We start from the raw sequence: 130,890 nt of genomic DNA, 5'->3' as shown, positions 1-130,890 counted from the left end.
GGGGGGTTTGTAATTTTTTTTACAGGTAAAATAGCTGATTACTTTGGGGGCAATGCCCCACAAAAGGCCCTTTTAAGGGCTATTTGTAATTTAGTGTAAGGTAGGGCTTTTTTATTTTGGGGGGGGGGCTTTTTTATTTTAGATTATTTTAGATTATGTGTAATTAGTTTAAAAATCTTGTAATTTGTTTATTATTTTCTGTAATTTAGTGTTTGTTTGTTTTTTGTACTTTAGATAATTTTATTTAATTGTATTTAATGATATTTAATTTAGGGAATTAATTTAATTATAGTGTAGTGTTAGGTGTTAGTGTAACTTAGGTTAGGTTTTATTTTACTTTTGTATTTATTTTAACTAGGAAGTTATTAAATAGTTAATAACTATTTAGTAACTATTCTACCTAGTTAAAATAAATACAAACTTGCCTGTAAAATAAAAATGAACCCTAAGCTAGCTACAATGTAACTATTAGTTATATTGTAGCTAGCTTAGGGTTTATTTTATAGGTAAGTATTTAGTTTTAATAAGAATAATTTAGGTAATAATAGTAATTGTATTTAGATTTATTGTAATTATATTTAAGTAAGGGGGTGTTAGGGTTAGGGTTAGACTTAGATTTAGGGGTTAATAAATGTAATATAGTGGCAGCGACGTTGGGGGCGGCAGATTAGGGGTTAATAAATGTAGGTAGGTGTCGGCGATGTTAGGGACGGCAGATTAGGGGTTAATAATATTTAACTAGTGTTTACGATGCGGGAGTGCGGTGGTTTAGGGGTTAATATGTTTATTATAGTTGCGGCGATGTCCGATTCAGCAGATTAGGGGTTACATTTTTATTATTAGTGTTTGCTATGTGGGAGGGCCTCGGTTTAGGGGTTAATAGGTAGTTTATGGGTGTTAGTGTACTTTTTAGCACTTTAGTTAAGAGTTTTATGCTACAGCGTTGTAGTGTAAAACTCTTAACTACTGACTTTAAAATGCGGTACCAGTCTTGACGGGAGAGGGTCTACTGCTCACTTTTTGTCAGACTCGTAATACCGGCGCTATGCAAGTCCCATTGAAAACATAGGATACGCAATTTACGTAAGTGGATTTGCGGTATTTTCAAGTCTGGCCAAAAAAGTGAGCGGTAGACCTGTGCCTGCAAGACTCGTAATACCAGCGGGCGTTAAAAAGCAGCGTTAGGACTTTTTAAGCATAACGCACAACTCGTAATCTAGCCGTAAGTTTACTTATTACTTACACTGATTTGAACAGCCAATAGGATTTCAGTAGGTATCATCCTATTGGCTGTTTGGAACAGCCAATAGTATTTCAGTAGGTCTCATCCTATTGGCTGATTTGAATTTGAAGAAGCATATCAGCCAATAGGAATGCAAGGTACGCCATTTTGAAATGGCTACCTTGCATTCAACTTCAGTGTACGGCGGCGACCGTATGAAGAGGACGCTCTGCTCAGGATGGGATCAGCTTCCAGGATGGCTCCACTCAGCGACGCTGTGATGAAGATAGAAGACACCCCTGGGATGGATGAAGACCTTGACGTCTGAATGAAGACCCCGCCGTCTGGATGGAGATGGATGTCCTGACTTCAGAAATCGTGAGTAGATCTTCTGGGGTTAGTGTTAGATTTTTGTTGTTTTTTTTTTGGGGTGTTTTTTTTTTTTATAGATTAGGGTTTGGGCTTTGAAAAAGAGCTAAACGCCCTTTTAAGGGGAATGCAAAGAGCTAAATTCCCATACAAATTCCCCTTTAGGGGCAATGGGTAGCTTAGGTTTTTTTAGAGTTAGGTTTTTTTATTTTGGGGGGTTGGTTGGGTGGGGTTTTTTATGGGGTCTTTGTATCTTTTTTACAGGTAAAAGATCTGATTTCTTTAGGGCAATGCCTTACAAAAGGCTCTTTTAAGGGCTATTGGTAGTTTATTGTAGGCTAGGGGGTGTTTTTATTTTGGGGGCTTTTTTATTTTTATAGGGCTATATGATTAGGTGTAATTGTTTTTATTTTTGATAATTTTGTTTATTTTTTTGTAATCAGTGTTTTTTTATTTTTCGTGATTTTAGTTATGTTAGGTTAATTTATAGTTTAATGTTAGGTTTATATTTATTTCACAGGTAAGTTTTTATTTATTTTAATAGAGTTATATTAAAATTTAAATTTAAAGTTAGGGGGGTGTTAGTTTTAGGGGTTAATAGTTTAATTGAGTGTTTTCTGATGTGGGGGGCCAGCGGTTTAGGGGTTAATAGGTTTATTTAGTGGCGGAGATGTGGGAGGCCGGAGGTTTAGGGGTTAATAACTTTATTTAGTGGCAGCGATGTCGGGGAGCGGGCAGAATAGGGGTTAATAACTTTATTATAGTGGCAGCAATGTCGGGGTGCGAGGGAATAGGGGTTAATATATTTAAATAGTGTTGGCGATGTGGGCGGGCAGCAGATTAGGGGTTAATAACTTTATTGAATAGTCGCAATGTGGGTGGGCGGCAGATTAGGGGGATAATAGCTTTAATATAGTGTTTGCGATGTGGGAGGGTGGAGGTTTAGGGGTTAATAGGTAGTTTATGGGTGTTAGTGTACTTTGTAACACTTTAGTTATGAGTTTTGTGAAACATTTTTGTTACACAAAATCCATAACTACTACTCTCAGATTTTGGTATGGATTGTATCGGTATAATATAAAAAGTTTATTAGAACAAATGACATAAAACAAATTGAACACTCACAAAGTCTCGACGATACGAGACGAAACGCGTAGAAGGATTTTGCTTAGCCATTTGGTCCCTGGTGGGATCCGTAGTCCAAGAGTCGTCAGTGATCCAAGCACGCATTGAGTGCCATAGGAGACGTCATCCATCCCGCGACTGCAGAGCGGGTTTGTTTGTAAAGCCGGTGAAGCGGCACTACTATAAGAGAAACTGAACGGACTTGCTATACACATTTGGAAGTATCGCTATAAGGAATATGTTTTGGGATATAGCAGTCGGCTAATTATATGCACAGACCGTTGTACTATCTTGTGAGTGTTCAATTTGTTTTATGTCATTTGTTCTAATAAACTTTTTATATTGCACTTGAGTCTGCGCTTCTCCCCTTCTATCATTCACAGTATATCTTGTTGGGGACTCTGGAGTCTACCCCTATTTGGAGGAGCAGCGAGACTTTACCTTGTTTGGAAACACACTGTTTGTTTTTTCTCATATAGGGCATTCACAGGCTGTAAGTAATTTATCCAACAGACTGTTTTTATTACAATGGATGGACTTTATTATTTATTTATATAATCATTGAATTATTTATTTGTTTGTAACTCTTTCTTTATCTGTGTATGTGTATTGTGCAAATTAGCAGTATTTGACCACTTTGTTTTATTTTATTTTATGTTAGCGCCCGGTTGTGTGTCATACAGTTACACACGTTTCATTTCTTTGGCTTGTATTGTATCGGTATAGGCTGTAACGAAAGCATTTTAGCCTCACGCACAACCGGTAATACCGGCCCTATGGAAATCCTATGCAAAAACATAATTTTATTGTGTGCGGGATTGATGTTGCGTTACAGGCTAAAATGCTTGTGGTATAGCTATACCGACATGACTCCCAATAGTGCGTTACTGCTTTTACGCTGAAATTGCCATTTTTTCAGCGTCAAAAGCCGCAACGCAAAACTCGTAATCTAGGTGTATGTTAGCACAGCTTCGGCTTTAGAGCACTTGTTAGCGCACCTTCAGGTTAGCACTTGCTTGATTAAAAGCCAGAACAGGCTTATGTAGTGTTCCCCATAGAAGTCTATAGGGAGAGGGAGTTAGCTAGCCAACCTCCAGATGTTAGCGCTTCTGAGGCTTTCACTCGAGCAAAGAATTTTTATTTTTAATGTAGCTCAAGAATAGCTCGATTCATTTAACTTGAGTGGTGTAAGCACTCAAAAGTGCTAATATTTTATTGCTCCATTTGTAATCTAGCCCATAATGTTTAAAGGGACAGTTTACTCAAATAATAGAAATAGTATTTCTAATGCTTTCTTTAAATGTAATATTCAATTCGAATTTTCTACTAATTCGATTCGAATTATGCAATATTCAAATGCGAAAAAATTAGAATTGATATATTTGTAATAGTAATTCTAATGCTCTCTTTAAAGGGCCATTAAACACTAAATAAATGCTAGATAGAATGAAGCATTCAAAGAAAAGATTAGTCGGAGAATAACATGTAGATGTATTTTTTTAAAGTTTCATAAGCTGTTTAAATATTGACAAAATAGGTGTAAAGTTTTATGCCTAGATTACGAGTCTTGCGTTAGCCTTAAAAAGCAGCGTTGAGAGGTCCCGACGCTGCTTTTTAGCGCCCGCTGGTATTACGAGTCTGGCAGGTACAGGTGTACCGCTCACTTTTTTTCCGCGACTCGAGCATACCGCAAATCCACTTACGTAAATTGCGTATCCTATCTTTTTAATGGGATTTGCCTAATGCCGGTATTACGAGTCTTGGAAAAAGTGAGCGGTAGACCCTCTCCTCTCAAGACTCCTACCGCATTTAAAAGTCAGTAGTTAAGAGTTTTATGGGCTAACGCCGTAACATAAAACTCTTAACTAAAGTGCTAAAAAGTACACTAACACCCATAAACTACCTATTAACCCCTAAACCGAGCCCCCCCCCCCATCGCAAACACTTAAATAAATTTTTTAACCCCTAATCTGCCGACCGGACATCGCCGCCACTTCAATAAATATATTAACCCCTAAACCGCCGCACTCCCGCCTCGCAAACATTAGTTACATTTTATTAACCCCTAATCTGCCGTCCCTAACATCGCCGACACCTACTTACATTTATTAACCCCTAAACTGCTGCCCCCGTCGCCGCAACTATATTAAATGTATTACCCCCTCAACCTAAGTCTAACCCTAACCCTAACACCCCCCTAACTTAAATATAATTTAAAATAATCTAAATAAAATTACTACAATTAACTAAATTATTCCTATTTAAGACTAAATACTTACCGATAAAATAAACCCTAAGCTAGCTACAATATAACTAATAATTACATTGTATCTAGCTTAGGGTTTATTTTTATTTTACAGGCAACTTTATATTTATTTTAACTAGGTAGAATAGTTATTAAATAGTTATTAACTATTTAATAACTTCCTAGTTAAAATAAATACAAATATACCCGTAAAATAAATCCTAACCTAAGTTACAATTACACCTAACATTACACTATCATTAAATAAATTACCTAAATTAACTACAATTAATTACAATTAAATTAAATAAACTAAATTACGGGAAAAAACAAACACTAAATTACAGAAAAAAATTAAATAATTTAAATTTTTTAAAACTAATTTCACCTAATCTAATCCCCCTAATAAAATAAAAAAGCCCCCCAAAATAATAAAAATCCAATCAGCCAATAGAATGCGAGCTCAATCCTATTGGCTGATTGGATAAACCAATAGGATTGAAGTTCAATCCTATTGGCTGATTGGATTAGCCAATAGGATTTTTTCTACCTTAATTCTGATTGGCTGATAGAATTCTATCAGCCAATCGGAATTGAAGGGACGCCATCTTGGATGACGTCACTTAAAGGTACCGTCATTTAGTGTTAGTCGTCGGAAGAAGAGGATGCTCCGCGTCGGATGTCTTGAAGATGGACCCGCTCCGCTCCGGATGGATGAAGATAGAAGATGTCGCCTGGATGAAGACTTCTGCCCGTCTGGAGAACCTCTTCTGCCCGGATAGGATGAAGACTTCGGACTGTCTGGAGGACCACTTCTGCCCGGTTGGGTGAAGACGTCTCAAGGTAGGGTGATCTTCAAGGGGGTAGTGTTAGGTTTTATTAAGGGGGGATTGGGTGGGTTTTAGAGTAGGGTTGGGTGTGTGGGTGGTGGGTTGTAAAGTTGGGGAGTATTGTCTTTTTTTTACAGGTAAAAGAGCTGATTACTTTGGGGCAATGCCCCGCAAAAAGCCCTTTTAAGGGCTATTTATAATTTAGTATAGGGTAGGGATTTTTATTATTTTGGGGGGCTTTTTTATTTTATTAGGGGGATTAGATTAGGTGTAATTAGTTTAAATTTTTTTTAATTATTTTATTTTTTTCTGTAATTTAGTGGGGGGGTTTTCTCGTAATTTAGTTTATTTAATTTAATTTAATTGTAATTAATTGTAGTTAATTTAGGTAATTTATTTAATGATAGTGTAGTGTTAGGTGTAATTGTAACTTAGGTTAGGATTTATTTTACAGGTATATTTGTCTTTATGTTAACTAGGAAGTTATTACATAGTTAATAACTATTTAATAACTATTGTACCTAGTTAAAATAAATACAAAGTTGCCTGTAAAATTTAAATAAACCCTAAGATAGATACAATGTAACTATTAGTTATATTGTAGCTATCTTATGGTTTATTTTATAGGTAAGTATTTAGTTTTAAATAGGAATAATTTAGTGAATTGTAGTTATTTTATTTAGATTTATTGTGATTATATATAAGTTAGGGGGTGTTAGGGTTAGACTTAGGTTTAGGGGTTAATAACTTTATTATAGTGGCGGCGATGTTGGGGGCAGCAGATTAGGGGTTAATAATTGTAGGTAGGTTGCAATGACATTGGGGTGGCAGAATAGAGGTTAATAACTATAATGTAGGTATCAGCGATGTTGGGGGTGACAGATTAGTGGTTCATAAGTATAATGTAGGTGGCGGCGGTGTCCGGAGCGGCAGATTAGGGGTTAATAATATAATGTAGGTTGCGGCGATGTCGGGGATGGCAGATTAGGGGTTAATAAGTATAAGATTAGGGGTGTTTAGACTCGGGGTTCATGTTAGGGTGTTAGGTGTAGATATAAAAAGTATTTCCCCATAGGAATCAATGGGGCTGCGTTAGGAGCTGAACGCTGCTTTTTGCAGCCGAATCAGCCCCATTGATTCCTATGGGGAAATCGTGCACAAGCACGTTTAGCCAGCTCACCGCTACCGTAAGCAGCGCTAGTATTGAGATGAGATGTGGAGCTAAATTTTGCTCTCCGCTCACTTTTTTGCAGCTAATGCCGAGTTTAAAAAACCTGTAATACTAGCGTTGTTTGTAGGGGAGCGGTGAGCTGAAACTGCTTGTTAGCCCCGCAAGCCTTACCGACAAAAACTCGTAATCTAGCTGTCTATAAAATAATGGGAGCTGCCATGTTGTAACTTAGGTTACCTTCTCTGCTGTGGCCAATTAGGGACAGTTATAAATAGGTCACTAGAGTGTGCAGCCAATGGCTGTGTGGAATATAACAGTGTTCTGAACTTCCATTTCTAACAGGAACTGAAAGTTCCCAATTTTAGAGTGGAATTAAAGGAAAAGAGGACACAATAAATAATGAAAATATATTAGAGAGTTATATATATATATATATATATATATATATATATATGATTTATAATTTTATATTACCATATTAAAATGTTTAATGTCCCTTTAAATGTAATATTCGAATTATGCAATATTCAAAATAGAAACATTCAAATTTATATATTTTTATCTATTATGTATCAGTTTACTAAATTCCCTAACACATGAACTATTGAACTTCCGAATAGTATTTGTTAAATCGAATGTTACATTTGAAATTTCGAATGTGGACATTCAATCTAATTATAAACATTAAGGGGTTAACGTTGAACAAAGAAAAAGGTAAACATAGCAAGAAAAATTGCATCTCAGGAAAGAAAGATGTTATATTGGCAAGGTTATTTAGAGGATAAAGATGCAAAAGGCCAAAACTGGATACACGTACAATAAATATAACAGTAACAAAAAGTAATATGACAAATATATTATCAAATTAAACCTATATAAACACTAAGGATATCATGGAAATTTAACAAGGGTTTGGCCATCATCATATGTATCCTTTATAGAGAGTTTACAGCAAGATTACAAGTGTTGTGGTACGGCTATACCGCTGAAAAAATTGGCCATTGGGTCCGGAATATGCAGGTCTCCCGTATTACAAGTCGTTGTGGTACAGCTATACCGCTAGCGTTTTAGCCTTTACGCAACTCTTCATTCCCCACTCAAAAACTGGCTTTCCAGTGCAGGATTTTCATTGCGCCTGTATTACAGGTTGTGCTGTCTGAGTATAACAATAGCGTTATAGCTTATACTGCCATGATCCATTCCACTATCTGAGACCAGTAGTTATGGATTTTGCGAAACAAAAATGTTTCACAAAACTCATAACAAAAATGTTACAAAGTACACTAACACCCATAAACTACACTATTAACCCCTTAACCGCCATCCCCCGCATCACAAATACTATAATAAACCTTTTAAACCCTAAACCGCCGCCCAAGCACATAGCCAACACTAAATAAACCTATTAACCCCTAAACCGCCGCCCCCCACATTGCTACTACAATAATAAACCTATTAACCCCTAAACCGCCACCCCCCCACATCGCAAAACATTAAATTAAACTATTAAACCCTAAACCTAAAACCCCCCCAACTTTAAATTAAAAGTACAATATAATTACCTTAAAGGGACACTCAGGTCAAATTAAATTTTCATGATTCAGATACAGCATGTCATTTTAAACAACTTTTCAATTTACTTCCATTAAAAAAAATGTGCACATTCTTTTATATTTACACTTTTTGAGTCACCAGCTCCTACTGAGCATGTGCAAGAATTCACAGACTATACATATATGCATTTGTGATTGGCTGATTGCTATCACATGGTACAGGGGGAGTGGAAATATACATAATTTTGAAATTAGTTAGAAAAAAATCTACAACTCATTTGAAATTCAGAGTAAATGCTATTGTATTGTCTTGGTATCTTGCATTTGTTGATTATGCAAATCTACTGTGTTTACTAGTCCTTTAAAATAAATAAAAACTTACCTGTGAAATTAAAAAATCCTAACACTACGAAAAAAACAAACTAGCTTTACAAAAAAACACACTTAATTACGAAAACTAAAAATAATCTAACAAAAAACACTAAAATTACGAAAAATAAAAAACCTAAGCCTAAAAAAAACTTAAGATACCCATTGCCCCCAAATAGGCATTTATATGGACATTGCCCTTAAAAGGGCAATCAGCTCTTTTGTGCTTATTAAAATAAAAAAAAATAAAAAAAAAGACCCAACACTAACCCCAGAAAATCTACTCACAGTTCCTGAAGTCTGGACATCCATCTTCATCCAGGCGGTGACATCTTCCTCCATCGCGGGGGCATCTTCTATCTTCATCCCGGTGGTGCGGATCACCGCCACACACTGAAGCTTGAATGCAAGGTACCCCGTTTTTATTTGGGTACCGTTGCATTCCTATATGCTGAAAAATTCAAATCAGCCAATAGGATGAGAGCTGCTTAAATTCTATTGGCTGATTTGAACAGCCAATAGAATTTAAGCAGCTCTCATCCTATTGGCTGATTTGAATTTTTCAGGCAATAAGAATGTAACGGTACCCAATATAAAAGGGGTACCTTGCATTCAAGCATCAGTGTCTGGCGGTGATCGCATAAAGAGGAGGCTCTGCGCTGGATGTTGTCATTGCCGCCGGTCCTTGTCAGCTCCGCGCTGCCACAGCTCCGCGCCCCCAGCGATGGAGAAAGATGTCACTGCCTGGATGAAGACTTCTCGCCACCTGGATGAAGATGGATGTCCGGACTTCAGGAACTCTGAGTAGATTTTCTGGGGTTGGTGTTAGGTGTTTTTTTGGGGGGGTGTTTTTTTTTTTTAGATTAGGGCTCTTTTTTATTTTAATGGGCATAAAAGAGCTGATTGCCCTTTTAAGGGCAATGTCCACACAAATGCCCCTTTAGGGGCAATGTGTAGCTTAGGTTTTTTTTAGACTTAGTTTTTTTTTATTTTGGGAGGTTGGTTGGGTGGGGGGATTACTTTTAGGGGAGACTTTGTAATTGTATTATGTAAAAGAGATGTTTAACTTAGGTCAATTCCCTACAAAAAAGGCCCTTTTAAGGGCTATTGGTAGTTTATTGATAGATTATGGGGTCTTTTTATTTTGGGGTGGCTTTTTTGTTTTTATAGGGCTATTAGAGTAGGTTTAATTTTTATTATTTTGGATAATTTCGTTTATTTTTTTGTAATCTTAGTGTTTTTTTATTTTTTGTAATTTTAGTGTTTTTGTAATGTTATATTATTTTTAATTTTCGTAATTTAGTTGTTTTTTTTCCGTAGTGTTCTGTTTCTTTAATATTATTATTTAGTTTTTTTTATTTTCAGTTTATTACATTTTTTTTTAAATAGTAATGTTAGGTTAATTTATAGTTTAATCTTAGTTTTTTTTAATTTCACAGGTAAGTTTTTATTTATTTTAAGGTAGTTACAGTGTAATTTTAATTTAAAGTTGGGGGGGTTTAGGTTTAGGGGTTAATAGTTTAATTTAGTGTTTTGCGATGTGGGGGACATTGGTTTAGGGGGTAATAGATTTATTTTAGTAGTATCGATGTGGGGGGCTGGTGGTTTAGGGGTTAATACTTTATTTTAGCTTTGGCGATGTGGGGGGGGGTCAATGGATTAGGGGTTAATATGTTTATTTAGTGTTGGCGATTTCAGAGGGCAGTGGTTTAGGGGTTAATAACTTTAATTAGTGTCAGCAATGTCGGGGGGCGGCGTATTAGGGGTATTTACACTAGGGGTTTATGTTAGGGTGTTAGGTTTTTACATAACTTTCTTTTTCCCTATAGATATCAATTGGGGTTGCGTTATAGCGATCGCCATTCTGCGATCGCAGGTGTTAGTTTTTTTCTAACATTTTCTCTCCATTGATGTCTATGGGGAAAAACGTGCACGAGCACATCAAGTCAGGCCTTGGGTTTTGTGCGGTATGGAGCTTATTGCACCATATCGCACAACAAAAGAAGGTTTTTCGGTAACTTGTAATGGCAGCGCTATGGAGAGTGCGATACCGCAATTTTTTTGGCGTTATTTATGCACCGGCTTTAGCGCACAACTTGTAATCTTGGTGTTAGTTTGCAACACAAGTATGTGTGAAGTGTCCATATTCCATATGTCATATTAATAGAGCCATCTAGTGGCCAATAATAAGAAAACAATCATGAGAATATTTAGACAAGTGAAAACTGTCATAGATAAATTTAAGAGATTGAGTGCAGGAGTATAAAATATATAAGTGCCTAGTTAGCAATTATTAGGATGAAGTACGGGATTAATAAGTAAATAAACGCCTATGTAAAGAGATATATACTGATGCCTACTAGAAAATTTATCAGAACATGGATCCTGACCGCTGCCCTGGCCACAGGCCAAAATGCCAGAAACCTATTAGGTAATAAGATCCAAAGGTCATCATTATGTTAGGGCGTACTATATGTAATAAAGATTCAAAATATATACAGGTATCTAATGCTCAAGTAATATGGTTATGCTTAGTAAAAATTACATAGTTCTAGTGTAGGTGAAAATCTCCTGCAAGGATAGGGAACATGTCTCATTAAAGGGATAAGAAAGTAAAAAATAAACTTGCATGATTCAGATAGATCATTATTTTAAGACACTTTTAAATTCACTTCTATTTTTAAATGTGCTTCTTTCTCTTGGTATCCCTTGTTTAAAAAGAATACACACATATCCTACACTAGTGGGAGCTAGCTGCTGATTGGTGCCTGCACAGATCTGTCACTTGTGATTGGCTAACTAGATGTGTTCAGCTAGCTGCCAGTAGTGCAATGCTGTTCCTTCAGCAAAGGATAACAAGAGAATGCAGCAAATTTGATAATAAAAGTAAATTGGAAAGTTGTTTAAAATTGTATGTTCTATCCAAATCCTGAAATAAATTTTTGGGGTTTTCTGTCCCTTTAAGTATCTATATCCCTATGGTTATAGTGTCTTGCATCTCCATGGCATTTTAAAGGAATCTTATATTGCTTAATATCATTGCCAGTGGGAATAAGGTACTATTTAATGTTAAACATCTGTTAATGAAAGTTAACCATGTGAAAGACCAGATAGGAATAAGCATAAGAACAGAAAGGTCAAGACATTTTAGATATCATAAAATGTAATTCTGTCATAAATGTTGCTGGTTGAGTTGGCAAGTCAATCCTCTGCAGGTACAAGGTCAAATCCCCTGTAATAAATGTTGGAGAAGTATGTGTCATATATGCTAAATTTGTTGAGGTATACTGGATGAAAGTGTGTAGAGTGTCACCAAGGGACTCTCCAATGTCCAGCCGGGTAGTTGAAAGTTCCATGAACCCTGAATAGTAGGTCCTCAGTGTCCATCAGGGATTGTGCCTTCAAGTCATTAGTGATTTGTATTGTGGACATTGAGGCATTGTATATCTCTGACTTAGTCAGTTGATGCCCTTGTGTAGTGTTTTGGTTTATATCATTGCAAAGTATCGGGCAGTAAGTACACAGCGACATTGTGAGCCCTGGCCAGGAGCTTGGGCAACTCAAAACAATAAAGGCTAAGTTAGCCATGAAGTAGATATTTTTGAGAGTCACCTGAGCCTGCCATTCATTCACCTGGTGTGGTTGATTGTCAGTAGAGTAAGCGTCATGGCCACAATGTGGGTATATTGTCTGAGCATGATCCGACACTTTGGGAGAGTGGCATTCAGACTTTAGGTCCAGATTCATTGCGTGTATAGCAGCTATGTTAAAGGTCTGGGTGACTGTAGGGCTGGATGGGAGTATATTTGGCTTGCATTTGGTCCAGCTCAGTGAGGCCTGCTCTAATCAATATCAGATGTTTTGAAGTCATCAATGTTTGAGGAGTGATGGCAATCTTGCTCAGGTCTGCATCAACAGACCCATAGCTCTGTGAGTAAGATGGAAGGGCAACGATTCTGGCCTCAGCCTGGAGAACTTGCATGATGCCAAAGGCGGGATCTGGAAAGTGAGTCTGATTCTGCAGGGTAGGTGACCCCACTGGATGTTGATAAGCATCGCCACCCGTTGAGTATGTTATTTCTGCTGGTTTGTGGGTCATATCTGTGGCTATGTATTTAGTGGTGAAGTAATATATTAGATTGTTGAAAGGAGCTCTTTCTATCAAGGAACGCATCAGGCCCTCAATCTTCTCAAGTTGTCGATCGGGATAATTTTGTGAGCTGGTGTCTCCCATGATTACCATCAACAACTGTAGTATAATTCGATCTTAGGCTAGTAATGTTTAATGTGTGAGTACTCTGTTGCGACCAGTTAAGGCTAAATACTGAGAGATACTGAGGGGGAAGAATTTCCTATTTCGAGCTGGTGCTCTAGGCCTCTGATGTCTGAACCTGAGCTCTAATGTCAAAAATACAGCTCAAACAAGTATAGTAGGCTTCCCACAGTAGAAAGCAATATATTATCGTTTAGTTTGGGTGGTTTTGCGGAAGAATTTCTCCAATAATCGGCGGATTATCAGTGGATCTGCTAGAGCTCATGGAGATTCAACCACTCAGGATCACTGTTCAGACACGCCCCCCGAAATAAATGTTTTTATCTGTGTAAAAATATAAAAATATATAAATGTATGATTTAGTCACTAGGGGGTGCTTTATATTTAAGAAGGATTTATTGTATTTTGTTGAATAATGTTGCACTTGTATGATACAATTTGTATTTTTTTTTTTTTTTTTTTTTCTTAAATAGTTTTTATTGAGGTAAGACAACATACATAAACAAATTCTTGAAAAAACAGCATGGCAACATGCCCATATGACATACAGTAAAGATTATACATCCAATAAAACAGACATGTCCTCAAGACTAAATATCCTATTCAGGACTCAACCTGAGAATATACTGTCTAGCCATGAATATTACCTCTTTTTCCAAAATTGCATTTTCTATCGGACATAAAACATATAATATAACCAATAACCAGTCTTAAGCCTAGATTTCGGTATCAGATTCTTAGTATATGCGGGCTTAAGCTTGTCCATAATACATTCATCATAACTCATGGCTAAATAAAATGACACATGTAGAGTATGTATATAAAGTTCTAGTTAGATCAAGTCACCTGAATTGAGCTTACTCCCCCAACCGCAGTTGGATTAAGGTTCTGTGTTACCAATAGGTAAATGAAATAAAGTAAACTAGAATACCCCCTCCAAGTGAGTCAATATTGTATGTAGGAAGGGCTCAGAGGACCCCCAACTGCAATATAACAGCATTAAATATAGTAACAAGAGATAACAGCCTATGAGTGTGATGATCTACATTTGCGTAGCTTAGTATGTAATAAGCCCCAGAAATAGGCATAATATGGCCACTCTTGGGCCCAAACTTGTATAGAGTACTAATAATAGTAATTAGGAACTCAGGACACCCCGGGTCTATGACTATTAACTTAGAGCATACCTCACTTAAGGTGAGGGATAGAATTACAAGCTGATGTACTTAATCTCTTAGAGTACTTTCTAGATTACTAAAGTACCATACACTTCTGCCAGATCTCAAACTGTATATTCTGTGGCTTGTGTTTCTATAAAACTTGTCTACAGCTCCTATGTAAAACTAGATTACTATGGAATTATTGTGACCAGTAAGTCTAGATACATTGCTAAATCTATACACTAGAAGAGTCTGTGTGATAGCCTATTAAGGGGTATAATGCTAGAAATGCACTGCAACATACATCATACAGTCTAGAAATAGAACCACAATAGTTTATGTATGCACAATTATAAAACACTTCCTGCGTAGGACATCCAGCAGAACTTATATGTAAATGCATGACCTTCTATGTAGTATAATATAAAAATATCAAACATTCTTCACTGATCTGTCTGACAAACTGAGGGAAAATAATTCTACGAATAACATCAGATCAGTAGGTTGTCATTAAACCCCGTAAACGGGATACAGTGACCTAGTGTAAGCAGTTCTCATTTTAAGTCCAGACCAGATACCTAGAGTTGCCCCGCTGTCCCTCTATGCTGGCAGAGACTATGTCCGGTTACCCAATGCCGGTCCGGGAGGCACGATGTACACACATGTCTTGGCCCTGTGCGAGCAGCCAGAAAACAGCTCCCACTAGTAATGTGAAAACAACGGGCGGTGAGTGAATCCAGCCCCCTCCTTCTCTCGGCACCAAAAGCCCCATATCTAGTAAGTAGTAAAGTCCCGGTGCCAGCAGCTCAAGTGTAGTACACAGCCTTTCCTCCGTCATCCGTTCTGCTCGCACCTCACCTCTGTCCCACCTCAGAGAGCTGGCCACTTCTCCCTGGCTAGGGACCGATGCAGGTAAGGAGCTCACACAGGGGCCCGGCCGCACGAAGGCAGGCATATCCTTTGCAGTATGTCGGTTTGTGTCCTTTATCAAAATGCCACATGACTTAGGGTGTTCCTTGTTCGCCTCTCTCCCGCTCCCAGATACCTCCATCTTAGTATGAAAGTCAGCCATGTGGGATAAGAGGCGGTCGCATCTTGCATGCATTGTACGGTCGAAATCAGCCATCCAGCCCTGGATAGCCTCAAGTAGCTTTTCCATTATCAACTTTATAGGTAGTAGAACAGGAGATTTAAGAAATATCTCCACATACCCGGTTCCCCGGGGGGGGGTGCTGAGAAATTCCCTCCGTGGAGGCCGCCAAGAATAAACTACAGCAGTCCAGTCTGAGAGACCCTAAAGTTACACAATAAAGATATTGCCTTAACCAGCAAACTATCCTCTTTCATATAATCCGAATTTCTATGCTGGATGGCATCAAACTATATTAGTTACATGACGGAATGTAGCTTAATCTGCCAGAGCTCTCAGTTTTGCGGCCATCTTCAGCCCAAGCCCGGACACGCCCCCACAATTTGTATTTTAATTTCAATGTTGATTATTAATCAAACCTCAATTAGACTATTAGTAAGCATGATTAAGAGCATGCATTGTATGTTTGACACTATGCAAACAATGGAATAAAGGTATGTTTAAATGTATGCAGTTGGAGGATTTGAATAATTGAAGTGTGCCATCAACATCCATGTAATAAAATTGACCTTTATAGAGTGAATCTAATAGTTTACCCAAATCCTAAATGATAGGCAGCAGTTTGAATTGCTGGCATGGGTGAAAAAAAAATGCTGTTATAGAGTACTGTTATTATTATCAGTTATTTGTAGAGCAGCAACAGATTCTGCAGCGCTATAAACATAGGTCTTATATGCAAGGTAGCATTTATGGTTGGCAAATGGGTAGAGAGCCCTGCCAAGAGTTGCACTGTTGTAAATTAGCTCTCATGAAGGTGATCTACAAGACAGCTGGGCTCATAGGCTTACAGGGGGATGACAAAAGAAGGTGAGAAACAGAGGTAAGAAAATTAGTGTATATTGTATGCATCCCTGATCAGTAGAGACTTTAATGAGAGCTTGAAACTTTGAAAATTATGGGAGAGTCTTGTGGAGCAAGGCAGAGAGTTCCACAAGATAGGGGCCATTCTGCAGAAGTCTTGTAGACAGGAATGTGAAGAGGTAACAAGAGAGGAGGAGAGAAGGTGGTCATGAGCAGAGCGAAGGGGGCGAGAGGGAGAGTATCTAGAGACAGGGTCTGAGATATAGGGGGAGAAGTGTTTTTGAGGGAGTTATTTAAGGCAGAAAATGATTAAAGACATCTGGCATACAGGGTTGGGATAATGATGTTATTATCAACAGTTATAGAAATTTGGGGGATAAAGATTTTGGAAGAAGGCGGGAAAATAAGGAGCTCAGTTAGACATGAGTTAGCAAGGAAGGGGATATGTCTGGTGCAGAAAGGTAGATTTGGGTATTAGCAGCATACAAATGATATTAAAACTCGTAGGACTTTATTAAGGAACTTAAAGATGACATATAAATTGAGAAGAGAAGGGGACCAAGGACAGAGCCTTGTGGTATCCCAACAGAAAGTGTTAAAGAGGCAGAGGAGGTTACACTAAAGGTACGGTTAGACAAGTAGGAGTAGAACTACAAGAAGGCTATGTTGCAGATGCCGAAGGATTGAAGGGTCTGGAGCAAGGGTGGTCAACAGTTAAAGAAAATGCAGACAAATCAAGAAGGATTAACAGTGGTCTTTCGATTTTAATGTAATTAGGTCATTAGTAACCTTAATAATTGCTGTCTCTGTGGAGGTTTGAGGGCCAAATCCAGATTGCAATGGATCAAGGAGAGAGGTTAATGTGAGGAAATCTGATAAACATTTATAAACAAGCCTTTCCAGAAGTTTTGAGGCAAGGGGAGTAGGGGAATAGGTAGTTGGATGGGATTGTTGGATCGAGAGAAGGTTTTTTTGAGGCTAGTTGTGACTAGCATGTTTAAGGGATGAGGGAAATATACCAGTGCTAAGGGAGAGATTGAAAATATGTGGAAGGATAAGAGTAGGAGGGAGGGCAGTAATTGTGAGGAGATGGGATAGAGGGGACAAGTAGTAAGATGAGAGGAAGATATAAGGGCAGGAACGTCTTTTTCAGTAACAGGGGCAAAAGAGATACATTTGTGGCTGTGTGGGTTTTGGACTTTTGCCAAAGGTTGAGGGGGTTGGAGACTGGTAGTATGTTAAGAAATTATTTTGTTTCAGAAACAATTATGTTATTGAAGTGTCTGGCAAAATCTTGAGCTGAGTGCAAAGTGTTAATAGGAGGTGGGTGGGAGTAGAAGGGTATTTTAAGTTGGGAACTAATGTTTTGGGTTTGAAGAAAGAGTAGAGATAAAAGTAGAGAAGTAATCCTGCTTAGAGAGCTAAAGTACAGAATATTAGGAGTTCAATATGAACTTGTAGTGAAGAATATCAGCTGAACATCAAGATTTTCTCCAATGTCGCTCAGCAGTGCGGGAACATCTGCGTAGGTAGCATGGCAGAGGAATATGCCAGAGCTGACAATTAGTGCGTGATTTTCAAGCTATGCTAGAAGGTGCCATAGGACCGATGTAACAGTAGAGTTGTAGTGACAGATAAATTGGTCACGGCTGGAAAAGGAAGACATGGAAGAGAGCAGAGGTGTGAGAAAGTTTGAAAGATGTTGCTGATCTAGAGACTTAGGCCCTGATATTCAAATATTCTCCAGCTTGGAGAGAAATTGTAGTTCAGAGTCAGACTTCACAAAGAGGGGTAGTTATCAACGTCTCTACTTCAAATACACTGGAATTCCGCAGCATATTTGAGGCGAGGCTGATTCGCCTTAGTTATCAAGCCCTAGACACCGGCAAAAGTAGAATATAGTGACGTAAGCTTCGATCTGCCGGACTCAGTCCGACACAGATCGATTCTTACGTCACTCCAGATGTTCCGCACACACGTGCGGCACAATCTGACTACTTTTGCTAGTTATCAAAAAACTAGCAGGTACACTCGGCACTTTTCCGGCCCAGCGTACCTGGTTTTCAAACTGCCGCCCTGGAGGCGGCGGATCCCATAGGAATCAATGGGAGTCTGACCATAGCGAAAGTTCATGTTCGCTGCTGCCAGACATCCCATTCATTCCAATGGGAGCTGTCTACACCTAACACCCTAAAATGTACCCCGAGTCTAAGCACCCCTAATCTGCCCCCCCTACACCGCCGCAACTAAATAAAGTTATTAACCCCTAAACCTCCGCTCCCGGACCCCGCCGCAACTATATTAAACATGTTAACCCCCTATACCGGAGCCCCCCGCAACTAAATAAAGTTACTAACCCCTAAACCGCCGCTCCTAGACCCCGCCGCAACTCTTATAAATGTATTAACCCCTAAACCGCCGCTCCCGGACCCCGCCGCCACCTACATTATACCTAGTAACCCCTATCCTGCCCCCCCTATACCGCCGCCACCTATAATTAAGTTATTAACCCCTATCCTGCCGATCCCGTACCTCGCCGCACCTAAATAAATAGTTTAACCCCTAAACCGCCGCTCCCGGACCCCGCCGCAACCTATATTAAACTTATTAACCCCTAATCTGCCCCACTACACCGTCGCCACCTATAATAAATTTATTAACCCCTATCCTGCCCCCCCTACACCGTCGCCACCTCTAATAAATGTATTAACCCCTATCCTGCCCTCCCCTACACCGCCGCCACTGTAATAAAATGATTAACCCCTAAACCTAAGTCTAACACTAACCCTAACACCCCCCTAACTTAAATATTAATTAAATAAATCTAAATAAATTTAACTCTTATTAACTAAATGAATCCTATTTAAAACTAAATACTTACCTTTAAAATAAACCCTAATATAGCTACAATATAAATAATAATTATATTGTAGCTATCTTAGGATTTATTTTTATTTTACAGGCAACTTTCAATTTATTTTAACTAGGTACAATAGCTATTAAATAGTTATTAACTATTTAATAGCTACCTAGTTAAAATAAAGAGAGATTTACCTGTAAAATAAATCCTAACCTAAGTTACAATTACACCTAACACTACACTATACTTAAATAAATTATTCCTATTTAAAACTAAATACTTACCTGTAAAGTAAACCCTAAGATAGCTACAATGTAATTAATAATTACATTGTAGCTATTTTAGGATTTATATTTATTTTACAGGTAACTTTGTATTTATTTTAGCTAGTTAGAATAGTTATTAAATAGTTATTAACTATTTAATAACTACCTAGCTAAAATAAATACAAAATTACCTGTAAAATAAATCCTAACCTAAGTTACAATTAAACTACACTATCATTAAATTAATTAGCTACAAATAACTACAATTAAATACAATTAAATAAACTAACTAAAGTACAAAAAATATAAAAGCTAAGTTACAAAAAAAAAAAAAGTTACAAACATTTAAAAAATATTACAACAATTTTAAGCTACTTACACCTAATCTAAGCCCCCTAATAAAATAACAAAGCCCCCCAAAATAAAAAAATTCCCTACCCTAATCTACATTAAAAAGTAAACAGCTCTTTTGCCTTACCAGCCCTTAAAAGGGCCTTTTGTGGGGCATGCCCCAAATAAAACAGCTCTTTTGCCTGTAAAATAAAAATACAACACCCCCCCAACAGTAAAACCCACCACCCACATACCACTAATCTAACCCAAACCCCCCTTAAATAAACCTAACACTACCCCCCTGAAGATCATCCTACCTTGAGCCGTGTTCAGCCAGCCGACCACTGATGGAACCGAAGAGGAGATCCGGAGCGGCAGAAGTCATCATCCAGGCGGCGCTGAAGAAATCTTCCATCCGATGAAGTCATCATCCAGGCGGCACTGAAGAAATCTTCCATCCGATGAAGTCATCATCCAGGCGGCGTCTTCAATCTTCATCCATCCGGAGCGGAGCCATCTTCAGAGGAGCCTACGCGGATCCATCCTCTTCTTCCCAACGACTAACGACAAATGACGGTACCTTTAAGTGACGTCATCCAAGATGGCGTCACTCGAATTCCGATTGGCTGATAGGATTCTATCAGCCAATCGGAATTAAGGTAAAAAAATCTGATTGGCTGACTGAATCAGCCAATCAGATTCAAGTTCAATCCTATTGCCTGAACCAATCAGCCAATCGGATTGAACTTGAATCTGATTGGCTGATTCAATCAGCCAATCAGATTTTTCTACCTTAATTCCGATTGGCTGATAGAATCCTATCAGCCAATCGGAATTTGAGTGACGCCATCTTGGATGACGTCACTTAAAGGTACCGTCATTCGTCGTTAGTCGTCGGGAAGAAGAGGATGGATCCGCGTAGGCTCCTCTGAAGATGGCTCCGCTCCGCTCCGGATGGATGAAGATTGAAGACGCCGCCTTGATGATGACTTCTGCCGCTCCGGATCTCCTCTTCGATTCCATCGGTGGTCGGCTGGCTGAACACGGCTCAAGATAGGATGATCTTCAGGGGGGTAGTGTTAGGTTTATTTAAGGGGGGTTTGGGTTAGATTAGGGGTAGGTGGGTGGTGGGTTTTAATGTTGGGGGGGTGTTGTATTTTTATTTTACAGGCAAAAGAGCTGTTTTATTTGGGGCATGCCCCGCAAAAGGCCCTTTTAAGGGCTGGTAAGGCAAAAGAGCTGTTTACTTTTTAATGTAGAATAGGGTAGGGAATTTTTTATTTTGGGGGGGCTTTGTTATTTTATTAGGGGGCTTAGATTAGGTGTAAGTATCTTAAAATTGTTGTAATATTTTTTAAATGTTTGTAACTTATTTTTTTTATTTTTTGTAACTTAGCTTTTTTTATTTTTTGTACTTTAGTTAGTTTATTTAATTGTATTTAATTGTAGTTATTTGTAGCTAATTAATTTAATTAATTTAATGATAGTGTAGTGTTAGGTTTAATTGTAACTTAGGTTAGGATTTATTTTACAGGTAATTTTGTATTTCTTTTAGCTAGGTAGTTATTAAATAGTTAATAACTATTTAATAACTATTCTAACTAGCTAAAATAAATACAAAGTTACCTGTAAAATAAATATAAATCATAAAATAGCTACAATGTAATTATTAATTACATTGTAGCTATCTTAGGGTTTATTTTACAGGTAAGTATTTAGTTTTAAATAGGAATAATTTATTTAAGTATAGTGTAGTGTTAGGTGTAATTGTAACTTAGGTTAGGATTTATTTTACAGGTAAATTTCTCTTTATTTTAACTAGGTAGCCATTAAATAGTTAATAACTATTTAATAGCTATTGTACCTAGTTAAAATAAATTGAAAGTTGCCTGTAAAATAAAAATAAATCCTAAGATAGCTACAATATAATTATTATTTATATTGTAGCTATATTAGGGTTTATTTTAAAGGTAAGTATTTAATTTTAAATAGGATTCATTTAGTTAATAAGAGAAATATTATTTAGATTTATTTAATTAATATTTAAGTTAGGGGGTTGTTAGGGTTAGTGTTAGACTTAGGTTTAGGGGTTAATAATTTTATTACAGTTGCGGCGGTGTAGGGGGGGCAGGATAGGGGTTCATAATTTTATTACAGTGGCGGCGGTGTAGGGGGGGGCAGGATAGGAGTTAATAAATTTATTATAGGTGGCGACGGTGTAGGGGGGGCAGATTAGGGGTGAATAAGTTTAAGATAGGTTGCGGCGGGGTCTGGGAGCGGCGGTTTAGGGGTTAAACTATTTATTTAGTTGCGGCGAGGTCCGGGATCGGCAGGATAGGGGTTAATAACTTAATTATAGGTGGCGGCGGTATAGGGGGGCAGGATAGGGGTTACTAGGTATAATGAAAGTTGCCTGTAAAATAAAAATAAATCCTAAGATAGCTACAATATAATTATTATTTATATTGTAGCTATATTAGGGTTTATTTTAAAGGTAAGTATTTAATTTTAAATAGGATTCATTTAGTTAATAAGAGAAATATTATTTAGATTTATTTAATTAATATTTAAGTTAGGGGGTTGTTAGGGTTAGTGTTAGACTTAGGTTTAGGGGTTAATAATTTTATTACAGTTGCGGCGGTGTAGGGGGGGCAGGATAGGGGTTAATAATTTTATTACAGTGGCGGCGGTGTAGGGGGGGGCAGGATAGGAGTTAATAAATTTATTATAGGTGGCGACGGTGTAGGGGGGGCAGATTAGGGGTGAATAAGTTTAAGATAGGTTGCGGCGGGGTCTGGGAGCGGCGGTTTAGGGGTTAAACTATTTATTTAGTTGCGGCGAGGTCCTGGATCGGCAGGATAGGGGTTAATAACTTAATTATAGGTGGCGGCGGTATAGGGGGGGCAGGATAGGGGTTACTAGGTATAATGTAGGTGGCGGCGGTGTCCGGGAGCGGCGGTTTAGGGGTTAATACATTTATAAGAGTTGCGGCGGGGTCTAGGAGCGGCGGTTTAGGGGTTAGTAACTTTATTTAGTTGCGGGGGGCTCCGGGGGCGCCGGTATAGGGGGTAGAACAGTGTAGTTAGTGTGGGTGCTTAGTGACAGCTTGTCAATAAAGCTGTCAAAAAGCCGAAGAGCAGCGAGATCGGATGAGTGATAACTATCACAGTCCGCTGCTCCTCGCCCCGTACTTCGTGCGCGGCTTTTTGACAGCTTTTTTGATAACTTAGGCGAACGTATTCAGGTCCGCGGCGGCAATGGTAGGCGAGCTTAGGCGGGCGTATTGGACCGGCGAAGGCAGGTAAAGTAGACGGCTTGATAAGTACCCCTCAATGGCTGAACTTACTTAATTTTCAAATTCACTCCAGTACTGTGAGATCTCTCTCATTTATGTATTTGAAGCAGAGACAAGCCCAGTACAATATAGCACTACATAATATGAAACTTAGTGCTTTGTATTTTATATTACTATACATTTCAGATTGGGTCCTTTCAGTATTATTGCATTTGAGCTTTGCACTTTCTTATTAAGGTTTTAATACATTAAGGTTTAGATCTAGCAGTAATTTTACACATTCTGATTATGCTTTGAAAGTTTCTGTGTTACTTTAATAACTTTGGCTCATACTTTGTATATTTCTGTGTATGTTTTAAAAATTACATTTTCATTTTGTATTTTCTCCATTGTGAACTAAAGCTGACAGTTTTAGAGAGTGTGTGTGTGTGGCGGGGGGACAGGTAAGTTCCCTGGGATGAACATCGGAGTTGCCAATGTATGTCTGATGCTCTCTCACAAGTCTTTTGAAAATTTGTTAGCATTTTAAACAAGCTGGCCTCACTGATTAGTCTTGCCAGTTGGATGTAGGTGACGTTTGCTCAAAATTCACAATACACTAATTTTAACTAACAGAAAAAATATATACTAAAATATAGACAAAAGCAAGTTCAATTGTAGTGAAAACATTTCAGTTAATTTGGAATTGATACAAACAGAGCCTTTATATAAGCCCCAGGGGCTCTCCAGTTACCTTCTCACTCCTGTGTGAACTTTTGTATCCCAGTGAGCTACATTACTTTCTATGGAAGACATCTCTCATCTCTCTGGGATTCCCAGGTTCCTCCCCCTTTCTTAGAAAATACAGTGAGTTCTGCTGTGTGAAGTCAGCACTATAATATCTCTCTAAGCTAGAGAATGTTTGATTATCTGGCTCATAAAAAGTAATGACACTCTCTGGGAACCTGAAGCTGACAGTTTTTCAGTTTTAATTTAAATAAAAGACAGGCAAAGTGCAATGTAATTTGTAAAAGATACACATAAATATACAAAGTATGGTACTAATTTGTTAAAGTTACGCAGAAACTGTGAAAGCAAAATCAGAATTTGTAAAATCACAATCCTTACTACACTGCTGAATAAAAAATAAAAACACAAAATAGAAACTGAAAAGTTTCAATGTAGTAAAACTTAATCTAAAGTGTAAAGTAATATAGAATACAATGCACAAAGTGTAAATACAGCAAAACTCTGATGTCATGCAGTGCTATATTGCACTGGGCTTGTCTCTCCTTCACATACACAAATGCACGGAATGCCCCTTGGAGAAGAAAAGCAAAATCTGCTTTTTGAAAATTTCACTAGGGTTCTTGCAGTGCTGGAGGATAATTTTAGAATATCTCACCTGAGCAGAGAGGTTTTGAATATCAGGACTTAAATGCTTGTGTGGACTTTGGTACAAAAACTCAATTTTTAAGTTTAAGAGAGTGCATTGATAGCTGAAAATCAGATCGAGGGAGTGCCCATCTTTGTGAGTCGGAGAGTTAGTCCACTGAGACAGACTGTTAGAGGAAGTGAGCTGGAGAAGTTTTGTTTCTCCAGGGGTAGCGGGATTGTCAACAGTACTCAAGAATGTGTGCAGAGATGTCTGAGGAGAGGAAATAAGACAGCCAGGCCTCAAAATGATCAAGAAATTGAGTTGAGGAGCCAAGGGGGCAATGTATAACCGCAACATGTAGAGAGAGGGGAGAGAATAAGCTAATCATGTGGGCTTTATAGGAGGAAAATGTGAGGGAAGAGATGGGTTGTATTTGTTGAAAGGTTCAATGAGAGAAAAGTAAAATACCTACATTGCTTCCTTGTCTGTTTCCAGATTTAGGAGTGTGGCAGAAGTGGAGACCTCATTGTGACAATGCAGCAGGGGATCTGTGTCTGGAGGAGAAAGCAATGGTTCTGTGAGAGCCAGAATGTTGAGGGAATGGGTGATGAAGAGGTTGCGGATAGAAGTGAGCTTTTTGCAAACAGAGCAAGAGTTAGCTTTAAAAAACAAAAGGAACTTGAGTAAGGTTTCCAGAGTTCCAGTTTCTAGGTCTATGGAAAGGCATACGTGGGTGGGTGAGGTTAGTAAGTTGTGGGGAACCAGGAGTGGGAGAGATATCACCAGCAGTTAGTATGAGCAATAGAGATAGTGACATACGATGAGATAAAGATTTGGCATGGGGTGAGGACAGGACATTAAAAGATTAGGAATGTATCAAGGACAAGAGAGCAAATGGGAGGTGAGGTTAAAAGAGATGAGCAATTTAATAATAAAGGTGGTTTGGGGGAAGGAGTAAATAAAAATATAGTTTGTTGTAAATACAAGAGATGAAGATGTGGAGCATTTTACAAAAAAGGGATACAGTGAAACACAGCAAATATAATATGACAAAAGTACTTGACCTTTTATGTCGTCAAGCTCCGGCCCCTTAAACCCACAAAACACCCCCATACCATCCTTCCAACAACCACCCTCATAAATAACAGACAACAGACTTAGCTTTGGTACAAATTGGCCGCAGCCCTTTATTCAATAAAACTTTGTAAAAACTTTAATAACTCGATAAATAAAAGTGCAAATAACTGTAAACATTTTACACATCAACCAACAGCGGTGCTAGTCCTTCTTGATTTCCATATCTTTTAACTATGGCCGTAATTCCTTTTACTGGACCCAACCGTGCAAGTGGTTGGGCCCGTCAGCGATCATCCATATAAGTTTCTAAGGAACCCCGTGCCCTTAGAAACCCCCATCTTGAATTCCCCCATGGGAATGCAAAATACCACCACACTTAACCATTGGCCATAATTATTCTGTAATTTAAGGGCTAGCACCCCCGCCTTCCAACTGCGACAAAAACCTAAAATGACAAATAAAAACACGCCTCACACAAATATCAGGGACGGGTGGGAGGGAGATGTTTTCTCTACTCCTACAAATAACAATCTGCTGGTTTTCCCGCTCAGCCCACATCTTTAACACTTTGCCTACAGCTCCTCCTATAGCACCTCCTACCCCATATAGGGCCTCTTCCTCCCAGGTCAAAGCTCCCTCCATCTACGCTTTGCTGCCTACAGGAGCCACTTGACCTTTTATGTCGTCAAGCTCCGGCCCCTTAAACCCACAAAACACCCCCATACCATCCTTCCAACAACCACCCTCATAAATAACAGACAACAGACTTAGCTTTGGTACAAATTGGCCGCAGCCCTTTATTCAATAAAACTTTGTAAAAACTTTAATAACTCGATAAATAAAAGTGCAAATAACTGTAAACATTTTACACATCAACCAACAGCGGTGCTAGTCCTTCTTGATTTCCATATCTTTTAACTATGGCCGTAATTCCTTTTACTGGACCCAACCGTGCAAGTGGTTGGGCCCGTCAGCGATCATCCATATAAGTTTCTAAGGAACCCCGTGCCCTTAGAAACCCCCATCTTGAATTCCCCCATGGGAATGCAAAATACCACCACACTTAACCATTGGCCATAATTGTTCTGTAATTTAAGGGCTAGCACCCCCGCCACCGACTGGCCTGACACCTCAGCCCAGTCCCGCCAACCCTCCAACCGCACACAGTGCCTCCTTAAAATTAAAGATAAACAGCTGCAGACCAAAGTCATTCAAATGCCCCCCATCGGGCAGATAGAACTCACCCACTCCAACCTCAGCTAAGTCTGAGTAGTCCACCACCACACCAAGTTTCTGCACAAATGTCCCCATGATCCTATTTACTAGACCCCATGAGCCGTCGATTAACATCCCCTTGACAAATTTTCAAGCATTCAACACTTAAAGAATACACAGACACCTTATGTTTGAAAAATACAGACTTAGCTTTGGTACAAATTGGCCGCAGCCCTTTATTCAATAAAACTTTGTAAAAACTTTAATAACTCGATAAATAAAAGTGCAAATAACTGTAAACATTTTACACATCAACCAACAGCGGTGCTAGTCCTTCTTGATTTCCATATCTTTTAACTATGGCCGTAATTCCTTTTACTGGACCCAACCGTGCAAGTGGTTGGGCCCGTCAGCGATCATCCATATAAGTTTCTAAGGAACCCCGTGCCCTTAGAAACCCCCATCTTGAATTCCCCCATGGGAATGCAAAATACCACCACACTTAACCATTGGCCATAATTGTTCTGTAATTTAAGGGCTAGCACCCCCGCCACCGACTGGCCTGACACCTCAGCCCAGTCCCGCCAACCCTCCAACCGCACACAGTGCCTCCTTAAAATTAAAGATAAACAGCTGCAGACCAAAGTCATTCAAATGCCCCCCATCGGGCAGATAGAACTCACCCACTCCAACCTCAGCTAAGTCTGAGTAGTCCACCACCACACCAAGTTTCTGCACAAATGTCCCCATGATCCTATTTACTAGACCCCATGAGCCGTCGATTAACATCCCCTTGACAAATTTTCAAGCATTCAACACTTAAAGAATACACAGACACCTTATGTTTGAAAAATACTGGCCACAGCCCGTTTAGTAAATAACAAGTTTAAAAGACACCAAATACATAACTCCTTAACCATGTAAACTCAGCCAACTATGAAGATGCTAGCTCCCAAATTTAATTCACTAACCTCCATTTACTTGTTGACCGGGCCGTATATAAATTCACCTGGACTTAAATAAGCCCGTTATTTTTTTTACAAACCCCAAGCTCCAAGGAACACCGTGTCCAAGAAGCTACTTAACCTGCTCGCCCACCCCATGGGGAGGCTAACCCACCACACATTGCACTCCACGCATAAGGCTGCAACCAGCTTGTTCAGCTCCTGCCTCCTGGTAAGGCCACAATGGAGCCATTCCATCCTCCAACCAATCTCGTAACCATGGTAGACCATACAACGGTTAAACCCTGGAAAAGCTCCCAAAAACTTCCCCAAACCACCTTAATTTTACTCACCAGGCTTCCCTGAGTCAACCAAAATCATTACCCTGGCCTGGACCACTAGTACCCCCCTATACTGGAACAATTCAGCGTAAACCACCACCGGCGGCAACATGCAAGCCAATATGGGGGCCCCGTACTCCAAACCCTCCAATAGTATTGCTGCTTATCAAAAACCCAGGCTGGAGGCCCTCCTTCTCAACCAGAGCCGCACACCAGGGACAAATAATTTTAAATCGGCCCACTACCCACATGTTTACCAGACCTACGACAATCTGAACGGAACAACCATAAACAAATGAAACACCCAAATACTAGACACCCTCCAACAAAAGAGCCTAGAATAACCTCCGCTTACCCACACCTTTTGCCACCAAACTCCCTACAGCAGCTTCAGTGGCTGCCCAAATTCTCAAGGAAAATGGACACTTCGAAACCGTGGTAGCCACGTGCCACATAACCCAGCAATATATCCCAGGTGACAAATCAGCAGGAGTCCCATCCTCCACAACCCTTGTAGCAAAAAACCCCAACACCTGAATTGACACCATCTCCAATGCCCCTAACTTAAATCAATTCATTCCATTCCGCTCAAAATTTTATCATAGGTGAACCCCGTTTTCGTGCTATTGAAGCCACACCGGGAATACTCTCCCCCACTCCGTTCGCCCATGGCGAGAACTCCAAGGAGCGATGCCACCAGAAATTCGAAAATGCAATGGCCAGTGAGTTATAAAACCAGGGATGTGTATCGCTCCCATCAACCCATGGAAACACAGCCATTGCAACCCAACTGCCCTAACCATTCAATGACCGTGTGATTAGGGGTGGGGGGGAGCAGATACTATGTCCCTGCTGACACCACCCCACAGCTGTCAGTGTGGACAACACTGACCCATACTCAAACATGGCCACCAGCACTGGAATAACTCAAGAAAACTAAATCATCACCCATTCTACCCTTTCCATTTTGCTGGACATTTAGGCGTGCACTAAAAGAACCTCATCTCCGTCTGTAATCAAACCTTTGACCCCCAGTGCTCTGCACTCCATTATAACAAACATAACAGTAAAACTAAGAACATAATCACTGATGGCAGGCCTTCCAACTTATCAATGTTAGGTATCCCCACAATCTTCAGCCATTCTACAACATCATCCCTGATGCATGACAGGCAAGGGTATTGGCAGGCCAGGCAAATAGAAACCCATACAGGATAACAAGTCTCACCTTTGCTCCTTTATGGCTCATTTACGTACATGAACCAGCTGATTCCATGTATTAAAGTGGACATATACATGTGTCTTTATCTTATCTGTAGGTATAAACAGATCTCATTACTGTATCACATTGTGTACATATACATGTGTCTTTACCTTATATCTGTAGGTATAATCAGATCTCATTACTTTATCACATTGTGTACATATACATGTGTCTTTACCTTATATCTGTAGGTATAATCAGACCTCATTACGTTATCAAACTGTGTACATATACATGTCTTTATCTTATATCTGTAGGTATATTCAGATCTCATTACTGTATCACATAGTGTACATATACATGTGTCTGTATCTTATATCTGTAGGTATAATCAGATCTCATTACTTTATCACACTGTGTACATATACATGTGTCTTTATATGATATCTGTAGGTATAATCAGATCTCATTACTTTATCACATTGTGTACATATACCTGCGCCTGTATCCCATATCTGTAGGTATAATCAGATCTCATTACTGTATCACATTGTGTACCTATTGGCCACAAACTGATCCCCATACTTGTATAGAACAATGTGAAATTAACACTTTATTACCCCATCTCCTCCTTACCCCACTGGGAGTGCAATGTCCACTACAAGCTATGTCAACACATTTTGGCCTTGATGCCAAATCTAAGGATGGTTGGGTATACTATAGTGGAATTACCCTTTTACATCAACCTATATAAGGGTAATTGAAATACGTGTGACAATTCAATACATCCCACCAGGCAGAGTGGACCCCTGGTAAAAACCACAGGTGAAAAAACACCCTGAGTAAAATGTAAAAGTATGTTAAATACTACCAATAGGATCCGACGCCGACCCGGAAATCCCCTCACCAGAGGAAATACCACAATCATATTAGTGATCTCAAAGCAGTAAATTCATAGTTGCAATGCAAGATCCGAGTATCCTCCGAAAGAGGGCGATATCCAATCGCCATACACATATATATATCATATTATCCACATCATCAGGTATATGCAAAGCACCAACAGAGCTTGCAATGCTATAAAGTTAGTCTGAACCCAAGGTAATTTTTTTTAGAGATCAAACTTTTAGAGGGTCTGCACAAAGTTTTACTGCTGCAGTCTACCCTTAGGAAGATGATCTACAACCCTCTTGGCTTATGCTAAAACTGTACCCTATTATTGTCACATTATACTACCTAACATAAGTAATGGTGCCACCGACAGTGCTGTGACCCCTTTTGTAATGAAAGAGATTGTAACATATGAACTCCCATACTCCGTACAATGAAGAATACCCACCATATCATGACACATATCCTTCAGAGGAATAAATTGGAAAAAACCTTAAAGAATAATTCTCAAATGAGAAATGATTGCATGGACCATTTGTCTAATGTACATATTAAATCCTATAAATTATAGAAATACATTTATATGACAACACATACACATGATTATATCCACCAAAGGAAAGAAAACATAAAATTATTTTAAAGGCACAGACTACATCATAATTTCCATTTTTAAAAAAAACAAACAAACTAGATAATCCCTTACTTGTTCCCAAGTTTTGCAAAAAGCCAACTGGAATAAAATGTGTTACCTTTGTGATTATCTTATATCTAAACCTCTGCAGGCAGCTCCCTTATCTCAGTGCTTTGCCAGACATGCAGATTGGCCCTCATTGCCAACTCCTAAATACCTCCACGGGAGTAAGCGCAATGTTATCTAAATGAAACCCAGTATGTAGTTCTGTCTAACTGTGTCAAACTTTCAAATTTCTCTGAGCCAAGAGGTGGTTCCAATATTTCAGAAAATTAGTTTGAGCCCACTTAGGTTTAGATTTTCAACATTACCAACAAGGGAAAAAGGCAAATCCAATGATAAACTTCCACTAGAAAGTTGTTTAGAATTTCAAGCCACATCCAAATCAAGAAATGTAATTATTTTGGCAAAACTGACCCTTAATGAGATTATAAGCAACATACAGTTAACCACCACTAGATGGCAGACAAACAAATGAAATCTTAGAAAATAAGCAAAACTGTTCTAAGCCCTGAATGCAGAGCAGAGAGTGAAACCAGCACACCATGACAATACGAAATAAAGTTAAACTGACATTGTATATAATATGTATATCCCCTTATAGATCCAAACCAACATGGAGATAAAAAACAACAAAAACGAAAAACTTCCCATCTGAAAGAGAAAACCTCCTGGTAGCATAGGGTAGCATATCCCATAAGGAATATCATCTACCTCCCCTTAATCAGCCACTGTTTTTATTTTCACTAACTAAATGCAACAAATATATACCCCCCCACTGATCTAGCACAGAGCGATGTCGCGCCAAAAAGGACCAGCGGCGGGAAGGTTAACCCCCGCCCCTGGATCTCACATAGCAAGTGCTCCCCATACAGTCAAGCACAATAAACCTGAAATTTGTCCCATAACATTTAAGACAGCATGCAGCACCATGCCCAATGTAAAGAAAATCCCCTATGACACGCACCCACATGCACAAGTATAGCAGCCAAACTAATAAAAGCACTGCAATGGCAGCGAGTGTTTTTTATGTCACCCTCAGAATAAAAGGGGGGCATGTATCCCACGTGTCAGTAACCAAACTGTAAGCTAGTGAGTACCGGGCAATCTAAGGGAAAAGAGGGGAGTTCAAGCATACTCTAACTGTAACAACAAGCAGAGCTGCATGAAATCAATTAGGAGCCGTTTCTGTCACTGGCCCCTCAGTTAAACAGCTCTGTATCTCCATAAAGGCATATGGTCTGTGCAGCCCTAATGCCCCTAGAGTCACTACTGCAAATACTGGTGCACCTCTAGCATATATTCAAACACCCCAAATCCTCAGACTGCAAATCCCCGTGTCCTATGTCCCAGCACTAACAACCCCATGCATGCCACTAACATCCTCTTACCGCTCTCAGTCTGCTGCTCCAAACTAATCCTGTGAGAGACAAGACAGACTCTCTAGTGCTGCAGAGGCTGACGCTGCAGATTCAAGCACGGACCCAGTGCAGGGAAAACCCCCTCCTCATTAGAGACAATAAATACCTCGCATACCAACTCAGCAGTTGAATGGAAGCACACTGTCAAATGTCCCCTTATCAGTCAGGCAATAAAGGCAGAAAATACATTAACAGCCGTGCCTGTGAGGGGAATAACAGCCAGTCATCCTAAACTCTTCCAAATCAGATACTGTCCCCGAGCTCAAGGAGTGGGATTGACCCCTAATGTGCTTAGACCCTCTACCCATGAAGGATAAGCAATTACCTTAAGGGCTCCAGCTGCAGGGGCAGGATCATGGCACACAAGACAAAACTTCTTGCTGTCATGAAGAAGATGTTTTCTCTACTCCTACAAATAACAATCTGCTGGTTTTCCCGCTCAGCCCACATCTTTAACACTTTGCCTACAGCTCCTCCTATAGCACCTCCTACCCCATATAGGGCCTCTTCCTCCCAGGTCAAAGCTCCCTCCATCTACGCTTTGCTGCCTACAGGAGCCACTTGCCCATGTGTCTTGTCCTTTGTTCACTTTCTTGTATAATTCTTTTGCCTATTTCTAAGTGCCTCACTTATAAAATGATCACTTGAGAAAAACAAACATATACTATTATGATAGTGCTAACTGCCCTTTCAATGCAACCCCCTTGCAAATGCAGGCATCTTTGTTAGCTAATGGCTTAACTAGGAGAGCATGGTTAGGAAAGACATAGTGAAGAAGAAAGGTAAAAGAGGACAGTGGTTAACAAAGTGGCTACTGTCGCATTAACCAGGGAGCAGTGCACTTACTGGCATCTTTCTGTCTGCCCAGGATGCACATTTCCCCTAGACTGCATTCATACTTTATAAGCTTTTTATACCCAGCATAGCAAAATTCCACCTAACACTATTTAATGGCTCTTGCAAACCTCTTCTATTCCTTCCTCAAGTGTCACAGACAAGGATTTTCGCTATGGGCAAATTAATTATTTTAATAAAGTTCTAAAATATATTCAAACTGTTTTTCATAGCTGAGCAAATGGTTAACAACTTCCCAACACAGGAACACACTAACTACATGAGCTACATCATGGCCTAAAGTAATCACCATTTTCATTAATCTACAGATGCCCTACAAAGCGATGTTCAGTCAGTCCGAGATGCTGTGTGGAGATTGACAAGCTTGGTAAAGAATCTGCAAATAAATGGTGAGCGTGCTGATATCTATCTGCTTAAAATTAAAAGAACCATAACAAATACCATGTTCTTTTTCAAAAATAAGTGGGATTTGTGTTTAAGACCAAGCTCATCTTCCATTTGTATAATATTAAATAAGTAGACTACAATTTAAGACAGACATTCAGTAGAAAGAGATAAATCATAAAAAAGGTACAACAATAATATTTTTTTTTGTTAAAATAGGTAAACAAACAATTGTTTGACAACCTTTAACTCAGATACATAGACAATCGACAAGAAACTCTTATAAGGTACTCTTGTTTGTCTAAACTAAGTTATACCCAACAGGACATCTGATTAAAGGGACAGTCTACTTGAAAAATGTATTGTTTAAAAAAAAAAAGATTATTCCTTTTTTTTACCCATTCCCCAGTGTTGCATAACCAACATGGTTATATTAATATACTGTTTTGTCCCCCTGCATAATAAAAATGGGGAAGGGGGAATCAATATGCAGCTGTAAAGATTGTATTATTAGCAGGAAAACACTTTTAAATGGGCTGACCGTAAAGGAAGAGAAAGCCTGCCTTTGGGGGGGGGGGGGGGGGGCATTTTGTGACCCCACCTACAAACGTGATCAGTCGACTAGAAATTCTCTAATATTTTTGTGGTGGACAGTTAGCAACCGTAATGAGGTCCTATGCAAAATATATACACAGTATATAAAAAATCTTCTTTGAAAACTCAGGAGCTTACTTGGGGGTGTTCATTATGTTTCTGGAGTAGAAGGGGAGAAAATAAATGGTGAGGAAGAACATCAGGCCCAAGATATGTATTTTATGTTTTATAGTTCTCTAGACCCTTTCCTATACAGTAAATATAAGTATGTCCCATGCTCCTCTTTTACCTTATTTATTTGTTCTTCTTACTAATAACCACCATCTATGACAGGCACTACAGCTAAGGTCCAGCATGAATTGTAATCAATTATTATTTCTTATGGATAATGTGGTAATAGCTGGGCGTCTGCTGCCTTTGTAAATGCGCCACCCAAGGTTCATGCCTAAATAAAGCATTACAAGTCTGCAAAAGAAATAGGTGAATGAGATTTCTTGAGTCAGAGATAAAAATCTGTATAAAAAGAGCAAGGAAAAAATACATAAGCAGAGGTTTTGTTTTTTTAATGATGCTAATGTGATTTCTTACAGTTTGTCTATAAGATACACCTAGTGGACTAATTAATGATAACAGCCTAGAGGTAAAAATAAATAAATGTACCTTAACTCCTTCACTACTGGGACTTTTAGAGAAGAACTTGCCCAAAATACCGGATACTTTTTTTAGCATTTTTGCTATCACTCCATATAAACAAAATATTATATATATATTTCACAAACTTTGGGTTTCTCATTGAAATTATTTACATACTGCTTGTGCAATCATGGCATAAATGTTTGTAAAAAATTATTTGGGCTCCCCTTTGTTCATAAATAGACATACATGGCTTTGCCATTGCATTTTGGTAATTAGAATGCCGCTAATTGCAGCTGTGCACCACACATATTATTCCCGACACTGAAGGGGTTAATCAGGTGAGGTTGTAAGGTTAATTTTAGCTTTAGTGTAGAGATTACCCTCCCACCTGACACCTCCCACCCCCGGATCCCTACCTGATTCTAACAAAACAGCTCTCTCTTCACTCCCTCACATCCAACTAGGGTTGCCACCTTTTGCCCAGAAGACACTTTTTTTAAATGGGGGTGGGGAGGGTGTAGTGTCGGGTGTGGCATCACAAAGCCTCAAATTCAATATGATATCAATGCGCTGTTTTATATATATATAAATATATATATATATTTATATGCAGTATATACTGTATATATATATATATATATACATATATACATACACACATATATATATATATATATATATATATATATATACTGTATATCCTTCCCAAGAACGTAGGCACTCACTGGTCTTTAGACATAATTCATTTATTGATCCATAGAAAAAAGTTACATAAACATGACGTTTCGGTACATTGTTGTACCTTTATCAAATGTAGCAAAAATATTAAAACTTCCTAAACAACTTACCCATATCCACCACCTAAATACCCCTGGTATACACCGCATGCCGCCAAATCTCCGTGAATGAAGTCGGCGTCTGACGTCATCAAAGTGCGTTAGACTATGCGCCCTGTGAGATCGTAGAGCCGAAGTTGCCATAGCAACCTGTAAACAAAACACGGTACAAGCGGCAACGCTGGTGTCACTCTGTGCAGCTTTGTCATCTCTGAGGTATACAGCGCTGAATGTTTATAATGTGAAGCACATCCATGAATATTACATCTGAGTAAAAGATACCCATATAACTGTAATATTAGATCCAGCACCTACATAACAGCGCAGTATCCCAGAAAAATGACAAAGTAACAAACTAAAAAAATTAACTATATACATATGTGTATCAATGCAACATCGCTATCAATCCTAAAAACAGTAATAGATCTGTGTTTACTAATATGTCATAGCATCAGATAACAGTATCTAATTACATGTATAGGTAAAACTACCAGTTTACATTCATACCTAATTGTCATATGGTAGAAATATAGGAACCAATGTGAGAGCCTTTATGAGCCATGTTGTAGTCCATATAACCAGCTGAGCGTTGCAGGATGAATGTGATCGTAGATTGTTATTGTACAGGTATATAGTATGTCAGTAGAAAGGACTAAAGTCCAGAGAGGTATTAAGGCCATACGGAGAGATGGTATTCAGTCTGTAGATCCACTTGGTTTCACATTGAAGCAGGAGATTTCCTCTATCACCACCTCTTGACAGGGGGGGTATGTGGTCAATAAGCATCGTGCGTAAGCTGGAGACTGCATGTTTGTGCTGAAGGCAGTGTCTTGCTACTGGCTGATCAGATTCACCAGTGCGGAGGGCCTCACGTATCGCACATCGATGATTCGCCATGCGTTCACGAAAAGTTGTTACAGTTTTGCCAATATAGACACTAGAACATGGGCAAATGATCATGTACACCTGCCAACACACATAACTCTATTAGGGGGTATACACGTGCTTTGAGTCATGACATCAAGCAGATACCATGACAAAAGGTATATTCCAATATGAGTAAATCTGAATCTCAGGCATTGATAGACTTAAAAAACGACACATCTATCATCATCCGCCCGGCAGATAAGGGCGGATCAGTTGTCATTTTGGATTATACTGATTATAGAAATGAAGCACTCAGACAACTGAATGACAGTCATACCTACAAAAAATTATCAAGTAACCCCACGATAACATATAAAAAGGTTATAGACAGATTTTTACAGAATGGCCTTGAGGCAGGTATGATCAGTGAACAAGAATTTACATTTCTTATCACCGACCATCCTAAGGTACCTGTACTCTATTTACTACCAAAGGTGCACAAAACTTTGAATAATCCGCCTGGCAGACCTATTGTGTCTGCCAGGGGATCTATACTATCCAGTTTGGCCATATATATTGACTCACACCTCCAAGAGGTTGTCAAGCATACTGAGTCCTATTTAAAGGACTCTCCCTCCAGACATGATTCGAATTCTCAAGGGATATGTTGACCTACATGATGATGACATGCTGGTCACCATGGATGTGGACAGCCTCTACACGGTTATACCTCATATTGAGGGTGTGGAGTCTGTCAGGTCCATGGTGACGGGCAATGCATTTTACAATGATCCACCCATTGAATTTCTTTGTGAGATGTTGACGTATTGCCTTGAGAAAAATTATTTCAAATTTGAATGTGACTATTTTCTACAGATTGCTGGTACGGCCATGGGTTCGAATGTGGCACCCACTTATGCAAACCTCTACATGGCGTGGTACGAGCGTGAAATAATGCGGCCATATGAGAATATTAACATCAAGTACTACACGCGGTACATAGATGATGTGTTTTTGGTGTGGAGAGGTGGTGAATCTGCATTGCTTGAGTGGGTGTCACATTTGAACTCCATGGCCAGCCCTATTAGATTTAAACTTGAATACAGTGTAGCATCTGTACATTTTTTGGATCTCACTATTTTTAAGGTTGATGCAGAGGGTGTAACTCGATTTGGCACTTCTCTCTATACTAAGCCAACTGACCGCAATTCCTTGTTGGATGCGAGGAGCTTTCACCCTCTGCACCAAAAGAAGGGGATTCTTACCTCCCAACTTACTCGTGTCATCAGGAACAACAGTGAGTTGCCTATGATGCAACAACAGCTTGAGGAGATGAATGCTAAACTAGTGGAGAGGGGCTATGCCAAGGAGATGGTTAAAAAGGCACAGGATGACCTCATGGATCCTACCAAGTCAGGAAGGATGAAACGCTCAACAAAATCTGACCCTGAACAGATCAATATGGTCACCACATATACACCAAGCTCCAGACATCTTACTGAGGCGGTCCGGAGACACTGGCCAGTGATAAGCTGTGATCCTATGCTACCATTCGGGAGGGTTCCTGCCCCCAGAATAGCATACCGAAGAACAAGCAATCTAAGGGATATATTGGTCAAATCAGACCCGGTGCAAAACTACAAGAAGGATACTTGGCTCAAATCCACAAAGATGGGCTGTTTTCCCTGTTCGGGATGTGTCACTTGTAATGGTATGCTTAGGGGCAACTCTTTCCAGCACCCTCACAACAACTACAGGTTCGACATCAGGCATCGTTTAACATGCACTAGTACATATGTAGTGTACATGATCATTTGCCCATGTTCTAGTGTCTATATTGGCAAAACTGTAACAACTTTTCGTGAACGCATGGCGAATCATCGATGTGCGATACGTGAGGCCCTCCGCACTTTTGAATCTGATCAGCCAGTAGCAAGACACTGCCTTCAGCACAAACATGCGGTCTCCAGCTTACGCACGATGCTTATTGACCACATACCCCCCCTGTCAAGAGGTGGTGATAGAGGAAATCTCCTGCTTCAATGTGAAACCAAGTGGATCTACAGACTGAATACCATCTCTCCGTATGGCCTTAATACCTCTCTGGACTTTAGTCCTTTCTACTGACATACTATACACCTGTACAATAACAATCTACGATCACATTCATCCTGCAACGCTCAGCTGGTTATATGGACTACAACATGGCTCATAAAGGCTCTCACATTGGTTCCTATATTTCTACCATATGACAATTAGGTATGAATGTAAACTGGTATTTTTACCTATACATGTAATTAGATACTGTTATCTGATGCTATGACATATTAGTAAACACAGATCTATTACTGTTTTTAGGATTGATAGTGATGTTGCATTGATACACATATGTATATAGTTAATTTTTTTAGTTTGTTACTTTGTCATTTTTCTGGGATACTGCGCTGTTATGTAGGTGCTGGATCTAATATTACAGTTATATGGGTATCTGTTACTCAGATGTAATATTCATGGATGTGCTTCACATTATAAACATTCAGCGCTGTATACCTCAGAGATGACAAAGCTGCACAGAGTTACACCAGCGTTGCCGCTTGTACTGTGTTTTGTTTACAGGTTGCTATGGCAACTTCGGCTCTACGATCTCACAGGGCGCATAGTCTAACGCACCTTGATGACGTCAGACGCCGACTTCATTCACAGAGATTTGGCGGCATGCGGTGTATACCAGGGGTATTTAGGTGGTGGATATGGTTAAGTTGTTTAGGAAGTTTTAATATTTTTGCTACATTTGATAAAGGTACAACAATGTACCGAAACGTCATGTTTATGTAACTTTTTTCTATGGATCAATAAATGAATTATGTCTAAAGACCAGTGAGTGCCTACGTTCTTGGGAAGGATACACATTATTGGTTTGTAGTGCACCTTGGCGGCTGGATCAAGTAAGATTGTGCTGTCCTTAACTTGGACTGTATATATACTGTATATATATAAAGATAGATAGATAGATAGATAGATAGATAGATATAGCTGCGGAGTAGACAGTATTGTCTCCAAAAGTCCTTTTGTAAGCAACAGAGGCTGTCCTTTCTCGACTAGTGATTATACAAGTATATAATTACATATAACACAATAAATACCATAAAAAAATCCTCCTCTACAGTGCGAGTTACACACTTACCCACTATGCTTATTAACTTTTTAAATAGACAACACTTCCCCTTTCTTTAATAATGCTATATAACAAACTTCTTATTAGTGTTTTTTTACAAGATTTTGAATTTAAATAAATAAATAAAAAAAAATATAGTATATATATATATATATATATATATATATAATATATCTAAAATATATTAATTATTTATATATATAAATATATATATATTATATAGATAGAGGTGTCAAACAGACTTCTCATCATCTCACTGCTCAGTCAAACAGACTCAGGAGGATATATAAATATATACGTATATAATATATTTATATATATATATATATATATATATACAGTGGGGGAAAAAAGTATTTAGTCAGCCACCAATTGTGCAAGTTCTCCCACTTAAGAAGATGAGAGAGGCCTGTCATTTTCATCATAGGTATACCTCAACTATGAGAGACAAAATGTGGAAACAAATCCAGACAATCACATTGTCTGATTTGGAAAGAATTTATTTGCAAATTATGGTGGAAAAAAAGTATTTGGTCAATATCAAAAGTTCATCTCAATACTTTGTTATATATCCTTTGTTAGCAATGACAGAGGTCAAACGTTTTCTGTAAGTCTTCACAAGATTGTCACACACTGTTGCTGGTATGTTTGCCCATTCCTGCATACAGATCTCCTCTAGAGCAGTGATGTCTTGGGGCTGTCGCTGGGCAACACAGACTTTCAACTCCCTCCAAAGGTTTTCTATAGGGTTGAGATCTGGAGACTGGCTAGGCCACTCCAGGACCTTGAAATGCTTCTTACGAAGCCACTCCTTCGTTGCCCGGGCGGTGTGTTTGGGATCATTGTCATGCTGAAAGACCCAGCCACATTTCATCTTCAATGCCCTTGCTGATGGAAGGAGGTTTGCACTCAAAATCTCACGATACATGGCCCCATTCATTCTTTCATGTACACGGATCAGTTGTCCTGTTCTCTTTGCAGAGGAACAGCCCCAAAGCATGATGTTGCCACCACCATGCTTCACAGTAGGTATGGTGTTCTCTCTCCTCCAAACACGACAAGTTGTGTTTCTTCCAAACAGTTCTACTTTGGTTTCATCTGACCATACAGTATGACATTCTCCCAATCCGCTTCTGGATCATCCAAATGCTCTCTAGCATACTTCAGATGGGCCCAGACATGTACTGGCTTAAGCAGGGGGACATGTCTGGCACTGCAGGAATGAGTCCCTGGCGGCGTAGTGTGTTACTGATGGTAGCCTTTGTTACGTTGGTCCCAGCTCTCTGCAGGTAATTCACTAGGTCCCCCCGTGTGGTTCTGGGATGTTTGCTCACCATTCTTGTGATCATTTTGACCCCACGGGGTGAGATCTTGCGTGGAGCCCCAGATCAAGGGAGATTATCAGTGGTATTGTATGTCTTCCATTTTCTAATTATTGCTCCCACAGTTGATTTCTTCACACCAAGCCTCTTGCCTATTGCAGATTCAGTCTTCCCAGCCTGGTGCAGGTCTACAATTTTGTTTCTGGTGTCCTTTGACAGCTCTTTGGTCTTCACCATAGTGGAGTTTGGAGTGTGACTGTTTGAGGTTGTGGACAGGTTTCTTTTATACTGATAACAAGTTCAAACAGGTGCCATTAATACAGGTAATGAGTGGAGGACAGAGGAGCCTCTTAAAGAAGAAGATACAGGTCTGTGAGAGCCAGAAATCTTGCTTGTTTGTAGGTGACCAAATACTTATTTTCCACCATCATTTGCAAATAAATTCTTTCCAAATCAGACAATGTGATTTTCTGGATTTGTTTCCACATTTTGTCTCTCATAGTTGAGGTATACCTATGATGAAAATGACAGGCCTCTCTCATCTTCTTAAGTGGGAGAACTTGCACAATTGGTGACTGACTAAATACTTTTTGCCCCACTGTATATATTATAGAGCACTGATCAGGTGTCATTCATTGTCAAATGTCAATCAGTCACACTAACTTATCATCAATTCTCACAGTCAGTGCTCACTCTATTAGTGATTCAGGAGAAGCAGTAGTTTCTTTCATGTAACTGGCAAGAGTCCATGAGCTAGTGACGTATGGGATATACAATCCTACCAGGAGGGGCAAAGTTTCCCAAACCTCAAAATGCCTATAAATACACCCCTCACCACACCCACAATTCAGTTTTACAAACTTTGCCTCCTATGGAGGTGGTGAAGTAAGTTTGTGCTTAGATTTCTACGTTGACATGCGCTTCTCAGCATTTTGAAGCCTGATTCCTTTTAGAGTACAGCGAATGTCAGAGGGATGTGAAGGGAGTATCACCTATTGAATGCAATGGTTTTCCTCACAGGAGATCTATTTCATAGGTTCTCTGTTATCGGTCGTAGAGATTCGTCTCCTACCTGCCTTTTCAGATCGACGATATACTCTCATATACCATTACCTCTACTGATAACTGTTTCAGTACTGGTTTGGCTATCTGCTATATGTGGATGGGTGTCTTTCGGTAAGTATGTTTTTTATTACTTAAAACACCCAAGCTATGGTTTGGCACTTTATGCATTTATATAAAGTTCTAAATATATGTATTGTACTTATATTTGCCATGAGTCAGGTTCATGTATTTCCTTGTGCAGACTGTCAGTTTCATATTTGGGGAAAATAAACATATTAAGAAATATTTTTTCTTACCTGGGGTTTAGTCTTTTTTTCAGATTGAATACATTTTTCTTGCAAATTGCGGGCAGTACTAGGCCTGCGGGTGCGCCAAATGCTAGACTTTATTTTGTCATTCTTGGCGCGAGAATTTTTTGGTGCGAAAGTACGTCCGTTGACGGAAGTTCGTAATTTCCGGCGTCATAGTTGACGCCGAGTCCATACACAGGGTTGCGTCGTTAGTGACGCAAGTGTGTCATTTCCGGATGTTGTTGGCACCAAAAAAATTTCAGTTACGTTGTGCGTCATACTTGGCGCCAAATTTTTCATTAATTTATTACCCCATTGCTATTTGCCTCTTGCCTTTTTCTATGTCAGAGGGCTATGCTATTTGCATTTTTTTCCCATTCCTGAAACTGTCATATAATGAAATTGATAATTTTGCTTTATATGTTGTTTTTTCTTTTACATTTTGCAAGATGTCTCAATCTGATCCTGTCTCAGAAGTATCTGTTGGAACTTTGCTGCCTGACATCGGTTCTACCAAAGCTAAGTGCATTTGTTGTAAGATTGTGGAAATTATATCTCCGAATGTCATTTGTAATAGTTGTCATGATAAACTTTTACATGCAGATAATGTGTCCATCAGTAATAGTACATTGCCAGTTGCAGTTCCTTCAACTTCTAATGTACATGATATACCTATGGATTTTAAAGAATTTGTTACTGATTCTATTCAGAAGGCTTTGTCTGCATTTCTGCCTTCTAATAAACGTAAAAGGTCTTTTTTTTTTAAATTTTATTTATAACCAACAAATGGTACAGTGGTAAGAAACAAATAAAAGACACACCACACAGGGTGCAGTGGAGCAATTCAAAACTGATAAGACAGTATGATACAATAGTATATGACAACGCAGGTCTGACAGATACAGTAGCATACAATGCTCATACTTATATCGAGTACTACACCAGACTTATACGGGCAGAGCATGTTCTAGCTTATATACTCACTAATACCACAATGTTGGGGTTTTATTATTTTTAACCTAACATAATCAACCTAAACCTAACCTAACCTAAAATTTGTAGCTCCTTTTCCTGACCAATCGGAGGAGTAACCCAATTAAAGGATGTGGTATGCATGATAAAATCTTGTTAGATCTTCAGTATAGATGTGGTTTAATTACCCCTTCTCAAAGTACTGATTAATTACAGCAGCATCCCAAACTATATTACACAAAACATGAAACACAAGCAATCAAACAAACAAACAAACAAACAAACAGGGGATAGCCAAATCTACCCGAAATTATACTTGACTTGACTAACTATCTGTATGCGTAGTGTCCCTTGCTACATTTATTAAGAAATGTCATCAGATATAGGGTAGCTGAGCACATCTGACCCACACAATGCAGTGATGAGATCTATGTTGTCAGTAGTGTAAATCAAAGATTGGTCAACTAATCTCGTGCTAATTAATGTATGTTGGGGATCAGCCATGAGCTGAACTTGATAATTTTATATATTTTAAGTAGGCTATTAATCGCTGGTTTAAAGCAGATTACCTCTATGGAAATAGAATGGGATAACTAGATATATTGTCTGTACTGCAGATTTTAAAAATTATGTTATGTTGATAACAAGCTTGTTCAGGGATGTTTGGTTTCTTGGCTAAAGGGGAAGGAACCAGTGGGTCTCAAGTCCTATAACTCCAATCAAACAGATATGTAAACTTAAAACAACACTAACAAGTCAAAAAAAAAATAAAAAAAAATAGTAATAATAAAAAAAGAAAATAGAAATAACCCATTATGGACTGCCTTGATACTGCCCACCCGCCCGCAATGACTTAATAAATTCTTGGTAGATATAATTAGGATATGAGTAGGCTGCTTAGAGTGGTCAAGTGCGTCTGGCCAAAATTCAAGGTGAGAGCTTATGTATGTGCTGGGGCCTCAGTTTGCAAGAGTGTTATGGTTAATAAGGGTACATCTAGCCTTTATGAGTTATGGTGAAAAATTATGCGTTCTAATAGGTGCAATTCAATGAGATGAAAAGGAAAAAAAACCCAGCTTGACAAGAAGTCTAAGGCCAAACTAAACCCCACACACCCAGTCAAACATAGAGGAAAGCATTAGGGAGGTGATAGTTTGTGTCACCACTCTTAAAGTTGCATTAACGGGTATAAGCAAACATGATACTGAACTGTTCTAAATTTTGGGACGTAAATATAAAAATTGATTCCTATGGAGCCCACCAAGGATTTGCAATTGAGTAGATACGGAGTGCATGGCTCCGGAATTTTTCAATCAGCTCCATGAAGTTATGCAAAATAGATGAAGCAGGTGTTATTGGAGAATTGGTACACAGGGTATAAGTCATGAGTTCCTAGTTGTTTGAGTTAGACCTTTGCTGGCCACAAAAAATTAATGTTTGGCATTGACAAACATTTAGTAAACATGCCCAAGAGAGTAGTATGCCCGGCAGACTCTAGCAGCCCAATATACCTGGGGTAGCGCTCAAATCACGCACAACATATGGCATGAAACAGAAAGAAAAATGCACACAGAACGCATTAACATTCACAACATTTGAATTATTTACACAGTGGCTAGCGGCATTTTCTACAATGCATCAGACGGGATGTCTTAGTCTTATGCTGTTTTCTCCCGCTGATCTCCGGTGCAAAAATAGTAAGGAGTTAAAGTTAGCCAACACCCATAACCACTCGATTCTTACACTGCCTCCGCTTCTCCACAGCCCTCACATCCATGATGCCGGACATGTTGTCTCCCAGATTTATAGTCAGAGATGCAGCGAGCCTGGCCTTTGATCCATATTTATAGCTATCATGTCGGTCCTCCGATACAGCGACAGTGGCACACGAAGCATCAGAGGACTCAGCTGGAATGACAGCCGGGTAGATGGTATTGTAGGCAGCTCCATTTCCCGAACCTGGGCTAAGATCTGTAGCTGAAGCTGGGGTGGTAGGCAGGCGAGCCGGATGCTTTAAGTGAACAGTCAGCTTCACAGCACAGCCCGACCAGATCGTTTGGACATCGAGCTCTAAAGCTGAGATCCACAGTTGGCGGGTCAATGGAGGTGTCGGCAGGCTTTCTTCTAGTCCGGGTCTTGATTCTGTATCGGATCCCACTAGATATGTAGCAGGGGAGGTTATTTCGCTTACCACTAGTTGTGGAGTCTTGTAGCTATCAGTAAGGGACAAGGATGTGACAATATTTGCAATAGGCTCGATGGCTGGCCTCTCCTGATGCCCAGGCTGTGTCCCATTTGATAACATTGCGCATAAGTCAGTGCAGGATTGCAGGAGTCTCTCCAGTTTAGGCAAAAACACAGTTTGTAATCCCGCTAAGATGAGAGTTTCAGCAGAGCCTTCTTTGGTGGCTAAGCTAGATATCATTAATACACAAGAACTTTGTTAGTGAACAGGAGCTTGGGTATATGTATATACAATGTGGCGGTAGTGTTCCCGCCACGAAGCCCGACGGCTTTATTCTTTAAAATGACAATCCGGGGTAGAAGAGCTGTTGATTCTTCTGTCTGCCAGATATTCCCGGACAGCTTGCCTGTCAAGGGAGATGCAGATGGCGTGGATAGGTGGCAGCAATATCAGAGTTATAAGTGTTATTCCTCAGAGCTGTTAAAGCTTGCAGCCATCTTGTTGAGCCGCCCACAGGAAGTCCCCACGTAAAAGGTCTTTTAAAACTTCTCATAAAGTTGATGAAATTTCAAATGACCGACAACATAATGATTTATCCTCCTCTGATGAGGCTCTATCTGATTCAGAAGATCCTTCCTCAGATATTGACACTGACAAATCTACTTATTTATTTAAAATAGAGTATATTCGTTCTTTGTTAAAAGAAGTGTTAATTACTTTGGATATTGAAGAAGCCAGTCCTCTTGATGTTAAGACTAGTAAATGTTTAAATGCTGTTTTTAAACCTCCTGTGGTTACTCCAGATGCTATTTCTGATATGATTTCTAAGGAATGGAACAAGCCAGGTACTCCTTTTATTCCTTCTTCAAGGTTTAAAAAATTGTATCCTTTACCAGCAATTTCTATAGAGTTTTGGGAAAAGATCCCCAAAGTTGATGGGGCTATTTCTACTCTTGCTAAACGTACCACTATTCCTATGGAAGATAGTACTTCTTTTAAAGACCCTTTAGATAGGAAACTTGAATCTTATCTAAGGAAATCCTATTTATGTTCAGGTCATCTTCTTAGGCCTGCAATTTCTTTGGCTGCTGTTGCGACTGCATCAACTTTTTGGTTGGAGAATTTAGTGCAACAAGAATTGGATTCTGACATATCTAGCATTGTTCGCTTACTGCAACATGCTAATCATTTTATTTGTGATGCCATTTTTGATATTATCAAAATTGATGTTAGATCCATGTCTTTAGCTATTTTAGCTAGAAGAGCTTTTTGGCTTAAATCTTGGAATGCTGATATGACATCTAAGTCTAGATTATTATCTCTTTCTTTCCAACGTAATAATTTATTTGGTTCTCAGTTGGATTCTATTATTTCAACTGTTACTGGGGGAAAGGGAGTTTTTCTGCCTCAGGATAAAAAACCTAAGGGTAAATCTAAGGCTTCTAACCGTTTTTGTTCCTTTCGTCAATTTAAGGAACAAAAATCTAATCCTCCCCCCAAGGAATATGTTTCCAATTGGAAGCCTTCCTCAAATTGGAATAAATCCAAGCCTTTTAAAAAACCAAAGTCAGCCCTTAAGTCCGCATGAAGGTGCGGCCCTCATTCCAGCTCAGCTGGTAGGGGGCAGATTAGGGTTTTTCAAGGATATTTGGATAAATTCTGTCCAAAATCAATGGATTCAGAGCATTGTCTCTCAAGGGTATGGAATAGGATTCAGAGTAAGACCTCCTGTGAGAAGATTTTTTCTCTCACGTATCCCAGCAAATCCAGTAAAAGCTCAGGCTTTCCTGAAGTGTGTTTCAGACCTGGAGTCTTCAGGGGTAATCATGCCAGTTCCTTTTCAGGAACAAGGTCTGGGGTTTTATTCAAATCTATTCATTGTCCCAAAGAAGGAAAATTCATTCAGACCAGTTCTGGGTCTGAACATTTTGAATCATTATGTAAGAGTACCAACTTTCAAGATGGTGACTATAAGGACTATTCTGCCTTTTGTTCAGCAAGGACATTATATGTCTACAATAGACATGCAGGATGCATACCTTTATATTCCGATTCATCCAGAACATTATCAGTTCCTGAGATTCTCTTTTCTAGAAAAGCATTACCAATTTGTTGCTCTTCCATTTGGCCTAGCAACAGCTCCAAGAATCTTTTCAAAGGTTCTAGGTGCCCTACTCTCTGTAATCAGAGAGCAGGGTATTGCGATGTTTCCTTATTTGGATGATATCTTGGTACTAGCTCAGTCTTTACGTTCTGCAGAATCTCACACTAATCAACTAGTGTTGTTTCTTCAAAGACATGGTTAGAGGATCAATTTAGCAAGAAGTTTCTTGTTTCCTCAGACAAGGATAACCTTTTTAGGTTTCCAGATAGATTCAGTGTCCATGACTCTGTCTCGAACAGACAAGAGATGTTTGAAATTGGTTGCAGCCTGTCGGCACCTTCAGTCTCAGTCATTCCCTTCAGTGGCTATGCGCATGGAAGTTTTAGGCCTCATGACTGCAGCATCGGACGCAATTCCTTTTGCTCGTTTTCACACGAGACCTCTCCAGCTTTGTATGTTGAATCAATGGTGCAGGGATTATACAAAGATATCACAATTAATATCCTTAAATCCCAATGTTCGACACTCTCTGACGTGGTGGTTAAATCACCAGCATTTAGTTCAAGGGGCTTCCTTTGTTCGACCAACCTGGACTGTGATCACTACAGATGCAAGTCTTTCAGGTTGGGGAGCTGTTTGGGGATCTCTGACAGCGCAAGGGGTTTGGAAATCTCAAGAGGCGAGATTACCAATCAATATTTTAGAACTCCATGCAATTCTCAGAGCTCTTCAGTTTTGGCCTCTGTTGAAGAGAGAACCGTTCATTTGTTTTCAGACAGACAATATCACAACTGTGGCATATGTCAATCATCAGGGTGGGACTCACAGTCCCCAAGCTATGAAAGAAGTATCTCGGATACTTGCTTGGGTGGAATCCAGCTCCTGTCTAATCTCTGCGGTGCATATCCCAGGTGTAGACAATTGGGAGGCGGATTATCTCAGCCGTCAGACTTTACATCCAGGGCAGTGGTCCCTCCATCCAGATGTGTTTTCTCAGATTGTTTAGATGTGGGGTCTTCCAGAGATAGATCTGATGGCCTATCATCTGAACAAGAAACTTCCCAGATACCTGTCCAGGTCCAGGGATGTTCAGGCGGAAGCAGTGGATGCGCTGACACTTCCTTGGTGTTATCATCCTGCTTACATTTTCCCGCCTCTAGTTCTTCTTCCAAGAGGGATCTCCAAAATCATCATGGAACAATCGTTTGTGTTGCTGGTGGCTCCAGCATGGCCACACAGGTTTTGGTATACGGATCTTGTTCGGATGTCCAGTTGCCAACCTTGGCCACTTCCGTTAAGGCCAGACCTACTGTCTCAAGGTCCGTTTTTCCATCAGGATCTCAAATCATTAAATTTGAAGGTATGGAAATTGAACGCTTAGTGCTAAGTCATAGAGGTTTCTCTGACTCAGTGATTAATACTATGTTACAAGCTCATAAATCTGTCTCTAGAAAGATTTATTATCGAGTTTGGAAGACCTACATTTCATGGTGTTCTTCTCATAAATTCTCTTGGGATTCTTTTAGAATCCCGAGAATGTTACAGTTTCTTCAGGATGGTTTGGATAAGGGTTTGTCTGCAAGTTCCTTGAAGGGACAAATCTCTGCTCTTTCTGTTTTATTTCACAGAAAGATTGCTAAACTTCCTGATATTCACTGTTTTGTATAGGCTTTAGTTCGTATTAAGCTCGTCATTAAATCAATTTCTCCTCCTTGGAGTCTAAATTTGGTTTTGAAGGCAATACAGGCTCCTCCATTTGAGCCTATGCATTCTATGGACATTAAACTTCTTTCTTGGAAAGTGTTGTTCCTTTTGGCTATCTCTTCTGCTAGAAGAGTTTCTGAGCTATCTGCTCTTTCTTGTGAATCTCCTTTTCTGATTTTTCATCAGGATAAGGCGGTTTTGCGGACTTCATTTAAATTTTTACCTAAGGTTGTGAATTCTAACAACATTAGTAGAGAAATTGTTGTCCCTTCCTTGTGTCCTAATCCTAAGAATTCTTTGGAAAGATCCTTACATTCTTTGGATGTGGTGAGAGTTTTGAAATCTTATGTTGAAGCTACTAAAGATTTTAGGAAGGCTTCTAGTCTATTTGTTATATTTTCTGGTCCTAGGAAAGGTCAGAAGGCTTCTGCTATTTCCTTGGCTTCTTGGTTAAAGCTTTTGATTCTTCAAGCTTATTTGGAGTCGGGTCAGACCCCGCCTCAGAGAATTACAGCTCATTCTACTAGATCAGTCTCCACTTCGTGGGCTTTTAAGAATGAAGCTTCAGTTGATCAGATTTGCAAAGCGGCAACTTGGTCCTTTTTGCATACATTTGCTAAATTCTACCGTTTTGATGTATTTGCTTCTTCAGAAGCAGTTTTTGGTAGAAAAGTTCTTCAGGCAGCTGTTTCAGTTTGATTCTTCTGCTGATGTTTTAAGCTTTTCTTGTCATTAAAGAATAAACTTATGATTTGGGTTGTGGATTATTTTTTCAGCAGAAAATTACTGTTTTTTATTTTATCCCTCCCTCTCTAGTGACTCTTGCGTGGAGTTCCACAACTTGGGTATTGATATCCCATACGTCACTAGCTCATGGACTCTTGCCAATTACATGAAAGAAAACATAAATTTATGTAAGAATTTACCTGATAAATTCATTTCTTTCATATTGGCAAGAGTCCATGAGGCCCACCCTTTTTTATGGTGGTTATGATTTTTTGTATAAAGCACAATTATTTCCAAATTCCTTTGTTTATGCTTTTTACTCCTTTCTTTATCACCCCACTACTTGGCTATTTGTTAAACTGAATTGTGGGTGTGGTGAGGGGTGTATTTATAGGCATTTTGAGGTTTGGGAAACTTTGCCCCTCCTGGTAGGATTGTATATCCCATACGTCACTAGCTCATGGACTCTTGCCAATATGAAAGAAATGAATTTATCAGGTAAATTCTTACATAAATTATGTTTTTCTCAAAGTTAAATAAACATAATTTAAACCAATAAAAAAATGACCATATTACTAAGAAATAACAGCAGACCAAAAATTGGAAGACGTCTGAAGAACTGAGCGAGCCATGCCCTCAGCCACCCCACCCACCATCTGACCACTCTCTTCTGCTGAAGAACTCTTCAGAAAAAGTGCGAACTGGTACCTGGTCACTGGGTGGGTCCGTGGGAGGAGGAGGAGGCTGACTCAGTGACAACTCTGACATGCTCAGCCGCTCTCAGCTCAGCAACACTTGTTGAAAATTTAGCAGGCTGCAGCACATGACGAGTGACACCTGCTCAACACCCTCTCCTCCAGCTCCAGCTCGCCACTCTCCTCCCCAGGTTTTAGTAACCCTTACAGTAAATTGCCCCTGATCACCTAAGTTTTTTTAGTGTGTGTGCTGCTTGCTGTGCCAGGTGAGCTCTGGGGCTGGGGCATTTAAGGGTAGTTCCAGGACACGGGACACACAGTCTCAGACCGGGGCTGTCCCGGTGTTCTATAGTAACATGTATACCATAAGAATGTGTATACTACGTCATTTCCGGTGACGTGTAATCAGCTGTTGGAGGGGTGTGGTGCTCAATGCGCATGCGCAAGAGGCCCAACCTCCTCCAAACATCTGTTTAAGGAGCTTTATTAGATAACAATGGGTCGCAGGATTCTATGGACCGTAATCTGCAATGCGCATGCGCACACGACCCTACTCCTCAGTGATCCATTGTGCACTGCCGACTTGCCGAAAAAGGTGTCAGTTGACACCAAAACATTTTGAAACTTATGCTTGGAATAAAGGCTATATTTTTCTATGAAGTCCGGTGACTGATCCAATATTTTATTCCGGTGGGGTGGGGTGGGGAAGGTGAGGGTGTGTGGTGTGGGTATCATAACAGTAGCACTATGCTGTCACATTTGTCACTGTTTACATTATATTGAATAAAGCGACCGCAGTGCACGCGTGCGCAGTGAAGGCTATTAGCCTCTATAAATTATGATTACGGGCCATATATTTCCTCGACCCATTGTTTCATTTACATCAGCTGTTTGGAGGAGGTTGGGCCTCTTGCGCATGCTCATTGAGCGCAACACCCCTCCAGCAGCTGAGTCACGTGACCTAAAGTGACGTGGTATACACATTCCTATGCGGTATACTATTTTCTCTAGAACACCGGTGATACCAGGGTGGGTGGCAACCCTACATCCAACACTGGTCACCACCATCTTAAATACTGGCAGACAGTCTGCCAATATGAAGATTTAATGCAATTTTTTTAAAATATTTTTTTCTCTATTTTCTGCAGTGTAGGATCCCCTTCCAATCTCTGTGATCCCTCCCAAACAGCTCTCTAACCCTTCCCCTCTAACTAGTTTCCGCCATCTTAAGTACTGGCAGCTGCCAGTACCTGTAAAATACCTAAATATATACTTTATTTTTTTATTATTTTTATTTTCTTTAGTATATTTTCTGTAGTGTAGCTCCTCATCCCTCTCTCTCCCAGTATTATCTTTTTCTGCAATGTAAGGTCATCCCAGACCCTGTCCCTCCCTCAACTGCTGGACCGCCCATCTTCATACCGCATTCCATCACACACCTCCCGCCGGTGTTCTGTCGAGAACTGTAATTCATTGAAAACTGCAATCTGACGGCACTTCCGGTGAGTCTTCTATTTTAATATCTGTTTTGCCTCTGTCTGGGGGCGCACCGCCGATCCTCTGGCATACACCCCAATTAAACCTTGGAGAATGAGGTTTACAAGGGGGGCTTCATCCCCCTTGAACCCCCCAGGCGGAGGCAAAATAGATAGTGAAGATAGGTGATTGCAGTGCCCATCTGATTGGTTGTGAATCCTGTCACTAACTGGACACGGACCAATCAGATGTATGGAATTACCGGAAGTGACGTCAGATTGCAGTTTTCGATGAATTGCAGTTCTCGACAGAACACCGGCACCAGCAGATCATTACCGACACTGACACACACAGATTGTGCTCCAGTTTCATAAGCAGGCAGATGCCTGGAGCTCAGGAACTCCATATATATATATATATATATATATATATATATATATATATATATATATATATATATTAGAAAAAAAAGAGGGGTTGATAAACAGTGGTGCAAACACTATATCTTAAATAGATGCCCTATATTTTGGGAATAAAATACCTGTGTAAACAATCTTTATGTCAAAATCAGAGAAGCGATATCAAATAAATATAAATATAAGAGTAATGAGCCTATGATAAGAGATATGCCTATGAAAATAGATAAATAAGCCTGTAAAAATAAATACTGTACAGTAGCAAAGTGCAATGTCTAAACCGCAATATTACTAGTAGTGTAATATAATAATTATACAATTTAGAATTGAAACTAAAAAGTAACACTATACTAGTCAAGTGCGGCATTAATAAAGGAAGCAAATTAACAATCCATTCAGGTTCTTGTAGAATCAGTAGTGATACTAGTCACTGACAAAGTTCGTAGTAAATATAGTCCACAAAGTCCTATAAAAAGTAGCAAAAGTTGGATAAGTTGACAGCATAAAACAATGGATCCCTTTGGGAATCTACTTACACTCCTTAACCTCAATCGTAAGAGGTAAGTGCCGCACAGTGCATGGAGAGTCCCTCAGAATCACAGTGGAAGATAGTGCTGAGATATGTTGCTGATAGTGTGTCAACTCTTTGGAATCCGTTTCTGGGCGTATTTGGCATGTAAAAGGAGAAAAGCAAAAAATAGTGCAACTCTGTATAGAATACACAATACATTTATTGATAATAAAATGTGCTTACATCAGATGCCCTCAATGTCATATGAGGTAATCTAAAACTTTCATGCCATAAAAAACATAGTGGTTGAGATCCCAAAATACAAAGAGTGCAACATATGCAAACGTTCTAGAGTCCTGACACGTTTCGAAGGGTTTAAACACTTTCCTCCCTTCTTCCTCAGAGGCTATTACCGTTTGCTGTGAAAAACTTGGTTTAAAAACACGGAGTGGCGGCACACCCCCATACTGGTCTTTTATTCATTGGTTAATATAAAACCACATTACGCGTAGACCTTGTGTGACCGTGTCACATGTTAGTTCATTCAATTGATTGGGTCTACTCCTAAGAGCACATCTAGGCTCTATTGAAAGTTGCCATGACTACTAGTAGCAATAACAAATGTAGCGTAAGGCAAATAGACTATCTATTGTGACATGGAGAACGTGAGACTGTCTACTTAGGTGAACTATTGCAACTATAGTTTAATTAGATTGATCAGAAAAATAGCTATAACTTTATAATGTTACATTAATAATAAGCAGCAATCTAGATTGATCCATATGAAGCCTAAATGCCCGGTAGATATCTACGGGCTGAAAACAAATTCTATTAAGAAGCATAGAAATCTTCTTACACCACTTTATAGAAAACTTCCTAAAAATTTTTATAAAAAGGAGAAGAAGTGCGATATTTCAACTACCTATTCTTGTCAAATAACATTGATTAGAAGCTGCGGGTATCTAGCCCAATATTATTGTTAAAATAGAATTAAAATTTATAATAAGGGTGATTATAAAACTAAATATTAAAAAATAAATATTATATGTTATTTAAAATGCAGGATATAGGATATAAAAAAAAAAAACAAGATCAGTGCTAGTCTGGCTTAAATATCCTCTTATCTATTATAAGGGTTGGTATAAACTTAGGAATACGATATCTACATAAAGTAATTAAAACCTATATTTATAATCAAATATTATAGTTTTCAGTGAACTACCCGGAAATATATCTAATTAGAATGTATGAAAAAGATTGAGGGTGTGTGGTGTGGGTATCATAACAGTAGCACTATGCTGTCACATTTGTCACTGTTTACATTATATTGAATAAAGCGACCGCAGTGCACGCGTGCGCAGTGAAGGCTATTAGCCTCTATAAATTATGATTACGGGCCATATATTTCCTCGACCCATTGTTTCATTTACATCAGCTGTTTGGAGGAGGTTGGGCCTCTTGCGCATGCTCATTGAGTGCAACACCCCTCCAGCAGCTGAGTCACGTGACCTAAAGTGACGTGGTATACACATTCCTATGCGGTATACCATTTTCTCTAGAACACCGGTGATACCAGGGTGGGTGGCAACCCTACATCCAACACTGGTCACCACCATCTTAAATACTGGCAGACAGTCTGCCAATATGAAGATTTAATGCAATTTTTTTAAAATATTTTTTTCTCTATTTTCTGCAGTGTAGGATCCCCTTCCAATCTCTGTGATCCCTCCCAAACAGCTCTCTAACCCTTCCCCTCTAACTAGTTTCCGCCATCTTAAGTACTGGCAGCTGCCAGTACCTGTAAAATACCTAAATATATACTTTATTTTTTTATTATTTTTATTTTCTTTAGTATATTTTCTGTAGTGTAGCTCCTCATCCCTCTCTCTCCCAGTATTATCTTTTTCTGCAATGTAAGGTCATCCCAGACCCTGTCCCTCCCTCAACTGCTGGACCGCCCATCTTCATACCGCATTCCATCACACACCTCCCGCCGGTGTTCTGTCGAGAACTGTAATTCATTGAAAACTGCAATCTGACGGCACTTCCGGTGAGTCTTCTATTTTAATATCTGTTTTGCCTCTGTCTGGGGGCGCAGCGCCGATCCTCTGGCATACACCCCAATTAAACCTTGGAGAATGAGGTTTACAAGGGGGGCTTCATCCCCCTTGAACCCCCCAGGCGGAGGCAAAATAGATAGTGAAGATAGGTGATTACAGTGCCCATCTGATTGGTTGTGAATCCTGTCACTAACTGGACACGGACCAATCAGATGTATGGAATTACCGGAAGTGACGTCAGATTGCAGTTTTCGATGAATTGCAGTTCTCGACAGAACACCGGCACCAGCAGATCATTACCGACACTGACACACACAGATTGTGCTCCAGTTTCATAAGCAGGCAGATGCCTGGAGCTCAGGAACTCCATATATATATATATATATATATATATATATATATATATATATTAGAAAAAAAAGAGCGGTTGATAAACAGTGGTGCAAACACTATATCTTAAATAGATGCCCTATATTTTGGGAATAAAATACCTGTGTAAACAATCTTTATGTCAAAATCAGAGAAGCGATATCAAATAAATATAAATATAAGATTCATGAGCCTATGATAAGAGATATGCCTATGAAAATAGATAAATAAGCCTGTAAAAATAAATACTGTACAGTAGCAAAGTGCAATGTCTAAACCGCAATATTACTAGTAGTGTAATATAATAATTATACAATTTAGAATTGAAACTAAAAGTAACACTATATTAGTCAAGTGCGGCATTAATAAAGGAATCAAATTAACAATCCATTCAGGTTCTTGCAGAATCAGTAGTGATACTAGTCACTGACAAAGTTCGTAGTAAATATAGTCCACAAAGTCCTATAAAAAGTAGCAAAAGTTGGATAAGTTGACAGCATAAAACAATGGATCCCTTTGGGAATCTACTTACACTCCTTAACCTCAATCGTAAGAGGTAAGTGCCGCACAGTGCATGGAGAGTCCCTCAGAATCACAGTGGAAGATAGTGCTGAGATATGTTGCTGATAGTGTGTCAACTCTTTGGAATCCGTTTCTGGGCGTATTTGGCATGTAAAAGGAGAAAAGCAAAAAATAGTGCAACTCTGTATAGAATACACAATACATTTATTGATAATAAAATGTGCTTACATCAGATGCCCTCAATGTCATATGAGGTAATCTAAAACTTTCATGCCATAAAAAACATAGTGGTTGAAATCCCAAAATACAAAGAGTGCAACATATGCAAACGTTCCAGAGTCCTGACACGTTTCGAAGGGTTTAAACACTTTCCTCCCTTCTTCCTCAGAGGCTATTACTGTTTGCTGTGAAAAACTTGGTTTAAAAACACGGAGTGGCGGCACGCCCCCATACTGGTCCGTTATTCATTGGTTAATATAAAACCACATTACGTGTAGACCTCGTGTGACCGTGTCACATGTTAGTTCATTCAATTGATTGGGTCTACTCCTAAGAGCACATCGAGGCTCTATTGAAAGTTGCCATGACTACTAGTAGCAATAACAAATATAGCGTAAGGCAAATAGACTATCTATTGTGACATGGAGAACGTGAGACTGTCTACTTAGGTGAACTATTGCAACTATAGTTTAATTAGATTGATCAGAAAAATAGCTATAACTTTATAATGTTACATTAATAATAAGCAGCAATCTAGATTGATCCATATGAAGCCTAAATGCCCGGTAGATATCTACGGGCTGAAAACAATTTCTATTAAGAAGCATAGAAATCTTCTTACACCACTTTATAGAAAACTTCCTACATTTTTTTATAAAAAGGAGAAGAAGTGCGATATTTTAACTACCTATTCTTATCAAATAACATTGATTAGAAGCTGCGGGTATCTAGCCCAATATTATTGTTAAAATAGAATTAAAATTTATAATAAGGGTGATTATAAAACTAAATATTAAAAAATATATATTATATGTTATTTAAAATGCAGGATATAGGATATAAAAAAAACAAACAAACAAGATCAGTGCTAGTCTGGCTTAAATATCCTCTTATCTATTATAAGGGTTGGTATAAACTTAGGAATACGATATCTACATAAAGTAATTAAAACCTATATTTATAATCAAATATTATAGTTTTCAGTGAACTACCCGGAAATATATATAATTAGAATGTATGAAAAAGATTTTACTACTCTTACAATAACAATAAAACCAATAGAGACTATGGCCTCTATTTATCAAGGTCTGTCGGACCTGATCCGACAGTGCGGATCAGGTCCGACAGACGCTCGCCGTATTCAGCATTGCACCAGCACTCACAAAAGCTGCTGGTGCAACGCCGCCCCCTGCAGACTCGCGGCCAATGGGCCGCCAGCAGGTGGGTGTCAATCAACCAAATCGTACTCGATCGGGTTGATTTCCGGCGATGTCTGTCCGCCTGCTCAGAGCAGGCGGACAGGTTTTGGAGCAGCGGTCTTTGTGAACGCTGCTTCATAACTTGTGTTTCTGGCGAGTCTGAAGACTCGCCAGAAACACGGCCCTTCAAGCTCCGTACGGAGCTTGATAAATATGGGCCTATCTCCCTTTCTATAGAAAAGACAAAATATTATCATTATAGACATTATATATATACAGTATATATATTTATATATATATATTTACGTATATATACGTTGTGTGGTACAATAAGCAAAATACCGCATAACGTATATCCATCATATTGGTTTAAGGAGCTATTCACATTGCATGAGCAGAAAGCCTTTCAGCCAAAAGTAAGCAGATATACATTTTAAAATAAATAAACACTTTTTTTTCTCCTTTGATTATCTTTCTCTTGCTAAGCAACTAAGGACACACATTTTAAGTTGCAGTGCAGGGTTTTAGCAATATAAGGTTAATATCAGTGATGGGTCTGGGAGGTATAAGGCAGTAGCAAGGGGTATAGCCATAGAGTAGCCACCCATTCAGTGTATTACCACTATGATCAGTGTTTAATATAGATAATAAAGAATGCATATAGATACACTAGTGCCTACATAATACAGGTATCAGTGATTATTTACTATATTGTTTTTTTATTGTTCCCTGCTGGGTGGCCAATACCTAAAAGGCAAATGCCATGCAGTCACTAAAACTACTATACAGATACAGAAAAAATACGTCAGTATAAAAATATGTCACAATATGTCATAAAGAGATAATAGACATCAAAAGGACCTGAAACACAATTTTTTTCTCATAATTCAGACAGGACATTCAATTTTAAACAACTTTCCAATTTACTTATATAATCAAATTTGCCTCACTATCCTGGTATCCTTTGCTGAAGGAGCAGCCACCAATCACCACCTAACTCCCAGTTGTGTATTGCTGCTCTTGAGCCTACCTAGGTATGCTTTTCAACAAAGGATAGCAAGAGAACTAAACAAATGTAATAATAGAAGGAAAGTTGCTTAAAATTGCATGCACTATCTGAATCATGAAATGATTTTGACTTTACTATACCTTTAAAGAGATATAAAAGTGAAAAAAAGAAAATGCTCTAATATGTTACAGAATTTTGTGATTACACTTTTGTTTGCATATCCTTTAGAAAAACTAATGATTTATTTGCAAAAAACTCCTTAGACTTTAATTGGGATTTTTTGTTGAACCATTAGATAATTTTTTTCTAAAATGATTTTGATCGACCCCTATGTGTTTATTCCCTGCAAAATAATAAAATAATGTATCTAATGTTGTGAACTACTGTCTGTAAATCTCTTGCATTTTACAGATTATATTTAATAATAATGTATTTAATATTTAGTTTTTATGTTGGTTTTTGGGCAGGGCAGAGTGGGTGGAGCTTTGGAAACCATTGTAGGCGTGGTCAGTAATCCTGATTATTTCATAGCTCTGCTGCAAAGTTGTTGTTTTTTTGTTTGTTTTTTTAAATATTGGCAACTAAGCCATTTTTTTCAACAGGTTGACTCAGCTCTTTGTTTAAAATTGTTTGTAGTGAAAAGGGCTATGTGCTTGTAACACTATCCAAATAAAATAACACAATGCACTATTTGTTTTATAGATTTCTCAACAATTAAATAGCAGCATATGAAATATTTCTTTTTATATCATTTTTATGTGAAGGAGAAATAAATATAAAACATTCTACCTATAATGAAAGACATTTGTGTCATACTATCCTATAAAAATGTGTAAGCATCAACTTTTACACAGAAGCAATAAGTTCATAGTGCATTCCTAGAGAACTAGTTCCACCACATACTAGAATCTGAGACCAGTCAACATTACTAGTGCTCAGATATACTATTGTGACTCACTGCCCTGTTTTATATGTTAAATATGCTTAAAGGGAAGCTGTCATTTAAAAACTATAGAGAGTCTAATCCTATAACATATCTGTCCCTAAATGGCCTCAGCCAGTGGCGTATTTAGGTTTTGTGCTGCCCTAGGTGCTCAAAATTCTGCTGTCTCCCCTTCTTTGGCCATAATATGTTTCCTCCACTAGAATGTAAGGCAAAATCTCCCATTACATACCTGTATAATACTTCTAAAATAACTGTAAGCGTCTTACAAATAAAGCCACAAAAAAGTGCTGCTCCCTCCCAAATCTGCTGCCCAAGTCAAGTACCTTGTTTGCCTAGGCCAAAATACGCCCCTGGCCTCAGCAGATGTGATTAGATAAATAACTACAAAACAAAAGATGTTTTGCTAACACCATGATAGTAGTTAGCCTACTATATTTCAGTAAGAAGTCAAATAAGGCAGTGGCCGGTGGAGTTTGGCTAATGAAAAACACAGGCAGCAAACAAAGTCTTAGATTGTGTGATACTGATATCTTACAGGAAATCCTGGCCATAGCACCATATCTTGAACATTGCAGAGTTCAAAATGATTTGTACCCACTTCTCGTCATATCAAGTTACCAGCATCACAAAAAAAATACATTGTCATTGCCAACAAAAGCCTTCAAAACCTCACAGAACTAATTAAAGGGATAGTATAGTCAAAATTAAACTTTTATGATTCAGATAGAGGATGCAATTTTAAGCAATTTTCTAATTTACTCCTATAATCAATTTTTCTTCGTTCTCTTGATATCTTTATTTTAAAAAGCTGGAATGTAAGCTTAGAAGCCAGACCATTTTTGGTTCAGCATATGGATAGCGCTTGCTGAATATTAATGTCTAAATGTAGCCATCCAATCAGCAAGCTCTATCCAAGTGCTAAACCAAAAATGGGCTGGCTCCTAGACTTACTTTCCAGCTTTTTTAAATAAAGATACCAAAAGAACAAAGAAAAATTGATTATAGGAGTAAATTAGAAAGTTGCTTAAAATTGCATGCTCTGTCTGAATCATGGATGTTTATTTTTGACTAGACTATCCCTTTAATATTCAAAACAATCCCTCTATACAAACACTCTAGACTAACATATTTTAGTTAAAAATCCTGACCCTTCCTCTAGTCCCATCCCCTCCGGAAAAAAAACATGGCAGGCCCTGGAAACACCTTTTTTTTCTATGTAGCAAGACTAAACTACCATGATAAAGCAGCTATGTCAATATTTTACTATTACATTTACATAAACAGTTTTCTAAGTTTTACTGTTGCAATAATAGTTTTTTTCCACCTACTGCAGCTAGTGGTTCACATTTGGTTTGCAAGATATCATGTATTAGGCATATCATGCAACTACAGATGTTAAAGGACATTAAAGGGACAGTACACTGTAAAATTGTTTTTCCATTCAATGACTTGTTATACCAGCTGAGTATAAAATGTATGAGAAATTGCATTTTCAGGCTTGTTTGTGTATATGAAGTAGCTGGTTTTGTGCTTTTAAACCACAGCCTATTACAAAGGGTTGAGTTTCAGGTAATATCATATCTAATTATGTTATCACTTTGTGTACACACACACGCTTCCTTATCTTATATCTGTCTGTAAACCAAAGCCAAATACTTAGGGGTCAATTTAACAAGGGCCAAATGGCCCTTGTTCCCCTGGTTTCCGGGTGAGCCTTCACGCTCGCTGGAAACAGCAGTTAAGAAGCAGCGGTCTTAAGACCGCTACTCCTTAACTGTATCCGCCGCCTCTGAGCGGCATACATCAATCAGCCCGATCCTATACGATCGGGTTGATTGAGACCCCCTGCTAGCGGCCGATTGGCCGCTAGAACTGCTTGTCCAATGCAGAATGCAGACAGCGTATGCTGTTCGCATTTAGCGATGTCTGTCGGACATAAATTGGCCACATAGAGAGAACAATGGAAAATTAAATGGATAGTAAAGTCCAAATTAAACATTCATGATTCAGATAGAGCATGTAATTTTAAACAACTTTCAAATTTACTTTTATCATCAAATTTGCTTTGTTCTCTTGTTATTCTTAGTTAAAAGCTAAACCTAGGTATGTTCAAATGCTAATTTCTAAGCCCTTGAAGGCCGCCTCTGCATTTTACAGTTTTTCACAGCTAGAGGGCGTTAGTTCATGTGTTTCATATAGATAACACTGAGCTCAGCACTAATTGCCTGCAATGCAAGTCTGTCAAAAGACTTGAGAAAATGAGGCAGTCAGCAGAAGCTCACAAACAAGGTAATCACAGAGGTAAAACATATATTTCTATAACATTGTTTGTTATGCAAAACTGGGGAATGGTAAATAAAGGGATTATCTATCTTTTTAAACAATAACATTTCTTCTGTTAAGTGTGATCAGTCCACGGGTCATCATTACTTGTGGGATATTAACTGCTCCCCTACAGGAAGTGCAAGAGGATTCACCCAGCAGAGTTGCTATATAGCTCCTCCCCTCTACGTCACCCCCAGTCATTCTCTTGCACCCAACGACTAGATAGGATGTGTGAGAGGACTATGGTGATATATTTAGTTTTTATATCTTCAATCAAAAGTTTGTTGTTTTATAATAGCACCGGAGTGTGTTATTCCTTCTCTGGTAGAATTTGAAGAAGAATCTACCTGAGTTTTTTTCTATGATTTTAGCCGGAGTAGTTAAGATCATATTGCTGTTTCTCGGCCATCTGAGGAGAGGCAAACTTCAGATCAGGGGACAGCAGGCAGATTAATCTGCAAAGAGGTATGTAGCAGTTTATTATTTTCTGACATGGAATTGATGAGAAAATCCTGCCATACCGTTATAATGTAAACCCAGCCTTGAATGCAGTAGATGTAGCTGATATCAGGCTGTCATGTATGTATATTTTATACTTCTCTGGTTTTTAGACTGTATACATAGACTTAACCTAATTTGCAGGGACTTGCAATAGGTTTTAAATGACAATTAATTATTGAGGTAAAACGTTTTTTTGCTGGCATGTAAAAACGTTTTTTTCTCTGAGGTACTGGGTGAAAAAATGTTTTGGGCACTATTTTTCCACTTGGCAATAGTTTTGATTTAAATTAGAGCAGTCTACTGATCCCTCTCACTGTTATGTGTGTGGGGGAGGGGCCATTTTGGTGCTTTCACTATGCATCAGAAAAAACTCAGTCAGAGATTCATTTTCTTCCTGCATGATCCGGTTCATCTCTACAGAGTTCAGGGATCTCCAAAGCCTTTTTTGAGGGAAGTAATCATTACAGCACAGCTGTGCTGATTGTATTGACTGTGATAAAAAAAAAAAAAAAAAAAAAAACGTTTATTTGTGTATTTTTTTCTGCTGCCTGGGTTAGTTATCATTTGCTGAGGGGAACAATCCTTTGCTAAAACTGTATATTCTGACAAACATTGATGCTATAACTTAATTATTTTAACTGTTATAATATTTTTCTGTGCTTCTTAAAGGCACAGTTCGTTTTCATATTATTTGTAAATTACTTTGTAAAGTATTTCCAAGTTGCTGTTTATTTGCTAGTGTGTTAAACATGTCTGATTCAGAGGAATATCTCTGTGCTATATGTGTTAATGCCAAAGTGGAGCCCAATAGAAATTTATGTACTAAATGTATTGATGCTACTTTAAAAAACAGTCAATCTGTACAAATTGAACATATTTCACCAAACAACGAGGGGAGAGTTATGCCGGCTAACTCGCCTCACGTGTCAGTACCTGCATCTCCCGCTCAGGAGGTGCGTGATATTGTAGCGCCGAGTACATCTGGGCGGCCATTACAAATCACATTACAAGATATGGCTACTGTTATGACTGAAGTTTTGGCTAAACTACCAGAACTAAGAGGTAAACGTGATCACTCTGGGGTGAGAACAGAGTGCGCTGATAATGCAAGGGCCATGTCTGATACTGCGTCACAGTTTGCAGAACGTGAAGACGGAGAGCTTCATTCTGTGGGTGACGGTTCTGATCCAAATAAACTGGACTCAGACATTTCAAATTTTAAATTTAAGCTTGAGAACCTCCGTGTGTTACTAGGGGAGGTATTAGCGGCTCTGAATGATTGTAACACAGTTGCAATCCCAGAAAAAATGTGTAGGTTGGATAAATATTTTGCGGTACCGACGAGTACTGACGTTTTTCCTATACCTAAGAGACTTACTGACATTGTTACTAAGGAGTGGGATAGACCCGGTGTGCCTTTCTCACCCCCTCCTATATTTAGAAAAATGTTTCCAATAGACGCCGCCACACGGGATTTATGGCAAATGGTCCCTAAGGTGGAGGGAGCAGTTTCTACTTTAGCTAAGCGTACCACTATCCCAGTGGAGGATAGCTGTGCTTTTTCAGATCCAATGGATAAAAAATTAGAGGGTTACCTTAAGAAAATGTTTGTTCAACAAGGATTTATATTGCAACCTCTTGCATGTATTGCGCCTGTCACGGCTGCAGCAGCATTTTGGTTTGAGTCTCTGGAAGAGACACTTCAATCATCCACACTAGATGACATCACACACAAACTTAAATTCCTTAAGTTAGCTAATTCATTTATTTCAGATGCCGTAGTACATTTAACTAAACTTGCGGCTAAAAATTCAGGATTCGCCATTCAGACACGCAGAGCTCTGTGGCTGAAATCCTGGTCAGCTGATGTTACGTCTAAATCTAAATTGCTTAATATTCCTTTCAAAGGGCAGACCTTATTCGGGCCCGGCTTGAAAGAGATTATTGCTGACATTACAGGAGGTAAAGGTCATGCCCTGCCTCAGGACAAGGCCAAAGCCAAGGCTAGACAGTCCAATTTTCGTTCCTTTCGTAATTTCAAAGCAGGAGCAGCATCAACTTCCTCTGCACCAAAACAGGAAGGAGCTGTTGCTCGCTACAGACAAGGCTGGAAACCTAACCAGTCCTGGAACAGGGGCAAACAGGCCAGAAAACCTGCTGCTGCCCCTAAGACAGCATGAATTGAGGGCCCCCGATCCGGGACCGGATCTAGTGGGGGGCAGACTTTCCCTCTTCGCCCAGGCTTGGGCAAGAGATGTTCAGGATCCCTGGGCATTAGAGATCATATCTCAGGGATACCTTCTGGACTTCAAATCCTCTCCCCCAAAAGGGAGATTTCATCTGTCAAGGTTGTCAACAAACCTAACAAAGAAGGAAGCGTTTCTACGCTGCGTACAAGATCTTTTATTAATGGGAGTGATCCATCCAGTTCCGCGGTTGGAACAAGGACAAGGGTTTTACTCAAATCTGTTTGTAGTTCCCAAAAAAGAGGGAACCTTCAGGCCAATCTTGGATTTAAAGATCCTAAACAAATTCCTAAGAGTTCCATCGTTCAAGATGGAAACTATTCGAACAATTTTTGCCCATGATCCAAGAGGGTCAGTACATGACCACAGTGGATTTAAAGGATGCTTACCTTCACATACCGATTCACAGAAGTCATTACCGGTATCTAAGGTTTGCCTTTTTAGACAGGCATTACCAGTTTGTAGCTCTTCCATTCGGACTGGCTACGGCTCCAAGAATCTTCACAAAGGTTCTGGGCACTCTTCTGGCGGTACTAAGACCGCGAGGAATTTCAGTAGCTCCGTACTTAGACGACATACTGATACAAGCTTCAAGCTTTCAAACTGCCAAATCTCATACAGAGATAGTACTGGCATTTCTAAGGTCGCATGGATGGAAAGTGAACGAAGAGAAAAGTTCTCTCTTTCCACTCACAAGAGTTCCCTTCCTGGGGACTCTGATAGATTCTGTAGAAATGAAAATTTACCTGACAGAGGACAGGTTAACAAAACTTCAAAATGCATGCCGTGTCCTTCATTCCATTCAACACTCTAAATCTGAATCAAGAGACCAGAAATTCTCTTCTATGGTGGCTTTATCGGCCACATCTGTCCAGGGGAATGCCATTCAGCAGGCCAGACTGGTCAATTGTAACAACAGACGCCAGCCTACTAGGTTGGGGCGCTGTCTGGAATTCTCTGAAGGCTCAGGGACTATGGAATCAGGAGGAGAGTTTTCTTCCAATAAACATTCTGGAATTGAGAGCAGTCCTCAATGCTCTTCTGGCTTGGCCCCAGTTAACAACTCGGGGGTTCATCAGGTTCCAGTCGGACAACATCACGACTGTAGCTTATATCAACCATCAGGGAGGGACAAGAAGCTCCCTAGCAATGATGGAAGTATCGAAGATAATTCGCTGGGCAGAGTCTCACTCTTGCCACCTGTCTGCAATCCACATCCCGGGAGTGGAGAACTGGGAGGCGGATTTCTTAAGTCGTCAGACTTTTCATCCGGGGGAGTGGGAACTTCATCCAGAGGTCTTTGCCCAAATACTTCGACGTTGGGGCAAACCAGAGATAGATCTCATGGCGTCTCGACAGAACGCCAAGCTTCCGCGCTACGGGTCCAGATCCAGGGATCCGGGAGCGGTCCTGATAGATGCCTTGACAGCACCATGGACCTTCAGGATGGCTTATGTGTTTCCACCTTTCCCGATGCTTCCTCGATTGATTGCCAGAATCAAACAGGAGAAAGCATCAGTGATTCTAATAGCGCCTGCATGGCCACGCAGGACTTGGTATGCAGATCTGGTGGACATGTCATTCTGTCCACCTTGGTCGTTACCTCTGAAACAGGACCTTCTGATTCAGGGTCCTTTCAAACATCAAAATCTAACTTCTCTGAAGCGGACTGCTTGGAAATTGAACGCTTGATCTTATCAAAGCGTGGTTTTTCTGAGTCAGTTATTGATACCTTAATACAGGCTAGGAAGCCTGTTACCAGAAAGATTTACCATAAAATATGGCGTAAATACCTATATTGGTGCGAATCCAAAGGTTACTCTTGGAGTAAGGTTAGGATTCCTAGGATATTGTCTTTTCTACAAGAAGGTTTAGAAAAGGGGTTATCCGCTAGTTCCTTAAAGGGACAGATCTCAGCTCTGTCCATTCTGTTACACAAGCGTCTGTCAGAAGTTCCAGACGTTCAGGCTTTTTGTCAGGCTTTGGCCAGGATTAAACCTGTGTTTAAAGCTGTGGCTCCACCATGGAGTTTAAACCTTGTTCTTAACGTTTTACAGGGTGTTCCGTTTGAACCCCTTCATTCCATTGATATAAAGTTGTTATCTTGGAAAGTTCTATTTTTAATGGCTATTTCCTCGGCTCGAAGAGTCTCTGAGTTATCAGCCTTACATTGTGATTCTCCTTATTTGATTTTTCACTCGGATAAGGTAGTTCTGCGTACTAAACCTGGGTTCTTACCTAAGGTAGTCACTAACAGGAATATCAATCAGAAGATTGTTGTTCCATCCTTGTGCCCAAATCCTTCTTCGAGGAAGGAACGTCTTTTGCACAATCTGGATGTAGTTCGTGCCCTTAAATTTTATTTACAGGCAACTAAAGATTTTCGACAAACGTCTTCCCTGTTTGTCGTTTACTCTGGTCAGAGGAGAGGTCAAAAAGCTTCTACTACCTCTCTCTCTTTTTGGCTTCGTAGCATAATTCGTTTAGCTTATGAGACTGCTGGACAGCAGCCTCCTGAAAGAATTACAGCTCATTCCACTAGAGCTGTGGCTTCCACTTGGGCCTTTAAGAATGAGGCCTCTGTTGAACAGATTTGCAAGGCTGCAACTTGGTCTTCGCTTCATACTTTTTCCAAATTTTACAAATTTGACACTTTTGCTTCCTCGGAGGCTATTTTTGGGAGAAAGGTTCTTCAGGCAGTGGTTCCTTCTGTATAAAGAGCCTGCCTATCCCTCCCGTCATCCGTGTACTTTTGCTTTGGTATTGGTATCCCACAAGTAATGATGACCCGTGGACTGATCACACTTAACAGAAGAAAACATAATTTATGCTTACCTGATAAATTCCTTTCTTCTGTAGTGTGATCAGTCCACGGCCCGCCCTGTTTTTTTAAGGCAGGTAAATATTTTTTAAATTATACTCCAGTCACCACTACACCCTTGGCTTCTCCTTTCTCGTTGGTCCTTGGTCGAATGACTGGAGGTGACGTAGAGGGGAGGAGCTATATAGCAACTCTGCTGGGTGAATCCTCTTGCACTTCCTGTAGGGGAGCAGTTAATATCCCACAAGTAATGATGACCCGTGGACTGATCACACTACAGAAGAAAGGAATTTATCAGGTAAGCATAAATTATGTTTTTTGGTGTTTACTATCCCTTTAACATTTTTTTTTTTTTTTAAACAAGCTTTATTGAAATAAAGAAAAAGCATAGAAATGTTCAAGAGGGCCGTCTTGGGAACACTTGGAATGGACAGCCCTGCGGATTCGCATAATTGGAAGACGCCGTCCCAGAGCCTTTCCAGGACCGGACATGACCGCCAAATATGGAGATCTGATCCGACCTGACCGCAGCCTCTCCAGCATAGGGATGACTGTGAGGTGCCCATCCAGGCCAGTCTCTGTGGAGTGTAGTGCCACCTGAGGCAAATTTTCACATAGAGTTCAAGTGAATTTGCGCAATGTAAGGTTTTCTTCGTAAGGAGAATCGTTTGTTCCCAGATTTTGTCAGTGACTTGAATTCTTAAATCTCTCTCCCAAGCCCTCAGCTGCCACACCTCTTCTGCGCAAATTTCCTTCATTATAAGCGAATAATGAGTGGATAAAGATGTCCCAGATTTGCTTTTCTGCTCCCATGGGGTAAGATCTCTTAAACCTGTCATAGGAAAGCCCCAACTTGCCAAGAATTTATGAAATCTAAATCTTTCAAATTGGAACCAAGGGGGGATGTGAGTAATATTTTCTCGATCATTGAGGTTGGCTGGTTGGAGAGTGTTTCCCTGATAGAGATCAGACACATGTAGAAGGTTCCATCACCTCCATTGAGGACCATGCGAGTTCGGAAGACCTCTGAGCAGACCTGGTATCGAATGTATTGGAGATGGGTGAGGGGCGACATTTACATAATGTCTAACTGTTTTCCAGCAAACAATGGCTTGTTTAACTATTGGGTTGGATATAATCGAACTATCCGCTTTATAATCTGGGATCCATAATAGATCCTTGAGGGTGATATCCTGTGGAATGGAGAACTGTTCGACCCTCTTCCAACCCTGTGTTATATCGCTCGTCTCCCATTGGGAGATATGGGTCAGTCTCGCTGCCTCATAATAGGTAGTGATGCTGGGGAGGGAGACTCCTCCCAGGTGATATGGTCTCTGCAGCGTCCTTCTGGCAATTCTAGGTTTTTTGCCCTGCCAGACATGCCTGGCTATCAGTGCATCAAATTTTTCCAGGAGAGTGCGGGGGAGATTCAATGGGAGACAACGGAAATAGTACAATATTTTGGGCAGAATAGTCATTTTGACGGAGGCAATTCGCCCCATCCATGAGACCTCTCTGAATGACCATGAATTAAGGAGTTCTCGGATGTCAGAGAGGAGTTTATCACAATTTTTAGTCTTGACTACTTCAAGATCCGGGCCTATTTGAATTCCCAGGTGGGTGATCGTATCCGCCGCCCATTGGAAATTGTAGGTTTCTCTGAGAATCTCCTGTTCAAAGTGTGGAATATGGATTGCAAGAGCTTCAGTCTTGGCCACGTTGAGCTTGTAAAAGCTCAAGGTACCAAATTGAGAAAGAAGTTCAAATAAGACTGGTAGGGAACCCAAGGGGATGGTCAGAAAGAGGGTAACATCATCAGCAAATAATGCTATCTTTTCCCCCCCTCCACCAACCTCCTCCACTCTACTGCTCACTGGGACACCTCTGATTAATGGGGAGTTTCTGATTGCCTGGGCCAGCGGTTCAATCGCTAGGGCAAACACGATGGGCGAGAGAGGGCAGCCTTGTCTCGTACCATTGGTGATGGGGAAACTCGAGGAACAAAAGCCCAAGCCTCGGACCTTGGCACTTGGCGAGCTATACAGAGCTTGTATCGCTAATACTATGTCCTTGGGAAACCCAAAGCAAAGTAAAACCTCCCATAAGTACTCCCATCTGACCCTGTCAAGCGCTTTTTCCGCGTCTAATGACAGGGCCAGCATGGGAACCTGCCGTCTGTATGCCTCAGAGAAGATATTCAATATGCGTCTGGTATTGTCTGGCCCCTCTCTGCCCAACGTGAATCCCACCTGGCAGAAGATTAGGGGTGATGGAACAAAGTCTATTTGCCCACAATTTCGAATATAGTTTTACATCTATATTAATGAGGGAAATGGGGCGATAGCTCCCACACTGAGATGGATCCTTATTTGGTTTGGGAATGGTCAAGATAGTTGCCTCTAGTAGTTCCCCTCTGAATACACCTTTCTCTCTAGCCTCACCAAAGGTCTGGAGAAGCAGAGGAGATAGCTCCAGCCGAAAGGTTTTATAAAACCTGGCTGGAAAACCGTCCGGACCCGGGGCCTTTCTGTTTTGGAGTTGAGTGATTGCTAATTTCAATTCCGCGTTTGAAAATGGGGCCTGGACCCTGTCTATTTCTTTTTGAGACATGACAGGTAAATGTAGGTCTTTTAAAAAGGCTCTAATTTGGGCCCGGGAGGGGGCATTCTCTCCTTCCGTATGATGGATATTGTATAGGCTTGAGTAAAAGGCTGCAAAGGTCTCTCCAATATCTTTAGGGGAGGTCACGCGTGTGTTCTCCTTTTTTATGAAGAGAATGCGGGATGAGGCCGCTCTACCCCTCAGTTTGTTTGCTAGTATGGTAGAGGCCTTGTTGCCCTGATAATATAAGAGTGTTTTGAACCTGCCGATTGCCTCCTGGATCCTATTTAGTTCCATTGCCTTAAGTTGGCTACGGATGGTATCTATCTCAACCGCCAGTTCCGGCGAGGGATTCAATTTATTGAGGCTTTCCTTAGTTCTAAGTTTAGCTACTACCAGGCCAAAGGGCGCTCCCCTTTGTTTCCTGATAGCTGCCTGTCTATGTATACAAACCCCTCTGATATAGGCCTTAAGAGCAGCCCAAAGTGTTTGATGGGAGGAGACCGAATTCAAGTTATGAGTTAGGAATTCACTTAAAGAATTGCGTATTAGGGGAAGGAACTCCGGATCAGACCACAATGAGTCTGGGAGTTTCCAACTGGGACACGCAGAGGAGCTCGCGCCAGAATCCAATGTCACCAAAATCGCATCATGGTCGGACCAGGCACATGTTTTAATCCTGGAATGTATAGTAACATTGAGTGTCCATGTGTCTGTAAAAAAATAATCAAGCCTTGAATAGGAGTGATGGGGCTTGGAGAAGTATGTGTAATCTTTAGTGGTGGGGGGACAAGATCTCCAGATGTCAAATAAATTATGGTGGGAGATAAGTTCTCTAAATTTCTTAGCTGTGGATACCGAATATGGGTCTATATCCTTACCCACCCGGACTCTTTTATCAAAGAGTGGGTCCCATACCATATTAAAGTCGCCTCCTAGCAGCAATCTACCCGTTCGGACCTTACATACATTCTGTAGTAGTGACTTTAAAAATTTCGGTTGATTCTGATTTGGGGCATACAGATTAACTAGCGTATAGACCTGTCCGTCAAGTTTGCAGATTAAAATAAGGTACCTACCCTCCGGGTCTGTCTCTAAGTAGATTTTCTCATAGCCAACCTGGCTATGGATGAGGATAGCTACTCCCCTAGTTTTGTCTGAATGAGAGGCTTCAACACAGTTGGAGTAGTGGTGCCATTTGAATTTGGACTGGTGGTTACTTATCCAGTGAGTCTCTTGGGCAAATACTATTTTAACCTTATTATTAGACATAAAGTTGTCCAGCAGGCTACGTTTAAAGGGAGAATTTAATCCCTTACAATTTAAGAACGCAAAGGTCAAAGTGGCTGAAGAGCCCTTCATGTTAGGGTGGGTAAGGGAGAGAAATACACTGGGGTTAGGCGGTAAGAAACAAAACCAAAAACAGGTAAGGAGAAGGGGAAAGGCACAATCTGCTCCACTAACCTGATGTGTGGAACCTCGACACGATGGTCCTATGAGGAAAGTTCGCATGATTCGGCCAACCACAGCCGTAATACCAGTTGTATCACAAGGAGCCGCTTATCCACCTGAGGGAGAATTTGGAGAGGTAATAAATCAAATCAAAGGGGAAAAAAAAAAAAAAAAAAAAAGGGGAAACTGAAGCTCTAGAGGTGCACCTCTGCTATAGGGGGGGAGTTGGGATATAGAGGCTAGAGACGGGGGTTGTCTCGGGCTTGGGCAAGGATCAGTTTAGATAAACTCAGAGTCAGTCTAAAAAAATTAGAACTTGGCGGCACTATTCACCGTCTAACCAAGAAATTACCAATGCACCCAATGGGGCCGTGGGAGGTATTTGGTGAGAACACAATTCTAGAGTCTAACGACTCTTATACTATAAATCTACTACGGGCACTCCTTCTCCGCAGCCTAATCCACCGGTATACAAGATTCAGTATATCAGCCGCCTAAAAGAGACAGCGCCCAAAGATTAATTAACCTATAGGATACAAATTTTCATTACTAAAACAAAGAGCTTTAAACATAACATTACATCAACAGTGACATCAACAGTGAACAACACAGATTAACATAACAGTACTCAAAGATCTTATCATTACAACTTTTACTTGCAGATTGGGTTAGCTTTGGTTACAAAATAAGGTAAGGACCTCCTAACCTATGCAAGCTCACCTAGTGGTTGTCATTTAAGTCGGAAATAAATCTTATAGCTGGACTATGTACCCCTCCTCTATCTTTATACTCTACAGTTTTGTATGTCCGTGGATGGAATCACCAGCTATTTCTCAGGTGTGTACTTATCTCATTTCCCACTAAAGGCTGTGATTAAGGATTTAAGGGTGGTGAGGGCTTAGTCTATAGTTATCAATGTGAGGGCCCAAGTATCACTCTTTACAGTATACTTTATGTAGCTTAGGGGTAAGCCTTCTACCTGTTGATCAAAGAGTAGCAAAGTCCATCATGGACAAGAGAACTATAAGTACATTCCCAGGGGTCTTGGAGACTCCCAACTCATTCTAGGGGGGGTGTCTTACAACTATGCCTCTGGTGTTCGTTAACCTTACTACAGTTTCTGATAGTCTGGTGGTGTGGATCGGAGATTACCCCTGCCTATTTTATTGTGTGATTTCACAAATATCGAGTAACATTGACAGGGTCCATTAGACTAACGACCTGAGAAAGAAACGGGTTAATACTAGTAACATGTTTATAGCATGGGATGTAAGGGAGATAACCAAATCTACCCTACTACGAAAATCTTATAACCTGTGACAAAATAAACCACCATTATACAAGCAATAAACAGAGCAATATTATCTAACATAAAGACCAGATCCTTTCAACTTTTACTTGTAAATTAGGTTACTTTCGGGTACAGAGAGTAGTAAGATCTCCTATCATATAAGCAGACTCATCAGGTCGTTATCATGTAAGGCACTCATACAAATATTGGGTAAACACTGATAAGTTCAGATACTCCAGTAACCCGGAAAAGCAAAGGGTTAATACAGGTAACAAGTCCAGTCATGGAGTATACTAGAGATAAACAGAATGATTACTCTCTCAAAGGACTTATAACCAGGGATAGGGGTACTACTTTCACTTCTTCTCTCACTGCCGATGTAGAATCAAGTTCAACATATGAAAGATTCTGAGTACACAGGTCAAGCTGTTTTATCCGGGGTACAGTCTCTGGGAAGTGTTGGGGTATCCCCCGAGCTACTTCGTAGGGGGGCCTCTGGGGGAGAGGGGCCCATTCTGGTGCAGTAGCCTGGAGTTGAGATGTGGAAGGGTCTGTCTCCGTTGGTTTAAATGGAAGTCTCTGGAGGTCCCATTTTTTGAGGAGATCCATTCCCTCATTAATGGAGGCTACTGTATGTATGGAACCATTTCTGTTCACAATCAGTTTAGTTGGGTAGCCCCATCTGTACTTGACATTGTGTTGCCTGAGGATCTGTGTGAAGGGGCCAAAAGATCTGCGTTTCTGCAGAGTAAATTGAGAGAGGTCAGGGAAGACCTGGATAGATTTAAATTTCTCCGGCATTGAAGGTTTGTTTGCCAGTTCTCTAAGGATCTTTTCCTTGTGGGTAAAATAATGAATTCTGGCTAAAACATCCCTGGGTTTGTCCGCAGAAATATTTTGTGGTCTTGGGGTACGATGAACTCTATCTATGAGGAAGCTTGGTGTGTCTAGATCTGCCAAGAACAAGAAACAAAATTCTTTGATGAAATTTTCCAAATTCTGGATCTGTCCTCCAGGTCAGAGAGCTTGAGTTCCAGATCAGAAATTTGTATGGCCAGATTTTGGGAGTATGCCAGTAGATTTTCATGGTCCACAGAAAGATCTTCCTGCTTTTGCTCCAAAGCATCCGTTCTTTCCCCTATAATAGCCATATCTCTCCTTAATTCCGCAGCTGACCCTTTTATGGCTTTAGTGAGGGTATCTTGCAGTGAATTCATACGCTTTGATAGAGTGTCCACAATAGTGGATGCCATATTGTCAAGGGGCGGGGTATGTGATAGGTGTGATTGAGAAATGAATTCATTATCCTGACCATCTAGGGATTGGGTGTCTTCTGGGGAGGAGCTCCTCTCTTCCCTAGGGGTAGCTTTGAAATGGTCGACTACTGTTCTTCGGAGCTGAGAAGTCTGCTTCAGCTTTTTCCTCTGAGACTGAGACATGGTAAAGACTGTACCTTCCTAGCCAGAGACAACAACGTGACCCTGTAGTGTAGCTCTTTGTTAGAATGATATCAATTCAAATATGTATCCATCAAATTCTCACCTCCCACTAGCCCCTCAGCACATTCCTAGGCCAATGCACAACACATCTTGCTTAGTAAAGTGGTGAGTGATGAATTCCGTTGTAGACCTCTCTCCCAGGGGCATTTGTCATCTAATGACGATGTGGGGACGGGAAAGAGGGATATGACCCTCTGAGAAAGACTCAGAGGGAAATGGCAGGAGAGAGGTACTACTATACTGAAACTTGATAGACAGGAGCCTATATCAGGTGGGTGCAGAGGGATCCCCGTGCTTGGGGCAGCAGGAATCCGATGCAACAGAAAGAGTCAAAAGATACAAACTTCTGTATGTCAGTGAATGTGGTATTATGAACTCTTCACCTGGGCATTAATTGGCTGTCCACTCAGGCTTTTGTAGTGACAGTGGATGAGCGACTGAGATATTTCTAAAGGCCTTTACAGTAATTTTGGCCTGTAATGCAGGCCTAATTGGAATCTACACAACTCGCTCCTGCCTGGGCCTAGCTATATCACTATAAGGCCTCTGTCGGAGTGGGACCAGCTGGGCTGAAATAGTGTGCAAGGTCACCGCAGTCTATATAGGTAAAGGTCTTACTGGCTAGGGTAGTTATGAGTGCTCTTCTAAATGGCGAATATGTTTAGAGCTGGTAAATATCTCACGTGGTCTGTGGAATTGACTGTATGCTACAACAAACGGCACCTTTTCGTGCCCTTACAGGCTCAAGTGTGGGTATATGTGACTCTGCATATCTGAAGGCCTTCGGCCTGCTTACCCAGGGAGCCTCCGGTTCAGATCACGGCAATCGGCAGATCACCAGGTTTGCAGTTTGGAGATTCCTCTCAATCCGGTAAGTGCGGCTGCTCTCTCCGCTTTGCAAAGGCCGTGTTCCTCATCCGGAGCGGAGCCCCGACCCTCCGGATCAACACGCCTGCTCTTCCTAGACTCCGATCTCCGCTGCTTTATAGGGCGGTCCGCGTGGTTCAGCTGCCTGTCTCCGGTGCTGCTCCGTTAGGACAGCGGGTGATGTACTGGAATCAGAATGCTGGTCACTAAGTAGGATTCTCTGTTTGGCACTCCAGTCGTCGGAGCGGAGCCCCGACCCTCCGGCGACCGTCACAAGTGCTTGTCTCTGAGCTCTTGATTTTCTTTATCCCCTGTCAGCGTTTCCCCGTCCAAAGGGCAAAATAAGCTGTCTATTTGATCTGGGGTATATATCAGTACCACTTGTGGGGAAGAATCTGGTAGTTAAATCAACTTTTTTTAAAACTTTCTAATAGAACTGGAACAGAGCTCTCATGAGCTGCGTCTATCCAGCTTGGCAGTTAGCTCCCCCCCCCCCCCCCTTAACATTTTATTACTTAAAGGGACATGAAACCCAAAAAAATTCTTTCATGATTCAGATAGAGAATACAATTTTAAACAACTTTCTAATTTACTTCTATTATCTAATCTGTTTCATTCTCTTGGTATCATTTGCTGAAGGAGCAGCAATGCACTACTGGTTTCTAACTGAACACATGGGTGAGCCAATCACAATCAATATATATATATATGCAGCCACCAATCAACAGCTAGAACCTAGGTTCTCTGCTGCCCCTGAGCTTGCCTAGATAAACCTTACAGCAAAGGATAACAACAGAAGGAAGCAAATTAAATAATAGAAGTAAATCGGAAAGTTGTTTAAAATTGTATTCTCCATCTGAATCATGAAAGAAAAGTTTTGGGTTTCACGTCCCTTTAACTACACTGCACCGGGAGTGTAATTTTTTTCTGCTGGCTGTGTTTACTTAGGCTATTCAATAACTTAGACTCCAGTATAGAAACTTTTACTATATGTGGGGATACCACAGGTTAAATCAGTTGTTTAAAATGCCAAAATAGGGGTAAAGAGCTACCAATTTAATACACTCCAGCAGGTAAAACGGATCATTGGGAACAATTTAAAAGGAAGAACATTTTTGGGTAAACTGTCCCTTTAAAGGGACAGTCTAGTATAAATTAAACTTTCATTTTTCAGATAGGACTTTTAATTTTAATCAACTTTCCAATTTACTTTTATAATCAAATTAGCTTTTTTCTCTTGGTATTCTTAGTTTAAACTAAACATAGGTAGGCTCATATGCTGATTTCTAAGCCTTTGAAGGCTGCCTCTTATCACAGGCTTTGTAAATCTCTTTTCAACACAAAGAGACAGAAAGTACACATGGGCTATATAGATAACCCCCTGTGCCTGAACACAGTGTTATTTAAAATTTAGCACAAAACAATGCTAAATGTAAGACAATAGGAGGCATGGCATAACAACACAATACATACAGTATGTGTGTGTTTGTGTGTATGTGTATATATATATATATATATATATATATATATATATATATATATGCTGTATTAGGCTACAATGTGTGATTTTTTTTAAATTTTGGGATGGTGCTGTGCCACAGGATTTTTTAATGTAAAAAAGTGTGCCACGGCAAAAAAAAGGTTAAAAATCACTGAGTTAGTGAGATAAAGCTGCCAGTCACAGTACATCAGTTTAATCAGACCCTATGTTATCCCATGTACATGATTCACTAAAGCTCCCTTGTTTTTGCACTGTGCAGTGAGTGAGTGGGCTGTACAGTGTAATAAAGGGTCTGAAGGAGCTGGAGAGGCTGGGGGGCACCAGTGATTATCGCTCCGTGTACCGGTGGTGCACCTTCCTGCCCTGAGTCACTGTCCTTGTGCGCTTTATACGCAGGTGGTTTATTAGAGCACCGTGCCCAATGTGTACTGTGTTTGGCATGTACAGTTACTTGTGTGCACCAGCACTGAGGAAAATAAAATGTACTCCCCGCTGAACACAGATGCGCAAGTCCGTGTTCACACTTGCGATGGAGCATGCGTCCTGCACAGAGGGGAGAACAACCGAGTTGCCGCATGTATAGAAATGATTGCAATGGGTACAGTCAACACAAAACACAAACAGAGATATAAAAAAATTATTTACAAACAACAAAAGTAATATTTAATGATTGCTCAGCAGTAAAATATTTAATTTAAAATGTATTGTCATTTTGGGTAAACTGTCCCCTTAATGTTTTCCCAATGACTTATTACAGTAGTGGACTATACAATGTATGAGAAACTGCTACTTTAGGTTTATATTTTATACAAAATAGCAGTTTTTGCTGATTGAAGCCTCAATCCATTGTTCTCAAGAGCATGTCCATATAAATGGGCTGAACCTGCAGGAATAGCAGACTTCCTAATCTTATCTTTCTCTCAATACAATAATGCCTCCTTATATTATCTATCTGAATTAATACAATGACCAATACTTAGAGAGAGCAATTGAAAATTAAAATTGTATTACCTTTATCTTCCACCCCTTACAGGGAAATTGACTGCTAATTGTTGCCTCTTAATTACATATTAAATTATTTATATTTTTAGTATAGGTGGTGGCATTCTACAGGCTAAAGAAGCTATTTTAAATGACAAAGTAACCATAAATTAACTATTTGTAAACAATGTAATACCTTCCAGCATATGAAACAGATCAGTGGGAAAACATTAAAGCAGACACAAATTACCATATTACATCCCTTTAGGGTGGATTATCATGGATATGAAAAGCATTCTTGGCAATAGCAATTGGCACACTAGGTGGCTTAAATGTGAATATTATTGTGTATATACTAATGTATATTTATATTTAGCTATTAGACGAACATTTGAAAATAATTTATGTCTGTTTATTTAAATAACTGTTTAATCAATTATTATTATTAATTAACTAAACTGAATAAGTGCTTAACGACCTTAAGGGAAGAGAACAGTGCACGGCTACCCAATCTCTTTGGTGAACTGTACATGTGCAAATAACAGTCATGATCAAATCCTACATATGTGTATTAGTTTGTGATTGGTTAGGAAGGATCCTTTTGTTTTTGGGGAGATCAGTGCAGGGTTAAAACACTCTTAACTGAGTAATGGAAAGTAAAGCAAACACAGGTGGATAGAAGTATAGGAGGGACTATACTTTCTAAACCTGTATACTTCACATATAAATACAGTCCTATATCAGCAGAATACTATACTATTTCTACATACTGTATATCCCCTTTTCCTTCCTTAGGCTCTGCAGCACCAGAATGTCCAGAAGACTGGAAACAATATTCTTTGAGTTGTTATTACCTCTCCAAAGATACAAAATCATGGCCAAGTGCCAAGAAATTTTGTGAGTCCAAAAGTTCTCATCTGGTCACTATCAATACCAGAGAAGAACAGGTATGGAAGTGTGGGAAAATGAACAATGTTTCTGAATGATTCATATGAAAGTTGTACATATGTAAGAGTATAAAAACAGTTACTGGGCACCCTCTTATGTGTTACAGAACTATTTACAAGGTTTAAAGCCTGGTGAGTTTGTCTGGATCGGTCTTACTGATGTGGATGGACACTGGAAATGGGTAGATGGCACCAACTATGAGACTGCCTTAAAGTAAGTCCAATATACCACACCTGCCTGCCAAGAGACATCATTTAACATGTTCAGCCATGCTAATGGTTTTTAATTTGTAATACACTGTTTAACCAAATGACCATACACAACCCTGTAACCATTTCTACACAACCAGTGAGGTCATCACCAAACCACAGCCATCATTTATATTTAAAATCAACAATTTTTTAATCTAAAGATTTGTAAGTCCATCTATACAGCTATGTATGTTAATTGTATTTCAAGTTATCTTACGGACTGGAATAATGTAAACACGTTTATGGATTATTCTCTCACTTTCAAATGCAGGTACTGGAAAGAGGGACAACCAGATGAGTACTTCGGCCACGGCCTGGGCGGAGGTGAAGACTGTGCTCATTTACTCCATAATGGTGAATGGAATGATGAACACTGCTCCCGTCCGTATTTTTACATATGTGAGAACAATATTCTCTCAAAGCCATGAGTGTAGTGTACAGAAGAGCGCCAAGAGGGGCACATATAATTATGGAGTGTGACACACTGCTAACTTTAGACAGACCCAATTTCGTGGATATAGTTCTGTCTTCAAAAGTATAAAACGTATTGAGAATCATGCGCTAACCCTGCAGATTAAAGCCCATTCAGCTTGATTTTCTGATTAACTCACAGCCCTGGAAGAAACAATGACCATACAAGAAGCTTGCCCATCAAGATGAAGCTAATCCTACCCCTAGCATCTCATGCCTTTAATGGGATGGCTTACTCAAAAAAATTATCCCCTTTAATTTGTCCCCAATGATCCATTTTATCTGCTGGAGTGTATTAAATTGTTTACAAGTATTTCCTTTACCCTTATATATGAACTTTTGAAATAGTTGATTTAGCCTGTGGTTTCCCCACCTATTCTGCATGTTTCTGGTCTTAGGTCCAAGCTATAGATAGGCTGTGTAAACAGAGCCAGAAGAAGAAATTTTAGGTATAGAAGAGATAGGGTAATAACATGTTGATTTTCCATTGTTCTCTCCAAGCATTGGTCTTTGGTTTACGGACAGATATAAGATAAAGAAGCATGTATATGTACACAATGTGATAATGTAATGAGATCTGATTATACCTACAAGCTCAACCCATTTTATTAGGCTGTGGCCTCAAGACACAAAACCAGCTAATCAAATACACAAATAATCCCTTAAAAAGGAAATTGCTATACATTATATACTCTGCAGCTTCTAAAAAAAGTAATTGGAAACACATTAAAGGGATACTAAACCCAATTTTTTTATTTCATGATTCAGATAGAGCTTGTAATTTTAAGCAACTTTCTAATTTACTCCTATTATCAAATTTTCTTCATTCTCTTGCTATCTTTATTTGAAAAAGAAGGCATTTAAGATAAGGAGCCAGCCAATTTTTGGTTCAGACCCTGGACAGCACTTTTTAAATGGTGGATGCATTTAGCCACCAATCAGCAAGCACAACCCAGGTTATGAATAAAAAATGGGCCGGATTCTAAACTTACATTCTTGCTTTTCAAATAAAGATAGCAAGAGAATGAAGAAAAAATGATAATAGGCGTTGCTTAAAATTACATGCTCTATCTGAAATAAGGGAAAAACTATTTTACAGTATACTGTCCCTTTAAGGATCTCTCTCATAGCTAAATGAACATTACTAATCTTTTGCTTTTGTGTAACAAAAAATACTTTACCTGCTAAACATATTCTGTAATCTATTTTTTTTCTACAAAATGCTGCAATTTCCCTAAACTATCTATTTTATATACAGTATTTTTTAACACATAAGTTATAGAATTCGTGTTATGGCCTGTCCAGGGAGTGTTTGACAAGCACAATTTTACATAAAAGCGCAAGATATTATGGAATTGGAGTAGTTAAGAGATTCATTTATTCACTATCATGTAAAGTTATCTGCTTATGATTGCTGAGAGTTATCCATGTCTTTTGCTATTGATCTTGTGTATCACCTAACTGTAATTTCAGGTATACTGTGGTGTTGCCATATCAGCAATGCTCTGAACTGTAATATACTGAATCACTACCATAACTGTGTACAATAAAAATGCTTTAGATTTCCAATGCTTGTCTCTTCTCTTCTAGTATAACAAGACATATTATATGACGTAGCATTTTACATTTATAATGAAATGTTGTAGTTGTAATGACCACACACAATCATTTTCTCCCAATATCTTTATCCAAGATACCTTCTTTCCTGCCACTCATCAGGGTACGGGTCAGGGTAATTGTTTAGTGCATATAAAATTGGCTTCTACCATGGGCTAGATTATTAGTGTGGCGCAAATGTTTTTTCGCTAGCGCAATCATGATTACACATACCATAGCGATTGCATTTGAGCATAAGTATCAAGACATTTGGACTTCAGAAAGTGAAATTCTTCTAGTGATAAAGTGTGGTTGCATTTTTGTTGCCACTGAGCTAGGGATGGGGTCTTGTCTGACTTTGAATTTCTGCCAATGAGAATTTTAAGGATATTACTTAGCATGTTAAATAATTTTCTCTGTGGCATCGTGACATTTTTGGGACTTTATTAAAAAAGCCAGAGACATGGGTCCAAAGGAATGGGGATCTCTAGTATCTCGCTCGCTTTGAGTGAGACCTCAGAACAGATAGATATCAAAGTGGGACACCATATGTGGGCCATATGTCCATCAGATGCGCCGCATCTGCAACACTGAGCAGTGTTGAGGTTATATATTTTTTGCATTGTGCCAGCGTGAGATAACACCTCTGTAGAATTTTTAGATTTATTTCTAATAAGATGTATAGTGAATCTGTGTAGGAGATGTCTATATCTAGTTCTATATTCCATCTATATAGTATGGGATGTGGCCGGGCGAGATTGTTGCAGTAAGATGTACAACAGGGAAAGAACATGTCTGGTGGGGGAGGACTTTTGACAGAGAGATTCAAAATTCTTTAGTGTTCTGAGCATATTCCTATTCTGAGGATGGATCATTATGTAATAATTACATTGTCTATAGAAGAAAAACAGTCTACCAATTCAGTTGCCGAGGCAAACTTTTGGTCATTCCCTAAGTGGTAAATAATTAGAGATCTGTTTGGTGGGTCCAGTGGTTTTTTTAGTCAGAGTCAGACCAGGGATGAATTCTAAGTTATATATGAGGGGAGTCAGGGGTGATATTTTGGAGGAGATATGTGGGTAGTCCACTAGAATTTTTTCCCAGATGAAAAAGGTTTCTCTTACTGTTTGTGAAGATTCTTTGAGGATTTTATCTCTATATTTAGGGGTCCAGCAAAGTGTACCCAAATGGGGGATCTGAGCAATCTCTTGCTATTGTCGGACCCACGCTTCATTATGAAAGTTAAAAAAAAAACCCAGTATATGATACGTTGGAGATAAATCGCTTGACTGTATTTGTATAAGTCTGGGACTCCCAGTCTGCCTTCGCTTAATGGAAGATGCATAATTTTCTTATTAATTAGTTGTATACCAAATAATTAGTTTCATGCCAAATTAAGTCAAATATTTTTTGTTGTAAAGAGGTAATGAAGGTGTTTGAGAAGGGAATAGGAAGAGTTTGAAAAATGTATAAAATCCTTGGGAGAATGTTGATTTTAAGAATGTTAATTATACTTCACCAAGAAATCTGTTTTCTCAACCAAGAAGATATGCCTGAAAATATTGTGGAGAGGAGTGGTTTGTAATTAGAGTCAAACAAGTCCTCCACTTTGGGGGTTAGGTATACACCTAATTATTTGAGGGTTCTTGACTGCCACCTGAATGGACAGATTTGTCTAACTTGTTGTTCTTCATTATGTGGGAGGTTAATATTTAGAATTTTGGATTTATCTTTATTCATTAGGAAATTGGATGCTTGTCCAAATTCTTCAAGTTGTAGTAGTATGTAAGCAACAGAAATAAATGGTTTGGTTATACAAAATAGTACATCATCTGCATATAGCATTATTTGTGGTGGGAGTTGGTAATCTTGAGTCTTAATATGTCAGGGTGGTTACGGATTTTGTAAGGCAAGGACTTCAATGGCGCAAGCGAATAGTAATGGGGATAATGGTCATCCCTGCCTGGTATAGTTTGAAATACGGAATGATGCCGACAAAAACTCATTCACCTGTACCTGGGCCATTGGGGAGGAGTACATTGCAAAAATGTTGTTTGCAAAGTCACATCCTAGATTCATTCTATGAAGCATATTTTTCAGAAATGCCAACTGACGCGGTCGAACGCTTTCTCTGCATCCATTTAGAGCAACAATAGTGGAATGTGATGGTTAGGGGCATATTCAATTAGTTGAATCTTGTTAAGTGAGCTATGTAGAAGGGATCTTTGTTGTTTAAGAAAGTGAGAGTGGATTCTCATCAATTCTCCTCTTATAATTCCCTTATGGGCTTCCCATTTTGTGCCAAAGTTTGACACGGAAACCAAATTATGAGAGAATTAGTTTAGTGATTTTTTTAATTGGTCACTATAACGTGGGTGGTTCAGGAGTTTCTTTAAGAGTCTCCATATATATGAAGTGGGAGGTGTACAGAGCAGGAAACCCCAGAGTGGTCTGTCCAAGTTTCTGGCAATATAGAAGTCTGGGCCACTAATGAAAGGTAGGTGACATCCATAAGGAGGTAATCTATGCAGGAGAAATGTGGGTGGGAGAAAAATGTGTATTCTCTGAAGTCGGGTTGAAGAATCCTCCATACATCATATATGGCTAAATCTCTTAAGCTTCGTTTAATTCTTTCTATGACTTTGTGAGGGGTAAAGGAGGTACGATTGGAATTGACCAAATGAGGGGTCCAGGGATATATTAAGCTTTCTGCCCAAAATTAAGAGACCGTTTGCTACTTCTAGAATCTTTAAAGCAAGGGTTGTGAAGAATTTATCTTGATTTGTGTTAGGTGCATAAGCACAAACTAGTGTGATGATTGTGTTAAGCTGTGGGAGCATGCCTGTCACTGTCTCAGTAGGGCCCAGGCCATGATTTGTTGGCTGTTTCTTGTATGGAGACAAGGTAGATGTCTCTTTAGCCCAGCAATAGGTATTAAGTGTAGGGGATAACTGAGAGTCTTACCAGGGTGGATGAAGGTAGTTAAGTCTGGTATGCCATCATTGGGTCTCTGTGGAGGCTGGGTACGTTTCCATGTAGGTGTCAAGATGAAGGAGGTGTGGTTAGAATTGTCAAAATGGGGGTCCAGGGAGATATTAAGATCTCTGCCCAAAATTAGAAAGCCTTTTGATACTTTTAGAATTTTTTCAGTGAGGGTTGTGAAGAATTTATATTGATTTGTGTTAGGTGCATAAGCACAAACTAGTGTGACATCTGTGTTAAGCTGTGGGAGCATGCATGTCACTGTCTCAGTAGGATCCAGGCCAGGATTTGTTGACTGCTTCTTGTATGGAGACAAGGTAGGTGTCTCTTTAGCCCAGCAATAGGTATTAAGTATAGGGGATTCCTGAGAGTCCTACCAGGGTGAATGAAGGCAGTGCAGTCCGGTATGCCAGCATCAGGTCTCTGTCGAGGTCGGGTACAACCCATGTAGCTGTCAAGATGGTAGAGGGCTCACTTCTGTGGGAGTGCCGCCGACTGTGATGGTGCTGTTCCATGCGATCGAATGTCTCAGATGGTTACATCCAAGTCTCGGATGTTAGGGCAAAAGGATAGCATGATTGATGTCTGGCGCTGCAGCCACCTAGTTCAGAACGGTCTGTTAGATGTCCCAGAGCTTTGTGACTACTTGGCCTTTGCCTGCTTGGCCAAGCTCCACCCCCAGGTGAAGCAAGTTTTTATGAATTTTGAACATGATCTCATTTTTACATAAACCCCTTGGTTGACATAAAAAGAGTCTAAATCTAACCGAATTAGCAAATCTCAGACACTAATATGCTCTATAGAATCCCCACTAAAAGGCTTTGTATATTTATTATTTCTCTTGCCTAATTTCTGTACCAAGGACGTGCCAGGCATGTCCTACAAAAACCAGTCGTTAAGAACCAAGGGTCACTTACAGGCGCATTCAGGGTATTGCAGCGATGCCTTGATATTAAGGCATCGTGCAATACCCTCTGATAAGCAACCAATGCAGAGAGTGCCGATCGTTGGTGGCGTGGGTGGAATAGGAGGGAGGCGGATGGGCGGCCCATCGCTGGAGGGGGCGGGAGAAGGGTGGGAGGAGGTGTGAGAGGTTTGGGAGCAGGCGGGAGCGGGTGTGACTGCTATGCTATGGCAATAGTTTAGTGAGTGGGATTTAAGTGTTAGGAAAGGGATCTGGGAGGGGAGTGGGGGAGGGTATTGAGGGAGGGCAGCTACACTACAGAAAAAATGTTTTTTTTTTGGTTTGTTTTTAAAAAAAAGCCTAATTTGTAGCAAACTGGGTACTGGCAGACAGCTGCCAGTACCTAAGATGGAGGCAAATAGGTAAAAGGGGAGTGTTAGCTGTTTTGAGGGAATCAGGGAGATTGGGGGCTAAGGGGGGATCCTACACTGCAGAAAATATATTTAAAAAAAAACTTTCTGCCAGTACTTAAGATGGGTGTGACAATTGTAGGGTGGGGTAGGGAAGAGAGCGTTTTGAAAGGGATTAGGGAGGGATCAAGGGGTGGGATGTGTCAGATGGGAGAGTAATCTATACACTAAAGCTAAAATTAACCCTTCAAGCTTCCTAATTAACCCCTTCACTGCTGGGCATAATACAAGTGTGGTGCGCAGCTGCATTTAGCGGCCTCCTAATTACCAAAAAGTAATGCCAAAGCCATATATGTCTGCTATTTCTGAAGAAAGGGGATCACAGAAAAGCTGTTTGTAAATAATTTCAGTGAGAAACCTAAAGTTTGTGAAAAAGTTAAGGATTTTCTTTATTTGATCGCATTTGGCGGTGAAATGGTGGCATGAAATATACCAAAATGGGCCTAGATCAATACAGTATATACACATGTGAAGGGTTATTCAGGGATTCCTGACAGATATCAGTGTTACAATATAACTTTTGCTAATTTTGAAAAAAAAAAAAATGGTTTGGAAATAGCAAAGTGCTACTTGTACGTATTGACCTATAACTTGCAAAAAAAGCAAAGAACATGTAAACATTGGGTATTTCAAAACTCAGGACAAAATCTAGAAACTATTTAGCATGGGTGTTTTTTGGTGGTTGTAGATGATTAAGAGATTTTAGGGGGGAAAAGTTAGAAAAAGTGTGTTTTTTCCATTTTTTTTAATCATATTTTATCATTTTGTTATAGTAAATTATATGACATGATAAAAATAATGGTATCTTTAGAAAATCCATTTAATGGCGAGAAAAACAGTATATAATATGTGTGGGTACAGTAAATGAGTAAGTCAGAAGTCCCCTGACATTTGGTCACAGAGAACAGTGGTTAGGTGCTGCTGTTTTTTAGTGACCTTCATTCAGCCTGCTGTTAAGTGTGCTAAAATAGAACCCCTGTGAGAATTCTGCTTTTACTAAATATTAGCAGTGTATGCTTGAAAAGTGTGCTAAAATAGAGCCCTTGTAAGAATTCTGCTGTCACTGGATATTTTCACAGTGGTTCCATTAAACTCACATACTATATAGCCCTTGTTTTGAATACAGATCCCTGCAATGTCCTTCTTAAAGTGATGGTAAATCAGTGTGTTTAAGGAAATGCTAGGATTTACATTCACTAAAAATAAAGTTCAGTTTAAAAAAGGGTTCAAAGGGGGCGGAGCCTATAGTTGAAGCGGCTTGAGGTGTCTTGGGAGAGCTCCTGGGCCTGTTTTGACTTTTGGGGTTAATTTTTGAAATATTTGTCCCATCTGATAATATTTTTGAGCTGACCTATTAGGGGAGTCTGGGGGTTCATTTCATGCGCGCACGTCTGCCTATGTTCTTTGTTTAAGACACACATTCCTGAGCTGTATGGCACGATAGCTGATTTTGGGAAGAAATTTGCATGCTGTGTCTGGGCTGCCGCACGGTGCCCCACCCGGACCCTGGGTTATACAGCAGTGTATAGAGCTGCTTCATAAGTTTTCTTGGTACAACACAAAAACCAAGGGTATTTGCGCAATGGAGTATTATAGCTTTTCAACAATATTGATTCAGAGACCAAATCAAACAATTAATTCAATAGTAAAAACTAAGTTAAAGTGAAGGTCAATTTCGATGAATTAGTGCCCGGTTTTTAATAATCCTATTAAAAACAAGGGCACTTTAATTAATCAAAATTGACATTTTACTTGTTTTCTTCAAAAACTTACCTTTTAATCCTGGCAGCCGCTGCAGTGCTTCCTCCACCAGTCGCAAGCCCTCTTCGCGGGTCCAAAATGACAAATCCGGCTCCCTCCAATCACAGCGTTGCCTCAGGCCATGATCCCCCCGGGCGGAAAGCCGTGATTGGAGGAAGCCGGATTCCTTATTTCTGACGTAAGAAGAGGCTTCCGACGGCCAGGGGAATCACTGGATCGGCTCTCAGGATTAAAAGGTAAGTTTTAGAAGAAAACAAGTAAAATGTCAATTTTGATGAATTAAAGTGCCCTTGTTTTTAATAGGATTAATAAAAAACGGGCACTAATTCATCGAAATTGACCTTCACTTTAAAGAGCGCTGGTCTATAAGGAAAATATATAAATAATAATGTCCTTGGAAGACCTACTCAAACAATACAAAACTGATCTGATGGTAAACTGATATAGTAAGTGCAGTATCACACATACATTTATTAAAAGGTTATTTTAAAAAACAATCCTAAGACATATACCTAAAAAAATACATGCAAGATACATATTTGCACAAAACGATGTTCACACTTAAAACAAGTGTAAAATAAGTGTAAAGTAATAAAGTCCAAAACAAGTAAGTCAATTTGATCTCAATAGCTGATGCTTGCTTGGAAAATTATACTAGGAGTGACGATTGTAGAAACAATAAGAAAAACCCTTTTACAGGTGACAATATTGTTTGAAATATGGTGTCTTTATTTACTTACACTAACTTGCAGTTTTCAGTTTTAGGTACAGATGCCCCTCTTTGGCAATACAGACAGTTTCTGGGTATTTTCACACAGTTGTTATTGCATGCGTCCTAATGGATAATATGGCCCTAGGGTAGAGTCCGCAGATTCCTCCGGCGTTGCGCCGCTGCAAAAAGTTCCCGAGCTGGCCCTGCTGTTACAGGTGCTTCTGAGAGTCAAAGTTAATTGAGCAACGCGTTTCAGGGGGCACTCCTCCTTTCTCAAGCTCAATTCTTCTTTCTCCTGGTGCTTCTATATATACCCCAGGATCCTTATGATGTTATATTCACATGATACACACTTTCAATATTTCTAACACTAGCAACGAGTAATCAATATTATAAATGACAATCATAAAATATATTAAAAATGTGCAGTATTAAAAAGCATGACAAGTTGAACTAAAAATATACAGTACAGACTACTAATTATGAATTACAAAGTAACGTATCTGCTTAATAACAACCTGAAATTTCTGGGTTCATAAAACCTACAAAACTAGTGTGCTAATAGAGGAATAATGTTATCTAGAAAATATATATAATATTCACTTACTAAAACATTGTTGGGCATTATGATGACTCCAAATTTTTTACATACATATATTGGTTTTAGAAACCAAACTGTTACATCTATTCTAGATCTATATTCTATATTCTATATATTCATATAATAACCTAATTAATTTGATATTCTATGTAGGATATTGAAATTCACCATATATTATTTTGTAATGCACTGATACACTCCAAAAGGAAAGATTATAGTGAGTACTAGAAAATAATTATTACACATATATTAAACTCTACCTAAAGAGTCCAGTAGATGGCAGTATAGTGCAATGCATATCATATTTATAAGTAATAAAATGTCACCAAAGTGTCTCTCTCTACTTGTGGGTTAGGATCTACATAGCTATACAATGTATCTTTGAATAGTTGTAACTAAGATAGATACAATATATGTCAACCCATAAATTAGAATTATTATTATTATTTTTACATTGATACACATATTAGTCTTCTCTAAGGAAACTACCTAGAACAAAATCTATATTCAATCGAAAGGGAGACAAACTATTCATTTCAAAGATCCATTTTGCTTCTAAACGCAAAAGTGCCTTGTGCTTATTTCCTCATCTCCATATATTGTTTAGTTTTAGTAAGTGAATATTATATATATTTTCTAGATAACCATTATTCCTCTATTAATACACTAGATTTGTAGGTTTTATGAACCCAGAAATGTCAGGTTTTTATTAAGCACATACGTAACTCTGTAATTCATAATTAGTAGCCTGTACTGTATATTTTTGAGTTCAACTTGTCATGCTTTTAAATACTGCACATTTTTAAATACATTTTATGATTGCCATTTATAATATTGATTATTCGTTGCTAGTGTTAGAAATATTGAAAGTGTGTATCATGTGAATATAACATAATAAGGATCCTGGGGTATACAGGGAGTGCAGAATTATTAGGCAAATGAGTATTTTGACCACATCATCCTCTTTATGCATGTTGTCTTACTCCAAGCTGTATAGGCTCGAAAGCCTACTACCAATTAAGCATATTAGGTGATGTGCATCTCTGTAATGAGAAGGGGTGTGGTCTAATGACATCAACACCCTATATCAGGTGTGCATAATTATTAGGCAACTTCCTTTCCTTTGGCAAAATGGGTCAAAAGAAGGACTTGACAGGCTCAGAAAAGTCAAAAATAGTGAGATATCTTGCAGAGGGATGCAGCACTCTTAAAATTGCAAAGCTTCTGAAGCGTGATCATCGAACAATCAAGCGTTTCATTCAAAATAGTCAACAGGGTCGCAAGAAGTGTGTGGAAAAACCAAGGCGCAAAATAACTGCCCATGAACTGAGAAAAGTCAAGCGTGCAGCTGCCAAGATGCCACTTGCCACCAGTTTGGCCATATTTCAGAGCTGCAACATCACTGGAGTGCCCAACAGGGCCGCCACTAGAAATTTTGGGGCCCCTGACTTAACCATTGATCAGGGCCCCCCCCCCCGACATGTGCAATTTTTGACCAAGTGACTAAAACGTATATATGCACTTTATTCTTAAGTGCCTATTTAAACTTGGAAATGTTGTAAAGGTAGTTACAAACACACAGACACCCCCCCCCCCCCCATTTGACATGTGCAATTTTTGACCAAGTGACTAAAACGTATATGCACTTTATTCTTAAGTGTCTATTTAAACTTGGAAATGTTGTAAAGGTAGTAACATACAAACACACAGACACACTCATATACTGAAACACACACACACTCACACAGAAGGATTCACATATAGACGCTCTAGCAGACATACAAAGAAGCACACTCAGACACCCAAACAGACACTGACATAGACCTGACAAGTAATGAGGTAGTTTTGTAAAAAAAAGAGATTTAGAAAGCAAAATATGGAGTTCTGATTATCTTTTTGTAAAGGAAGATGTCAACTAAATGATGACAACAGCATGCAGTGGCTGAATGGAAGGGCCCTGAACTGCCTAAACAATAATTTAAAGGTTAAATGGTGGATTAGGTGACTTCCGGAAAGGTCTCATTAGTCTCAAAGTCTGTAGAAAGATGTGAATCAGTAGTAAGGTCAAAATGTCCTAAAAAGGAACAGACAATGGACACACACAAACTGAAACACAAACTTGCACATACACCCAAGGAAACACAGACAGAGACAGCCTCAGAAAACACACAGACATACACACACACACACACACACACAGAGAGACACCCACAGAAAACACACAAAGACATACACACACACACAGAGACAACCACATAAAACACAGAAAGACATATACATTTACACACCTTCACTGAGACATCAGCAGAAAACACACAAAGACATACACACACCCTCACAGAGACACCCACAGAAAACACACACCCTCACAGAGACATCCACAGAAAACACAGACATACACACCCACCCTCATAGAGGCATCCAGGGAAATACACAAAGACAAACATACACACACCCTCACAGAGACACCCATAGAAAAAGCACAAAGATATATGCACACACCCTCACAGACATCCACAGAAAATGCACAGACATACACACCCACCCTCACAGAGAGACCCACAGAATAACAATACATACACACTCATAGAGACACAAACCAAAGCACAAAGACATAAACACAGACACCCACAGAAACACTCACAGGAGGAAACATGTATGCACCTTGCATCCCCTAAATCAACAGTGCGTGACATGCATGATAAAAAAAAATGCAGAAATTAAGAGATCACTTTTTAAAGAATTATATTTGTAAATGTGCAAACAAAAATAATTCTGTGAATTCAAAATAGTACATTAATGATCTGGGTAGATGGCTAGATAAAGAAAAGTACTTAAGGTTGACAGTTTGTTTTTTCCCCATTTTCCCCAACCAAGAGCACAACTTCAAATATAGTGTACAAATGTTCCCATCTGTCAGCTGTACTTATCGATTTTGAAAATGCTGTACTCTATATGGTCTTGGTGGAACCATAAGCTGTGGTACTCATACCATTAGATCTGGTTAAATGCAGGATTTAGGCTTGTTGGTATGTATTTCAAAATTAAGCCAGCTGTGGAGTTAACCTGTCTCATTTCAAATTAAAAAAATGCATATCTGCCAAAAGGGCACCTACCGTTTGTGTATTGAGGAGGAAACATTTCTGCATGGTTTTAAATATAGAATTTCTACAGCATTATCAAATAATCATAAATACACTGTTGCTAAAAAAAATGTGTTTTTATGGACCCCTGGCCCCACCATACAATTACTACCACACTGAAGTTACAATCTGAAATTGCACAAAGAAACAAAAAACATTTACTAAGTAATTCCTACCTCTTCTGCAAATGAAAGTGATCTGCTGTCTCACTTAGGCACACACTGTACAAACAAAGTGCCAAGTCTGTCTCACACTGTGCATAGTGGTTTAGTGCACACTTAGAAATCCTCTCAAATGCTAATACTTTACTCCTTGTAATAACATTTCCCATGCTCAATTAGCACTCTGCTGTAGTACCCACTGGTGGCTGCCAAATTAAAAAAAAAAAAAAAAAAAAAAATTTTTTTTTTTAGTTCTTGCCTCATGGGGCCCCCCTGACCCATTGGGCCCCTGACACGAGTCACCCCTGTCACCCCCTGATGGCGGCCCTGGTGCCCAAAAGCACAAGGTGTGCAATACTCAGAGACATGGCCAAGGTAAGAAAGGCTGAAAGACGACCACCACTGAACAAGACACACAAGCTGAAACGTCAAGACTGGGCCAAGAAATATCTCAAGACTGATTTTTCTAAGGTTTTATGGACTGATGAAATGAGAGTGAGTCTTGATGGGCCAGATGGATGGGCCCGTGGCTGGATTGGTAAAGGGCAGAGAGCTCCAGTCCGACTCAGACGCCAGCAAGGTGGAGGTGGAGTACTGGTTTGGGCTGGTATCATCAAAGATGAGCTTGTGGGGCCTTTTCGGGTTGAGGATGGAGTCAAGCTCAACTCCCAGTCCTACTGCCAGTTTCTGGAAGACACCTTCTTCAAGCAGTGGTACAGGAAGAAGTCTGCATCCTTCAAGAAAAACATGATTTTCATGCAGGACAATGCTCCATCACACGCGTCCAAGTACTCCACAGTGTGGCTGGCAAGAAAGGGTATAAAAGAAGAAAATCTAATGACATGGCCTCCTTGTTCACCTGATCTGAACCCCATTGAGAACCTGTGGTCCATCATCAAATGTGAGATTTACAAGGAGGGAAAACAGTACACCTCTCTGAACAGTGTCTGGGAGGCTGTGGTTGCTGCTGCACGCAATGTTGATGGTGAACAGATCAAAACACTGACAGAATCCATGGATGGCAGGCTTTTGAGTGTCCTTGCAAAGAAAGGTGGCTATATTGGTCACTGATTTGTTTTTGTTTTGTTTTTGAATGTCAGAAATGTATATTTGTGAATGTTGAGATGTTATATTGGTTTCACTGGTAAAAATAAATAATTGAAATGGGTATATATTTGTTTTTTGTTAAGTTGCCTAATAATTATGCACAGTAATAGTCACCTGCACACACAGATATCCCCCTAAAATAGCTATAACTAAAAACAAACTAAAAACTACTTCCAAAACTATTCAGCTTTGATATTAATGAGTTTTTTGGGTTCATTGAGAACATGGTTGTTGTTCAATAATAAAATTAATCCTCAAAAATACAACTTGCCTAATAATTCTGCACTCCCTGTATATAGAAGCACCAGGAGAAAGAAAAATTGAGCATGAGAAAGGAGGAGTGCCCTCTGAAACGCATTGCTCAATTAACTTTGACTCTAAGAGGCCCATTTATCAAGCTCCGAATGGAGCTTTAGGGCCCGTGTTTCTGGCGAGCCTGTAGGATCGCCAGAAACAGCAGTTATGAAGCAGCGGTCTAAAGACCGCTGCTCCATAACCCTGTCTGAGCAGGTGGACAGAGATCACCACAATTCAAACCGATCGAGTATGATCGGGTTGATTGACACCCCCTGCTGGCGGCCGATTGGCCACGAATCTGCAGGGGGCGGCGATGCACCAGCAGCTCACAAGATGATCTCATCTTGTTTCTAAGTAATACAGCTGTATATTTTCCTTTATGTATGTACATGATTAATATATTTAGTTTATTTTCGGGGGATATAGAATCAATAGGACAAAATCAGAAATTCTCTGGATACACAAAACACCAAATAGCTTTACAAACCATCAATTAAGAGAAGTTAAATATATCAAATACCTGAGGAGTAAAATAAGTAAGAATCCATCTGAATGGTATAATCTTAATTACGTAGAATTTTTTTCAAAATATATTTATCGAATTGAATAAATGGTCACTATATTTTTTATCTCTGCAAAAATTATGATCCTAAAGACAATATTGTTTCCATGCCTATTATTTCTGTTACAGAATCTTCCTTTATTCATATTGAAAATAGATATTCTTAGATTTAATGCAGCGTGTGCACACTTTTTGTGGGGCAAAAAGAAATTGAGGTTAGCTATGGATAGATTAATACAGTTCAAAACATATGGTGGATTTGCTTTACCGAGTATTAAATATTATAATCTTATATCTATGGCTAAATTTGCAATAGATTGGCTTACTGGAGAAAATTATGTAACAGTGATAGATATGGAACAAGAAATTGTAGCACCATTTAATTTAAAATCTCTACTACAGTGTCCAGTGTCCAAATTACCAAGTACAGTTTCTAAATTATTAACATATGTAAATGTGGTGAAGGCAGGGCAAAGACTCTGGGATTTAATGGGACAAAATTTTAGATTATCACAATTCTTACCTATAGTAGGAAACCCGGACTTTCTGCCCGGCCTTCATAATAATATATTTAAAGTATGGCAAAGTTAGGGTTTTGAATATTTAGTGCAACTTAAACAGGATAAAACAGAAACAATTAAATCCTATGAACATATCTTATTGAAGTTTGCAATACCAGCAAAAAATGTTTATGCATATCTTCAATTTAGGAATTATTACAGACAGATACAACAAACACATGGGTTTGGATGAGATACGCAGGTGATACCTAATGGCCTTAAATTATATATGGCAGGGGTGCGCTCCATTTCTTTTTGGTATAAATTTCTTCTTGGTCAGATAGGACAATTGTTTATTGAAAAAATTAATGAAAAACTAATAAAAAAAATTCCTAACATAACGGAACAATCGGTTATGAAAATTATCAGATTAGCGGAATTAGCCACGGAGTCTGTGAGCTGGAGAGAATAGCAACTTAAATTAATCAATAATTTTTATTTGACCCCTTATAGAATTTCAAAATGGTCTAAAAATCATCAGAATAATGTCTGTTGTAAATATAAAAGCGCAAGGGCAGATATTTTGCAATGCATGTGGTCATGTATGAAAATTAGACAACTTTGGTTTAAAGCTAATTATTGGCTAAATACATTTTTAGATAAGAAGATAATGTTTTCAGATTATCACTGGGTTTTTTTTATATTATGATCAATCCCATCTTAATAGTGGCATGCAAAATTGAGTTAACACGGTTATTTTGGCTACACGGAATGTTATATTAAGAAGTTGAAAGGATTCTAACGCCTAGATTACGAGTTTTGCGGTAACAGGGGTGCGTTGCTAACGAGCCTTTTTTTCTCACCGCTCACTTAAGACAACGCTGGTATTACGAGTTTTCTGCAAGCTGGCGTTAGCCTCAGAAAAGTGAGTGTTGAGCAAAATTTAGCTCCACATCTGGAGTGGAGCTCGTGCACGATTTCCCCATAGGAAACAATGGGGCTGAGCTGGCTGAAAAAAAGCCTAACACCTGCAAAAAGCAGCGTTCAGCTTCTAACGCAGCCCGATTGTTTCCTATGGGGAAACACATTTTATGTCTGCACCTAACACCCTAACATGAACCCAGAGTCTAAACACAAGTAGTAAGAAGTGAATACAGCGCCAACAAGAGGCCAAGGGATAAATATACTCACAGAGAGATAAATGAAGATTATTTAATGAACCATGTTAAAAAGCATCAGTAATAAAAGACTATATATAAAAAATGTAAAAAGCACATATAAATAAAATTACAAATACAGGAATATCTTACAGAAGCGGCTCAAAGGGCCAAAGCTGATAATTACAATAAAAACAGAGGTAATAACAGGTGATCAGTGTGAGTGGTACACCAGAATAAGAGTGTATACTAATAAAACAGAATTAGCCTAAGTACAACTGTAGCAAGTGCATCAAGCAAAAAACTAATAAACAATAATACAAACAATAGTGTTCAAAATTAGTGTTTACAAAAATAGTGTTCCAAAAAATAGAAAAATGCACTGCAGTGCAAAAATAAGGGGGGTAGCAAAATAATTGTATAGATACAATCAAATAGTGAGTGAGTGCAAATGGATATAAAAATGCTAGCTACTTAATCCAGTGAGGTTAAGATATAATTAAATAAAATACACAATATGCAATAACATAAAACATAAAATACACAATATGCAATAACATAAAAAATAAAAAATAATAAAATATAAAATATAATCCAAAAAAGTGTTCAAAAAGTGGATCAACAAATGTTAGTGAAGAACAAAAATAAGTCAATCAAAACTAAAAAATTAAAAAAATGGGTGATGAAAAGCAAGGTGAAAGTGAGGAAATTGATTCCTTCCAATGTTAGTTACTTTAACAGATCCAAATTCCTGAGTGTGGTTGCTGAAGTAGCTGATTGGATCCTAGCACCTGTCAGCTGCTCCTATGGTATCCTAAAAAGTGTCCCTGTAAAAAAAGAAATTCACAACATAGTGTATCCAATATGAGAATGAAGTAAAGATTAAAGTAATGCTTACCAATATGTCAACGCGTTTCTGCCCTCAAAAAAGGGCCTTTCTCAAGATGAGAAAGGCCCTTTTTTGAGGGCAGAAACGCGTTGACATATTGGTAAGCATTACTTTAATCTTTACTTCATTCTCATATTGGATACACTCTGTTGTGAATTTCTTTTTTTACAGGGACACTTTTTAGGATACCATAGGAGCAGCTGACAGGTGCTAGGATCCAATCAGCTACTTCAGCAACCACACTCAGGAATTTGGATCTGTTAAAGTAACTAACATTGGAAGGAATCAATTTCCTCACTTTCACCTTGCTTTTCATCACCCATTTTTTTAATTTTTTAGTTTTGATTGACTTATTTTTGTTCTTCACTAACATTTGTTGATCCACTTTTTGAACACTTTTTTGGATTATATTTTATATTTTATTATTTTTTATTTTTTATGTTATTGCATATTGTGTATTTTATGTTTTATGTTATTGCATATTGTGTATTTTATTTAATTATATCTTAACCTCACTGGATTAAGTAGCTAGCATTTTTATATCCATTTGCACTCACTCACTATTTGATTGTATCTATACAATTATTTTGCTACCCCCCTTATTTTTGCACTGCAGTGCATTTTTCTATTTTTTGGAACACTATTTTTGTAAACACTAATTTTGAACACTATTGTTTGTATTATTGTTTATTAGTTTTTTGCTTGATGCACTTGCTACAGTTGTACTTAGGCTAATTCTGTTTTATTAGTATACACTCTTATTCTGGTGTACCACTCACACTGATCACCTGTTATTACCTCTGTTTTTATTGTAATTATCAGCTTTGGCCCTTTGAGCCGCTTCTGTAAGATATTCCTGTATTTGTAATTTTATTTATATGTGCTTTTTACATTTTTTATATATAGTCTTTTATTACTGATGCTTTTTAACATGGTTCATTAAATAATCTTCATTTATCTCTCTGTGAGTATATTTATCCCTTGGCCTCTTGTTGGCGCTGTATTCACTTCTTACTACTTGTGCATATTTTTTGGAGGTTGGTTAGGATCTCTGTTTGGATACAGCTTGGGGATTACCTTAGCGCTTGTACACACACCCTTTTTCACCAGAGTCTAAACACCCCTAATATTACACTTATTAACCCCTAATCTGCTGCCCCCGCTATCGCTGACACCTACATTATAATATTAACCCCTAATCTGCCACTCCGGACACCGCCACCACCTACATTATACTTATGAACCCCTAATCTACTGCCCCCAACATCGACGACACCTACATTATAGTTATTAACACCTAACCTGCCCCCCCAACATCGCCACAACTATATTAAATTTATTAACCCCTAATCTGCCGCAGCCAACGTCGCCGCCACTATTATAAATTTATTAACCCCTAAACCTAAGTCTAACCCTAACACCCCACTAACTTAAATATAATTTAAATACATCTAAATAAATTTACTACAATTAAATAAATTATTCCTATTTAAAAACAAAATTTATCCTTACCTGATTTATTTCTCTTGTGGTGTATCCAGTCCACGGATTCATCCATTACTTGTGGGATATTCTGCTTCCCAACAGGAAGCTGCAAGAGGATCATCCACAGCAGAGCTGTCTATATAGCTCCTCCCCTAACTGCCACCTCCAGTCATTCGACCAAAGACAAGCAAGAGAAAGGAGAAACTATAGGGTGCAGTGGTGACTGTAGTTTAAAAATAAAAAACACCTGCCTTAAAATGACAGGGCGGGCCATGGACTGGATACACCACAAGAGAAATAAATTTATCAGGTAAGCATAAATTTTGTTTTCTCTTGTAAGGTGTATCCAGTCCACGAATTCATCCATTACTTGTGGGATACCAATACCAAAGCAATAGGACACGGATGAAGGGAGGGAAAAGGCAGGCGCTTAAACGGAAGGCACCACTGCCTGTAAGACCTTTCTCCCAAAAATAGCCTCCAAAGAAGCAAAAGTATCAAATTTGTAGAATTTAGAAAAAGTATGAAGCGAAGACCAAGTCGCCGCCTTACAAATCTGTTCAACAGAAGCCTCATTTTTAAAAGCCCATGTGAAAGCCACCGCTCCAGTGGAATGAGCTGTAATTCTTTCAGGAGGCTGTTGGCCAGCAGTCTCATAAGCTAAGCGGATTATACTTCTTAACCAAAAAGAAAGAGAAGTTGCTGAAGCCTTTTGGCCTTTCCTCTGTCCAGTAGACAACAAACAATGCAGATGTTTGACGAAAATCTTTAGTAGCTTGTAAATAAAACTTTAAAGCACGAACCAACTCAAGATTGTGTAAAAGACGTTCTTTCTTTGAAGAAGGATTAGGGCACAGTGACGGAACAACAATCTCCTGATTGATATTCTTATTAGATACCACCTTAGGAAGAAACCCAGGTTTGGTATGCAAAACTACCTTATCTGCATGAAAGATCAGATAAGGGGAATCACACTGCAAGGCAGATAACTCTGAAACTCTTTGAGCCGAAGAGATAGCTACCAGAAACAGAAATTTCCAAGATAAAAGCTTGATATCTATGGAATGCAGAGGTTCAAACGGAACCCCTTGAAGAACTTTAAGAACTAAATTTAAACTCCATGGCGGAGCAACAGGTTTAAACACAGGCTTGATTCTAACTAAAGCCTGACAAAACGCCTGAACGTCTGGAACATCCGCCAGACGCTTGTGCGAAAGAATAGACAGAAATCTGTCCCTTTAAGGAACTAGCTGACAATCCCTTCTCCAATCCTTCTTGGAGAAAAGATAATATCCTGGGAATCCTGACTTTACTCCATGAGTAACCCTTGGATTAACACCAATGAAGATATTTACACCATATCTTATGATAAATTTTCCTGGTGACAGGCTTTCGAGCCTGAATTAAGGTATCAATGACCGACTCGGAGAAACCACGTTTTGATAAAATCAAGCGTTCCATCTCCAAGCAATCAGACGCAGAGAAATTAGATTTGGATGGTTGAAAGGACCCTGAAGTAGAAGGTCCTGCCTCAGCGGTAGAGTCCATGGTGGAAGGGATGAAAGTCCACCAGATCTGCATACCAAGTCCTGCGTGGCCACGCAGGTGCTATCAAAATCACTGAAGCTCTCTCCTGCTTGATCTTGGCAATCAGACGAGGAAGCAGAGGAAACAGTGGAAACACATAAGCCAGGTTGAAAGACCAAGGCGCTGCTAGAGCATCTATCAGCGCTGCCTTGGGATCCCTGGACCTGGATCCGTAACAAGGAAGCTTGGCGTTCTGACGAGACGCCATGAGATCCAGTTCTGGTTTGCCCCAAAGTTGAATCAACTGTGCAAACACCTCCGGATGGAGTTCCCACTCCCCCGGATGAAAAGTCTGTCGACTTAGAAAATCCGCCTCCCAGTTCTCTACTCCTGGGATATGGATAGCTGATAGATGGCAAGAGTGAACCTCTGGCCATAGAATTATTTTTGAAACCTCCAACATTGCTAGGGAACTCCTTGTTCCCCCTTGATGGTTGATGTAGGCTACAGTTGTGATATTGTCCGACTGAAATCTGATTAACCTGACCGCAGCTAGCTGAGGCCAAGCCTGAAGAGCATTGAATATCGCTCTTAGTTCCAGAATGTTTATCGGAAGGAGTGTCTCCTCCTGAGTCCACAAGCCCTGAGCTTTCAGGGAGTTCCAGACTGCACCCCAGCCCAGAAGGCTGGCATCTGTCATTACTATTGTCCAATTTGGCCTGTGGAAGGTCATACCCTTGGATAGATGGACCCAAGATAGCCACCAGAGAAGAGAATCCCTGGTCTCTTGATCCAGATTTAGTAGAGGGGACAAATCTGTGTAATCCCCATTCCACTGACTGAGCATGCAGAGTTGCAGCGGTCTGAGATGTAGACGGGCAAACGGCACTATGTCCATTGCTGCTACCATTAAGCCGATTACTTCCATACACTGAGCCACTGAAGGGCAAGAAGTAGAATAAAGAACACGGCAGGAATTTAGAAGTTTTGACAACCTGGCCTCTGTCAGGTAAATCTTCATTTCTACAGAATCTATCAGAGTTCCTAGGAAGGAAACTCTTGTGAGAGGGGATAGAGAACTCTTTTCTTTGTTCACTTTCCACCCATGCGACCTCAGGAATGCCAGAACAATGTCTGTATGGGATCTGGCGATTTGAAAATTCGACGCCTGTATTAGAATGTCATCTAGGTAAGGGGCTACTGCTATACCCCGCGGCCTTAGGAGTGACCCCAGAACCTTCGTGAAGTTTCTTGGCGCCATAGCTAACCCAAAGGGAAGAGCCACAAACTGGTAATACCTGTCTAGGAAGGCGAACCTGAGAAACCGATGATGATCTCGGTGTATCGGAATGTGCAGATAAGCATCCTTTAAGTCCACGGTAGTCATATATTGACCCTCCTGGATCATAGGTAGGATGGTTCGAATAGTCTCCATCTTGAAGGGTGGGACCCTGAGAAATTTGTTTAGGATCTTGAGATCTAAGATTGGTCTGAAGGTTCCCTCTTTCTTGGGAACTACAAACAGTTTTGAATAGAAGCCTTGCCCCTGTTCCTCCTTTGGAACTGGGTGGATCACTCCCATAACTAGGAGGTCTTGAACACAATGTAAGAATGCCTCTCTCTTTATCTGGTTTGCAGATAATTGTGAGAGATGAAATCTTCCTATTGGGGAAGAAGCTTTGAAGTCCAGAAGATATCCCTGGGACACGATTTCCAACGCCCAGGGATCCTGGACATCTCTTGCCCAAGCCTGGGCGAAGAGAGAAAGTCTGCCCCCTACTAGATCCGTTACCGGATCAGGGGCTGATCTTTCATGCTGTCTTAGAGGCAGCAGCAGGTTTTTTGGCCTGCTTTCCTTTGTTCCAAGCCTGGTTAGGTCTCCAGACCGGCTTGGACTGGGCAAAATTTCCCTCTTGTTTTGTATTAGAGGAAGTTGAAGCTGCGCCACTCTTGAAGTTTCGAAAGGCACGAAAATTAGGCTGTTTGGTCCTTAATTTGTTGGACCTATCCTGAGGAAGGGCGTTACCTTTTCCTCCAGTAATATCAGAAATGATCTCCTTCAGTCCAGGCCCGAATAGGGTCTGCCCCTTGAAGGGAATGTTGAGAAGCTTAGACTTTGAAGTAACGTCAGCTGACCAGGATTTAAGCCATAGCGCCCTACGCGCTTGAATAGCAAAACCTGAGTTCTTAGCCGTTAGTTTGGTTAAATGAACAACGGCGTCAGAAACAAATGAATTGGCTAGCTTAAGAGCTTTAAGCTTGTCAAGGATATCATCCAATGGGGTTTCTACCTGTAGAGCCTCTTCTAGAGACTCAAACCAGAAGGCCGCAGCAGCAGCAGTGACAGGGGCAATGCATGCAAGGGGCTGGAGAACAAAACCTTGTTGAATACAATTTTTCTTAAGGTAACCCTCTAATTTTTTGTCCATTGGATCTAGAAAAGCACAACTGTCCTCGACAGGGATAGTTGTACGCTTCTCTAGAGTAGAGACTGCTCCCTCCACCTTAGGGACCGTTTGCCACAAGTCCTGTGTAGCGGCATCTATGGGAAACATCTTTTTAAAAACAGGAGGGGGAGAGAACGGTACACCTGGTCTATCCCATTCCTTAGTAATAATTTCTGAAAACCTCTTAGGTATTGGAAAAACATCAGGGTAAACAGGCACTGCGTAGTATTTATCCAATTTACACAATTTCTCTGGGACTACAATGGCGATACAGTCATCCAGAGTTGCTAAAACCTCCCTGAGCAACAGGCGGAGGTGTTCAAGCTTAAATTTAAATGTAGACATATCAGAATCAGGTTGAAGTGTCTTCCCTGAGTCAGAAAAATCACCCACAGATAGAAGCTCTCCTTCTTCGGCTTCTGCACATTGTGAGGGTATATCGGACATAGCTACTAAAGCGTCAGAGAGCTCTGTATTTGTTCTAGCCCCAGAGCTGTCTCGCTTTCCTTGTAACCCTGGCAGTTTGGACAATACTTCTGTAAGAGTATGATTCATAACTGCCGCCATGTCTTGTAAAGTATACGCAATGGGCGCGCTAGATGTACTTGGCGCCCCTTGAGCGGGAGTTATAGGCTCTGACACGTGGGGAGAGTTAGTCAGCATAACTTCCCCCTTGTCAATTTTCTCTGGTGATAAATCTTTTAAAGCCAGAATATGGTCTTTATAACTTATAGTAAGATCAGTGCATTTGGTACACATTCTAAGAGGGGGTTCCAAAATGGCTTCTAAACATAATAAACAAGGATTTTCCTCTATGTCAGACATGTTTAACAGACTAGTAATGAGACCAGCAAGCTTTGAAAACACTTTAATTAATGTGAAAAAGCAGAATATAAAAAACGGTACTGTGCCTTTAAGGGAAAAAAAATAAACACAAAAACTGCAAAACAGTGAAAAAAGCAGTTAACTCTATGAATTTTTTACAGTGTATATAATAGACTAAAATAACATTGTACCCACTTGCAAATGGATGATTAACCCCTCAGGTTAAAAAACGAAGCAAAAAAACGATAAAAAACGTTAAAACAGTCACAAGCAAACTGCCACTGCTCTACTGTGGCTCCTACCTTCCCATAAAACGACTTTTGTAGGCACAAAAACCCTTTACAGAGGCCCAATATGTCAGGGGACTCCTTTAGGGAAGCTGGATGTCTCAGAATGTAAAAACAACTGCACAATTAGAGCGCGAAAATAGGCCCCTCCCACCATGCACTCAAAGTCAGAGGGCCTTAAAAAACTATTCCTAGGAGTAAAATAACAGCCATGTGGAAAACTAGGCCCCAAACAAAGATTTATCACCTCAGTAAAAAACGTTTTTTATATATATGCAAACGTTTTACATACTAAGCCATAATAGAAAGTAATATGAAAATTACTTTTTACTGCAAGCATGATGCCAGTCGTTTATTAAATCACTGCAATCGGGCTTACCTTAACTATATCAGGCACTGTCAGCATTTTATAGTTCTTATCATCCTCTAGAAAATAATATACTGAACATACCTCAGGGCAGTTAATTCTGCAGGCCGTTCTCCCAGCTGAAGTTTACTCATATTCTTCAGTTATGTATGAGAACAGCAGTGGACCTTAGTTACAACCTGCTAAGATCATCAAAAACCTCAGGCAAATTCTTCTTCTAATTTCTGTCTGAGGTAAAAAACAGTACAACGCCAGCACCGTTTAAAAATAACAAACTTTTGATTGAAGATAAACTACACTAATTCACCACATCTCTCTAGCTACTTCCCTTGTCGAGAGCTGCAAGAGAATGACTGGAGGTGGCAGTTAGGGGAGGAGCTATATAGACAGCTCTGCTGTGGGTGATCCTCTTGCAGCTTCCTGTTGGGAAGGAGAATATCCAACAAGTAATGGATGAATCCGTGGACTGGATACACCTTACAAGAGAAACTAAATACTTACCTATAAAATAAACCCTAAGCTAGCTACAATATAACTAATAGTTACATTGTAGCTAGCTTAGGATTTATATTTATTTTACAGGCAACTTTGTATTTATTTTAACTAGGTAGAATAGTTATTAAATAGTTATTAACTATTTAATAACTACCTAGCTTAAATAAGTACAAAAGTACCTCTAAAATAAACCCTAACCTAAGTTACAATTTCACCTAACACTACACTATAATTAAACTAATTACCTAAACTACCTACAATTAATTACAATTAAATTAAATAAACTAAATTACGAAAAAACAAACACTAAATTACAGAAAAAAAAGAATTACAAGAATTTTAAACTAATTACACCTACTCTAATCCCCCTAATAAAATAAAAAGCCCCCCAAAATAATAAAATTCCCTACCCTATACTAAATTACAAATAGCCCTTAAAAGGGCCTTTTGAGGGGCATTGCCCCAAAGTAATCAGCTCTTTCACCTGTAAAAAAAATACAATACCGCCCCAACATTAAAACCCACCACCCACACACATCCGACACTGAGCATCCTCTTCATCCGATAGCCGATGACTGAATGACTGGTCCTTTAAGTGACGTCATCCAAGATGGCGTCCCTTGAATTCCTAATGGCTGATAGAATCCTATCAGCCAATCGGAATTAATGTAGGAAAAATCCTATTGGCTGATGCAATCAGCCAATTGGGTTGACCTTGCATTCTATTGGCTGATTGGAACATTTTTTAGGATTTTTCCTACCTTAATTTTGATTGGCTTTGATTGGCCAATCGGAATTGACGCCATCTTGGATGACGTCACTTAAAGGACCAGTCATTCAGTCATCGGCCGTCGGATGCAGAGGATGCTCAGCGTCGAATGTCTTGAAGATGGATCTGCTCCACTCCAGAAGGATGAAGATAGAAGATGCTGCCTGGATAAAGCCTTCTGCCGGTCTGGATGTCCTCTTCTGGCCGGATAGGATGAAGACTTCGAAGGACCACTTGTGCCCGGCTGGGTTAAGACGGCTCAAGGTAGGGTGATCTTCAAGGGGGTAGTGTTAGGTTTTTTAAGGGGGGAATGGGTGGGTTTTAGAGTAGGGTTGGGTGTGTGGGTGGTGGGTTTTAATGTTGGGGGGGGTATTGTATTTTTTTACAGGTGAGAGCTTATTACTTTGGGGCAATGCCCCGCAAAAAGCCCTTTTAAGGGCTATTTGTAATTTAGTATAGGGTAGGGAATTTTATTATTTTGGGGGGCTTTTTTATTTTATTAGGGGGATTAGAGTAGGTGTAATTAGCTTAAAATTCTTGTAATTCTTTTTTTTTCTGTAATTTAGTGTTTTTTTGTACTTTAGTTTATTTAATGTAATTAATTAATAGTAGCATTTCATATAATGTTTTTCAATAATCATCCCTAAATATACACAGTGTAACTGTAAGGATTACAACGTGACCCTAATATAGTTTTGTTCCTAAAATAGAATTAACACAGCTACGTTTACTTAACCAATGTATTATTCACAAATATATAACCTCTTGTTTATCTTTACTTTCTGTAAATATGCAGTATGGGGTTTGTGTCATATGGGTATTTGCCTCTCAATGTACTATGGTGTGGTACCTTTAAATATGTTCATGAACACAGCAGGACTGGGTTTTTTCAATCAGCTTAGGGCTATTTAAGCCCTGAATGGTTGAGAGAGATTATGTCTATGAGTAAGGCTAGTTGGAAGCCGAAACGCGTGAGACTACATTACTAGTCCTGCTGTGACTTTTTGTTTTATATTTGTTCCTATTTTCCTGCAATAAAAGAGACTTTTTTTCATAAACGCCTGGAGGTTTGCCGGATCTTTTGTTTCTGCAAGTCTATTTAATTTAATTGTAATTAATTGTAGGTAGTTTAGGTAATTAGTTTAATTATAGTGTAGTTTTAGGTGTAATTGTAACTTAGCTTAGGGTTTATTTTACAGGTACTTTTGTACTTATTTTAGCTAGGTAGTTATTAAATAGTATTGTACCTAGTTAAAATAAATACAAAGTTGCCTGTAAAATAAATATAAATCCTAAGCTAGCTATAATGTAACTATTAGTTATATTGTAGCTAGCTTAGGGTTTATTTTATAGGTAAGTATTTAGTTTTAAATAGGAATAATTTATTTAATTATGGTAAATTTATTTCGTTTAATTTAAATTATATTTAAGTTAGGGGGGGGTTAGACTTAGGTTTAGACTTAGATTTAGGGGTTAATAAATTTAATATAGTAGCGGCGACATTGGGGTCGGAAGATACGGGGTTAATAAATGTAAGTAGGTGTCGGCGATGTTAGGGATGGCAGATTAGGGGTTAATAAAATTTAACTAGTGTTTGCGAGGCGGGAGTGTGGCGGTTTAGGGGTTAATACATTTATTAAAGTGGCGGCGATGTCCGGTTGGCAGATTAGGGGTTAACATTTTAGTTAAGTGTTTCTGATGTGGGGGGGGGGCTCAGTTTAGGGGTTAATAGGTAGTTTATGGGTGTTAGCGTACTTTTCTGCACTTTAGTTAAGAGTTTTATGTTACGGCGTTAGCCCATAAAACTCTTAACTACTGACTTTTAAATGCGGTAGAAGTCTTGACAGGAGAGGCTGTACCGCTCACTTCTTCCAAGACTCGTAATACCAGCGTTAGGCAAATCCCATTAAAAAGATAGGGTACGCAATTGACGTAAGGGATTTGCAGTAAGCTCGAGTCGCGGAAGAAAAGTGAGCGGTACACCTGTACCTGCCAGACTCGTAATACCAGCGGGCGTTAAAAGGCAGCGTTGGGACCTCTCAACGCTGCTTTTTAAGGCTAACGCAAGACTCGTAATCTAGCCGTAAGGCTCCTAGCATAGCCAAATTAGTTAATAAAATATATACACAAATGACTCTAGAGCTGCATGATATAAAACTATTTTCAGAGATGCATATGAAGGCATTTTTTTTAAAATGGGAAAAAATGATCTTGACATGGCCATCTACGGTGCAATTACAATTTATTGCGCCTATTAGGAGGTCAGAAACGTTTCTAGCTTTATTATTGGCGGGTCACCTCCCACAATTATGGATGCCAGACACCAGGGGAGGTAGCTAACTTAATTCAACTAAAAAGAGTTATTAGAGATAGGGATGCATTCGGAGGCCAAGGATGGGGGAGACAGATTTTTTTTTAAAAAAGATCAATAAAATTTAGTGTGCCGTCTTGAAACATTATATATATATATATAAAAAAAGATTCTATTGAATCAAACATCAATTAAAATTTAAAAATCCTTATCTAAAATATTACACTGTGCGTCCTAATGTCAGCATTAAATGTTTATCTTTAATTCTAAATTCACATATACAAACTTTCAAAGTATAATACACAATGTAACAAATGGCACTTACAAGTTCTGATGAGTGATCAATGACACAAGTATTGAGCAATTTGATTCATTAGTGATAGTTTAAAATGAATATTTGAATCAGATTGGCTGATGTCATAAATCATGTGATTATGCATATTCCAATCAAAAGTGGTGGAAAAATCCACTAGTGTGTGTGTTATTTGGGAGTTTGCGTCATAATTGGTGCAAAAAGTGTTGCGTCAAATATGGCGCGAAGTGGATAGTGGGACTTGTATTACATGGCTTAAACATGGTGCACATAGATTTTTCCAAAAACTAAAAAGTGAAGTTATATTATGTTGTGTATTTATTTCTTTTTTATCTCTATATCTATTAGTGCAACAAGTTTGGGGCAAAACTTTGCACCAAATATGTAGAAATAATATTGTCCCCTTGTTTTGTGATGAGAGACAAAGTTGTAGCATTATCCATCAGTAGTAATATATTTTTAATTTTTATCTCTATATCTACTAGTGCACCAAATGTGTAGCAATTGCTTGATTTAGAAAGGGTATACAATTTTAATAAAGTTTCTAAATTATTTGTATTATGTAATATACTTCATTCTCTTGCAGCATCGAACGTAAGCTTTCTATATTTTCAGACTCCCTTGACTTCTATGGCATCCGCAATCTCAAGGGTGGCGGATTAAAAACCAGGTACGCTGAATCGGAAAAGATGCAAGCGTAACTGTACAAATTATTATAACTTCTTTAGAGCTTCAAATAGTGTTGAATAGGAGAGCGAAAGAACACGATTCCGCTCGAATTCCACAGGTTTTCAACTCGTATCGATGTGCTTCGGATTGAGATTGCAGGATCGTATGTTACGTCACAAATTTCAACATTTGTTGATCTTGAAGCTTTGATAACTACGACGGATCAATCTTGCGACAATTACGACACGGAATTCCAGCGTATTTTCAGTTAACGCTTTGATAAATATCCCCCTTTATCTAACTTTTTAAACAATAACAATGTTAGTGTTAATTGTCCGTTTACGGGTTATTGCTCCAACCATTCTAGGCTTCTGGTATGTTGTAATCTGTATGTAAATTAATGTGTGCACTTACAGACTTGCAAGGCTCTCTTATGCTTTTAGATAACTATCTGTTTGTCTATGTACCAAGTTTTGCCTCTCATAAAACTGAATGAGCCTGAGTAATGTAGTAAAGCTATTTTCCTGTGAAATATAATTTATAGAAACATACATTTCAAATCTATTATTTACGTGGCTTACAAAAAAAGTTTTAAGCCTCTATGTTGCTAGTAGAAGTTCTCCATTTAAACTGAGATCTTGGCCTCTATTTAACAAGGTCTGGCGGACCTGAACCGACAGTGCGGATCAGGTCCGCCAGACCTCGCTGAATACGGAGAGCAATACGCTTGTGAGCTGCTGGTGCAACACTGCCCCCTGCAGACTCGCGGCCAATGGGCCGCCAGCAGGGGGGTGTCAATCAACCCGATCGTACTCGATCGGGATGATTTCTGGCGATGTCTGTCCGCCTGCTCAGAGCAGGCGGACAGGTTATGGAGCAGCGGTCTTTGTGACCGTTGCTTCATAATTGCTGTTTCTGGCGAGTCTGAAGACTCGCCAGAAACACGGCCGTCAAGCTCCTTTCGGAGCTTGATAGATAGGCCCCACCGTCTCTACTGCTGTACTTGGGAACGTTTTGTAGAGGCACAGTATTTGTTACATTTATATGTAGCATTTAATATCAACCATAATCTCCCTAAACTGTTTTTAATGTTTGCCACCTGCCTGCAGTTTGGATTTGTTCACATAAACTTGGGATTATTGATTCATTTAGATCTACAAAATGGAAAGCACCTTTTTTTAGAGAAATTAAACTTTAGACTTGTTGTTTAAAGACTACTAGTAATATGACTACAACAATATAAGCCTAATGATCTAATAACTACTTCTCACTGATTAACAACGTATTAGTTACTATTGGGTTAATTGGGAGAAAATATGTCTAAAGCTATTTAGCTGAGTGCAAACATCTCTATAGAGTTACACTCTTATACTTTGGTATGCTTGGTGCATATTAATTACATGGGTAACTGTATAGCATAATTACTACATTAGGGAATGATATGTTCTTGATTCTTATCTGTGCCAATGATAACCTCTGGTTTGATAATCCTCAAGAGATAAGGTTGCACCCATTGTCACTCCTGTTGCACTCAAGCATGCTATTAAAGGGACATTAAAGGGACAGTATACACTCATTTTCATATAACTGCATGTAATAGACACTACTATAAAGAATAAGATGCACAGATACTGATATAAAAATCCAGTATAAAACTGTTTAAAAACGTACTTAGAAGCTGACAGTTTGGCTCTGTTGAAAAGGTAGCTGGAAAGCCCACTGCAAGTGGCAAATAAGACACTCCCCCCCCCTCCCCCTTCTTTTGCATATGAAAAGACCCTTTACACAAACAGGAGCAAGCTGGAGAAGGTAGCTGACGGTATTCACATAAAACTTTGGGGCTTGGTTAGGAGTCTGAAAATCAGAGCAATGTTATTTAAAAATAAGCAAAACTATACATTTATTTTAAAAAAAAACCTTTATGGGCTATATAAATAGATCATCTACAAAACATTTATGCAAAGAAAAAATGAGTGTATAATGTCCCTTTAAAGACAGATTTTTCTTTGCATAAATGTTTTGTAGAAGACCATTTATATATCTCTGTGTTTCCCAAATGTGGTCCTCAAGTAGCCCCAACAGGCCAGGTGTTCATTATATCTGAACTAATGCACAGTTGAAGTAATCAGCTGATCAGTAACCATGGTTACTAACCTGCTCTCACCCTTCAGCTGATTACTTCACCTGTGCACTAGTTCAGCTATAATGAAAACCAGGTCTGTTTAGGGTACGTGAGGACCACGTTTGGGAAACACTGATAAAGCTCATACCGGGTTGTTGTTTTTAAAAAAAAAATTGTAGTTTTGCATATTTTTTAAATAACATTGTGCTGATTTTCAGACTCCTAATCAAGCACCAAAGTTTTATAAATAGACTGTTGTCTACCTCCAGCTTGCTCCTGTTAGTGTAAAGGGTCTTTTCATATGCAGGGGGGAGAGGTGTCTGCTTTTTTTCCTTTCCATCCCATTTCAGTGGGTGTCCCAGCCTAACCTTTTCAACAGTGCTAAACTAGGAGCTTCTAAGTAAGTTTTTAAAAGGTTTTATACTGGATTTTTAGATCAGTATCTGTGCATATTCTTCTTTATAGTAGTGTATATTGCATGCAGTTATATAACAATTTGAGTATACTGTGCCTATAAAGCCTAATCCTCTGGAATTATTTGATCTCTGTAAATATATTTCACCATAGCCAGTTTGTATATCCCCAACTGTAGATGTTGCCCTCTACAGCATTTAAAGGTGTTGAACTTGATCTGACATAATCCATCTCTATATGTTCCTTATTGTACACTTGTTTTTCATTTGTTTTAGCCTTGGCTATACCAGATGCATAGTCTAGCTCCAAAACTACTGCTGATACTCAGAATTTTCAAAGTACATGCTGCAATGTTTAAAGGGACACTGAACCCAAATTTTTTCTTTCGTGATTCAGATAGAGCATGAAATTTTAAGCAACTTTCTAATTTACTTCTATTCTCAAATTTTCTTTATTCTCTTGGTATCTTTATTTGAAATGCAAGAATCTAAGTTTTGATGCCGGCCCGTTTTTGGTGAACAACCTGGGTTGTCCTTGCTGATTGGTGGAAAAAATGAATCCACCAATCAAAAAGTGCTGTCCAGAGTTCTTAACCCAAAAAAGCTTAGATGGCTTTTATTTCAAATAAAGATAGCAAGAGAACGAAGAAAAAATGATAATAGGAGTAAATTAGAAAGTTGCTTAAAATTGCATTGCAATTGCCACTAGGGGAATTAAGTTATTTTCAACTATTGTTATAATATTTTCAGGGGATACTCCCTGAAAGAAAACATGATGTAATACTATTCTTCTTTCAATTTAAGTGTATTGCAGGGTTATTTAAATGTTTTTTCTCTATGTTAGAATTATGAGTCTAGTATTTTATTGACTCTTAGTACTATGACAGTGGTATATATATATTTTAGTAGAAGATATGCTATGATTGTCCAAATATCTCTGTGACTCTGCTTATGAACATTTGTAACCATATAATTGTGATGTACTTGTATTTTTATGTCTATTTACCTCAATAATTTTTTTTATATAATTTAATTTTAAAAAAATGGTGCTAAACTCACCCTGATTGTGCCACTGCACCTCGCTAAACTCAGCGGCTACGGCACAGCACTTTTCTACCAATGAGGTGACTTTGCACCTTAAACCAATAGTTGTGCTAGCATACAGAACACTGTCAGCTGACACGCATGGCTATTGGTTTAGAGCTGGAAAAGTCACCTCACTGGTAGAAGAGCACTGTGCTGTGGGTGGCCGGAGCCGCTGAGTTTAGCAAGGTGCAGCAGCATAGTCATGGTGAGTTTAGCACCCTTTTTTTAATAATGGATCACTTAAACTTCACTTTAATTTTAGTGATAGTATGAAAGAGATTAAACATAAAGGAAAAGTCAGTTCCAGGACAACAATTCACTACTGGGAGCTAGCTGAACACATATAGCAAGCCAATGACAAGAGGCATATGTGCATAGCCAATGTCACCAATCACTAGCTAGTTCCCTAGTACTGTACTGCTGATTCTGAGCATACCTAGGTGTGGGTTTCAATAAAGAATACCAAGAGAATTAAAGGGACATGAAACCCACATTTTTCTTTCATGATTCAGAAAGAGAATAACATTTTAAACAACTTTCTAATTTACTTCTATTATCTAATTTGTTTCATTCTCTTGGTATCATTTGTTGAAGGAGCAGCAATGCACTAATGGTTTCTAACTGAACACATTGGTGAGCCAATCACAATCGATATACATATGCAGCCATTAATCAACAGCTAGAACCTAGGTTTTCTGCAGCTACTGAGCTTGCCTAGATAAACCTTTCAGCAAAGGATAACGAGAGAAGGCAGCAAATTAAATGATAGAAGTAAATTGGAAAGTTGTTTAAAATTGCATTCTCTATCTGAATCATGAATGAACATTTTTGGGTTTCTTATCCCTTTAAGTAAATTTGATAAAATAAGAAAATTCTCCTTTAAAATCTGAATCATGAAAGTTGAATTTTTAGTTTCATATATCTACATGAACATATGATCCATTCAGCAATATATAGCTCCTATTAAAATACAGTGCCAAGACCCTTTTTAATATGAGCTTTCTTTTGCCAGTTTGGTATAGATATTGATAAAGGCTAAAATATATAATTTATTTTTGGTTTTTAAAAAAAAAAAAAAAAAAAATTTATATTGATTTTTCTTTGATTTTGAGGTGGTTAAACTTTTATCTTTTACGAGGCATTTGATAAAAATGACAGTTTGGTAGCAAAGACAGATTACTTCTCAAAAATAAAATCATTGATATCTGTGAAATGTTGTAATTATGTAAACAATCATGATGAATGGAATCTAATATAGTGCATTTGCACCCCACCGTTTTCCAACAATGACCTAGACTTTTTAGCTAAATCCAGTTAGTTACAATGTTATATCACTTGTGTATATTTGTTAAAGCCCCACAGATGGGATGAAGTCTAAATCTGTGTGTTTTATCATTGATATTTTCATAATACTGGACCTTCCCAATTGGAAGTTAACAATTACACAATGGATTAATATAATGCAATCAAGAAAAGAGTCAACAGGGTCATATAGATAAATGCCACAATATGTGTCACAACTTTCTATGTCAGGTATTAAAGGACCAGTAAACACAGTAGATTTGCATTATCAACAAATGCATGATAAAAAGACTATGCAATAGCACTTAGTCTGAACTTCAAATGAGTAATAGATTTTTTTCTGACACATTTCAAAGTTATGTCTATTTCCTGCATCATGTGACAGCCATCAGCCAATCACAAAAGCATATACATATAGTCTGAAAATTCTTGCACATGCTCAGTAGGAGCTGGTGACTCAAACAGTGTAAATATAAAAAGTCTGTGCACATTTTGTTAATGGAAGTAAATTGGAAAGCTGTTTAAAATTACTGCTCTGTCTGATTCATGAAAGTTTATTTTAGACTTGAGTGTCCCTTTAACTGTGCATATAATCTGCTTGTGGTTCTTCTAGGAACTATGAAATGTCTATAGCTCAGTTCTAGGAATAGTGTGCAACTTTGTGCCACTATGTAGGTGTTCCTTCCATTATGTATCCCTGTTCCACTTTCCTGTCTCCCATCCATTTTTTCTTTTCTCTTCTTTCTTCCTCACATCAAATAATTTTTCACCATCTTTTCTGTTTCCCTTTCTTTTATCTTCTAATTTCACTCACTCTTCTGACATATTTGATTTTATGACTTTTATTGTTTTTCCTGCCATGCTTACTAGTTTATTTAGTTTATTTTCTACTGCCTCTGTTTTACTTAAAGGGACATTATAGACTCATTTTTTCTTTGCATAAATGTTTTGTAGATGATCTATTTATATAGCCCATAAAGGTTTTTTTTAAAAAATAAATGTATAGTTTTGCTTATTTTTAAATAACATTGCTCTGATTTTCAGACTCCTAACCAAGCCCCAAAGTTTTATGAGAATACCGTCAGCTACCTTCTCCAACTTGCTCCTGTTTGTGTAAAGGGTCTTTTCATATGCAAAAACAAGGGGGGAGGGTCTTATTTGCCACTTGCAGTGGGCTTTCCAACTACCTTTTCAACAGAGCCAAACTGACAGCTTCTAAGTAAGTTTTTAAACAGTTTTATACTTGATTTTTATATCAGTATCTGTGCATCTTATTCTTTATAGTAGTGTCTATTACATGCAGTTATATGAAGATGAGTGTATACTGTCCCTTTAAAGGGATAGTAAACCACAATTTTAATCAACTTTCCAATTTAATTCTATTATCAAATTTTCTTAATTCTCTTGTTATCCATTGCTGAAGGGACAGTATTGCACTACTGGCAGGAAGCTGAAAATATCTATTTAGCCAATCACAAGAGACAAATGTGTGCAGGCACCAATTAGCAGCAGCTCCCACTAGTATATATGTGCGTATTCATTTTTTAACAAGGGATACTAAGAGAACGAAGCACATTTGAAAATAGAAGGCTATTTAAAAGTGTCTTAAAAGGACATGCTCTATCTGAATCATGCAAGTTAAATTTTGACTTTCCTATCCCTTTAAAGGGACGGTCTAATCCAAAATAGTTATTGTTTAAAAAGATAGATAATCCCTTTATTTCCATTCCCCAGTTTTGCATAACCAACACGGTTACATTAATATACTTTTTACCACTGTGATTACCTTGTATCTTAGCCTCTGCTGAAAGCCCCCTTATATCAGGGCTATTTATTTATTATCTATTGACTTGCATTTTACCCAATTAGTGCTGTGTTGTGCACAACCCACAGGCGTGAGCATAATCTTATCTATTTGTCCCACATAAACTAGCAGTCTCCTGTTGTGAAAATCAAATAAAAAAGCATGTGATAAGACGCTGTCTGTAGTGGCTTAGAAACAGGCAGAAATGTACAGGTTTAAATGTTATAAAGCATATTAATATATCAATGTTGGTTGTGCAAAGCTGGGGGATGGGTAGTAAAGGCGTTATCTATCTACCTTTTAATTAGGACTCTTTATGTACATGTTATTTCACTATTACCAGACATCCCAACTCTCCCTGAAGTTCAGGGAGTCTCCCTGATTGTAATAGCGGCTCCCTGATGCCAGCAAATGGAATGCAATCTCCCTGAAACTCCAAGTACCATGATCCAATGTGGCCCAAATACAGAAAAGTGCTTCTTTAAAGGGACACTGAACCCAAAATTTTTCTTTTGTGATTCAGATAGAGCATGACATTTTAAGCAACTTTCTAATTTACTCCTATTATCAAATTGTCTTCATTCTCTTGATATCTTTATTTGAAATGCAAGAATGTAAGTTTAGATGCCGGCCCATTTTTGGTGAACAACCTGGGTTGTTCTTGCTGATTGGTGGATAAATTCATCCACCAATCAAAAAGTGCTGTCCAGAGTCTGAACCAAAAAAAAGCTTAGATACATTCTTTTTCAAATAAAGATAGCAAGAGAACGAAGAAAAATTGATAATTGGAGTAAATTAGAAAGTTGTTTAAAATTGCATGGTCTATCCGAATCGCAAAAGATAAAATTTGGGTTCAGTGTCCCTTTAACCCCTTAAGGACAAGGCCATTTTTCAATTTCTTTCCCTTAAGGACCAGGGCTATTTTTACATTTCTGCGGTGTTTGTGTTTAGCTGTAATTTTCCTCTTACTCATTTACTGTACCCACACATATTATATACCGTTTTTCTCGCCACTAAATGGACTTTCTAAAGATACCATTATTTTCATCATATCTTATAATTTTCTATAAAACATTTTATAAAATATGAGGAAAAAATGGAAAAAAACACACTTTTTTAACTTTGACCCCCAAAATCTGTTACACATCTACAAACACCAAAAAAAAAAACCATGCTAAATAGTTTCTAAATTTTGTCCTGAGTTTAGAAATACCCAATGTTAACATGTTCTTTGCTTTTTTTTGCAAGTTATAGGGCCATAAATACAAGTAGCACTTTGCTATTTCAAAACCACTTTTTTTCAAAATTATGGCATAAATGGTTGTAAGTGCTTCTCTGGGATCCCCTTTGTTCAGAAATAGCAGACTTATATGGCTTTGGCGTTGCTTTTTGGTAATTAGAAGGCTGCTAAATGCCACTGCGCACCACATGTGTTTTATGCCCAGCAGTGAAGGGGTTAATTAGGGAGCATGTAGGGAGCTTGTAGAGTTAATTTTAGCTTTAGTGTAGTGTAGTAGACAACCCAAAGTATTGATCTAGGCCCATTTTGGTATATTTAATGCCACCATTTCACCGCCAAATGCGATCAAATTTAAAAAAAACTTAATTTTTTTCGCAATTTTAGGTTTCTCACTGAAATTATTTACAAACAGCTTGTGCAATTATGGCACAAATGGTTGTAAATGCTTCTCTGGTATCCCCTTTGTTCAGAAATAGCAGACATATATGGCTTTGGCAATGCTTTTTGGTAATTAGAAGGCTGCTAAATGCCGCTGCACATCACACGTGTATTATGGCTAGCAGTGAAGGGGTTAATTAGGGATCTTGTAGGGAGCTTGCAGGGTTAATTTTAGCTTTAGTGTAGAGATCAGCCTCCCACCTGACACATCAGACCCCCTGATCCCTCCCAAACAGCTCTCTTCCCTCCCCCACCCCACAATTGTCCCCGCCATCTTAAGTACTGGCAGAAAGTCTGCCAGTACTAAAATTAAAGGTATCTTTTTTTTTTTTTCTCTCTTTTTTTTTTGGAGCATATTTACATATGCTGCTGTGTAGGATCCCTCTTAGCCCCAAACCTCCCTGATCCCCCCCCCCAAACAGCTCTCTAACCCTCCCCCTCTACATTATTGGGAGCCATCTTGGGTACTGGCAGCTGTCTGCCAGTACCCAGTTTACAAAAAAAAAATCCCCACCCCCTCCCAGATCACTTCGATTAACATATTTATTCCCCCTCTCTCCCTCTAAATAGAAACCACACTGTTCCATAGTGTAACGGTTCCCACCCTCTCCCTCCCCGTGCACGCGCCCGCCCGCCTCCCCTGTGCATGCGCGCGCATCAGTGCGCGCCCCCCAGCAATCCCGCCCACGATCCCGCCCACCGGTAAGCCATTGATCGCCGCTCACCCGCCTCCCACGTCTGCTCCCACCCACCAACGATCGCGGCATCGATGTCCGGTGCAGAGAGGGCCACAGAGTGGCTCTCTCTGCATCGGATGGGGAAAAATTTTATTGCAGTGATGCCTCAATATCGAGGCGTCACTACAATAACCGGAAAGCGGCTGGAAGCGATCAGGATTGCTTCCAGCCGCTTTCAACCCCAACGTCGTACAGGGTACGTAGCTGGTCTTTAAAGACCAGTTTGTGCAAGACGTACCCTGTACGACGCGTGTCGTTAAGGGGTTAACCCCTTAATGACCACAGCACTTTTCCATTTTCTGTCCGTTTGGGACCAAGGCTATTTTTAAATTTTTGCGGTGTTTGTGTTTAGCTGTAATTTTACTCTTACTCATTTACTGTACCCACACATATTATATACTGTTTTTCTCGCCATTAAATGGACTTTCAAAAGATACCATTATTTTCAAAAAAAAAACCATGCTAAATAGTTTCTAAATTTTGTCCTGAGTTTAGAAATACCCAATGTTTACATCTTCTTTGCTTTTTTTGCAAGTTATAGGGCCATAAATACAAGTAGCACTTTGCTATTTCAAAACCACTTTTTTCAAAATTAGCACTAGTTACATTGAAACACTAATATCTTTCAGGAATCCCTGAATATCCCTTGACATGTCTATATTTTTTTTTAGAAGACATCCCAAAGTATTGATCTAGGTCCATTTTGGTATATTTAATGCCACCATTTCACCGCCAAATGCGATCAAATAAAAAGAAATGTTCACTTTTTCACACATTTTTTCACAAACTTTAGGTTTCTCACTGAAATTATTTACAAACAACTTATGCAATTATAGAATAAATGGTTGTAAATGCTTCTCTGGGATCCCCTTTATTCAGAAATAGCAGACATATATGGCTTTGGCTTTGCTTTTTGGTAATTAGAAGGCTGCTAAATGCCACTGCGCACCACACGTGTATTATGCCAGCACTGAAGGGGTTAATTAGGGAGCATGTAGGGAGCTTCTAGGGTTAATTTTAGCTTTAGTGTAGTGTAGTAGACAACCCCAAGTATTGATCTAGGCCCATTTTGGTATATTTCATGCCACCATTTCACCGCCAAATGCGATCAAATAAAAAAAAACGTTACATTTTTCACAATTATAGGTTTCTCACTGAAATTATTTACAAACAGCTTGTGCAATTATGGCACAAATGCTTGTAAATGCTTCTCTGGGATCCCCTTTGTTCAGAAATAGCAGACATATATGACTTTGGCATTGCTTTTTGGTAATTAGAAGGTCGCTAAATGCTGCTGCGTATCACACGTGTATTATGGCTAGCAGTGAAGGGGTAAATTAGGTAGTTTGACACATCCCACCCCCTGATCCCTCCCAAACAGCTCCCTTCCCTCCCCCACCCCACAATTGTCCCCGCCATCTTAAGTACTGGCAGAAAGTCTGCCAGTACTAAAATAAAAGTTTAAAAAAAAAAAAAAAAGCATATTTACATATGCTGCTGTGTAGGCTCCCCCCTTAGCCCCCAACCTCCCTGATCCCCCCCCCAAAACAGCTCCCCTCCCCCTCTGCCTTATTGGGGGCCATCTTGCTGCCAGTACCCAGTTTGCAAAAAAAAAAGTTTTTTTCTGTAGTGTAGCTTCCCCCTCCCACAGACCAACCCCCACCACCTAACTGATGTTTTTTTAATCATTTTTATCACCATTTTTATTACACATTTTTTCTGTAGTGCAGCGGTTCCCACCCGCTCCCTCCCCGTGCAAGCGCCCGCGCCCCGTGCACGTGCGCAGATCCGTGTGCACCCCCGGTCATCCCCGCCCACGATCCTGCCCCCCTCCACATCACCAGGGCCATCGATGGCCGCCACCCGCCTCCCACACAGGCTCCCACCCACCAACGAGGAAAGCCACGATCTTCGGTGCAGAGAGGGCCACAGAGTGGCTCTCTCTGAATCGGATGGCTACAAAAGGTTATTGCAGGATGCCTCCATATCGAGGCATCACTGCAATAACCGGAAAGCAGGATCGCTTCCAGCTGCTTTCTACACCGAGGACATGCAGGGTACGTCCTCAGGCGTTAACTGCCTTTTTTTTTTTTTTTTTTTGAGGACGTATCCTGCACGTCCTCGGTCGTTAAGAGGTTAAGGAATGCCTTTATTTGCTGGGAAGTTATAGAACCCTCAAAGCATGCATCAGAAACCAAAAAGCCCCCCCCCCCCCCCCCCCGATTTTAATAAAATAAAAACACAAATACTACCTTATTTACTGCACATAATTAAACTTTGTATTCTAAATTACAGTATAGGGTTGTTGTATGTGGTTGTGCAATAAAGCTACTTTTTTTTGTTGTTCTGTTACTGATAGCTGTTTTTTTTTTTTTTATGACAATGAAATAAAGGGTGTTTTTTCCAAAATAAAATGTTTTCACATCTCATTTATATGAAAGAAATTTACATGCTAACATCTCACACCACTGTTTGAAGAAAGAGAACCACATTACTTATTCTGCAGCAGGAAGTAGTGACAGAAAAACCCACCCATTTTTCCAAATCTTATTCTTATTGGTCTAGGGCCCTGTCATACAACAAAGCTGTTCATATTACCTACATTTATGTTCAGATCTACAAAACTTTGGTGTTGTTCACTGTCACATACACTAGTTGTACCCAGTACTTGCTGTGCTGCTGAAGCTTGTCAGTCCTGTTACTCAGAGTAAGGCAGTATTTTGTTGAATGTTTTTTTTTTATTGTCTTTAACAAGATTACAGCATTGGATGTCTTCCAAAATGCACAAATCAGATAATATTTCAATTTGTGATGTTCAGAGTGATATTATATATATATATATATATATATATATATATATATATATATATATATCTATATCTCAGGGCAGTTTATAGAGAATCTGGTTCGTAGGGCAAAATTCCAAAATGTTCTCACCTCACACACTCACAAAGTATGGGCAGTTCCAGATTTATCCTCTATGCTGCCCCAATGACAGTTTCCACAACATTGCTTCCTCAGCGGCTAAAGAATTGGTGAAATAGATGCTTCAGGCGTAAAAAGAAATAAAGCACAGGGCATAAATAATAATAATAGAGATGATTATAGCTGGATACATTATATGATAAAGAAGATTTAAAAAAATAAAAAATAAAGTTGGAATAGGTACTAAAATGTCATTTCCACCAACCTTCATATTTAGTTTATGGTCATCTCTGTTAGGACTCCCAAATGTTTTAGTATAAAACTGCCCTGATTTAAGGTCACCCATCCACTTTGAGGCCCTATAGTGTACTTGATCTCAGTCCCAACTCTACAGTACTTCCTCAAGACACAAACACGCATACATCACTCACACGCATGCATATACATGTACACTCGCATACATTGCGCACACACACACATATATATATACACACACACACATACCGTGTATATATATATATATATATATATATATATATATATATATATATATATATATATATATATATATATATATATATATATATATATATATATATATATATATATATATATATATATATATAAGCAAAAAGAGTCAGTTGCACTCTCACAAACAGTTCTCCAAGGGCCAGGGTGCTAGAGTAGTTGAAATGTAGCAAAACAGGAAACAGCACTCTCTGGACTTAAGTAAAAAACAAGTAGTTTATTCAGTAACGTTTCGGGGAATGCTCCCCTTCATCAGACCAACAACATACAAGTGAGACAAACATTTAAGCATACACAAACCCCTCCCCCTAGTGCAAAAAAACCGCCAAAAATGGTTGCCATAGCAGCCAAGCAACCAGTTCAAAGTAAATACATTTACCAATGCAACAATGACATCAAAGAAACCAGATCATTATGGTTAATTAGCATCAGGTCAATTAGCAAATCAACACATCATCCTACCACATAATACACCTGCTGTATATTAGTACTTCTAATACCCCAGTGGCAGTGTGTCCTTTTAAAGAGACATATCACAATATTATTAGCTAAGTACAGGAACACAAGAATGTGTAGAAAAAAGGGGTTGAAAAAACGTTTAGTTAAACATCGGCACCTCATCATATTGAAATGCAATTCACGTAATGCACTTATAGTAAATGCCTAACTCATAATACCCGTACTACATAGTCAAGGGTCATGTGTACCATAAATGCTATAGAAGCAAATAGCAGCAAACTCGTTATACAGATACCTCAAACGATGTGACCGTATTACATGCACAAAGTGTAGCACGACCTATGTAATCACCCTGTTCAGCATCGGACCAACCTCGCGCTGAATCTAGCACAGTTACTAGCGGAACAACAAGGGATATGCGCCTGCGTGGAAACCCGGCGCAGTCCAGCCCCCAATGCTCCAGCTAGGTACCCAATAGGATAGAAAGGACAAGCCCCCACACAGGACAAACAGAGTTATTAAAATGGCATGGTAAGAGGGCCCCAAGGTACTACTAAGGGAAGGAAGGGTCCGGGTCATGAACGTAATAAATGCAGCAGGATATGCAGTAGATAGTACAACACCCCTAATACCCAGATATCAGGAGTCACCCACTTAGGTCTCGTAACCCAGCTAGTTCAGTCTGACATACACGATGAGAAGGGTATATGCGTCTGTCATTTCTAACCTGTCAGCACCGGTCTTGCGGTCAAGGCACCTATTGTCCGTGCATAGGCAATTTTACAGGGTCACAAAAAGGATGTCTATAAGTGTGCGCATGCGTGTAAGCCATGCCCAGTCAATTATTACTGTGTAAGGCAAGGTCCCTGATAGGCCGTCTGGGACAAGCCCCTATCCCTGTGTGAGTGACAGTTTTGCTATGAGATAGGGGGGCAGGGGTCCAAAGTCAAAAGATATGTCGGTCACAGTATGTTTCAGGCTGATGCTGTGATTACAGGTTTGCTAGAGCCCGGTGGCCCAGAATTATAAGGATCGCTATAAAGGAAAAGAGACCCCTAAACTAATGTGAATAAATACATAGTACAGGCAGGTCCCATCCCCCTAGATACAGAAAATACTAGTGCTAACAGGGTTCAGTAGTGCAAGGTTAGTAGCACCAGCACTCAGTGATGTGTCAACACTACGGTGTGCATCAAAAGTAACATCCACTAATGTACATAACAGAAACAACCTAAATAAGGGTACACCCATTGGGCACCCCTCCTGGAGGATAAATATGGGCAGAGCCTACAGCCAATCAGCAACCAGACTTCATGAACCCACTGTGGATAAAAGAATGCAAACATAGTATCAGATACTGTACAAACTAAATTAATCCCCTTAGACAGATACAACCAGATACCTTAGAAGCGTACACAGCTTAGTTCATACAAAACAATGCCAGTCTATCCCCATGTTCAAACCTCTGGGGTGTATAGTGTCCAGTTTGAAAATCCACTCGGCCTCCTTCTGTAGGAGACGGGTGTCCCTGTCACCTCCCCTAGGCATTGGGGGTACATGATCGATGAGTTTAAATCTCAGGTCCGCCACAGAGTGACCCTTCTCCATAAAATGTCTGGCCACAGGTTGGTCACTCTTGCCTTTCTCAATTGCCGTCCGGATGGCACTCCTGTGATTAGCCATCCTTTTCTTAATGTCATCTGACGTCTTACCTATATAGAATAGGCCACAGTTGCAATTCAGCATGTACACCACAAATTTTGTGGTACACGTAAGGAAATGCTTGATCTTGTAGCTCGTGTTATTGTGTGGATGTTTGAATTGCTTGCATTGCAGCATGGCGTTACACGTTACACAACTCGGGCACTTGTAGGAGCCCCTTTTGGTGTTTGTCTTGACCTTGCTGTAGCTATCAGTTGGATCAGTGTTCATTAAGATGTCTTTTAGGTTTCTTCCCCTCTTATATCCAATTCTGGGTGGTCCATAGTCGTGGTATGGTAATGATGGATCAGTCTGGACAATATCCCATTTCTCTTTTAAAGTAACTCCTAGTGTTCTCGTGCTAGGGGTGTATGCAGTGACAAAATTCATCCTCTTCTGTTGGTCTCTTTTTGGCATTTTCATGCTCAACTGGGCCCTTGCTTCCTTTATAGTGTTACCATTGTATCCTCTGCTGTAAAACCGTGATTCCATTTCTTTCAGTTGTACCTCACGGTTTTCCTCTGATGTGTTATTGCGGATGACTCTCAGCAGCTGTGCCTTAGGGATGGCTTTTATGAGTGATCTTGGATGGTAACTAGAAGCATGTAGCAGTGTGTTTCTGTCGGTAGACTTTTTAAATAAGGTGGTACCCAATCTGTTGTTTATCTTATAAATTCTTAGATCCAGGAAATCCACTTCATTGTAGCTGGACACTTCCTTCAATTGAACCTGTCCCCCTATTGTGTTCAGGGATTTGACCCACTCGCCAAAGGACTCAGTCGTGCCTCTCCAGACCACAACGATATCATCAATGTAGCGCTTGTAAAAGCGTACTTGTTGATTGTCATATACCTTGAACACCTTTTCCTCCATATGTTCCATGAATAAGTTTGCAAAAGCAGGTGCCATATTCGAGCCCATGGCCGTTCCCATGAGCTGAAGATAAAATCTCCTTTCGAATTTAAAGTAGTTCAGCTTAAGACATAGAGATAGAAGTTCAATAATAAAGCTGGTAGGGGGACCCACATATGGGCATCTTTCAAGGCAGTTGGTAATTATCTCCATCCCCATTTCGTGCGGTATAATAGTATAGAGGCTTGTGACGTCAAGACTGGCAAGCACGTCTCCTGGTTCTATGTCAGATATGTCAGTGAGATATGCAATGAGTGTGGTGGAGTCTCTTAAGTATGAGCGCATGTTTACAACCAGTGGTTGTAGCATAGAGTCAACATATTTATCCAGGGGTTGTAGGAGTGACCCCCGTGCTGAGACAATGGGGCGTCCAGGTGGATGTACCAATTGTTTGTGTATCTTGGGGAGTGTATAGAGAATTGGCCTGACTGGGTTGTTAGTGGTTAGCCATTCCTTGGTGGTAGGATCTATCCAGTTCATTTGTGCTGCATGTTCAATAACTGAGTCAATCCGTGCTTTATAGGTAATCGTGGGGTCACAAGGTAAGGCTTTGTAGGTTGAGACATCCGCCAGTTGTTTATCTATTTCAGTCTTATAATCTTGATAATCCTGCAGAACAACCGCACCACCCTTGTCCGCTGGGCGTATGACAATGGTAGAGTCATTTCTAAGGGATTGAACAGCTTCCCAGTCAGTTGTTGTCATATTATTTCTAGTTAGGCCTTGCTCCCTCTGTCCCAATCTTTGTTGGATAAGGCGAGTATAAGTTCTAATACTTGGATTCGTCGTGGGTGGTTCAAATGTACTTGGTTTCTTAAAGGGGTGTCTGTTTTCTTCCAATCCCTTTCCCTGGAAAAAGTCACCCAATTTCATCTGCCTCTGGAAACGCATACTGTCAATATAAGTAGTGAAGTCATCAGCCTTAGTTGTGGGTACAAAGGAGAGGCCCTTCATAAGTACCCGCCTTTCGTTGTCATTCAGGACATGCTGGCTAAGATTGACCGTTACATCCTCCTCCTCCTGCGGGGTAGTGGGGGTCTTCTTCCAAAATCCGCCCCTGCGTGTATGCGGTCTTCGCCCCTTCCCCTGGAGCGGGTGGTAATGCCTAAAAAAGGCTGAGTGCTGTGCTGGTTCTCATTCTCCTGTGGACCGGTTGAAAGAGCCCAGTACCAGCCAAGAAGACAAAGAAGGTTTAGAACATATGCACACCGACAACTGAACACGGTGGATTCAAGTTCTGGCTCTGACACGGATTACTCGGGTGACCGGCCACAGGAGAATGAGAACCAGCACAGCACTCAGCCTTTTTTAGGCATTACCACCCGCTCCAGGGGAAGGGGCGAAGACCGCATACACGCAGGGGCGGATTTTGGAAGAAGACCCCCACTACCCCGCAGGAGGAGGAGGATGTAACGGTCAATCTTAGCCAGCATGTCCTGAATGACAACGAAAGGCGGGGTACTTATGAAGGGCCTCTCCTTTGTACCCACAACTAAGGCTGATGACTTCACTACTTATATTGACAGTATGCGTTTCCAGAGGCAGATGAAATTGGGTGACTTTTTCCAGGGAAAGGGATTGGAAGAAAACAGACACCCCTTTAAGAAACCAAGTACATTTGAACCACCCACGACGAATCCAAGTATTAGAACTTATACTCGCCTTATCCAACAAAGATTGGGACAGAGGGAGCAAGGCCTAACTAGAAATAATATGACAACAACTGACTGGGAAGCTGTTCAATCCCTTAGAAATGACTCTACCATTGTCATACGCCCAGCGGACAAGGGTGGTGCGGTTGTTCTGCAGGATTATCAAGATTATAAGACTGAAATAGATAAACAACTGGCGGATGTCTCAACCTACAAAGCCTTACCTTGTGACCCCACGATTACCTATAAAGCACGGATTGACTCAGTTATTGAACATGCAGCACAAATGAACTGGATAGACCCTACCACCAAGGAATGGCTAACCACTAACAACCCAGTCAGGCCAATTCTCTATACACTCCCCAAGATACACAAACAATTGGTACATCCACCTGGACGCCCCATTGTCTCAGCACGGGGGTCACTCCTACAACCCCTGGCTAAATATGTTGACTCTATGCTACAACCACTGGTTGTAAACATGCGCTCATACTTAAGAGACTCCACCACACTCATTGCATATCTCACTGACATATCTGACATAGAACCAGGAGACGTGCTTGCCAGTCTTGACGTCACAAGCCTCTATACTATTATACCGCACGAAATGGGGATGGAGATAATTACCAACTGCCTTGAAAGATGCCCATATGTGGGTCCCCCTACCAGCTTTATTATTGAACTTCTATCTCTATGTCTTAAGCTGAACTACTTTAAATTCGAAAGGAGATTTTATCTTCAGCTCATGGGAACGGCCATGGGCTCGAATATGGCACCTGCTTTTGCAAACTTATTCATGGAACATATGGAGGAAAAGGTGTTCAAGGTATATGACAATCAACAAGTACGCTTTTACAAGCGCTACATTGATGATATCGTTGTGGTCTGGAGAGGCACGACTGAGTCCTTTGGCGAGTGGGTCAAATCCCTGAACACAATAGGGGGACAGGTTCAATTGAAGGAAGTGTCCAGCTACAATGAAGTGGATTTCCTGGATCTAAGAATTTATAAGATAAACAACAGATTGGGTACCACCTTATTTAAAAAGTCTACCGACAGAAACACACTGCTACATGCTTCTAGTTACCATCCAAGATCACTCATAAAAGCCATCCCTAAGGCACAGCTGCTGAGAGTCATCCGCAATAACACATCAGAGGAAAACCGTGAGGTACAACTGAAAGAAATGGAATCACGGTTTTACAGCAGAGGATACAATGGTAACACTATAAAGGAAGCAAGGGCCCAGTTGAGCATGAAAATGCCAAAAAGAGACCAACAGAAGAGGATGAATTTTGTCACTGCATACACCCCTAGCACGAGAACACTAGGAGTTACTTTAAAAGAGAAATGGGATATTGTCCAGACTGATCCATCATTACCATACCACGACTATGGACCACCCAGAATTGGATATAAGAGGGGAAGAAACCTAAAAGACATCTTAATGAACACTGATCCAACTGATAGCTACAGCAAGGTCAAGACAAACGCCAAAAGGGGCTCCTACAAGTGCCCGAGTTGTGTAACGTGTAACGCCATGCTGCAATGCAAGCAATTCAAACATCCACACAATAACACGAGCTACAAGATCAAGCATTTCCTTACGTGTACCACAAAATTTGTGGTGTACATGCTGAATTGCAACTGTGGCCTATTCTATATAGGTAAGACGTCAGATGACATTAAGAAAAGGATGGCTAATCACAGGAGTGCCATCCGGACGGCAATTGAGAAAGGCAAGAGTGACCAACCTGTGGCCAGACATTTTATGGAGAAGGGTCACTCTGTGGCGGACCTGAGATTTAAACTCATCGATCATGTACCCCCAATGCCTAGGGGAGGTGACAGGGACACCCGTCTCCTACAGAAGGAGGCCGAGTGGATTTTCAAACTGGACACTATACACCCCAGAGGTTTGAACATGGGGATAGACTGGCATTGTTTTTTATGAACTAAGCTGTGTACGCTTCTAAGGTATCTGGTTGTATCTGTCTAAGGGGATTAATTTAGTTTGTACAGTATCTGATACTATGTTTGCATTCTTTTATCCACAGTGGGTTCATGAAGTCTGGTTGCTGATTGGCTGTAGGCTCTGCCCATATTTATCCTCCAGGAGGGGTGCCCAATGGGTGTACCCTTATTTAGGTTGTTTCTGTTATGTACATTAGTGGATGTTACTTTTGATGCACACCGTAGTGTTGACACATCACTGAGTGCTGGTGCTACTAACCTTGCACTACTGAACCCTGTTAGCACTAGTATTTTCTGTATCTAGGGGGATGGGACCTGCCTGTACTATGTATTTATTCACATTAGTTTAGGGGTCTCTTTTCCTTTATAGCGATCCTTATAATTCTGGGCCACCGGGCTCTAGCAAACCTGTAATCACAGCATCAGCCTGAAACATACTGTGACCGACATATCTTTTGACTTTGGACCCCTGCCCCCCTATCTCATAGCAAAACTGTCACTCACACAGGGATAGGGGCTTGTCCCAGACGGCCTATCAGGGACCTTGCCTTACACAGTAATAATTGACTGGGCATGGCTTACACGCATGCGCACACTTATAGACATCCTTTTTGTGACCCTGTAAAATTGCCTATGCACGGACAATAGGTGCCTTGACCGCAAGACCGGTGCTGACAGGTTAGAAATGACAGACGCATATACCCTTCTCATCGTGTATGTCAGACTGAACTAGCTGGGTTACGAGACCTAAGTGGGTGACTCCTGATATCTGGGTATTAGGGGTGTTGTACTATCTACTGCATATCCTGCTGCATTTATTACGTTCATGACCCGGACCCTTCCTTCCCTTAGTAGTACCTTGGGGCCCTCTTACCATGCCATTTTAATAACTCTGTTTGTCCTGTGTGGGGGCTTGTCCTTTCTATCCTATTGGGTACCTAGCTGGAGCATTGGGGGCTGGACTGCGCCGGGTTTCCACGCAGGCGCATATCCCTTGTTGTTCCGCTAGTAACTGTGCTAGATTCAGCGCGAGGTTGGTCCGATGCTGAACAGGGTGATTACATAGGTCGTGCTACACTTTGTGCATGTAATACGGTCACATCGTTTGAGGTATCTGTATAACGAGTTTGCTGCTATTTGCTTCTATAGCATTTATGGTACACATGACCCTTGACTATGTAGTACGGGTATTATGAGTTAGGCATTTACTATAAGTGCATTACGTGAATTGCATTTCAATATGATGAGGTGCCGATGTTTAACTAAACGTTTTTTCAACCCCTTTTTTCTACACATTCTTGTGTTCCTGTACTTAGCTAATAATATTGTGATATGTCTCTTTAAAAGGACACACTGCCACTGGGGTATTAGAAGTACTAATATACAGCAGGTGTATTATGTGGTAGGATGATGTGTTGATTTGCTAATTGACCTGATGCTAATTAACCATAATGATCTGGTTTCTTTGATGTCATTGTTGCATTGGTAAATGTATTTACTTTGAACTGGTTGCTTGGCTGCTATGGCAACCATTTTTGGCGGTTTTTTGCACTAGGGGGAGGGGTTTGTGTATGCTTAAATGTTTGTCTCACTTGTATGTTGTTGGTCTGATGAAGGGGAGCATTCCCCGAAACGTTACTGAATAAACTACTTGTTTTTTACTTAAGTCCAGAGAGTGCTGTTTCCTGTTTTGAGATATATATATATATATATATATATATATATATATATTCTGCAATAGTGAAGGATAGAGAAGCGCACAAGAAAGGCACTCCTAGTGAAGCCTGTTTACACCAATAGATGGACTAGTAAAACTTATAATAGAACCACTCACGTGATTTGACCTCATTCCATATGAGGTATAGATAAGACACAAGTTATAGATGTTATCTCCTTCTGCTCGCCTCCTTCAGCCTCCCCCTTAAGTCTTTTTACTGTAGTAATCCAATCTCTGTGTTTCCCAGTTGTTGTTTGTGGAGGGTTAATCCACTTCCAGAGTTTGATCCGTGTGGGGTAAAAAAGGGGGGGGGGCAGAAAGGTACTAGATGTATATAATGTGTTTAAAATTATCACATTTATTGACACATATATGTATACATAAACAATTAAAAGTGCAGTTTAAAATACACAACAGTCAAAACGTATGACTATATAGAAGTATGCAGCACGAACGACTGAGGTAACTGTATGCTGTTTGCAGCTCACAAGAAACCTTTCGTTATTGAGCTGCTTAGTGTGTCACAAAGTAAAAGATTCAGAGCCCACTCAACACCGGATACCAGACATACACAATCACACAGTTTAGGTGTGATATGTTGTGCTGTGAGGTGCCGGTGATAATAGAGTATCGGGCAGTACGTGTGGCGGGGGGCGGAGCCTTACGCGTTTCGCAACTCTATTGGTTGCTTCGTCAGAGATATATATATATATACACACACATACACACACACACACACACATATATACATACACATATACACACATATATATATACACATATACACACATATATATATATATATATATATATATAGATACACACACACACACACATATATATACACACACATATACACATACATACATATACACATACACACTTACGTGCATATACCTACACATGCAAAGCACACACACAAATACAGTATATATATATCTATATATATATATATATATATATATATATATATATATATCGTGTTTGTAATGCGTCAGTCGCCATCGGCAGTTGCGCACACATCCTCAAAGGAATGTTGGCAGTGCGAGGCAGCCAATAAAATGTTGGCTGCGCACGGCCAAAAGAATTCACCTAAAAAAAACTAACCGTCCGCAATAAGTAAAAACAAAACAAAAAAAAACCCTCCAGCAATAAGTAATAAAAAAAAATAAACTAACCGCCCGCAATAAGTAATAAACCGCCAGTACGAACTATTAAGAAAAAATAAACTAATTAAACCTAATTTACCTATTAACTCCTAAACCGACAACCCCCACGCAAAAAACAAATTTAATGACTAAGCCCCCTAACTATCCAAAATCCACTATCCAAAATAAAAAAAATTAAACCTAATCCCTATGAAAATAAAAAAAGCCCCCTAATCTAGGAATAAACTACCAATAGCCCTTAAAAGTGCTTTTTGTAGGGCATTGCCCTAAAGAAATCAGCTGTTTTACATTAAAAATAAACAAAGTCCCCCTAACAGTAAAACCCCCCCACCAACCAAACCCCACAAAATAAAAAAAACTAACACTACCCATTGCCCATAAAGGGGCATTTGTATGGGCATTGCCCTTAAAAGGGCATTCTGCTCTTTTTCACTGCCCTTAAAGGGACAGTCTACACTGAAAACAACGTTAGCCCATAGTTACGATTGCATGCTTACAATTATATTGATACCCTTCATTCGTATTTTCGTTTATGTGCTTACCAACTTTTACATATAAGCAGTTTTTATTCCATGATTTAAACATGGCCATGTAACTCCTCCCTATAGCTTCTCCTCCTGTCTTATCGAGTGCTTTTCCTTCCCTATAACACTCGTGCACGGACAAACCAGTGACGTCATCCTACTCAAACGCATGCACATTGTTTTTCAGCTCGAAACCGGAAGTCTGTAGTTGTTATCCCGGCAAACACAGAAAGAGTAACTCTGTTTTCTGTCCCTCCGTGTAAGCAATAGCAACGCTTTCTGATAATTCAGGGGCGCGATCCGGGGCCCGATCCGATATGCAGCGTCGCCCGCAAATGCCAGCGATGCTGAATTTTGCGCTGGTATTTATTTTAACTAGGTACAATAGCTATTAAATAGTTAATAACTATTTAATAGCTACCTAGTTAAAATAATTACCAATTTACCTGTAAAATAAATCCTAACCTAAGTTACAAATACACCTACACTATCAATAAATAAAATAAACTACAAATATCTAAACTAAAATACAATTAAATAAACTAAACTAAATTACAGAAAAAAACAAACATTAAATTACAAAAAATAAAAAAGATTACAAGATTTTTAAGCTAATTACACCTATTCTAAGCCCCCAAATAAAATAATAAAGCCCCCCAAAATAAAAAAAAATTCCCTACTCTATTCTAAATTAAAAAAGTTAGCTCTTTTACCTTACCAGCCCTTAAAAGGGCCTTTTGCGGGGCATGCCCCAAAGAAAACTGCTCTTTTGCCTGAAAAAAACACACAATA

General features: G+C 39.4%; 1 protein-coding gene and 1 long non-coding RNA gene across 2 annotated transcripts; one reads left to right on the top strand and one right to left on the bottom strand.

Moving 5' to 3' along the window:
* Positions 1-9,850: 9,850 nt before the first annotated feature.
* On the bottom strand, positions 9,851-31,243 carry LOC128663869 (uncharacterized). Its single transcript, XR_008402905.1, has 3 exons — positions 29,185-31,243; positions 24,852-24,933; positions 9,851-13,481 (listed from the first exon to the last, which is right to left on the bottom strand). It is a non-coding gene; the product is annotated as an uncharacterized LOC128663869 (long non-coding RNA).
* Positions 31,244-33,322: 2,079 nt separating this feature from the next.
* Positions 33,323-80,059, top strand: LOC128664763 (C-type lectin domain family 10 member A-like; the record flags this gene model as incomplete). The annotated part of the gene is made up of 4 exons (XM_053719571.1): positions 33,323-33,410; positions 78,184-78,335; positions 78,443-78,549; positions 78,859-80,059. Coding segments are annotated over 4 exons (504 nt in total), but the record flags the coding sequence as incomplete, so codon positions are not given.
* Between the last annotated feature and the right edge of the window lie 50,831 nt (positions 80,060-130,890).

This window comes from Bombina bombina, chromosome 6, assembly GCF_027579735.1.
Source record: "Bombina bombina isolate aBomBom1 chromosome 6, aBomBom1.pri, whole genome shotgun sequence".
Taxonomy (NCBI): Eukaryota; Metazoa; Chordata; class Amphibia; order Anura; family Bombinatoridae; genus Bombina; species Bombina bombina.
The sequence above is the reverse complement of the archived record's forward strand: the minus strand, read 5'-3'. Positions and strand labels throughout refer to the sequence as shown.